This window comes from Oryx dammah, unplaced genomic scaffold (assembly GCF_014754425.2).
Source record: "Oryx dammah isolate SB20612 unplaced genomic scaffold, SCBI_Odam_1.1 HiC_scaffold_3, whole genome shotgun sequence".
Classification (NCBI taxonomy): Eukaryota; Metazoa; Chordata; class Mammalia; order Artiodactyla; family Bovidae; genus Oryx; species Oryx dammah.
The window spans coordinates 58,259,995-58,381,890 of NW_024070187.1; the positions used below are offsets into that span (position 1 = coordinate 58,259,995).

Genomic DNA, 121,896 nt, shown 5'->3' on the forward strand with positions numbered 1-121,896 from the left:
TGGGGTCACAGAGTCGGATACGACTTTGCCTGTGTGTACTGAACTGTAACTTCCTCCACTTTTAAAGGAAAACTGGAAAAGGAAATGGCAACCCACTCCAGTGTTCTTGGCTGGAGAATCCCAGGGACGGGGGAGCCTGGTGGGCTGCCATCTGTGGGGTCGAACAGAGTTGGACATGACTGAAGCGACTTAGCAGCAGCAGCAGCAAGCTTTGTTGAATCAACTATGTGTCACGTTCTGTGTTAATCTATTTCAAGTAAGCTACTTTTATAGAGACTGAAATTCAGAGTCATTTAAGAAACTTGCCTGAAGTTAAGCAGTAGAGCCAAACAACGGGCAATGGCCAATGTAATTTTTAGTGGTATGGCCTAAAGACTCTCGACTAGTAATGTACTTGCCCGTGTGCTAAGTCACTTCAGTTGTGTCCGACTCTTTGTGACCCTATGGACTGTAGCCCACCAAGGTCCTCTGTCCATGGGATCCTCCAGGCAAGAATACTGGAATGGGTTGCCATGCACTCTTCCAGAGGATCTTCCCTACCCAGGGATTGAACCCGTGTCTCTCATGTCTCCTGCATTGGCAAGTGGGTTCTTTACCACTAGCGCCACGTGGGAAGCCCAATGTGCTTGCAGATGTTGCTTAATAATGCTGGCACATTTATCGTGCTTACTGTGTAACAAGAACTATTCTAAGTGCTTTATATGTTAAGTTTTTAATAGCGTTTAGTTTTGAAATAATCATAGATTCAAAAGAAGTTGCATAAATAGTACAGACAGGTCTCACATATCCTTCACCCAGTTTCTCCCAAAGGTTGCTGCTGCTGCTGCTGCTAAGTTGCTTCAGTCGTGTCCGACTCTGTGCGACCCCATAGACGGCAGCCCACCAGGCTCCCCGTCCCTGGGATTCTCCAGGCAAGAACACTGGAGTGGGCTGCCATTTCCTTCTCCAATGCATGAAGGTGAAAAGTGAAAGTGAAGTCGCTCCGGTTAGCTTTTATATAACTGTAGTACAACAACAAAGCTAGGAATTTGACATCAGTAGTTCTGTGTATATTTTTTCACATGTGGAAAAAATTTATTGGTGTTGACATTTTACCTTACCTCCCTTTATGTACTTTTACCCTCCCCTATTTATATTAATAATCTAATTGCCTTAATGATTAATTATGATGTGTCTTGACATAATTTAAGCATCCTGTTTGCAGCTCAGTCATATAGTCATAAACTGCATGTTTATCTTTGTTGCCAAATTTGGGATATTTTCAGCCATTATTTGTTTTTCTTTGACAGATATTATTTTAATTTATGTATGTACACATACATACATATATTGCAAAGCTAATGCCAATATTACAAATTTTTCTAAAGAAAATATTTCTTTTAATTGTAGTAAGAATATTCAACATGAGTTATACCCTCAACAAATTTTTAAGTACACATATATAGTATTAACTACAGGCTAAGTGTGGTACAGGTGATCTCAGTTGTTAAGAGGACACACAGTAAGGATTATAAAGCCTTTTTGGAAAAATGATCCCATATTAATGATGTCATATCCACTCTATCCCTGATAATTTTCCTTGCTTCGAAATCTGCTCTATCTGAAATTACTGTAGTTACTACAGTCCTTTTGATAAGTGTCAGCTTGGTATATCTTTATCTACCCTCTCCTCTTTATCTATCCATTATTTCTTTAAATGCTGTCTTGGCCCTGTTCTCTTTCTCCTTTCCTTCAGGGCTCTGATAATAGGAATATTAGATATTTTGTTATAGTTTCATAGGTCTTCAAGATTCTGTTAATTTTTTTTAAAAAATCCATTTTCTCTCAGTTGTTCAGAGCAGATAATTTATATTCTTCCATCTTCAAGTTCACTGATTCTTCTGACCTCTTCATTTTTATGTTGAGCTCATCCATCAGGATTTTATTTTAGCTATTGTATTTTTTTAGTTCTAAATTTCCATTTGGGTCTCATTCATGTCCTATTTCTTTTGTAAGACTTTCTATTTCTTTGCTGAAACTTTCAATTTTTAAATTTGTTTCAAGTATGCTTATAGTTGGGTTTCCCAGGTGGCACTAGTGGTAAAGAACCTGCTTGCCGGTGCAGGAGACATAAGAGACCTAGGTTCGATCCCTGGGTAGGGAAGATCTACTGGAGGAGGGCATGGCAACCCACTCCAATATTCTTGCCTGGAGAATCCCATGGACAGAGGAACCTGATGGGCTACAGTCCATGGGCTCGCAAAGAGTCAGACATAACTAAAGCCACTCAGTGAACACACAAACACACATACATGCTTATAATTGCAGTTGCAAGCTGCTTTATCTGTGTCACCTTAGTGTTGGCATTTGCTAATTGTCTTTTTCTCATTTGCTTTGAGGTTTTCTTTTTTTTGGTATGGTGAGTAATTTTTTATTGAAACATGGACATTTGGGATATTACGATAAGAATTTAGGTCTTATTTTGTTGCTGCTGTTTAGTCGCTTAGTCGTGTCTGACTCTTTTTCAACCCCATAGACTGTAGCCTGCCAGGCTGCTCTGTCCATGGGATTCCCCAGGCAAGAATACTGGAGTGGGTTGCCATTTCCTTCCCCAAGGGATCTTCCTGACCCAGGGACTGAATCTGTCTCCTGCACTGGCAGGTAGATTCTTTACCACTGAGCCACCTGGGAAGCCGAGATCTGATTTAGGTCTTGTGTTTTAGCAAGCCTCCTCTGACACTGCTCTGGTGGGTAAAGGGGGCAGGGATTGCTACCTCATCACTGCCAGGTGCGGTGGAAGTCTGGGTTCTCCTCTCTTCTTCCCTGGAGGAAGGGGCATTTTGTTACTGTTGAATGAGGGTGGAAGTTCTGGCTCCCTCCATGGCCTCTGCCCGCTCTGTGGAGGAGTGCACTGTTACCATCAAGAAGTGGTGGAAGTCCTGACTCTCTACGAGGCTTACTCTGACGTCACTGGGCAAGGAGGAGGAGGCGCGCCTTGGGTGTGGATGCATGTCCCGTTCCCCATATGGTCTCCGTTGATACCTGGAGTTGGAGGATCCAGGGCTCTTCCCCACTAAGCAGAGATAAAAGTCATGGCTCTCCATTTGGTTTTCTCTGTTACTACCCTGACTAGGACTTTCGGATGACTCATCCCAGCCTGGAAACAGTGGAAGTCTTGGCTCCCCACCAGGCCTTTGTGGGAGATTTGTGTGGGTGGAGCCACAGTTTTTTTTCTGTGATATTTGCCTAAAGTAGAGAAGTAATTGTTTAAAGGTTTTTGTCTCGCTAGACTGCCCCTTTCCTAGTCCTTTGGCTAGAGAGAGCAAGTTTTTCCTGGGGCCTTTTTTTTCTGTCTGTAATCATTGGTGTGTCCAAGCTGCTGGCTTCTTCAGTATTCAGTCTGGAATACATTTGGTGAAAATGAAACCAAGGAGCTTACCATTATATTCCTCCTTGGGTCCTAATATCTTTAGTTGGTTTGCTGAGCTTCCCCGGTGGCTCAGGTGGTAAAGTGCCTGCCTACAACCTGGGAGAACCAGGTTCAATCCCTGGGTCTGGAAGATTTCCTGGAGAAGGAAATGGCAACCCACTCTAGTATTCTTGCCTGGAAAATCCCATGGATGGAGGAACCTGATGGGCTACAGTCCATGGGGTCACAAAGAGTCGGACACGATTGAACGACTTCACACACACCACACCCCTCTATACTTCTTAGAGTCTCCTTATATTTTCTTTTATATAGAACATCCAGAGATTTTAGTTGCATTTAGTGGAAGGAATAAGTACATCTGTTCCATTCTCCTTGGAAGTAGAAGTTTGTGCTAGATTTTACATTTTCATAACAATCCTATAAGGTAACTACAGTTACAGCCATTTCAGATGAGGGAGCTGAAATACAGAGAGGTTAAGTCATTTGTCCAAGATCACACAGATAGTGGAGGTGAGGCTCAAACTGTAGTGATCTTGTTTCAGAGCCCATGACCAGCCACTTATTTATTCATCACTTCATTCACAGACTGTTCACAGTATGACACTGTAATGGTGGTATCAGTGCAGTGTGAAAACATATAGACCATAACTACAAACATGTGTATATCCATGAGAAAGCAGGAGTTGTGTGAGATCCATTTGCTGGAACGTGAATGCCAATTGGGCAGTTTAAAATGTCTGGGCACTTTAATTAGATTTCCCTGGTTGTACTAAATGGGACAAGTGAGTTAGGCACATTTTGTGGCCTTGTTAATGTTTTCCCATCAATGCTGATTCAAGAAGATTATTATTCTGTAAGTAGACCAATGATTTAACTCATGTACAGTGGTGAGGAGTGGGAATTTTATTCAGATAGGTCTGGGTTGTTATTTGGTCCAAACCTGACCAAACCAACAATTTTTGAATTTCCAATAGTGTTTTTCCTTTTCTGAGGTCAATTGTTTGGACCTTCTCTAGCTAGTTTTTCTAAGTTTTCATCTGAGGAAATATCCTTGCGGACAATGACAGGGATCTGGCTGCTGCTGGTCCCTTTAAGGGCAGCATTCCTTGAGGAAATAACAGCAAGGTGATTTTCCTTAGCTTCCAGAGAGTGAAGGTTAGAATTCTCTGAAACGTTAGTAATTAGTATTTACAATCCTATTAAGTAACTACAAGTTAAAGAGGCAGGTAAAAGTATCACATCTGATAATTCCTGAACATAGAGGTCATTGTAATTTTAGTTAGTATTTTGAAAGTAAGGAAGCCACATTGCTTCCAGCTCATTCCAAAATCATGAGCTCTGAAAACATATCAATATATGTACTGGCAGTTTTATCCTTTGCTAAAGTTCAAGTCCATGTAAGAGCCTACAGTTCATTATGTTGGGTTGAAGTCAGCTCAGTTTAGTCGCTCAGTCGTGTCCGACTCTTTGTGACCCCATGAATTGCAGCACGCCAGGCCTCCCTGTCCATCACCAGCTCCCAGAGTTCACTCAAACTCACATCTGTCGAGTTGGTGAGCCACCCAGCCATCTCATCCTCTGTTGTCCTCTTCTCCTCCTGCCCCCAATCCCTCCCAACATCAGTCTTTTCCAATGAGTCAACACTTCGCATGAGGTGGCCAAACTACTAGAGCTTCAGCTTTAGCATCATTCCTTCCAAAGAAATCCCAGGGCTGAGCTCCTTTAGAATGGACTGGTTGGATCTCCTTGCAGTCCAAGGAACTCTCAAGAGTCTTCTCCAACACCACAGTTCAAAAGCATCAATTCTTTGGCACTCAGCTTTCCTCATAGTCCAACTCTCACATCCATACATGACTACTGGAAAAACCATAGCCTTGACTAGATGGACTTTGTTGGCAAAGTAATGTCTCTGCTTTTCAATATGCTATCTAGGTTGGTCATAACTTTTCTTCCAAGGAGTAACCGTCTTTAATTTCATGGCTGCAGTCACCATCTGCAGTGATTTTGGAGCCCCCCAAAATAAAGTCTGACACTGTTTCCACTGTTTCCCTATCTATTTCCCATGAAGTGATGGGACCAGATGCCATGATCTTAGTTTTAAGAGTGTTGAGCTTTAAGCCAACTTTTCAAGCTCCACTTTCACTTTCATCAAGAGGCTTTTTAGTTCCTCTTCACTTTCTGCCATAAGGGTGGTGTCATCTGCATATCTGAGGTTATTGATATTTCTCCTGGCAATCTTGATTCCAGCTTGTGTTTCTTCCAGTCCAGCATTTCTCATGATGTACTCTGCATATAAGTTAAATAAGCAGGGTGACAATATACAGCCTTGATGCACTCCTTTTCCTATTTGGAACCAGTCTGTTGTTCCATGTCCAGTTCTAACTGTTGCTTCCTGACCTGCATATAGGTTTCTCAAGAGGCAGGTCAGGTGCTCTGGTATTCCCATCTCTCTCAGAATTTTCCACAGTTTATTGTGATCCACACAGTCAAAGGCTTTGGCATATCAATAAAGCAGAAATAGATGTTTTTCTGGAACTCTCTTGCTTTTTCAATGATCCAGCGGATGTTGGCAATTTGATCTCTGGTTCTTCTGCCTTTTCTAAAACCAGTTTGAACATCTGGGATTTCACAGTTCATGTACTGCTGAAGCCTGGCTTGGAGAACTTTTAGCATTACTTTACTAGCATGTGAGATGAGTGCAATTGTGTGGTAGTTGGAGCATTCTTTGGCATTGCCTTTCTTTTGGGATTGGAATGAAAACTGACCTTTTCCAGTCTTGTGGCCACTGCTGAGTTTTCCAAATTTGCTGGCATATGGAGTGCAGCACTTTCACAGCATCATCTTTCAGGATTTGAAATAGCTCAACTGGAATTCTATCGCCTCCACTCGGTTTGTTTGTAGTGATGCTTTGTTTGTAGTGATGCTTTGTAAGGCCCACTTGACTTCACATTCCAGGATGTCTGGCTCTAGGTGAGTAATCATACCATCGTGATTATCTTGGTCGTGAAGTTCTTTTTTGTACAGGTCTTCTGTGTAATCTTGCCACCTCATCTTAATATCTTCTGCTTCTGTTAGGTCCATACCATTTCTGTCCTTTATTGAGCCCGTCTTTGCATGAAATGTTCCCATTTTCTTGAAGAGATTTCCAGTTTTTCCCATGCTGTTGTTTTCCTCTATTTCTTTGCATTGATTGCTGAGGAAGGCTTTCTTATCTCTTGCTATTCTTTGGAAATCTGCATTCAGATGCTTGTAGCTTTCCTTTTCTTCTTTGCTTTTCGCTTCTCTTCTTTTCACAGCTATTTGTAAGGCCTCCCCAGACAGCCATTTTGCTTTTTTGCATTTCTTTTCCATGGGGATGGTCTTGATCCCTGTCTCCTGTACAATGTTACAAACTTCTGTCCATAGTTCAACAGGCACTCTATCTATCAGATCTAGTCCCTTAAATCTATTTCTCATTTCCACTGTATAATTATAAGGGATTTGATTTAGGTCATACCTAAATGGTCTAGTGTTTTTCCCTACATTCTTCAATTTAAGTCTGAATTTGGTAATAAGGAGTTCATGATCTGAGCCACAGTCAGCTCCTGGTCTTGTTTTTGTTGATCGTATAGAGCTTCTCCATCTTTGGCTGCAAAGAATATAATCAATCTGCTTTCGGTTTTGACCATCTGGTGATGTCCATGTGTAGAGTCTTCTCTTGTGTTGTTGGAAGAGGGTGTTTGCTATGACCAGTGCATTCTCTTGGCAAAACTCTTATTAGTCTTTGCCCTGCTTCATTCTGTATTCCAAGGCCAAATTTGCCTGTCACTCCAGGTGTTTCTTGACTTCCTACTTTAGCATTCCAGTCCCCTATAATGAAAAGGACACCTTTTTTGGTTGTTAGTTCTAAAAGGTCTTGTAGGCCTTCATAGAACCGTTCAACTTCAGCTTCTTCAGTGTTACTGGTTGGGGCATAGACTTGGATAACTGTGATATTGAATGGTTTGCCTTGGAGACGAACAGAGATCATTCTGTCATTTTTGAGATTGCATCCAAGTACTGCATTTCAGACTCTTTTGTTGACCATGATGGCTACTCCATTTCTTCTAAGGGATTCCTGCCCACAGTAGTAGATATAATGGTCATCTGAGTTAAATTCACCCATTCCAGTCCATTTTAGTTCGTTCATTCCTAGAATGTCAACGTTCACTCTTGCCATCTCCTGTTTGACCACTTCCAATTTGCCTTGATTCATGGACCTAACATTCCAGGTTCCTATGCAATATTGATCTTTATAGCATTGGACCTAGCTTCTATCACCAGTCACATCCACAGCTGGGTATTGTTTTTGCTTTGGCTCCATCCCTTCATTCTCTCTGGAATTATTTCTCCACTGATCTCCAGTAGCATATTGGGCACCTACTGACCTGGGGAGTTCCTCTTTCACTATCCTATCATTTTGCCTTTTCATACTGTTCATGAGGTTCTCAAGGCAAAAATACTAAAGTGGTTTGCCATTCCCTCCTCCAGTGGACCACATTCTGTCAGACCTCTCTACCATGACCTGCCCATCTTGGGTGGCCTCACAGGGCATGGCTTGGTTTCATTGAGTTAGACAAGGCTGTGGTCCTAGTGTGATTAGATTGACTAGTTTTCTTTGAGTATAGTTTCAGTGTGTCTGCCCTCTGATGCACTCTTGCAACACCTACCATCTTACTTGGGTTTCTCTTACCTTGGGCATGGGGTATCTCTTCATGGCTGCTCCAGCAAAGTACAGCTGCTGTTCCTTACCTTGGACGAGGGGTATCTCCTCACTGCCGCCCCTCCTGACCTTGAACGTGGAATAGCTCCTCTAGGCCTACTGAAGTTGAAGTATGGGTTGAAGTAGCCATAGGTAAAAATGGTGCCTCAGAAACATCAAAAGAGTTGCAACAGCAAACCCAGCATAATATTTGCCATCAGGATAGTTTAAATAAGAACCATCAGTGAACAATGAGAAGTCAGCTTTAACTACAAGAGTTTCTTACAGATCATTATGAGGAGTCAGGAGGTGCTCCATCAGCATTAAGCAGTTCTTCACAACTGCTTCATCAGGACAAAGGGGAAGTAGTAGCAAGGTTAAGGCTGCTAAAAGATCTATGTGAGGAGTGGTTAACAAAAGGACTTCACAGGAGGTAATGTGGTTGACCTCAAATTGTTGAGTGATGACAGTTCAGTAGAACTTCTATAGCATTTGGTACAAAACTGGTTAAAGGGATCCCACAATGTTTTTCTAGGTCTTAAATCAAAAGAGCAGTGGCTGTAATCATTCCACAGCAATGAAGGAGGTATCTGTGTGTTCCCTCTGGCTACCTATAATACCCTATGGGTTGAGACTTCCCTGGTGGTACGGTGAATAAGAATATGTCTGCCAAAGCAGGGGACGGGGGTTTGATCCCTGGTCTGGGAAGATTCCACATGGCCTGAAGCAACTAAGCCCACTAGCCACACAAAGACGCCACAACTAGAGAAAGTCCGTGCATACCAACTAAGACTCAGCACAGCCAATAAATAAATATTTTAAAAATAAATTAGTTGTGATGATTAAAAATATTTAAAAAAATTTTTTTAAATACCCTATGGGTTGATGATGGTCCCTGTATTTTTGGGCGAGTACCCAAGTATACAAAAAGGAAAAGAGGACTCTGATATTTAGGCTACCCAGAGCAGGTGGGTTCATCAAGCTCTCCTTTAAGGTCTTGAAGGTAATGTTGTCCCATTCTTTCCATAAAATGGGGTCCAGGTTGTTATTGTTTAGTAAAGTACACAGAGGGTTCACCATAAGGGAGAAATTTGAAATGCAATTTCAGCAATAACCAACTAGCTCAAGAAAACCTTGCAGTTGGCATTTAGTTTTGAGTTTTAGGACACTTAGAACACCATGAAGTCTATCTGGATCTAGGTATAGTCCTTGTTTTGATCAGATACCCTCACTTTCAAACTGTGTTTGGACAAAATGTAGTTCCTTTTAAAGCTAAAAATTGTATTTTATTTTTTTAAGGCTAAAAATGTTAGTACATGAATGCTGCCTTCCTGTCAGGAGGCTTGAGAAGAAGAACAAATTACCCACATACTACAACAAAGCAGGGCCTCTTGAGAATTTTATATCATTCAAATCAGCCTTCATGATTTTCCGGACATAACGACTCTCAGTAAAACCCTGAGGAATCCTCTTCAGGTGAATTGTTTTTCTTCCCAAGCAAAAGCAAAAGGGTATTGGCTATCTTCATCAATTGAAATACTGTAAGAATGTACTGCATAAATCACTTACAGTAGAGAATTTACTTCCCCTGGGAATGGAAGTTAGTAACTTATCAGGCTTGTAAACAATCGGGTGTCAGTAATGATGCTGTTTATTGCTTGGAGGTCCTGGACAAACCTCTACCCTCAGCCCTTAGGTTTTCTCACTGGTAAATTGAAAGTGTTAGAGAGCCTAGTACAAGGAATTATGAGGCCTTGAGCCTTCAAATATTCTATTATGGGTTTTGTGCCTTGAAGGGCTCATTTACACATAAAGTATTAATTCTGGGAAGAGGTTTTGAGGGATCTATTTGAATCTTGATGAGAGGTGAGCTATGTAAATTTTGCCAACAGCAGCTAGAAATTTTGCCCATTAGGAATGGGTTTCCAGAATCTGTTCTAGTGTCATCAGAGATGAAGCAAATAAAAAATGTCGAAGTATGGTTTGATTCACCTAGTGGGTCATTTTGACAACTACTGTCGAATTCTAGAGTTAGTTCACCCTTTCAGGAGAGAGAAAATTCTGGCATAATATTTCTCTAAGAAGTCTCAGCCTAATAAATGGGTAAGGGTGGTGGTGAAGGTAGGAGAAAAGTGTATGTATCTTGCAAGGGGGCTAAACAAATCAGAACGGGTTCAGGGGCAGGAAACTCTTGAGAAGAGAGCCCCACTATTTGAACTGTTTTAATACTCTGAGGCAGGAGCCGTTTCATAGCGGTGGGGTCAAGCATCGAAAGTGTGGCTCCAGGGTCAGTTAGGACTGGAAGAGATTAATCCCGTCTGGAGAAATGTTTCTCCAAGCTAATTAAAAGTGAGGATTGAGAAGAGCCCCTGCTGTTCCTCAGAAACCCATCATGGAGAACTGGGAGGATGTCAGAAAGTCTGGTTAGAGGACTGAAGGCCCTTAGAGTGCTTATATTTGTAGTACTCTCTTTTCTAATGTCCTGGCTGTTTGCAGCAACAGAAACTAGAAGGGTTCTGGTTTCATTTAGAAGCAAGCCTTCATTTGCTGGAGTTGAAGATAGTGAAGTTTGGTGGTCTTTCTTTCAGGTGACTCATCCAGAGTGTGAGAGAATTGCTTTGACAGATTAACAAAATATGGAGTGGACATAGTTTCCCATTCCAACCTGGTCATTTTTACTAAAAGTAAAGGTCCTGTGCTATGCTGTGCTAAGTCACTCAGTCATGTCCAACTCTTTTCGACCCCAGGGACTGTAGCCCACCAGGCTCCTCTGTCCATTGGATTCTCCAGGCAAGAATACTTGAGTGGGTTGCCATTTCTTACTCCAGGGGATCTTCCCAACCCAGGGACTGAACCCAGGTCTCCCACTTTGCAGGCAAATTCTTTACTGACTGAGCCACCAGGGAAGCCCAAAGATCCTGGTTTAGCCAACTGATAAAGCCACCCACATGGAATCAACATCTGACAGAAGACCAGACTTTTCTTTAAAAATAATCTGAAATCAATTATAATAGTCATGAACAGACTCATCAGATTTTTGCATATGAGCCTGAATTTAGGCCCAGTCAACGGGCTTTGGAAAAGTTCTAGGACTTGCTTGGTGAAGTTGCCTAGAAATTGCCCAAACCTGATTATATAATAAGTTAGCAGACTGGTCTCCTCTCTGTAATTCTAGAGAGGTTCCAGGATTTTCCTAATTAGCAGTTTTAATCTAATTGCTGGGCCTGGCTTTCGCACGTAAGCATATGAACTAGCTCCTATAAGTCAGAGAAATCAGGTCAATAAGTTTGAATGTCTATGTTAAATTTCTTAACAAATACATGAGAATCTTCAGTTACTTTGCCAGAATCTTTGTGGGTTGCAGTTCAGTTTTGTCTAGGGAATACAAGAAATTAAGGATTTGGCATTTGGATCCTCAGAAGGCTTAATTTTAAAGGGACAAGTTCAAAGGAAAGGGGAGTAGGGAGAGTTTCAGAGAAAAGTGAAAGTTTGGTGAAAGAACCTGTGTCGGGGAATTTGAAGGAATAGACAAGGTATAGGTGGCATAGTGGAGAAGATGATGGCACCCCACTCCAGTGCTCTTGCCTGGAAAATCCCATGGGTGGAGGAGCCGGGTAGGCTGCAGTCCATGGGGTTGCTATGAGTCGGACACAACTGAGTGACTTCACTTTCACGCACTGGAGAAGGAAATGGCAACCCACTCCAGTATTCTCGCCTGGAGAATCCCAGGGACGGGGGAGCCTGGTGGGCTGCTGTCCATGGGGTCACACAGAGTCGGACATGACTGAAGTAACTTAGCAGCAGCAGCAGGTGACAGAAATGTTGCAGGAAAGGGAACCCCCTTCCAGGGCCCAGAAGTGGGCTCGTCTAACACTCAGAAATAAATTGTCCAAGGAGACACATGTGCTGATAAAGCAAGAGATTTTACCAGGAAAGGGCACCTGGGCAGAGAGCAGGAGGGTAAGAGAACCCAGGAGAACCGCTCTGCCACGTGGCTCTAAGTCTCAGATTTTATGATGGTGACTCTGAGTCAGAGTCACCTGGTGGCACATGCATTGTTCAGCCAAGATGGATGCCACCGAGAAGGATTCTGGGAGGTGGTTGGACACGTGGTGTCACCTTTTGACTTTTCCTGAATTCTTCCAGTTGGTGGTGGCTTATTAGTTCCCTGTTCCTTACCAGGCCCTCCTGATGTAAAATAACTCATGCAAATGGTTACTATGGTACCTGGTCAGGGTGGGTGGTTTCAGTCAGTGTGCTTCCCCTAACAACTGCCCCTTGAGAGACCTTATACTCAAGATACTTTTTGGGAATTGGGGTGGAGTTCTCTTTCTTCTGTAACTTCTTTCTGCTGTGTATGGGTGGAGGCCTGCCTACCAGAGCAGAAGTCTCTCTCTACCTGATCTAACTCAAGGTACTCTGTGTCTGAAACCAGCATTTACCCTTGTAAAAAACAGCAATTTAGGTTTAATCCCCTCACAGAGATTAAACAGACAGGGCCAAACAGGAGGCCTAAAAGGATGGTCATCAGTTCAGTTCAGTCGTTCAGTCATGTTCGACCCTTTGTGATCCCATGGACTGCAGCACACCAGGCTTTCCTGTCCATCACCAATTCCTGGATCCTGCTCAAACCATGCCTATTGAGTCAGGGATGCCGTCCAACCATCTCATCTTCTGTCGCCAGTGGCCATCACTGGGCCCTAGAAAGAGAAGGCAACATTTGGGGCAAGGGCTGCAGGGTGTGTGGCTTTCTTCTGACTGGTTGTTGGTGGTGAGGCAACAGAGCGGTGCTCCAGGAATCTTGTGCTCAGCCTAAGTTACCATCCTCCACCTGGGTGGGGGCCCCAGTTCTGCAAAAAAACTCAAAGACACTGTTAAGCGTATTTCCTGAGTAGAAATCAGGACCCTGCCTCAAGGCTGTACCATTATTTGATTGCTTCTCCTCTGTTTCCATATTCCCTCCCTTCCCTGATCAGCAATTGTTTCAATCTGCCCTTTGGGACTCAGGAAAGGTCAAGGAGGCTGAATGAAGCCTACATCCTACAAATAAGAAACAGAGAACATAGAATGGATCCATACTCCAGAGCCCCACAGAATCCTGCTCAGTTTTAACTCAGGGAACTGGGCAACTATGACTTTGATAACTTCCTGTCAAAATGGGGCATAGGACTGTTTCAATTTGGCAAATAGACACTGAATTAGAAGTATTCCTGAGTTCTGAGTCCTAGATCTGAGTCTTGTATGATTAAAATCTCAATCCCTTGGTCTGGCACTTTGGTGTAACAGACCCAATTAGAAATAATTGGAGGAGTGACAACAAGAATTTAAACAGACAAAACAAATCTCATTTCTTTTCAGAAGAATAGACCTGAAACCCAGTCTGGACGTGGCACTTCAGGGAGACTTGGAGCCAGGTAGCCAGCTGCCTAGTTTTATAAAAAGTAAGGTTGTAGTTACTAGCTGCCAGCAAACATTTTTCTGAGAATGTCTGGTGGTATCCAAGCCTGACACAACTCAGAAAACTCAAGTATTTAGCAATACAAGGTCTAATCCAAAATTACACCCATAGTATCACCTAGTTATTTCCTTGGATGTCTGAACCACAGCTACTCTATTTTGACTTTTAATTGTAAAATTTCCTTAATAGCCAAAGCAGATATCACTATTAATGATGTCATTGTTTTTCTAGGTATGAGAAGATGCAAGAACTGGGACTCATAAAATCTTCTCCTGAAAAGATTTAACTACCTAAAGGCCTGTTCTGCAGTTTTCCCCAGAACACAGAGTGCCTTATTCCTGATTTTCATCAGGGGTCTTGAAGGTCAGCAGCTGCAATGGCCATGATTTAACCTTTCTGGAGGTAGATGGCAAGTGTCCCTTTTCAGTTGTCAGGGCCCTTTCTTGGTCATAAACTTGACCATGATTTTGAGTGGGGGGCATTTCATGACCATGTCATCCCATGGTGCTGAGAATGTTCATTCTCAGGTCTGGCAAAGATTCTGTTGACAGGCCACTCAATGTGTTATTACTGGACTGGGCCATAAAACAGTATCCAAAGTTCTCTGGACCACCTGTCTTACTAGCCTCTTGGTCCAAGAAAACGTTTCCTCTTGTTGTTTCTTCCCATATCTAGAGTTATACTGTTATCATCATTGATCTCATATGGAACTACATATTGTTTTGTCAGAGGCCTCAGTCACACATTTGGCAGTTTAAGAAATAGCAATTTTGTAAAACAGGCAAAATACAAATAATATCAGCTCAGTTCAGTTCAGTCGCTCTGTCGTGTCCAACTCTTTGTGATCCCATGGACTGCAGTATGCCAGGCTACCCTGTCCAAATAACATAGCCCAGCAGTATTAGTAAAGTCATAAGTAAGACTTAAGAACTTCCATTAGATGTAGTCCAGTATATATCAGGTCATCTTAGTCTATTCTGTACTAAGAATTTTTATCTTCCAGGGAAATTATATACTGGCACTGTCTATAAGGCATATAACCCAGTTTCCTAGTGTTACTAAACTGATTATCCTTAGCATGATTTAATTGTTTCCAATATAGAGGAGACTTTCAACCTAAATTACCATAGCCTGGTGTTATCTGTATAAATCTATCCCATAATTGAGGGAGATTTTTTTCCTTTGTTGAAACTTTGCTGGTTGCTCTGATTGAGTTTGAGTAGTAGGAGAAAACTCAAATTTATGGCCAAGGTCAGGAGCAGGCATTATTAATTGGCCAGGTGAGGGGATCTCATTTAGTAATATCAACAGTGATCTGAATATGACTATAATCTTTCAAGTAAAATTTTTCAGGGCCAACTAGTTAGAGCCTTGGAGTAGAGAAATTCACCAAGGTAACCCAGAACTAGACACAGGTAATTGGTCACAAACCCAACAATTGGATTGATTTCTAAGACAAGCATAGGATCAGACCTATGATGGAAAAGCACTTGATTTATATGCAAAGGTCTAAAAAGTCAAGAAAACATTATGTATGATTATATGAATCAGGTCCAGCATCTTGGGCAAGCTGTCTATCTCTGATGTTGTTATCTTCTTGTCCTGGTGTAGTGTAGTTTCTCTTCTGTTTGAGTCATTTTAAGGTGAGATCAGGTCAGCTGTCCTCTCTATAGACCAGTCCAGTGTAGGGGGCCTTTGGAAGTGGGAATTAATCTAAGAGTCAATTTCCTTTCTATTTCACTGTGCATTAGTTAGTTAAGAGTATTTGATAAAAGGTCCTTCCATCCAGGTTGGAAACAGTCCCTTAAATTATGTCTTTTTTCAGTCCTGGTTGTAGGTCATGAGGCATCTGATCTTTATCCAAAGATAGATGACTGAGATAAGCTTCAGAAACAGTGTGGTTTTAAAGAGTTTAATTAAATTTTACATTAATACCACACAATAGCAAAGAACTATCCAGGAAATGAATCTTACTAGATACAGACCTCCATTAACAAACTGAAAATCCCATGGATGGAGGAGCCTGGTAGGCTGCAGTCCATTGGGTCGTGAAGAGTCGGACACAACCGAGCAACTTCCCTTTCACTTTTCACTTTCATGCACTGGAGAAGGAAATGGCGACCCACTCCAGTGTTCTTGCCTGGAGAGTCCCAGGGATAGAGGAGTCTGGTGGGCTGCCGACTATGGGGTCGCAGAGAGTCAGACACGACTGAAGTGACTTAGCAGCAACATCTTTGAAACATCTTTTTCTCCCTAAAATTACCCTTATTTTTATCAAATGTAACCAAATTAAGACGTTTGTTTGCGAAATAAATTTGGCCTGATGATTTATATAATCATAATTGATCATAGACTTTTTGCTTTGTTGAAACTTTTATAGAGTCTCAGACTGACCTTTTAAAATAAAACAGGGCTGGGAAAGTCATGCTAAAGGCTTATCACAGATTTCACCTAGCAAACCTAGGTGAATTTTTCCCTTTTCAAGTTCTCAAAAATTCCATGAGATTTCTGTACCTGTTAGTGAGATAACCTTCCTAACTCATCTGATAAAGTTACTGGAAACCTAAGAATTTTCAATCTCTGGAGAAGTCAAACAGAGAGAAAATATTTTTAAAATTTGTTTATAATGTATAATTTTACCAAATTACTGTCATAATTAGTTTGAGGGGAAGGTTTCCCCTACTTCTGGAAAACGCAGATTCAAACCTTTAATTTTTTTCAGATAGAAACCATAAAAGTTACAAGCATATTTGCTGGTTCACTCAGTCCTTTTGTTAACTTTTGTGAAGTCATCAGCTTTCCCATTAGAATACCAGGACATATCAGAACATTAGGAACTCCATATAATTTCTAGGATATCTATATTAGTAATATTTACCATACATTTTAACCTGAGAGGATTTATTACTCATTTGATAGTATTTCCCATGTAATTTAACCAACCAAATAAACACAGTTAGTTTAATAACTCTCTTTGGGATGTTTCAGGGGCCCTCTGAAGCATCCCAAAGTTAGCTAGAGGTCAAAAGAACTTCAACAGAATTCGATTTAGGAAGTTGTGTCCAAAAAAATCAATCAAAAGGGTTTAGAACATTCCATCAGATTTAGTCAATGCTGATGAGTGGATCATGTGCTTGTTGATATGTCTCAATGGGTGTATATACTGGAGGCTCAATGTCTAATGAAAGTCAACTCCACCACATTGGACCTAGTGGGCTCTAACCAGTTTTCCTATGGTCATGTCATTCCTAACAAAATCTATTTATCTAACTAATTGTAATCCAATCCTGATCATGGGTAACTCTTTTTAGTATTTTTTTATATATGTCTCCTACTGAAAACACATCTTAGTTTCCCTGTTTTCCACAATGAGGTACGTTTCTTGTTGACAAATTTGTAACAGAATACAGTCTTATTTGACCTCTAGTAAACCTACGTACAACAGAAGTATTATACTTACTGATAGTTCTGAAGACATGTCTATGTTACCAGGTATCAATTTAATATTGAATATTTCCCAGTTCACATGAACCTGGAATTCATTTAGTTTAATTTAGAAGTATTTGATTTGTAAACACTTACTTTTCTTTAAGCCAATTAAATAGAGCTCATTTACAAATAAATCTTAAAAATATTATCTAGAGACAAAGACATACCAAGACATACGCATTTTCAGACAGACAAAATGCAAGGTCTAGCTTCATTTTCTAAACAATTCTAAGTTTAGAAATTATAGTGTAATTTTATATTAAAATATAAAATTCACTAGTTTATAAATAACAGTTGGAATAAATAAAATTGTTAAAGGCTTCTTCCCATTTTTTCTCAGTCTCAGGAGTTAGAGATGGTCTAGATAAGTGAGCCTGAGAGCGATGGTCTCAAAGCACAGGGAAAGAAAATCAAGTTCTAACAAAATGGCTGCAGGTCTAAACCAAATGGTGACCACACAAAGCAAAATGGCCATTACAAATCACGACACAGAACACACAGACCTGGCAGCCCCAATCAGACACTCCCTTAAATGCAAGATTAGTCTCTCAGAAAGCCTGCTATAGAGACATAGAATTTCAGATGCAAGCACTAACAGAATAAAAGAAAGTATATCAGGTCCTCAAAGATTTCAAAGAGAGGAAAGGAAACCAGGTTGAAAGAAGAGGGAGGTGGAGGCAGGAGAGGGGGCAAAAGGGGTGGCCTTACAGACGTCTCCTGCCACCTGCAGACAAACAGGTGTTATGGAACTTTACACTGAACCTCCAAAGAAGGGAGGAACTTGGCTCTACCAGAAACCAGATGAGACTGCAACAGAACCAGAATTCAAACCAGAAACCAGACCAGAACAGAACCAGAATTTGAGTTCTCTGCCAAGAGGAGGTGATCAGCCTCCAAGCCTCAACTCAGGCTGAGGCCCTTTGACCTGATTTCTGTGTCCAGGACCGGGGGACTAAAAGAAAAGGGAAGGATAGGAAAGGTTAAGGAGAGGATCCGCTGGATCATCAAAAAAACAAGAGAGTTCCAGAAAAACATCTATTTCTGCTTTATTGACTATGCCAAAGCCTTTGACTGTGGATCACAATAAACTGTGGAAAATTCTGAGAGATGGGAATATCAGACTACCTAACCTGCCTCTTGAGAAATCTGTATGCAGGTCAGGAAGCAACAGTTAGAACTGGACATGGAACAGACTGGTTCCAAATAGAAAAAGGAGTACGTCAAGGCTGTATATTGTCATCCAGCTTATTTAAATTATATGCAAAGTACATGGGCTCCAAAATCACTGCAGATGGTGACTGCAGCCATGAAATTAAAAGACGCTTACTCCTTGGAAGGAAAGTTATGACCAACCTAGATAGCATATTCAAAAGCAGAGACATTACTTTGCCAAGAAAGGTCCGTCTAATCAAGTTTATGGTTTTTCCAGTAGTCATATATAGATGTGAGAGTTGAACTGTGAAGAAAGCTGAGCACTGAAGAATTGATGCTTTTGAACTGTGGTGTTGGAGAAGACTCTTGAGAGTCCCTTGGACTGCAAGAAGATCCAACCAGTCCATCCTAAAGGAGATCAGACCTGGGCGTTCATTGGAAGGACTGATGTTGAAGTTGAAACTCCAATACTTTGGCCACCTCATGTGGAGAGCTGACTCATTTGAAAAGACCCTAATGCTGGGAAGGATGGGGGGCAGGAGGAGAAGGGGACGACAGAGGATGAGATGGTTGGATGGCATCACTGACTTGTTGGATATGAGTTTAGGTAGACTCCGGGAGTTGGTGATGGACAGGGAGGCCCGGTGTGCTATGATTCATGGGGTTGCAAAGAGTCGGACACAACTGAGCGACTGAACTGAACTGAACTGAAGGACAGGAAAGAGAGAGGGATGGGGAGAGAGGTCAATAAAGTCTCTTATTCCTTACCCTGTTGGGACACTCTGGCCAGTTGTCCACATCAAGAGGAGACCACAGACAAAAGGGTCCCAGTTGCAGCTGCTGGGTCTGGTCCATCAGTGGGCAAGCTGGTTCCTAAGTACCCTAAGTGGTCAGGATATCAGTCACAGCAAAGAAGAGTCCCACCAGAGTCACCACTTGTTGCAGGAAGGGGGACCCCTTCCAGGACCCAAAAGTGGGCTCTTGTCTCATACTCGGAAATGAATTGTTCAAGGAGATACATGTGCTGACAAAGCAAGAGGTTTTCTTGGGAAGGGGTGTCTGGGCAGAGGCAGGAGAGTAAGGGAACCCAGGAGAACTGCTCTGCCACATGGCTCACAGTCTTGGGTTTTATGATGATGAGATTAGTCACTGGGTTGTCTTTGGCGAATCATTCTGACTCAGAGTCTTTCCTGGTGGTGCATGCATTGTTCAGTCAAGATGGATGCCAGCGAGAAGGATTCTGAGAGGTGGTTGGACACATGGTGTCACTTTTTGACCTTGGTCGTAGCTTATTAGTTCCATGTTCCTTACCAGGACCTCCTGTTGTAAAACAACTCCATGTAAATAGTTACTATGCTGTCTGGCCAGGGTGGGTGGTTTCAGTCAGTGTGCTTTCGGTAACAGAAAGGAAGTAGGAAGATGGTGCCAGTGGTAGAGTCCAGACAAAAGGGGCAGAGGGAGAGAGACGAGATGGCACTGGAGGCAGAGCCTGAGACAAAAAAAGTTAAGGAAGAGCCTGAAGATTTGGGAGCCATTTTATCTTTAACTGTTTGCCTCAGTTCATTTTAAAGTTTTATTTAAAGTGGAAATTTTATGGAGACTCCTGATAATGCTGGGAAGCCCCGAAATACCAAATAAGCATTCCACTTAGGTCTGGAAATTTTTGAGCTATTGTAATAAAATCTGGCTTTAAGGAAATTAAGTTTGAGAATTTCAAAAGCTCCCCATTAATGGCCACTGGTATTCCAAAGTGCCTTTGGGCAAGACAGCCCATTTAGTTAGAAGACACATGAGCAAGGACTGTTGCTTTTAAACAAAATCAGCTGAACACTGTTGGGGGAAGCACCCTCAAAAATATTTAGATAGCTGGGTTCTCAAATCTTAGAGGTTTTTTTCTAGAGTTTAAAAAAAATTATTTTAAACAACTCAAAGATTTTACTGTTCAAACAGCTAATTCAAACTGCTTCCAAGTTAATCACAATCAATTCTAAGGAAAGAGCTTCGTCCTGGAGGAGCCAGGTGAAATGCTTTTTAAAGTCAGTTTCCAGCTGAAAAACCTGGTACAATTTCCATGAGGCAGCTTCTATTTCCAAAGGAATGAGCCAAGCGAGATTTCAGCTAGTTTTAATTCAGTTTGATCAAAAAATCAGAATGAAGGGCCAAACAAGTACTGGAATACAGAACCAAGACTTACCCTGGAAGAAAAAAACCTTAGAAACCTAAAGAGCTTCAAAATGTAAACAGGATGTGAGATTGGATGCAGGAAAAAGTTGCACCGCTAAACTTCAGGATTGGTGAGAAAAGTAGTGAGTGACAATGGGCTCCGTTTGTAGGTTCTGCACTTGTGTGCTCATCAGCTCCAGGGTCTTCCAGGGTCTTCTCTGGTCCCTGTATGGCCATCAAAATGTTGACCTAAAACAAACAGACTGCCAAATATCTCTTCAGCAATGATGGGTTTATCTGGGATGAGAATATTATTGCAATTTGTGGTCTGCAACCACAAACAGTCCTCCTCATGGCAAGGGAAGGAGAACAAGTTTATAGGTTGAAAAAGGAGTTGGAAGGGCTATAATAAACAAAGAGTTCTTAGCTTTTCATTGGCTGAGTCCTTAACAGGAAAAAAAGTCTTCTTCCTATTGGGCTCTGCTATCACTACAGGGCATGAGAGTTCCCCATTCTGATCTTCCAGATCTACTTAGTTGAGATTTATACTAGTTAATTTTTATACATACTGAATTCAATATTTCTAAAAAACTTTCATTAATATTTTCCTTTTGTTAACAGTCATAGTATCTACAAATAATTACAATCTTGTCCCATGTTTTCTGATTACTGTAAGTTGAGCACTGACGTTAAGGGCGTAAGTTCTGGAGTCAAAGACCTGTGGGAATCCTTTTTCATTTCCTAGTATTTAACTTTGTGTGGGGCACATTAATTTGCCATCTTTCAGTTTCCCTATCTGCAAAATGAGGTCATTATGAGGTTAAAAGTTAACTTACATTCTAATAACATAATCACGTGTAAAGTACCTGAGCATGTCTGACACTAAGTAAATTCTCAAAATGTTCCTTCTATTCCCTGGAACTTTGAACTGTCTAGAACTATCAGAACACTGTTAAATAGTACCCTTACAGTAATGAGATGGCTGTAGCAGTTCCAGTTCAGCTAACCTCAGTTCAGTCACTCAGTCATGTCCAATTCTTTGCGACCCCATGAACCACAGCATGCCAGGCCTCCCTGTCCATTACCAACTGCCAGAGTCTACCCAAACCCATGTCCATTGAGTTGGTGATGCCATCCAACTATCTCATCCTCTGTCGTCCCCTTCTCCTTCTGCCCCCCTCAATCTTTCCCAACATCAAGGTCTTCTCAAATGAGTCAGCTCTTTGCATCAGGTGGCCAAAGTATTGGAGTTTCAGCTTCAACATAGTCCTTCCAATGAACACCCAGGACTGATGTCCTTTAGGATGGACTGGTTAGATCTCCTTGCAGTCTAAGGGACTCTCAAGAGTCTTCTCCAACACCACAGTTCAAAAGCATCAATTCTTCGGTGCTCAGCTTTCTTTAAGGAGAAGGAAATGGCAACCCACTCCAGTATTCTAGCATGGAGAATCCTGTGGACAGAGGCCTGGAGGGCTGCTATCCACAGGGTCGCACAGAGTCAGACATGACTGAAGTGCCTTAGCATGCATGCATGCATTGGAGAAGGAAATGGCAACCCACTCCAGTATTCTTGCCTGGAGAACCCCAGGGACAGAGGAGCCTGGCGGGTTGCCATCTATGGGGTTGCACAGAGTTGGACACGACTGAAGCGACTTAGCAGCAGCAGCTTTCTTTATAGTCCAACTCTCACATCCACACATGACTACTGAAAAAACCACAAGCTTGACTAGATGGACCTTTGTTGACAAAGTAATGTCTCTGCTTTTTAATATGCTGTCTAGCTGGTCATAAATTTTCTTCCAAGGAGTAAGTGTCTTTTAATTTCATGGCTGTGGTCACCATCTGCAGTGATTTTGGAGCCCCCCAAAATAAAGTCAGCCACTGTTTCCACTGTTTCTCCATCTATTTGCCATGAAGTGATAGGACCAGATGCCATGATCTTAGTTTTCTGAATGTTGAGCTTTAAACCAACTTTTCACTCTCCTTTTTCATTTTCATCAAGAAGTTCCTTAGCTCTTCTACTCTTTCTGCCATAAGGGTGGTGACATCTGCATATCTGAGGTTATTGGTATTTCTCCCGGCAATCTTGATTCTAGCTTGTGCTTCTTCCAGCCCAGTGTTTCTCTTGATGTACTCTGCATATAAGTTAAAAAAGCAGGGTGACAATATACAGCCTTCATGTACTCCTTTTCCTATTTGGAACCAGTCTGTTGTTCCATGTCTGGTTCTAACTGTTGCTTCCTGACCTGCATATAGGTTTTTCAAGAGGCAGGTATTCCTCTTCCCATCTCTTTCAGAATTTTCCACACCCTAACCCTAACCCTAACAGAAGCAGAAGATATTAAGAAGAGGTGGCAAGAATACACAGAATTGTACAAAAAAGATCTTCACAACCCAGAAAATCATGATGGTGTGATCACTCACCTAGAGCCAGACATCCTGGAATGTGAAGTTAAGTGGGCCTTAGGAAGCATCACTATGAACAAAGCTAGTGGAGGTGATGGAATTCCAGTTGAGCTATTTCAAATCCTGAAAGAAGATGCTGTGAAAGTGTTGCACTCAATATGCCAGCAAATTTGGAAAACTCAGCAGTGGCCACAGGACTGGAAAAGGTCAGTTTTCATTCCAATCCCAAAGAAAGGCAATACCAAAGAATGCTCAAACTACCACATTCATCTCAGACGCTAGTAAAGTAATGCTCAAAATTCTCCAAGCCAGGCATTAGCAATAAATGAACCGTGAACTTCCACATGTTCAAGCTGGTTTTAGAAAAGGCAGAGGAACCAGAGATCAAACTGCCAACATCTGCTGGATCATCGAAAAAGCAAGACAGTTCCAGAAAAACATCTATTTCTGCTTCACTGACTATGCCAAAACCTTTGACTGTGTGGGTCACCTAACCTAGAGGTAGGGAAAAGAGGAATGACTGATTTATGTCCCTTTAAATAAATCTCCTTCTCCCATCTCAGAACTCCAGCAGATCTCCCCTCATTGCTCACTGACCAGAATTATAGAACATGCAACTGTAACTACTATCAATCAACAGTCAACTTTTGGGTCTTAGGGAGGTGCCCAGACTCCCTGAAGTACATGGCCACATGGAGGATGAACACTTGAACAAAAAGGGACTTAACTAAGAAGGAAATAGGGCAGGTGAGGGAATCGAATTTGGACAGGCAATTAACAGTGTCCACTTCATAAATCAGCTCAGAATGTAAATGTTTGAACTCACTGTCTTCTTCCTATACTAGCACCTCTACCTCTCCTCCCTATATCTGTTAATGATACCAAAGAAAATCTGTGAGTCTTCTGTGCTTCCTTCTTCTTGCCTTTATTTTCAAATAGTTGACTGGAAATACATTACCTATATATTATAAGTGTTTCTCCATTTACATCATTACCACTGTCTCTCAGATACCCATTACTTTTCTCCTAGAGCAGAAATATTCTCAAATATTTTCCTGTATCAGAATCTCCAAGAGGATGTATTAAAACAGACTGTTGGACCCTAAGGTAGAGTTTCTGATTCTAGCTCTCAGGTGGGAACCAAGAATTTGCCTTTCTAACAAATTCCTAGGTGATGTTGACACTGTTGGTCAGCATTTGGAAACTACTATTCTAGAATAATTTAACAGCTACCTAAGCAAGTTTTATTCTTCCAGTCCCTCTCCATTCCAGTCCAGCCTAATGAGAGGCACCAGTATCAGTGCTCCTAAAACATATAAGTGTATCATTACCTTAAACAAAAACATTCCATAATTGCCCACTGTCTCAGATATTAAAAATTCATACTCTTGCATTGCTTCAGATAGGATTTTATAAACCTAAGAGAAACAGGTCATCTGGCCCAGACTATAGTTCTTTCTGGATTACTGATTGGAATCTTTGGTATGTTTTCTTTTTTTTTTGCCTCGCTGTGCAGGATCTTAGTTCTCCAACCAGGGACTGAACCTGTGCCCCCTGTACTGGAAGACCAGAGTCTTAACCACTAGACTGCCAGGCAAGTCCTCTTTTCTTCCATTTGTAATAACTGCTTTGTTGAGATGTAGTTCACATATAAAATTCACATTTTTACCTGGACAGATGGGATTGGTGAGGCTATTTTTAAAATAACATCTTTATTGGAATATAACTTGCATACCATACAATTCAACCATTTACAGAGTTGCATAATTACCATCATAATCAGTTTCAAAATACTCTCATCAGCCCCAAAACAAATTCTATGCCCATTAGCAGTCACTTTCCATTCCTCCCTTCTCTCTTCCTCCCCTTCCATCCAGACCTAGGCAACCAGTAATTTACTCTTCATTTTGTATGGATTTCCATATTCTTGGCAGTTTATAAAAATGGAGTAACACAATATGTGGTCCTTTATGACTGGTTTCTTCCACTTAGCATAATGTTTTCAAGGTTCATCCATGTGGCAGTCACCACTTTCTTTTAACTGCTGAATAATATTTCATTATTCAATATGATCACATATGGTTTATCCATTCATCAGCTGATGAACATTTGCATAACTTCCATTTTTTTGCTGATATAGACAGTGTGCTTAGTTGCTCAGTTCTGTCTGACTCTTTGTGACCCCACGGACTGAAGCCCACCAGGCTCCTCTGTCCATGGAATTTTCCAGGCAAGAATACTGGACTGGGTTGCCATTTCCTACTTGAGGGATCGACCTCAGGGATTGATCCAACCTGCATCTCTTGCATCTCCTGCATTGGCAGGTAGGTTCTTCACCACTGCGCCACTTGGAAAGCCCAATATGAATAACTGCTGTGAATATTTGTGCACATACTGGTATTTTAATGCTTAAAATCCATTTCTAAAACCACAAGCTCTGAACTCTCAAGACATGTAATTTCTGTGCTATTGATTTTAAAATTAGCATGTGCTATCCTATATTTGTAGTCATTTTTAAATGAGATATTCTATCTCCCCCAATAAATAAGTAGTTTCATAACCAGAGGCCATATCTTTTTTCTCCATGTATCCCTTTCATCTAACTTGATCTCTTGCATTATAGTTACTTGAACATCCATAAATGTTGATAATTATAGTGGCATTTATTCAAATTTAAAATTCTGCCTGGAAAGAAAGATAAGACTAACCTTCTGTGGTTAAAAGCTTGAGATGATTCCTCAAATACACTGTCAAGTGATTCTGACAAGGCTAAGACCCTTCAAGAGAGAAAGGATAGTCTCTTCAACAAATAATGCTGGGAAAACTAGATATCCACATGCAAAAGAATGTAGTAGGACTCTTATACCAAATGCAAAATTAACTAAAAGTGGATCAAAGACAGCTAAACAACTAAAACTATAAAACATCTAAAACTGTAAAAGCCTTGGAAGAAAATATAGAGGAAAATCTTATGACAGTGGGTTTGACAATGATTTTTTAGATACGACACCAAAAGCCTGGGTGACAAAATAATTGGACTTCATCAAAATGTAATACTTTTTTTGCATCAAAGGATACTATCAAGTTAGAGAAAAGTTAATGCACAAAATAGAAAATATTTGCAAATCATCTATCTGAATAACGGATTAATATTGAGAATATATATATTTTAAATCTCCAACAACTCAACAACAAAACAAACAACTTGATTCAAAAATGAGCAAAGGACATGACTAGATACTTACTTCTCTAAATAAGATATACAAATGCCAATAAGCACGTGAAAAGATGCTTGACGTCATTAATCACTAGGGAAATGCATATCAAAACCACAATGAGATATCACCTCACACCCATTAGGATAGCTATTGTTTAAAAAAAAAAATAACAAAGTAATAAAGTGTTGGCAAAGATGTAGAGAAGCTGGAACCCTGCTGCATGGCTGGTGGAAATCTAAGATGGTGCAACCACTGTGGTTAATGGTATGATGGTTCCTCAAAAAATTAAACAGAATTACCAAATGATCCACCAATTTCACCTCTGGGTATATATTCAAAAGAACTGAAGCAGAGTCTCAAAGAGAATTTGTAGATCCATGTTCATAGCAGCATTATTCATAGTAGCTAAAAGACGAAAAAAAAATCCAGTTGTCCTTTGATGATGAACAAATAAACTAAATGTGGCATATATGTGCAACGGAATCTTAAATTACTCAGTTTTGAAAAGGAAAGAAAGTCTGGTAACATGCTACAATGTAGATGAACTTTGAAAATATTGTTAAGTGAAATGAGACAGACACAAAAGGACAAATACTGTCTGATGCTACTTACATGAGGTAACTAGAATAGTCAAATTCATAGATACAGAAAGTATAATACTGTTACTGGAGGCTGAAAAGAGGGAGGAATGGAGAATTATTTTTTAATGGACATGAGTTTCAACTTGGGATGATGAAAAAGTTTCAGAGATGGATGGTGGTCATAGTTACACAACAACAACGTGAGTGTATTTAATGCCACTGAAAAGTACATTTAAAAATGAGTAATAGTAAATTTTATGTTAATATTTTTTACCAAAATGTCAAAACAAAAAAAAAGCTGTAATGAAGTATTGCAAAGAAGTCTAATGAGAGCCTTTATAGAAACCCTTGGTACTTAGTTTTATATAATGGCAGAACTCTAAAAATCTAATTATCCAGTGTCAAGAACAAGGCATTTGTGGACTCCTGTGGTGGTCCTGGCTCAGGTTGGATCCTTGGTCAGGGAACCAGATCCTACATGCTGCAACTAGGAGTTCACATGCCTCAATGAAGATGGAAGATCCAACATGCTGCAACTAGAGTAGCCAAATACATATTAAAATATCGAACAAGCTTTTATGTTTTTTTAAAAATAATTCCATTCAGCAGCGAATGTGCTTAGTCTACACACTAATCTAGACATATCTGAAACTCTAATCGGTGTAGTCAGTTCAGTTTATATTCACTCAGTCTTGTCTAACTCTTTGTGACCCCATGGACTGCAGCACATCACGCTTCCCTGTCCATCACCAACTTCCGGAGCTTCCTCAAACTCATGTCCATAGAGTCAGTGAACACCATCTAACCATTTCATCTTCTGTTGTTCCCTTCTCCTGCAGCCTTCAATCTTTCCTAGCATCAGGGTTTTTCCAATGAGTCAGTTCTTTGCATCAGGTGGCCAAAGTATTGGTGTTTCAGCTTCAGCATCAGTCCTTCCAATGAATATTCAGAACTGATTTCCTTTAGGATGGACTGGTTTGATCTCCCTGCAGTCCAAAGGACTCTCCAAGAGTCTTCTCCAACACCACAGTTAAAAAGCATCAATTCTTCTGTGCTCAGTTTTCTTTATGGTCCAACTCTCTTACATCCATACATGACTACAGAAAAAACCATAGCTTTAACTAGGTGGACCTTTGTCAGCAAAGTAATGTCTCTGTTTTTTAATATACTGTCTAGGTTGGTCATAGCTTTTCTTCCACGGAGCAAACGTCTTTTAATTTCATGGCTGCAGTCACCATCTGCAGTGATTTTGGAGCCCAAGAAAATAAAGTCTCTCACTGTTTCCATTGTTTCTCCATCTATTTGCCATGAAGTGATCTTTGTTTTTTGAGTGTTGAGTTTTAAGCTAGCTTCTTCACTCTCTTTCACTTTCATCAAGAGGCTCTTTAGTTCCTCTTCACTTTCTGCCATTAGAGTGGTATCATCTGCATATCTTGATTCCAGCTTGTAACTCATCCAGCCCGGCATTTCTCACAATGTGCTCAGATATAGGTTATATAAACAGGGGGACAGCAGACAGCCCTGCCATACTCCTTTCTTTTTTTTTTTTTTTCATACTCCTTTCTTGATCTTGAACCAATCAGTTGTTCCATACAGGGTTCTAACTCTAGCTTCTTGACCCATATACAGGTTTCTCAGAAGACAGTAAAGATGGTCTGGTATTCTTATCTCTCTAAGAGCTTTCACAGTTTGTCACAGCCTTTCACAAAGGCTTTAGTGTAGTTGATGAAAACAGAGATAGACGTTTTTCTGAAACTCCCTTGTTTTCTCTATAATCCAATGAATGTGGCAATTTGATCTCTAGCTCCTCTTCCTTTTCCAAACCCAGTTTGGATATCTGGAAGTTTTTGGTTCGCATAATGCTGAAGCCTAGCATGCAAGATTTTAAGCATGGCCTTACTAGCACGGGAGATGAGTGTAATTTTCCGATGGTTAGCACATTGTTTAGTACTACCCTTCTTGGGGATTGGGATGAGGATTGACCTTTTCCAGTCCTGCGGCCACTACTAGGCCTTCCAGATTTGCTGACATACTGACTGAAAAACCCCTTCATGTATCACTGCCTTCTTGTGGTGAAGGGGCTTGCATAATTCAATGAAGCTGTGAGCCATGCCGTGCAGGGCCACCCAATACTGATGGGTCACGGCAGAGCTCTGACAAAGCGTGATCCACTGGAGGAGGGAAAGCAAACCACCTCAGTATACTTGCCATAAGACCCTCATGAATTGTATAAAAGGCCAAAAAGATATGACACCAAAAGATGAGTCCCCCATCTCTGAAAGTGTCCGATACGCTACTGGGGAAGAGCAGAGGAGAATTACCAATAGCCTCAGAATGAATGAAGCAGCTGGGCCAAAGTGGATAAGAATTCATACTACTGGCTAATACATCAAAATCATTTTAAAAAGAGTAAAATGTAGTTTTTACTGAGCACAGTGCTTTTGCTGAGATGTTTATATAATAAACATGTCTTCTGCTACTTTAAATTATGATTTTCCTTATGTTTCTTTAGTGTGTCTAAGTCATGGGCCTTGCTAACTTCAGGACCTATGGGGGAATTCTTTTGCATATGCTTCCCCAAACCTCTGGATAGAGGCTGAATTGTTAACCCTGGAAAGGAGTCATTTCTTAGGATAGTACAGCTGAATGCTCAGCTGTAGAGAGGGGAAAGTGGGTGTGAATCTCCACTCCAGGGAGCACCAATTAAGGGAAAGATACTGATCTATTGTTCATAACGCAATGCCCCAGCTGACCCTTCAGAGTTTCACCTTAGTGGGGAGAAATGTAACTTTGAGTTCCTCAAAATAATCCTGATTTAGAGACTGTAGAGCAGGAGAGATTGATTAGTAATTTTTCTAAAGAGCAACCACATTCAGGAGAGTAGGGAATTATGGTTGCACCTTGGTGTATCAGACAGGGTCCCGGCAGGAAGTCAGTGGTTAATGAAAAGAATTTGTTCAAGAGACTGTTTACAAAATGTTAAAGGAAGCTAGCAAAGGCTAACAACAGCAGGGAGCTCTTGGTGCCTCCAGGCTTGAAAGAATAGGAGCCCGTAATTCCTGGAATCTTGAAAGAACTATAGCAGTAACTGTAGCTGCAGCTGAAGGAAACTGAAACTGAAGTTGCTCTGTCGTGTCCGACTCTTTGTGATCCCATGGACTGTAGCCTACCAGGCTCCTTAGCCCATGTAATTTTCCAGACAAGAGTACTGGAGTGGGTTGCCATTTCCTTCTCCAGGGGATTTTCCCAACCTAGGGATCGAACCCGGGTCTCCTGCACTGCAGGCAGACGCTTTACCGTCTGAGCCACCAGGGAGGCCGGCAGCTGAAGGAAAGAGCTATTGAAATTGTGGCCTTTGGGAGGGAAAGGTAGCATTGTTAACCCTTGGCCTCATCTCCTGCCAGAGCATTCCACTGGCTGTGTTCAACTGGAATCCATAAAGTAAGAAAGCTTTGTACATGTAGTGAACTCCTTGGCAGCCCATACTTCCAGCATCCAGGGGCACAGAATAGACAATAGTGGAGAGCGGATTTGAAGGAGCAAACAAAGAATATCTGGCCAATTTAATGAGGCTTATATGATTTGTCAAAATCTGTATTCTGAATGAATGACAGGTAATTGACAATCAAGGGACTAGGCAGGTAGAAGTTAGTTGTGGATTTTAGTTAGCAGGAAACCCCATGTTGACTAGTTCATGGTCTTTGAGACAACTGAAAGAAGAGGAATTTGAAGAGTGGCCTCTGGAGGATTGGGATCTTTCACTGGAGACCCAGTGATTCTAGGGTCTAAAGGAGAGGACTCTGGTTTAGAGGACAGAAAGGAATTCAGGAACTCAGCAAAAATAATTGGGATGATCAGCAGAGGGAAGTCTACTGGAAAGGTGGCTGGTATCCTGACTATGAAGTATGAAGGTCCTATAACCATGTCCCAGCTGTAGTTGCATATTCCTTGGACGGAGTGGAATTATGAGGTCCTTTCCTAAAAAGCTCCCACCTCAACAGCCTCTGTGTCTGACAGGAAGAAAAGGTAATTTAAGGCAAGGAAACATTATTCTGTGCTATTGAAACAGCTTTCCCCGCCATGCTACAGATATTCTGAAAGCCACAGTGGTGGGGGTTCTGATCTATTCTCTATATTTGAAATAATAGTGTGCATTACATCAATACTGTGGTGCCCACTGGCCTGGAGCTAAGTTCAACAGTTCAACTGTGGATCTGAATGCTGGTTTCCACTCTTGCTGCTAGAGTTCGTCATTCCAGCTGGGGTGGTAGGGGAGAGGAGCTAACAAGATGGGAGGGGTAGGACTCAGTGAAAGAGGGGGAAAAAATGCAAACTGACCTTAGAATTATGACTGGGTGTTTCAAAAGGAGAGTTAAGTGAGAGGCTTGGATAGAATAGGCAGTGGTGAGGGACAAAGGAAAAAAGTCTCAAAAAAACTGGCAAAACACAAGGTCAGGGGAGGGCTGTAGGAAAAAAAAAATCCTCTACATATAGAACAGGATATTTGAATCTGTAGAGCAGTCATAGTAACTAGCAGGAGCTACAAAAAGGAAGACTTGTTTCCAATGTAGGGGAGTATTATCAACCGTCAGTAAAGCACGATTATGCCTTGCCACAATTCTTTTTATGTGAATCAACATATCAAAACACACTGTTCTGTTAGAGACAGCAGAGAGCTGGCAGATGAACTTTCCTCCATCCATCTAAAGCCAATTTCACACACTTCAATAATTAAGTAATTATTAAATAATGTTTATATACACTATATATTCTGAAAGTGGAGAACTTTCTAGATCTAAATCTCATGCTTCAGCAGTACATTTAAACAGTCACAGGCACCAGGGACCAAGTGGTGGTGTATGCTCAGTTGTGTCCAACTCTTTGTGACCCTATGGACTGTAGCCCACCAGGCTTCTCTGACCACAGAATTTTCCAGGCAAGAACACTGGAGTGGCTTGCCATTTCCTACTCCAGGGATCAAACCAGTGTCTCTTGAGTCTCCTACATTGGCAGGTGGATTCTTTACCATCTGTGACACCTGGGAAGTAGTACAGTATGCTCAAATGTACTCCATTATACTCTTAAAGAGTATACTGAGGATTCCAAAAAGCATTTGTTTACATCAGTTAAAGGGCATTGTGTTAGAAATTAAAACTAAGAAATTACTGAAATATTTACTAATAAATAACTATAATAAAATCCATTATATGCTTATATAAATAGTATAACTTCAGTGAAAAATAACTATTTTCTAAAACAAAATCTCTTTAATGCTGGCTTAATGGAACACAGCTGCATTTTAATATATGCCTTGCATTCAATATGTTGCACATGTTGCTCTGATTGAAATACATAAAGAAAATCTAGCCGTATGCAGATTGGAAAGGGAAGGAATATTTTAATAACCTTTTCAGATAACTGTGGATGTTATTAACACTACACTAAGTCTAGACAAGTGGTAATTTCTCAAAGGTTAGCTGAAATGTTATGAACTTTTTGTACTGTTACATTAAAATCCATCAGTCTGTCTTCATCCTTTTTTTTTTTTTTTTGTCTTGATCCTTGAATGGATGTTTTCCCCATGATGATTTTGTAACAATATGCATTGGTATTTGGAACAATTATTACCTCACTAATTTATGCAGATCTTCCAAATGTTGACATACCCCACTGTATAATTTCTAGTAATCACATTTGTCAATATCACCCAATTTAATCAGAAAGGTCTTTAAGCATATTGGTAAACTATCAAGTCACAGTGGCAGACATGTTTTGTAAAACTTTAATTTTCAGTTGAAAGCTTGAATTTATCATGTTTAACAAATTCTGTCAGTTATTCTTCCTTGATGTGATAGCTTACATTGTTCATTTTTGATAAATCATCTGCCAAATAGCCAACTATTAAGAAAAGTTGTTTGTCTCAATCATTAAGGGAAAATGGTGTTCCATGAAAAAAATGATTAAGTTCAGCTTGCAGCTCAACCATTTTGTACAAGTGCTTTACCATGAGCTTTGGTATACAGAAGTCCTTTATGTATCCTTTTCCTGTGTGTGCGTGTGTGTGTGAGTCGCTCAGTCGTATCTGACTCCTTGCCACCCCATGGACTGTAGCCCACCAGACTCCTCTGTCCATGGAATTCTCCAGGCAAGAATACTGGAGTGGGTCGCCCGTTCCCTTCTCCAGGGGATCTTCCCAATCCAAGGATCAAACCCAGGTCTCTTGCATTGTAGGCAGATTTTTCACTATCTTAGCCATCAGGAAAACTCCCTTTCCATGTATCATACAAAACATTGAGACTTTACTTGAAAGTTGAGGTTTAATATAATTAATAATCCCGACTGCTTCAGTGAAGACATTCTAAAGTGAAAGACAGTTTTAAATAGTGAGTGGATGAGTTTAGTAACATACTAGCACAGTAATTTTTTTGCTCACTACTGCTTTTATAGCACCATTATACCATTTTTTAAAAAAGACTTCCCTGGAGCTCAAACGGTGAAGAGTCTGCCTGCAATGCAGCAGACCAGGGCTCGATTCCTGAGTTGGGAAGATCCTCTGGGGGTTGCAAAGAGTCGGACGCGACTAACACACACACACCGCTTTTACATCATCAGTGCATATGCCAACACAGTAAAAAGGAAAATAATGTCTTAGTTTTATTTTGATAATAGTTTAGGCATTGCAGACATCTCAGGGATCCCTCTTCCCAGGTGACTGCAGACTATACTCTGAGATGAGTATTTCCTTATCCTTGCTAGAATGTAAATCCCACGATTTGAGGGTTTTTTGATCTTGTTCACTGGTATGCCTCCGGGGATTAGATCATGCTTGGCACACAGTAGGCATTCAATAATGATTTATTTAATTAATTATTTAATGAAGTAATCAGCACCAACTTATAACAGCGAAGAGATTATAACATGCCTTCTGGAAATTCATTTTTAAAAATTTAGATATGAATAGGTAAAACATACAATAGGATACATGATGAAAAGTCTCCCACTTTGCCTTCCCCAAGGAACTTAAACTGCTATCTCAGAGATTACCACTGCTGTCAGTTTCTGATGTATTTTTCCAGTGATACTTTATGGATTCACAAGCATATACACAAATATAGTCCTTTCTTCCCTCACATAAATGGTGGTATATTATACACAATCTGGACAGAATCATAATTTTTAAAAACAGCAATTATTTATTTATTTGGCTGCACTGGGCCTTAGTTGCAGCATGCAAGATGTTCAGTTGCGGCATATGAACTCTTAGTTGAGGCATGTGTGATCTAGTTCCCCAACCACGGATTGAACCTGGGCCCCCTGTATTGGGAGCATGCAGCCTTAGCCACTGGACCACCAGGAAAGTCCTAATAATGATTTTTAAAGTAAACTTTTTCTTTCGGAATAATTTTGGATTTACAGAAATGTTTCAGAGAATCTTGTACACCCTACACTAACTTCTATTAATGTTAGCATCTTACATAATCATAGTACCATGTCAAAATTAAGAAATTAACAGTGTTACACTATTAACTAAATTACAAATTTTTTTCAGATCTCACTAGTTATGTCCTTTTGGTTCCAGGGTCCAATCCAGGATACCACATCACTTTCAGCATAGTGTTCTTTTTCTCCCTAAAACATATTTTGAGGATTGCCTCATGTCAGTTAATTGGCAGTTGCCTCGTATTCTGTAAACATGAAGGACTTTAATAGGACTGTAAATAGGAAGGACTGTAAAAATGGAGTGAAAGTGGAATTTCAGGGCCAGTGATTATGTGCATTTAAAAATTACCAAACTTCTCTTCCCCAAAGAAATTAGCATACCCTTCTAATTAGTTCCCCTGTGATTTGAGTGTTTTAAATTTCTTTGAAGCGCCAAGGTTAATATTGGGGACTGAATTAAAGTGATAAAGGTAAAGTATTCAAAAAGTTTTTTCACACATTGAAGTAATTATTTTTAATGTACTGGCACAAATACACACATAACATTGCAACACTTACACATTATACCATATTTTATTGTGCCACGACCCACATGTGTAGTTGGTTCGCCTTAGGACCACTAGGGGGCTCTGCTGGAAGGGTTTTTATAGTTCGTCGTTTAGGGGAATGTTTCCAGATGCTTTAGAATTCTAAACTCTTAAAACTTGGGAGAGATCATCTCATCCAGCTTCCTTATCTTGCAGAAGAGGAAACCAAGGTTGAAGAGAGAGAGCTGGTATGGAAGAGGCTGGAATTTAAAATCCCCTCTTGGTTCCTGCGGCAGTTCAAGAAATTCTTTTCTTGCCATGTGCCTCCACTGAATGACTCATACCCAGGGGCTTACTTTTTTTACTGCCACAATTTTGGTAATTTTTGCTAAGACGGTGTATTTGTGATATTTTCCTAACAGGATGCTTTACTGATTAGTTAGGTGAAAGAAATGCATGAAATATAAACTTCTAAATAAATATGATTTATTACAAAATGTTTTCTACTCAAAGCATCCCTTAGTATCAAAACCATATTACTGGCAGCCCTAAAAACCACTTTTAAATTGCCTTTCAAATTTACTTCCCACTTAAAACATTTACTCTTTACTCATTTATTCATTCAATATTCATTGAGTGCCTACTAGCACTAGCCACTGTTGTAGACTCTAGGCTTACAGAAGTAAAGCTGCCCTTCCTCCCCAAGAAGGATAGGTTTCTCCAGTTTTCCCTATATATTCAGTTACTGAACATATCTTAGTTCAGTGGTTTTCATACTGTGGTCTCTGAACCCGCAGCACGAGCAGCAGCACCGGGGAACTTGCTAAAAATGCAAATTAGGCCCACCTTACACTTTTTTGTTTTTTTCTTAAGCTCTCCAGGGATCCTGATGTACATTCAAATTTTAAAGCTATGGTTTTAGTTCCACGGCTTGTTATTAATTATCTAAGTAGGCCAAAGATCAACATCTGGCTTCTAAACCCATCGCAGGCATCTCCACTGAGACCGGTCTCAATTACAACTGAGATACAACAATGACCATACTTAATTTAATGATTTGTTGTACCTGGAAAGATCCTGGGATGACTGCAGTAATAGCACTGTAACGGCTGCAGGACAAAAACGAACCGCAGTGGCTTTTCAGAACCAACAGAAAATGGGCCAGACCGAGTTCCCGGACAGTGTTTTCCGACACCAGACACAGCCGGATACATTAAGCCCGTGGTCTGGCTGAGTCAGGGCGGCGCTCCAAGCCTAGAGGGGCGGCGTGAACCCGTCAGGTTAGACTCGAACCTTCGGCTAGGTCTGGAAGTCTCCGCCGTACCACCTACGTTCGTACAGGGGCGGAGGCGCCGGAGACGACCCGTGAGGCCCGGGAAGCCCTGGCCCGCGCGGAAGCCGCACCCTCCTGGCTCCAGACGCCGACAGGGCGGAGCCACGCGGCCGCAGCTCAGGCAGAGACGCGCCGCACAGCGCGGCGCAGGTTCGCGGCTAAGGCGTATGGGGCTACAGCGGGAGCGGCTGCGCCGCCCGGCCGGGTCAGCGTCGTGCGCATGCGCGGACCCGGCGCCATTTTGGTGGCCGGGCGCGGAGGTGATTCCACACTGAAGATAGTGCGGCGGTCGGGGTGGCAGTGGCAGCGTTCGTGTGCTCGGGTGTGACTCGCCGGGGGAGGAGGCGGTGGAGGAAGAGGTGGCGGCGGTGGCGGTGGTCGTAGCGGTGGCGGAGGAGGCGGGTACGAATCAGCTGCGGGCGGAGACATGGCCAACATCGCGGTGCAGCGAATCAAGCGGGAGTTCAAGGAGGTGCTGAAGAGCGAGGAGGTCAGAAATGAGCTCCCGGACGTCCCCCCACATCAGCCCAGGGCGGGAGGGCCCTTCCGGCGGCAATCCCAATATCCCCGGTAACCCCCGGTTGGCCTTCTTTGCGGCCGCCCTTCTGCCTGTGGGGAAGCAGCAGTCTCCCCCTCCTTCCGCCGCCTTCCCCTCCCCTCCCCGGGCCCTGGGATGGACGGTCTCGCGGGCGGGGGTTCTGGGGAGGAATAAGGTTTAAGGGGCAGATGGAGAAAGGGCGCTTATCGTCGGGTGTGAGCTCTAGAGAGCGCCCCACGGCAGTGGCAACAGCTGGAAGTGTGGCTGTAGGGTGGGGAGGTAGCAGGCCGAGCCTGAGAAAACCCGGGAAGTGGGTTGGGGGAAGGGGGAAGGAGGTAACTGGATCCGGAGAGCCGCGTCGCTCAAAGGCCCACACTTTTCAGGGTATTCTGGGTTAGAGCTGGTCTGGCTGCCACCCTCCTTTCCTTACGGAAGGAGTGATTGATGAGAGAAGGACCTTCGGAGTTGACTCCCTCTCGGTTGGGTGTTGGGAGAAATGAGAAGACATAATGGGGTACTAGCTTGAGTGGGCGATAAGGGAATTTTCACCTGAGATAGAAAATTAATTCCGTATTAGACTATTATCTCATTTCCACTTACTCTGACATTCTAGGCCTCTTTTTCGATTGACATCTGAAGCTTTTTGACTAGGTAAAGGCACGTTCGGTATATTAAAGACATTTAAATATTTTTAGCTAAGATCAGGAAAAAATAGTGGAGTGTATGAGTAGCTTATTTCAAAATACTGTTTACAAGTTATAGATGAGAGAGTCTGTCCTAAGACAGTGCCTCTGTGACACGGTTGTGTTGTGCCATTTGTGCCATGCAACTTCATTATGATGTCCCCATAGTTAGTTCTTACTTTTGAAAAAGTGTCCTACTTAAAAACATGAGATTTCAGATGAATACATTGTTATGTTTCTTTATTAAGTAGGTTTATTCCAACATATATCTGAAATGATGAAAAATTTTTGTCTCAAGCTACTCTTCAGTCCTGTAGAAATTTTAGGTACGCTGATATTGGCCACATTTGTTAATATATTTTAAATGTTTTGGTAATTTGACTCAAAATTATGAAAGTATAGTACACTTTTTCACAACCATAATCAACAGGAATGCTAGTTTGTTTTTCCTCCTTGGACTCAACAAAGATTAAAAATACTGAATGGTTATTTTCAAGATGTCAAATATCATCGAATATATTATCGCTACTTGTGCTTTTCTCTTATTTGTGAAATTCAGCATTCTAAGTATGTGATGAGTTATTGACAAGTCTGATAGCAAGCACTTGAACTTTATTTGTGCCACTGAATCTGAGGTGATTTTGTGTCTTTACAGTTAGACGTGGAGAAGATTCTTTAAAATTATTTAAAAATGCCAAATCCTAGCAGATTTATTGAATATAATAGTATATAAGTAATGATTGGTTTTACAGAGCATGTGTATGAACTCTGACCTCTGTATTTGTTCAAGTGCCAAAACTCTGAATGGAAGGATGACTTTGTGTTTTTGTGGTACAGTGCAGAAAAAGAATCATAAATACCTGCACTGTGATATACAGTGAGACAGTGATTCTAAATTTTTCTTTAGCAAGAAAATATTTTCCAGGATGCTTGACATATATCTTCCTAATGAAAGTTTGCAGCTAGTATTATTGCCAGTAGCCTAGAACATTTCTTCTATAGTACGGTTGTACAAGCCTGAAACTTAGTATAAGACTTTAATGCTTTATTTTCTATTACTTAAAAGTAGTCACTGCTCTTGTAATTCGTATAGTCTCTGCATTATGTGAAGTGACTTTTCACCATGATATTCTTACTACTTGAAGTTTAAAAGAAATGTTGTATTGCTCTAGTAATGCATATTGTTAAAATAATACAGCTTTTTATATATAAGCAATAATGAAACCTTGTTTCAAGTAAGTGACGTAGTGTTTCAGAGGAAGAAAACAAAATCCAAACAGGAAAATTATTTTTTTAAGAACAGTGTCTTTATAAATCTGGAATGAAACTTCTTCCAGAAAGAACATTTAGGAAATGTAATTCAACTAATTACAGATAATTTAATATTGGAATTTATAACCAATAAATAGCTTTTTTTTCACCAATATATTTTATTTCATTGATACTTAACAAGTCCAATTCTATAGGTGGATTATGTTGATTATTTTCAGTACATTGAAGTACAGTCCACATGTTTCCTTTTTATGTATGTAAATGCAGTATTTGAGTGGCTGGTATAATAAGTATTTCTTCATGTCATCTATGTAAATCTTCATTTTACCAAAGTTTATTTCCTGTTTTTGTGTTTACTAAGAATCTTGATTGATTTTAAGGATTTCCCCTCCTACTTTTAAGTGTCTGTGTAAAGATAGCTTACATCTGGCGGTAAGAAGTTGTAAATGGCCACTGTTGGAGTGTGTTGTTAATTAAAATACAGCCTCAAGATAAATTAAATGTGAAAAGTACAGGATAGAATCAGTGAGAGGAGGCCACCATTAGTGTCAGAAGTAGGGGAGTATGTGTATTTGTATAGGTGAAAGGATTAATGAGAAATTGGTAACATTGTTTCTCTGTAGGAGAATTGGTGTCTGGGGCAACAGGCATCAAAAGAATCCTTTTGAATTTTGAGTCATGCTAATATGTTACTTACTAAAAATAAATAAACCATGTAGGCCTTTTTTCCACGAGACTGTGTTTGAAAATCTGTCACTTGTCTGAGATATTAATTTATTTAAATCTGTAGAAGTAATATTTCAAACTTGCAAGGAATAGAAAATTGATTTACAGTACTCTTAATAGGTGTTTTTTTAGTTGAATTACATAAGTGAATTGTAGCTTATGAGGACAGAGTAAAGCTATAATCTGTACTCATAGGTTATATTATTATTTATTATAAATTGTTATTGGTATTAACAACCACCCTTTGTAAAGGAACTAGCAGCTCCATTTGTTTATATACATTACTGCTAATTCTCAAGAACAGGTCTTTGAATTAGATTTTTTATTTCTTAGATGAGAAAATTGAGATTCAGAGAAGTTAAATTATTTGTCTGCAAACATACACCTCTGGGATTTAGATCTAAGTTTGCTTGTGTTTATATTATACCGTGCTGTCCTGACTTGTCAAGTGTAGGCATGCTTTTAATTATTTAAAAATAATTGAACCTGATTTGTATTACTGATTAAAAGATTTAAATGAAGTCTAATTTAATTGTTTAAACATTAAGCTTTACCTGTAATTAAAGGTTTGCTTGCATTTCAATATGCAAAATATTTTAAACTTTGAAGTTCACTGAAGTAAAATGCCCGTAAATCAGTCCACATATGCTTGCTTGTTCTTGTCCTGTATGGTACCTGTAGTTTTTTTCATATTGTAACTGCACTTTGCTAACATTTTCTGGGATTTTCATAGGGAATATTTAAATATGTGGCGTTAACAAATTGGTTTCATGAAAACTACTATTGTATAAATTTCCCTTAAGTATTTAAATGGATTTTTGTACCTGTTGTCGTTTTAAATTTTATATATTTGACTATTCTGTAAGGGAAGTCTTTTAATTTCTGTTGACCATGGTTTCTCAACCTTGGCACTGTTGACATGTGGGGCAGGTAATGACTTCTTTGTTGTGGGTGGTTCTCCTGTGCATTGTAGGATGTTTAGCACAATCGCTGACTAAGAGCTCTAGATGCCAATAGCAGAGGCAATCTTCCTCCCACCTCCCTACCATTTCCCTGCCATTGTGTCAACTAAAAATGTCTCCATACTTTGTCAAATGTTGAGAAGCACTGCTGTAGACAGAACTCTTTAGAAGAACATTTAAGACAGTTAACTATATAGAGTTTGTAGTATAATTTATCTAAAAGATGAATGGACAGTAACGGTACAAAAAAAAGTAATATAGCATGACTACTGCCCACTCCAGTACTCTTGGCTTGAAAATCCCATGGACAGAGAAGCCTGATAGACTACAGTCCATGGGATCGCAGAGAGTCGGAAACGACTGAGCGACTTCACTTTCACTTTCACTACTAGCTTTGAGTGTTCTGTTTTTAAGACTTTGCCCCTGATTTATCAATTATCTTTTTCTTTTAAACTTTTTCCTTTCTAGTTTAAAGACAAAGGTGAAATTTCCTGCTATAAACTAATGTAACTAGAATTTGAACAATTTTTTACGAATAGAAAAGCGATTTTTTACAGCTATGTAAGTTTTTAGTTCAGTGTAGCTTAGCCTTATGAGGTTCTGGGTTTGTTATTGACTGAGGTAAAAAAATTAAAAGCCTGTCCAAGTAATGCTCTTGGAGTGCATTTCTTTTTTTAATTTTTTAAAGGCTTTGATCTATCCATCAATCATCTGGGATTCCTTTGCAGATCATCCCTTTGTAAAGAATATGTTTTCTTATTTCTCAGTAAGTACGTTATCAGCATTTATTGAGGTTATTTGCAAACAACCCTGAAAGACTTACTTGGTTGGAGACAGATACAAATGATAGATGGAGAGAATCAGTGCTGTGGGAATTCTGAGGGTGTGTGTATGTAGGAAGAGAGGTTGTTGAGCTCGGTTCCAAAGGAAAGTTAAGACTGAATTTCAGGAGACAGTCTTAAAAGAATTACAGGAATACTGTGTAATTTATAAGTAAATGATCTCTTCTGTAGACTCCTGAATTGGAATTAGGGAGCAGGAGTTGTGGACAAAATTAAGCTAGAAGCATTTATATATTAATAACAAAGGTTGTACAGCTCTATTATACACAAACATGGTTATGGAGTTAGAACACATAAATTATCTTTGGAAGAAAACCACCTTTTTCAGATCAAAATAATAAATGGTAATATACAAAGCACATATGATAAAAGTGTGACCAACACCCAAAAGAAACAATGTTAATTATACCAGCATCATCAGAATCCCCACACCCACCCCTTTTCAGTCAGTTCCTGATTTTTAATAACACAGGTTAGCTTTGGATATGTTTGAGTAAAAGGATAGACATAAGAGCACATACTATATGATTTAATTTTAAAGATTTTTTCAAAGGCTGCCTTTCAAAGTCTTTGTTCGGAAAATACTAATACATTAACAGTGTCTAGAGAATGTGTTAAAATGCATTGAATGTTTTAGTTGAAAGAGACCTTAGATCTAGATGAAAAACCTCATCTGTAAGTTCAGGAAACTGAAGCCTAGATAGATTGATTGTTGCTCAGTGACACCTAGATCTGGTTAATGGTGAACTTCACCTGGGTTGTGTTTTTTTTTATAAGATTTTTGTTTTTTTTGGTTGTGAGTCTTTGTTACTCAGTGTGGGCTTTCTCTAGTTGCAGCGAGTTGGGGCTGCTCTCCCTTGTGGGGCCCAGGCTTCTCATTGCAGTGGCCTGTCTTGTTGAGGAGCACAGACTCCACGCACACAGGCTTCAGTAGTTACGGCACATGGGCACATTGCCCTGCAGCAGGTGGGATCTTCCCCAACTAGAGATCGAACCTGTGTACCCTGCATTGGCAGGCAGATACTTAGCCACTGTGCCACCAGGGAAGCCCCCTCGTCCAGGTTTTTTGCATACCAGTTTACTCCAGCTATTATATATGGTTGCTTTATGAGATGATATTTTTCATAAACAATACTATAAAAGTTGAATGCTGATATAACTGTATCATTACAACAATAGATGACATGTCATTCAATATTGAGAATTGCATTAATCTTTAAATATATTCTGCTTTTCTATCTTGGTGTGAGAACTTAAGTTTGCCAGGAGGCAGAGATACTTAGTTTCCCAAGCATAATGTAGCAAGTTTAGCTTAGTGATTAAGAGTGTGGGCTTTGGAATTTCAGTCCTGGCTTTTCAGCTTAATACCTACAGCACTGACCATTTCAGTTTTCTTCTCTCAAAATAGGAGATCAAGAGAGTCTTTTCAGTGCTTAGAGCAGTGCTAGGAATATTCAGTAAGTGGATACTTGTGAAGATGTCTGAATTAATTATATTTTCATATTCTGCTTATTGTTGTCCTTGGATCATAAAAATTTCCTTCAATGGTTCAGTGATAGCTCTATGTGAATGTGGCTCCAGAAAAGGCTGAAGGTGATGAGGGACTTTAGTGTTGATACTTCTGATAATGTTTCTTTGTGTGTAAATAACCTATGGGGACTGGTGGCTGAGGGGAATGCAAAAGTATTTTTGGACTTAGTTCTGAAAATGTTGGTTAGTCTTTCTTAAGGAGACAGTGGGATTATTTTGGATTTCTGCACATGACTCTGGTCTCCTTTAACTGGACCATGGAATCCAGATTGTAATCCTGTGGTGTGTAATTTTGAATTCCTTTGTAAAATCCCTATTTTAAAATTGGGTCTTGGAAGCTAGAAAGTGGTAGTCGCATACATCTGACATCAATGGTATGTTCTGCTATGTAATTCTGAAAAGGTAAGGCAAGTTCATTGAGTTCAAAACCCTTGCCATTTCCCTCCATTTAGTTCTTTTCTTTTACTGCAAATTTAAAATAATAACTACCTATAGTTGAATGCCTGCTATTGGGTATTTTATATCTGTGACAGCCTTATGAGATGGGTTGCTTCTATTACAGATTAGAAAGTTGTAGCTCTGAAGAAATTAACTTTCCACAGTGTCAAGTAGCTTGGTGCTGGTGGTGGTGGTTCAGTTGCTAAGAGGTGTCCAATTCTTTCTGACCCCGTGGACTGCAGCGCTCCAGGCTTTTTTGTCTAAGCAGAGGTTTAAAACCAGGTCTCTGACTCCATTTAACTTATTATGGTGGAAAGAATAATCATATGCTGCTTGCTTCCAATCCATTATTTTGAAGATGCTTTTAAAAATTACATTTTAGACTTAGAAGTTTAGAAATAATATATGAACCTTTATATCCATGGTCCAGATTTAATAGATCTTAATTCTCATACTAGCTTTAGCCCCTCCTCAACCCCCCAAGAAATAAAACCTACAGAGGAAGCTCACTTTCTAACTTTTTCTCTATTCTGTACTCTCCTTCTTGGAAGTAACTGTTATGCTAAAGTTGAGTATATCCCTCCCATACATATTTTTTACTACTGATAAACATAGTATTTTTGAGTGTAAGGTCACTTTTTAGTGTTTTAAAATTCTTTAGAAAAATTTCATTAGTTCAGTCGCTCAGTCGTGTCCGACTCTTTGTGACCCCATGAATCGCAGCACGCCAGGCCTCTCTGTCCCATCACCAACTCCCGGAGTTCACTCAGACTCACATCCATCGAGTCAGTGATGCCATCCAGCCCCCATCCTCTGTCGTCCTCTTCTCCTCCTGCCCCCAACCCCTCCCAGCATCAGAGTCTTGTCCAGTGAGTCAACTCTTCGCATGAGGTGGCCAAAGTACTGGAGTTTCAGCTTTAGCATCATTCCCTCCAAAGAAATCCCAGAGCTGATCTTCAGAATGGACTGGTTGGATCTCCTTGCAGTCCAAGGGACTCTCAAGAGTCTTCTCCAACACCACAGTTCAAAAGCATCAGTTCTTCGGCACTCAGCTTTCTTCACAGTCCAACTCTCACATCCATACATGACCACAGGAAAAACCATAGCCCCCCAACCCCTCCCAGCATCAGAGTCTTTTCCAGTGAGTCAACTCTTCGCATAAGGTGGCCAAAGTACTGGAGTTTCAGCTTTAGCATCATTCCCTCCAAAGAAATCCCAGAGCTGATCTTCAGAATGGACTGGTTGGATCTCCTTGCAGTCCAAGGGACCCTCAAGAGTCTTCTCCAACACCACAGTTCAAAAGCATCAGTTCTTCGGCACTCAGCTTTCTTCACAGTCCAACTCTCACATCCATACATGACCACAGGAAAAACCATAGCTCCCCAACCCCTCCCAGCATCAGAGTCTTTTCCAATGAGTCAACTCTTCGCATGAGGTGGCCAAAGTACTGGAGTTTCAGCTTTAGCATCATTCCCTCCAAAGAAATCCCAGAGCTGATCTTCAGAATGGACTGGTTGGATCTCCTTGCAGTCCAAGGGACCCTCAAGAGTCTTCTCCAACACCACAGTTCAAAAGCATCAGTTCTTCGGCACTCAGCTTTCTTCACAGTCCAACTCTCACATCCATACATGACCACAGGAAAAACCATAGCCTTGACTAGATGGATCTTTGTTCGCAAAGTAATGTTTCTGCTTTTGAATATGCTCTCTAGGTTGGTCATAACTTTTCTTCCAAGGAGGAAGCGTCTTTTAATTTCATGGCTGCAGTCACCATCTGCAGTGATTTTGGAGCCCAAAAAAATAAAGTCTGACACTGTTTCCACTGTTCCCCCATCTGTTTCCCATGAAGTGATGGGACCAAATGCCATGATCTTCGTTTTCTGAATGTTGAGCTTTAAGCCAACCTTTTCACTCTCCTCTTTCGCTTTCATCAAGAGGCTTTTTAGTTCCTCTTCACTTTCTGCCATAAGGGTGGTGTCATCTGCATATCTGAGTTTATTGCTATTTCTCCTGGCAATCTTGATTCCAGCTTGTGTTTCTTCCAGCCCAGCGTTTCTCATGATGTACCCTGCATATAAGTTAAATAAGCAGGGTGACAATATACAGCCTTGACATACTCCTTTTCCTATTTGGAACCAGTGTGTTGTTCCATGTCCAGTTCTAACTCTTGCTTCCTGACCTGCATATAGGTTTCTCAAGAGGCAGGTCAGGTGGTCTGGTATGCCCATCTCTTCAGAATTTTCCACAGTTTATTGTGATCCACACAGTCAAAGGCTTTGGTAGATGATTATAATATTCTGCATCTCCTGCAACTTTTCTTCTCAGCCTTATTTTTTAAGGTTTATCTGTGACAGTGCATAAATTGCTCTAGTTCTTCAATTTTAAAATGCAGTTGACCGATATGAGTTTGAACTGCATGAATCTACTTATATGTGGATTTTTTTCAATAGTAAATACTGTAGTCCACAATGATTCGCTGTTGGTTGAATGTGGAGATGTGGAGAAACTGTATATGGAGGGCCAACTATAAGTTATACTTTGATTTTTGTCTGAACAGAGATTTGGCATCCCTATCCCCCTTGTTGTTTAAAGGTCAACTGTATAGATTCATTCTCCTGTTGATGGCATATAGTTATAAAAAAGACACATTGAACATTATTATAAATGTTTGCTTGGGTATTTTTTAGGAAGTAGATTTGCAGGATCTGAGTGTATTTGCATCTTCTGCATGATTGGATATTGCATTATTGTTCTCCCAATGACTGTATCAGTTTATACTCCCTCTAGAAATGTGTAGGAATTCTAGTGGCCTGACATCTGCAAAATTTAGATTTTTGTTACTCTGATGGATATGAAATGGTAGCTTATTTTAATTTTCATTTCCTTTGTCAGTAGAGATATTAAGCATATTTCTGTGTCTATTGGCTGTGAGGCTTTCTTTTGTAAATTTAGTGTTTTCATTACTTACCCATTTTTAAGAATTTCTGTGGTTTGTATTTTTCTTACTGATTTGTAAGAATTATCTATAATTTTGTCTAATTCTATTATGTGGCTTAATTTCTAACTTTTGTCTTACTTTTTTTAATGCTCTTTTTAAAAACTGTGGTAAACACTCATATAAAACTTTGCACCTTGTGTATTTTTAAGTGGACAATTTCAGTGGTGTTAAGTACATTCACATTGTTGCACAATCAATACCACCATCTGTCTCCAAGACTCTGCATTTTGTAAAATTGAAACTGTGCCCATTAAACACTTAACTCCTTATTTCCCCCATGCCCAGCTCCTGTAGTCAGCGCTCTACTTTTTGTCTCTGTGAATTTGACTACTGTATTATGCATTATTTGTTTTACTGGCTTATTTCACTTAACGTTATCACATCTTTGATCTTACTGAGTTTACCTTTAAAGTAGTCACATTTGTCTGTTTTTTCCTATGTGGTGTGCTTTTTTTTTTTTTTTTTTGGATTGGCTAAAAAGTTCTTTTGGGTTTTCCCATAGCATCTTTTGGAATAATTCAAAGGAACATTTTGGCCAACCCAATATTTTGTTTAAGGAATATTTTCCTTCTTTGGTTATCATAAAGATACTCTCATGTATTTGGTTCTTAAAAGTTAATTCATTCTTTTTTGTCTTTGGTTGTGCTGGGTCTTCCTTCGTGGGCGCGGGCTTTCTCTAGTTGTGATGAACAGGGGCTTCTCTTGCTTATGGTGCTCAGGGTTCTCGTGGTGGTGGCTTTTCGTTGCAGAGCACAGGTTCTAGGGCGTGTGGGTTTTAGTAGTTGCTGCGTGCAGGTTCATTAGTTGTGGCTTGTGGGCCCTAGAGTCTGTGCATTGTGCACAGGCTTTAGTTGCCTGCGGCATGTGAAATCTTTCGGACCAGGGATTGAACCCGAGTCTCTGCCTTGGCAGGTGGATTCTTATGCTCTGTACCATTAGCGAAGTCCTAATTCTTTAACTTCTGTACTCCGGCTTCTTCAGTTTCTTGTCATATTGAAATTACTTTTTCAGGCATTACTAACATCTTCTAAGTTGTTAAATGCAGATACCTTTCTTCAGCATTTCCAGTTCTGTCTTATAGCTTTCCTCTTTCAGTTGCTCTGATACTAAATTTTGGTTTTTCTTTAACTTCTGTTAATACCCTTTATAAGTCTGATTTCATCTCTCATCCTCCGTATATCTCCTGAATCTTTGTTTCCTCTTTCGTGTTCTTTTTGTCAATTGTCTTAGATCAGGCTTTCTTAGATAAACTCTTTATATTAAAATAGTTTGCTAATTTACATTTAGTTCTCTGTCTTTAGTCTGTCCCAACTTTTAATTCAACTCCCCTGGTGCCGTGCTACTGGGTTATTTATTTACTTTTTAAAAATATTTTTTAGTCCTCGCCTTAAGGCACGTGGAATCTTAGTTCCCTACCACAAATCAAACCTGTGCCCCTTTGCATTGGAAACATGGAGGATAAACCTCTGGACCACTGGGGAAGTCCCTGGATTTAATTTTTAAAACATGGTCTTGTTATTTTCTTATAGATTGTCTACCCCTTATTGCGTGAAGTCACAACCTTTTCTTTTCTAGCCTACCTTTCCTGACCTGCTTCCTGTCAAGTCTCAACTCAGCTTCATGCCTAAACATACCTCAGACCCTCACTCTCCCTCCAACCTTTAGCTAACTAAATTAATTGCTTGCTATTGAGTTGTCTGCATGGAATAAGCCTGTATCTTCTTTCTTTTGAAAAACTCATTCTAAAATGCCATTCCTAATAAGCTTTTCTTGAACGCAGATTACCTCTTTTTCCTAGTATCACTTTGTCAGGATCTTTTCAGAGCAGTTACTGTATTGTTAATGATTGTATATATGTCTTTCCGCTCCTGCTAGATCATTGAGCTCTTTGAGGGGTCTTATATTTTTCTCATCAGCAACCAGCATGGTGCCTGAATTGTAGTAAGCTTAGTAACATTTAAAGTATGCTCCAAATCTTCAAAAGATGTCTAATCTTTTAGAGCTGTTGCTTAAAGTGCTCTTTACCTAGGTTTAGAATGGATCTGTTTACTCTGTTCATTATTTTTAGCCTTTGTGTGATTATGAATTTTTCTAGTAATTACAAATGCAGGGCTAGCTAGCACGTGTAGTCTTTTTTCTCAAGTGACTGTGGGATGCTTTACTTTCAGGTTTCGTTGTTTTATGTCAACCATCCTGTTTGGGATTAGTGTGCTTAATTGTGGATTGTCTGAGACTGTTGATTTTCAAAAGTGATATAAAATATTTTGTGCTTCATTTTTCTTAAATTTTTCTGTAGTTCAGTTCAGTTGTTCAGTCATGTCCGACTCTTTGTGACCCCATGAATTGCAGCACGCCAGGCCTCCCTATCCATCGCCAACTCCCGGAGTTCTCTCAGACTCATGTCCATCGAGTCGGTGATGCCATCCAGCCATCTCATCCTCTGTCGTCCCCTTCTCCTCCTGCCCCCAATCCCTCCCAGCATCAGGGTCTTTTCCAATGAGTCAGCTCTTCTCATGAGGTGGCCAAAGTATTGGAGCTTCAGCTTTAGCATCAGTCCTTCCAATGAACACCCAGGACTGGTCTCCTTTAGGATGGACTGGTTGGATCTCCTTGCAATCCAAGGGACTCTCAAGAGTCTTCTCCAACACCACAGTTCAAAAGCATCAATTCTTTGGCGCTCAGCTTTCTTCACAGTCCAACTCTCACGTCCATACATGATCACTGGAAAAACCATAGCCTTGACTAGATGGACCTTTGTTGGCAAAGTAATGTCTTTGCTTTTGAATATGCTATCTAAGTTGGTCATAACTTTTCTTCCAAGGAGGAAGCGTCTTTTAATTTCATGGCTGCAGTCACCATCTGCAGTGATTTTCGAGTAGTTCCTTTATTTTTAAAATGTGTGTGTGTATAGTATACTACAGTTTATGCATTGGATATTTGGTTTATTTCCAGTTTCTTGCTGATGCATGTGTGCAAGAGTTTAGGGTATATGGGTATTTGGATGAAATTTTAAGTGGGTATGTCAGACTTTTTAAAAAATATCTCTTGGCTTGGTCATATTTTGATTATATCCTTAGGTGTTTACTTAGGTGCTTTGTCTCCATCTGCCCGATGAAACTGAGTGTGAGTCATTGAGGACAGAGACCTATCTTCCTGATTTTTCTGTTCTCCATTGCTTAACACATTGCCTGGTAAGCAAGAGGCATTTGTATTCGTGAATGAATTCAAGGATTTCTTAAGGTTCAGAAGCTAATCCCCAGTAATCTTTCATCCTACTTCTGGTACTAGGAAGAGTTGAATATGCTGATAAAGATGGCCTCCACTGAAGTTGAGTTTCTTTTGATAATGTAGTTAGGTTCTGAGTTGGAGTGATTACCAGGTCTAAGTCCAAAACTTGGAAACAAGATGGAGGGAAGGGAATCTTTTCTGCTTTTTTTTTTGTAGTTCTCCTTTGATGATCTCAGGGAGCATCTATTTAGTATTATATATGACATTGTCTGTACTTACTGTTTAAGCTTTTTTTGGTGCACTTCACAGCACACAGAACTTCCCTGACCAGGGATCAAACCTGTGTCCCCTGCAGTGGAAGCAGAGCATCTTAACCATTGGACCACTGGGGAAGTCTGATGGTTTAAACTCTTTAGTAATTCTACATTTTCTTCATTTATTCAACAAATATTTATTAAAAGTCACTTATGTTTGTTAATAAGATAGACATGGTCCATGCCCTTGTGGAGTACATTATGGTCCAGTAAGACAGTAAAACATTGAACAGGTAGTTGTGTGTGCTTGCTGAGTTTAAGGAGAGCTGTGAGGATGAGGTAACCTAAACTCAGGGGAAGAGTTCCTTGGAGATAACCCTTAAACTAATACTTGGGAAGATAAATTAAAATTAACTTAGTCATACATTAGGATGATCAACTCTTACATGCACATAGAAAGCTAATAGTCATTATATAGTGAAGAATGTAAACGATATAATTGCTTTTCTCTTTTAAATAAATAGTCAAATTCTTGTGAATGTAAAAGTAACAAACATTAAACTTTGATAAATATGGGAAACCATATTCAAGTAAAAATTATCTGTAATTTCACTCCTAGAGATAATTCTTTATTTTAAAGCAGTTTGTTTTGCTTATGAAATATTTCATATATATAGAAATACATCTTAATTTTGATATTCCTTTCATTTTATCTATGTATGTACATATGTATGTGTATTTTTAATTTGGTGTTGGGGGAAGCTTTGAATACAGTTCCCATGGGACTTTAAACCCAATCTGTAATTTTAAAAATCATTTGAAGCTGTTTTTCCCTATGAGACTGCAAGCTTCTCACAGGTAGGCATCATGTCTCATCCATCTTTGTATTATCAGTACCAAGAGCTCTTTAGAAGATACTTGAGGGCTCCCTCTATGCTAGGCACCATGATATGTGTTGGGGATATAACAATGAATGGGGCAAGTGAAGACAGACAAGTAAGTAATAAATGCAGTGCAGAGTAGTATAGTAATATTGTACAGCTATAATAATATTGATGAAAATAAAATTGATAAAATAATATTGATGAAATTAATTAGTTGGTTTTGATTGGGTGTTCAGAAAAGGCCTCTCCTAGAATTATAAACTTAAATTGAGATCTGAATGATAAAAGCATGTCTCTAGGGGAAGAACAGTCCAAATCAGAGGAAACTGTTAAAGTCTTTAAAGTTGGGAATGAATTTGCAATGTCTCAGCAGCCAAAAAGGTTGAGACTGGAGTATTGTGGGTAAGGGTGGAGAATGGTGTAGGATGAATTTGGAGATGTACACAGGACGCAGCAGCAGCAGCAGCAGCAGGAGCCAGATCACATACAACTTTATAAGCCCAGAGTAAGGAGTTTGGATTTTAAGTGACTCTGAAAGCCATTTGAGGATTTAAAGCAACAGACAGAATTTGTGTCTTTTTAAAAGATCATTTTGGCTGCTGTGGAGAATGAATTGACACTGAAGATGTGAGGAAAGGTTTAGTATTTAAAGGTTGAGTTTTGCTGGATATAACAAAAAGAAACAGTAGTAGTGATTTAAATAAATAGGAGGGGGAAGGCACACTGGAGGCTGAGGAAGATGAGAACTTTGTATTATTTTTGTTAGGTTTCAAGGCTAGAAAGTAACAAGCAGTTATGATGTGAATCTGGAGGTTAGAGCTGAAGAGAGATCAGGGCATCATAGGTATAGAGATGGTATAGTTTAAAACTTAGGCTGGATGACTTAACTCTAGTAGGAGAATTTGATTAGAAAGGGAGGGGTCTAGGACAAAGTCTGGACTTTGTCTTGGGTCCCTGGCATATGTTGAATTGATGAGAACCTACAAAGGAGAGTGTGATGTCATTGAGGCTAAGAGACGACGGAATTCCAAGAAGAGAGTGATCAACTTTGTAATGCTGCTGAATAGGGGAAATGACCATTGAGTTCGCAGTGTGATTGTTGGTGACCTTGAGTGGAGTATTTTCATTGGAACGGTGTGTGTGTCTTATCGCAGTGGATTGTGAGAGGAATGAGATGAGGAACTAATTGGCAACTATGGATGGTCAGCTTTTTGAAGGAGTTTTGCTTTGATAGGAAAGGAGGGAAGATAGGGAGCTGGAGAAGACCATGACTTCAGAGATCTTTAAAACAATTTTCTATTAGCTTATCAGAGTATGTTTGTATATTAATGAATGGGAAAAATTGATTATGCTAGAGTGAGGAGGAGTAATTGAAGGTGCAAAGTCCTGGAGAAGAACAGGGTGCGATGTTCCAAATATAAGTGGGAGGATTAATCTTTAATATGAGCAGAGATACTTAGGGCAATGTTAAGTTTCCACTTGGGATTTGTGGTTTTCACTTGAACAGGAGACTTACTAATGGTGATTGTCGCTTGCCCCTCCCCCAACAAAGGTGCTAGGGGTAGATGCAAGGAGGTTTTTTTATTTGTTTGTTTTTTAGTTAATTGGGAGAATGAGTTTAATTAGCATTGGGGCTTTCCCATATGAGTACACTAAAGGAAGGAAAGTATCGTTTGTCAAGAGTATTTGCAAAGGATTGATTATAATGAATGTCCAAGAAATCAAAACTGGTTAAGGAGGGAAGTGAGGACAGTAAAGATGATTGATAATGAGGGAGAGTGGTTTTGTTTTGATGAAGTGAGCTAATAGCTGGGTTTGGAGTATCAAAGTGAATTTATTTAATCCACAGAAGTTGGGAATCTGAGGAACTTGGAGAAGGTGCAGGTTTAGGTGATGGCAAATGCAAATACATGGGGAAACAGTGTCAGACTTTATTTTTTGGGGCTCCAAAATCACTGCAGATGGTGATTGCAGCCATGAAATTAAAAGACCCTTACTCCTTGGAAGGAAAGTTATGACCAACCTAGACAGCACATTAAAAAGCAGAGACATTACTTTGTCAACAAAGGTCTGTCTAGTCAAGGCTATGATTTTTCCAGTGGTCATGTATGGATGTGAGAGTTGGACTGTGAAGAAAGCTGAGTGCTGAAGAATTGATGCTTTTGAACTGTGGTGTTGGAGAGTCCCTTGGACTGCAAGGAGATCAGTCCTGGGCGTTCGTTGGAAGGACTGCTGTTGAACCTGAAACTCCCAATACTTTGGTCACCTGATGCGAAGAGTTGACTCATTGGAAAAGACACTGATGCTGGGAAAGATTGAGGGCAGGAGGAGAAGGGGACGACAGAGGATGAGATGGCTGGATGGCATCACTGACTCAATGGACATGAGTTTGGGTAGGCTCCAGGAGTTGGTGGTGGACGGGAAGGCCTGGTGTGCTGTGGTTCATGGGGTTGCAAAGAGTCAGACATGACTGAGGAACTGAACTGAAATGCCAAACGGCCAAATGGCTGTCTGAGGAGGCCTTACAAAGAGCTAAGGAAAAAAAGAAGAGAAGTGAAAGGCAAAAAGAAAAGGAAAAAGAGAAAAGGAAAGATATACCCATATGAATGCAGAGTTCCAAAGAAAAGGAAGGAGAGATGAGAGCCTTCTTCAGTGATCAATGCAAAGAAATAGAGGAAAACAACAGAATGGGAAAGACTAGAGATCTCTTCAAGAAAATTAGAGATACCAAGGGGACACTTCATGCAAAGATGGGCACAACAAAGGACAGAAACAGTATGGACCTAAAAGATACTAATGACCCAGATAGCCATGATCGTGTAATCACTCAGCTAGAGCCAGTGTGAAGTCAAGTGGGGCTTAGGAAGCATCGCTATGAACAAAGCTAGTGGAGGTGATGGAATTCCAGCTGAGCTGTTTCAAATCCTAAAAGATGGATGCTGTTAAAATGCTGCACTCAATATGCTAGGAAATTTGGACAGCTCAGCAGTGGCCACAGGACTGGAAAAGGTCAGTTTTCCTTCCAATCCCAAAGGCAATGCCAAAGAATGCTCAAACTACTGCACAATTGCACTCATTTCACATGCTAGCAAGTTCAGTTGCTCAGTCGTGTCCGACTTCAAAGTAGTGCTCAAAATTCTCCAAGCCAGGCTTCAACAGTATGTGAACCGAGAACGTCTAGATGTTCAAGCTGGATTTAGAAAAGGCAGAGGAACCAGAGATGAAATTGGCAACATCTGTTGAGTCATAGAAAAAGCAAGAGAATTACAGAAAAACAGCTACTACTGCTTCATTGACTACGCTAAAGCCTTTGACTGTGTGGATCACAACAAACTGTGGGAAATTCTTAAAGAGATGGGAATACCAGACCACCTTACTTGCCTCCTGAGAAACCTGTATGCGGCTCAAGAAGCAACAGTTAGAACCAGATATGGAACAATGGACTGATTCAAAATTGGCAAAGGAGTACATCAAGGCTGTATTATTTGTCACCCTGCTTATTTAACTTCTATGCAGAGTACATCGTGAGAAATGCTGTGCTGGATGAAGCAGAAGCTGGAATCGGGATTGCTGAGGGAGATACCAATAACCTCACATATGCAGATGACACCACCCTTATGACAGAAAGTGAAGAAGAACTAAATAAATAGCCTCTTGATGAAGGTGAAAGAGGAGAGTGAAAAAGTTGGCTTAAAACTCGACATTCAAAAAATGAAGATCATGACATCTGGTCCTGTCACTTCATGGCAAATAGATGGGGAAACAATGGAAACAGTGACAGACTTTGTTTTCTTGGGTTCCAAAATCACTGCAGATGGTGACTGCAGCTACAAAATTAAGACACTTGCTCCTTTAAAGAAAAGTTATGACAAACCTAGGCAGTGTTAAAAAGCAGAGACATTGCCGACAAAGGTCTGTCTAGTCAAAGCTATGGTTTTTCCTGTAGTCATGTATGGATGTGAGAGTTGGACCATAAAGAAGGCTGAATATAAAGAATTTACGCTTTTGAACTGTGGTGTTGGAGAAGATTCTTGAGAGTCCCTGTGACTACAAGATCAAACTGGTCGGTCCTAAATCAGTCCTGAATATTCACTGGAAGGACTGATGCTGAAGCTGAAACTACAATACTTTGGCCACGTTATGTAAAGAACCGACTTAAAGACTCTGATGCTCGAAAAGATTGAAGGTAAAGGGATGGCAGAGGATGAGATAATTGGATGGCTGAACAACAACAAAATGAAGGGTATGATTATGTGGAGATAAGAGCTTACAGTCTATCAGTATTTGGAATCCACTCAGTCCTAATCCTGTCTCCTTGCTCTTCAGTGAGAATTGAGAAGAAATGTACAAAGATGACAAAGCAGGCAGCAGTCTCTTTCAACTATAGATAGCTGTTGATATTAACATCCTTCTGTTTTTTAATCAAATCAGAATCTTAGTGTATATTTTTTTCCTGTTAATACATTTGTGTTTTTTCTTCAGGACCTGAAGTATTCTTTTTAAGTAGTGTTTAACTTGAGCATTAGAATTAAATAGTATTTATATATTTAATATTTAGTACTACCTAGTGAACCATCTTTTTTTGAACATTTATATGTTGTTTCTATTTTTTCCCACTGAAAGGAATATCTTTACATAATACTTCTGAGTTTATTTCCCTAAGATAGATTCCTGGAAAGAAATTACTAGATCATAGAATCTGAACTTATAACCAAGGTGCTTTCTAGAAAAGTTGTTGTAAATTTCTCTGGCACTGGCAGTGCATGAGGCAGCCCATTTCATCATATTCTCAACATTTAATGTGACCTTTTTTTATAAGTCAGAAAAGTTAACTGTCCAGTTTTATCTGTTTAACTTTTTTCCCCTTGGAAAAACATTGAGTTTACTTATATAAACATTTGACCGAGCCCTCGTTTATCCAGTCAACTTGAGCAAGTTCTGTGTACTAGACATTCTATGGACAAGTGGTGGGAAAAAAAATTTTTTTTAATTTTTATTTGACTTTTTATTAAAATTTTCAGTATGCTTCTGTCATCACTGCCTAGATTCAACAACTGTTAAAGGTGCTGTCATGAAGGTAATTTACTACTGAAAGACTACTGAAAGCTGAGCATGTAGCTCCTCTGAATGACATTCTTTTACATAACCACAGTATTATTATTCTACCTAGGAAAATTGTTAATTCCTTAGTATCTAATATTCATATTTTCCCATATCTCCCCAGTTACTTAAAAAATGTCTTCTGTAGTCTTTTTTTTTTTTTTCTCTTTTAGTAGGATCCACTTAAGGTTTACACATTACATATTGAGCCCTAGTAATGGCCTCTTGATGAAAGTGAAAGAGGAAAGTGAAAAAGTTGGCTTAAAGCTCAACATTCAGAAAACAAAGATCATGGCATTTGGTCCCATCACTTCCTGGGAAACAGATGGGGGAACAGTGGAAACAGTGTCAGACTTTATTTTTTTGGGCTCCAAAATCACTGCAGATGGTGACTGAAGCCATGAAATTAAAAGATGCTTACTCCTTGGAAGGAAAGTTATAACCAACCTAGATAGCATATTTAAAAGCAGAGATATTACTTTGCCATCAAAGGTCCGTCTAGTCAAGGCTATGGTTTTTCCAGTGGTCATGATGTATGGATGTGAGAGTTGGACTGTGAAGAAAGCTGAGTGCCAAAGAATTGGTGCTTTTGAACTGTGGTGTTGGAGAAGACTCTTGAGAATCCCTTAGACTGCAAGGAGATCCAACCAGTCCATCCTAAAGTAGATCAGTCCTGGGTGTTCATTGCAAGGACTGATGCTGAAGCTGAAACTCCAGTACTTTGGCCACCTCATGCGAAGAGTTGACTCATTGGAAAAGACCCTGATGCTGGGAGGGATTGAGGGCAAGAGGAGAAGGGGACAACAGAGGATGAGATGGCTGGATGGCATCACTGACTCGATGCACATGAGTTTGGGTAGACTCCGGGAGTTGATGATGGACAAGTAGGCCTGGCGTGCTGCGATTCATGGCGTTACAAAGAGTCGGATGCAACTGAACTGAACTGAATGGCAGTGAAAGCGCTGAGTTCTAGCCAGGGGATTCCCTGAATGTAGTTTTTAGTCTTTTAAACTTTATGATGGTTCTCCTGCAAATCCCTCCATTTTTAATCCTGGAGATTTCCTCATGGTGGTGTTTTAACTTGTATTTCTTATAAACTGGGAGTTACGGTATAAAGGTTTGACTAGATTATCACATTAAATATTTTTGTCAGGACTCGAATTGTAATGTGTAATTCATGTTGAATCATGTTAATATATATGTGTAATACCGGGCTTTCTCATTTTTAGTGGTTAGGTCACTTGGGTAATAACTTGATTAGGGTGGGAGCCACAAGATCTGTTTGTGAAGAGATAGTTTTATTCCTTTTACAGTTAGCAAGTAAACTGAAATGAGTCGATATGATATAATAGTCACCTCCAGTGGCAACAGAGGATTTTCTTCTCTTTTTAATCAGAGTGTGGATGTGTTAGCTGATGCTGCCCCAGGAAAATACTGTAGACTGGGTGGCATAAACAACAGAAGTTAATTTTCTCACAGTTCTAGAGGATAGGTACTTAAAGCTTTGAAAGTAATTTGAGATTGATGTCTGTTTGAAAATTCTTGTGGTTAAAATAAATTTTATGCAAAATAAATTTGTGTTTAATGTTATAAAAGAGTTTGTGTTTAAGTGGAAGGATTGCTGTAAGTGGTAGCAGTAGTGGCAGATATTCTCTTTTCCCTTTTTTAAAGAAAATGTAATTTTACCTCAACTTTAGATATATGTTCTTTTTCAGATTAAGAGTTGTATTTGTCAAGTTAAGGCATTTCCAGATACCTTTCTGATAAAAATTTTCATGGAACTATATTCTTGAATTCTTGGAGTAAAAACCCTCTTTCTTGGTCATAGTAAACGTTGTTGTTCAGTTGCTCAGTCGTATCCAGCTCTTTGCGACCCCGTGGACTGCAGCATAGTGAACAGTACTTTAAATTTGTTATGGTATGTTAACCAAGAGTTTGTTGAGAATTGTGTATCTTTTTATGGCTTCCCTGGTGGCTCAGATGGTAAAGAATCTGCCTGCAGTGCGGAGATACAGGTTAGATCCTTGAGTCAGGAAGAGTCCCTGGAGAAGGGCATGGCAGTCCACTCCAGTATTCTTGCCTGGAGAATTCCATGGACAGAGGAGCCTGGTGGGCTATATAGTCCATGGGTTTACAAAGAGTTGGACATGACCAAGTGACTAACACACAAGTGAGACTAGCGAATATTTGTTCAGAATTATGCTGGCTAAGTTTGGGGGATCAAAACTATTATTTGTCCTATAAAATGTATTTGTAACCATTCTATCTCTTTTCTTTTTTTTTTTTGAAACTGAGATTTTTGGTTGGTTTTTTTTTTTTTTTTTTGTAAAGTGGGATGTATGTTTGAGGACCAAATGGCTTTTTAGAATGTGGCTGCTAAATTTTTGTCAGTTGAGGCTTTAAAAAGTCTCTTATTTAAAATGTACTAGATTTCATTTATTAATTATGGTCTGTTTTTAATATGTGGTAAACACAGGATATGGTTTAGCTTTTTTTTTGCTTTATCTCTTTTTTTTTTGTTTCCTTTCTTTCTCCTGCCTTTAGTTCACATATTCTCTATTTTATCAGTTGAGCCTATGACTTTTGGTTTTATTTTATTGAGTCACGGTTTCATTGTTTTTCTTTATTTTTGGTTGGTTCAGTTCTCTTTTTAAATTTTTTTACGGTCAGTAGTTTGAACCCTTTAAACTTTCTTTTTAAATGATACAGAAGTTTGGAAGTTTAAAAAAAAGTTGTTTTTTATGGCTACAGGATTTCATTATTAAAAATTTTCAATTATGGAAATATAGAGTAAAAGTTCTTGTTACCCATCCATTCTTTCCTTCCTTCCCTCTCTTTCAGAGGGAATCTTTAACAACTTTTTCTATGTGTTTACATATTCAGAAAACATAGGAACTTCTAGTTTGTCAACTGAAAGAAAAAGCACAGCCTAAAAGTTGAGAATTCTGTTTTATTTGGTGGGTTTTTTGAGGATTTAAGCATGGAAGACTCTAGGATTGGTCTAAGGAACTGACTCGAAGTAAGGGAGGATCCAGGGCTTATAGGAGTTTTGCAGATAGTCAGAACATGAAACGATTACTATCAATTAAAGAAAACTAGACATCTCAAGCACTTCTCTATGTATGGGAAGATGTGAGAGTCTGGACTAAATGAAATCATTCCGTTGTTATGTACCTTAACTATCTAGGGGCTTCCTTGGTGGCTCAGACAGGAAAGAGTGCCTGCACTGCAGGAGACCCGAGTTCGATTCCTGGGTCAGGAAGATCCCCTGGAGAAGGAACCGGCAACCCACTCTAGTGTTCTTGCCTAGAAAAATCCCATGGACGGTGGAGCTTGGCGGGCTACAGACCATGAAGTTGCAGAGAGTCTGACACGACTGAGCGGCTGACACTTTCACTTTAACCATCTAGGGCCTGTATCCTGCTTTTTCCATCCTGTATTTATTATTTATGAAAGTTCCTGAACTTTTATAAATACAGACAAGAGTACAGACAACATTAGAAGTATTTTAGGGCTTCGCTGGTGGCTTAGTGGTAAAGAATCTGCCTGCCAATGCAGGAGACTCAGGTTCGATACCTAGGTCGAGAAGATTCCCTGGAGAAGGAAATGGCAACCCACTCCAGTGTTCTTGCTTGGGAAACACCATGGACAGAGGAACCTGGCCGGTTACAGTCCATGTGGGTGGGGTAGCAAAAGAGCTGGAGAACAACTTAGTGACTAAACAACAGCAGCAATATATTTGATGAGTTTTTTAAAATTAGTTTACCTTCAAGGAAATGTTGAGGTCTATGATTAAAATTATATTTATTTACTTTTTGTATTTCTGCTTGTTTTTTTGATGCTAGCCAAATAAATATTACAGTATTTTTGATGTGCTTGTTGTTTCTCATTGCTTTTTAGATGATAGGTAATGACTGCTGGGTTTTGTTCTTAATATATATAGTGACACATTTGAAATTTCTAGTTGTTTAGATATGTTAATATCTTATTTATCATTTAATATTCTAGTATTCTTGTCTCTCAGACTTTGTATTTGAAGCCTATTGTGTCTGCAGATATGGTAATTGATAGTTTCAGGTCCTTCAGGTCTTGGAAATACTTTAGTGACCCAGGGAAAATTTTCACCTTGCATTTTCTTTATTCAGGAATTTTAAAGCATATGTAGGTTATCTTTTTAGCCTCGTGTATAAATGTCTTCCATATTCTTAGCTTATGTTAATATCTTTTTTGTTTTAATATATTTAAAAACATTTTCTTACACAGAAGTACCAGTATTACTTCTAACAAATTATCCAAAACATCCTGATATCATGTAATGTCCATATTCAGATTTCTTCAGTTGTCTCAAAAACATGCAAAGACTCTTTTTCATTTTTGCTATCTTTTTAGTTTTTATTCCGCAGATTTTTGTAGTTGGTAATCACAGTTCTGCTTCTGTTTTTTTTTCTTTACATTTCACGAACACTTTTGAATGTTTATTTAGTATTCATTTTTTTAATTTAAAGACTTTTAAAAAATAGCAGTCTTAGGGTCACACAGAACAGAAACATACAGAGATTTCACATAAACCTCCTGCCTCCACATGTGCATAGCCTCCCTTATTATCAACATCCCCCACCAACATGTATGTACATTTGTTATAATGGATGAATCTACATCGATACATCATATCACCCAAAGTTCATAGTTTACCTTTGGGTTCACTGTTAGTGGTGTTTACTGTTTGGACAAATGTATAATGACATGTATTTATCATTATAGTATCATATAGTATATTTTCACTGCCCTAAAAATCCTCTTGTGCTCTGCCTATTCATTCCTCCCTCTCCCCAGAATCATACCAGCCATTGATTTTTCAACTGTCTCCATATGTTTGATTTTCCAAAATGTTAAAGAGTTGGGATTTTACAATATATAGCCTTTTCAGATTGGCTTGTTTCAGTTTTTAAGTTTTTGTGTGTTTTAAGTTTTCTCCATATCTCCTTATGGCTTGATAACGATTTTAATTGCTGTATAATGTCTTACTGTCTGGTTGTAATACTTACTCATTCAGTTGCTAAAGGACATCTCATTGGCTTCCACATATTGGCAATCATGAATAAACCTGCTATAAACATCTGCTTACAGGTTTTTGTGTGGACATAAGTTTTCAGATCCTTTTGGTAAATACCAAGTAGTCTTATTGCCAGATCATATGTTAAGACTATGTTTAGTTTTTTGACAAACTGCCAAACTGTTTTCAGAGTATCTGCATAATTTTGTATTCCTGCTAGCAGTGGATGAGAGTACCTGTTGCTCCACAAGCCTTGTTAGCATTTGCTCTTGTCAGTGTGTTGGATGTGGGCCATTCTAATAAGTGTATAGTGATATCCCATTTTAGTTTGCATTTCCCTGTGACTTGACTGGCATGTCTTTTTGTATGCTTGTCATCTATGTGTCATCTTTGCTGAGATGTCTGTTTAGGTCTTTGGTCCATTAAAAAAAATTTTTTTAATTGAGGTATAGGTGTTCTTTGTGTATTTGGGATAACAGTCCTTTTAGTCAGTTCAGTCGCTCAGTTGTGTCTGCCTCTGCGACCCCATGAACTGCAGCTCTCCAGGCTTCCCTGTCCATCACCAACTCCCAGAGCTTGCTCAAACAGTCCTTTTTACCAGATACTTTTTGTGCAGATATTGTCTCCCAGTCTAGTCTTCACTCCCTTGATCTTTTCTTATGCAGAAAAGTTTTAGTTTTTTACTTTAATGAAGTCTTCCTTCTCAGTTACTTCTTGCATGAATTGTGCCTTTGGTGTTGTATCTTAAAAAACCGAAGTCACTCCCATGGTTTTTAGGTTTTCTCCCATGTTATCTTTTTGGGAGCTTTTATATCTTTTATATCTTGCATTTATATTTGTGATCCCTTTTGAGTTAATTTTTATGTAGGATGTAAGGTCTGTGTCTAGGGTGCTTTGTTTTGTTTGTTTTGGCCACATGGCTTGCGGGATTTCAGTTCCCAGACCAGGGTTTGTACCCCAGTCTCAGCAGTGAAAGCCTGGAATCCTAACCTCTTAGCCACCAGAGAACTCCCTGTGTTTGTGTATCTTAATTGTTTCAGCATTGTTATTGAAGACTGCCTTTGCTCCATTGTATTGCCTTTGCTCTTTTGTCAAAGATCAGTTGAGTATATTTACATTGGTCTATTTCAGGGTTATTCTGTTCTGTTGATTTATTTGTTAATTCTTTGGTCAATACTACATTGTCTTGAGGTCTGAAGCTTTATAGTAAGTCTTGAAATTGAGTAGTATTAGTCCTTCACTTTTGGGTTTTTTTTTAAAATATCATTCAGCAGAGTTTTGTAGTTTTCCTCATACAGTTCTTTTTCATATTTTGTTAGTTTTATATGTATTTATTTTTATTTATTTTTGGTGTTAATATAAGTGGTATTATGTTTTTAATTTCACATTCTGTTTGTTCACTCCCCATATATAGGATAGCTGTTGACTTTTGTATGTTAACCTTGTGTCCTGCAACTTTGCTATCATCACTAACTTGATCTGGGAATTATTTTGTCATTTCTTTCAGATTTCCTGCATAGATGATGATTTCACCCACAAACAATGTATTTTTTCCTTCCCAATATGTACACTATTTATTGTCTTGTTGCACTGGATTGAGCTTCAAGGATGATGCTGACAAATGATGAGACGGCATATCCTGATCCTAGTTGAGTTTCTCACCAAATCAGTATGATGTTAGCTGTAGGTTTTTTGTAGATGTTGTTTATCAAGTTGAGAAAGTTCCACTCTGTTTTTTACTTATTGAGAGTTTTTATTGTGAATGAGTGTTGAATTTTATCAGGTGATTTTCCTGCAGCTTTTGATATGGTCATCTCGTTTTTCTTTTTTAGCCTGTTAAATGGGATGGGTTACACTAACTGATTTTTGAGTGTTGAACCAGGCTTGTATACCTGGATTAAGTCTCACTTGGTTGTGTATAATTATTTTTATATATTGTTGGAGTCAGTTTGTTAATATTTTGCTGACAAATTTTACATCCCTGTTCTTGAGAGATGCTGGTCTGTAGTTTTCCTTTTGTTTGTGTCTGTCTCCTTTTAGTATTAGGGTAATGCTGGCCTCACAGAATGAATTAGGAATGGTCCTTTTACCACTAGTCTGTGAAAGAGATTGTAGAAAATCTCTTCCTTAAATGTTTGGTAGAATTCATCATTGACACATCTGGGGCTGGCATTGTTTGTTTTGAAAAATTATTAATTCAGCCTTCTTAATCTATATAGTCCTATTCAGAGTGTCTACTTGTCTTTGCGAGTTTTAACAGATTGTCTTTTAGGGAATCAATCCATTACATCTAGGTTATCAAATGTGTGAGCATAGTTATTTGTAATACTCTTTTATTCCTTTGATGTCCATGGGATTAGTAGAGGTGGCTTCTTTCATTTCTGATATATAATAATTTGTGTCTTGTCTTTTGCTGTTTTTTAACCTGTGTAGAGACCTATCTCCAGTACTCTTGCCTGGAAAATCCCACGGACGGAGGAGCCTAGTAGGCTACAGTCCATGGGGTCACTAAGAGTCGGACACAACTGAGCAACTTCACTTTCACTTTTCCCTTTCCTGCATTGGAGAAGGCAGTGGCAACCCACTCCAGTGTTCTTGCCTAGAGAATCCCAGGGACGTGGGAGCCTGGTGGGCTGCCATCTATGGGGTAGCACAGAGTCGGACACGATTGCAGCAACTTAGTAGCAGCTGGGCAGCAGAGACCTATCAATTTACTTGATTTTTCAAAGGACCTGCTTTTGATTTGGTTGGTTTTCCTTTGTTTGTGTTCTCAGTTTCATTGATTTCTGCTCTAATTTTTAAATTGTTTTTTCTTTTGCATACTTTGTATTTAATTTTCTTTTTTTAGTTCCATAAGGTAGAATCTTAGATTACTGATTTTTATTTTTTTTCTTTTCTAATATATGCATTCAGTGTAACATTTGCTCTAAGCACTACTTCACCAAATCCCACAAGTTTTGTTGTATTTTTGTTTTCAAATTTCAAAATATTCTAAAATTTCTCTTAGTTTGTCTTATTTCACCCATGTATTATTTAGAACTCTGTTTAGTATTCTGAGGTTTTCTTGCTGTCTTTCTGTCATTGATTTCTAGTTTATTCCTATTGTGTTCTGAAAGCAATTTTTGTATAGTTTCTGTTCTTTTGAATTTGTAAAGTTTATTTTATGGCACCAGATATGTCTACGTGGTGAATAATCTATGTGACCTTGAGAAGAGTGTGAATCTTGCTCTTTGTTGGATGAAACAGTCTATAGATATCAATTATAACATATCAATTTGATTGTTGGTGTTGATTAGTTCAACTCTGTTTTTGTTTTTCTGCCTGCTGAATCTGTCAGATACTGATGTTGGAATGTTGAAGTCTCTGGCTATAACACTGGACTCATCTATTTTTCCCTGTAGTTCTATTGCTCTTGCCTCAGATATTTTGAAATTTTCTTGGGCTCATACAGTTCAAGTTTTTTATTTTTATTTTTTTGCCACACCTTGAGTTTTACAGAATCTTAGTTCCCTGACCAGATTTCAAACCTGGGGTCTGGCAGTGAATACACCAAGTCCTAACCAGTGTGCTACCAGAAAATTTCCCAGTTTAAGTATTTTTAACATTATCTTGGATAATTGACCTGTTTATCATTATGTGATGTTCCCCTTGCTTTGAATTTATCTGAAATTAAAATGACTACAGCTTTCTTTGTTTAGTGTTAACATAGTATACTTTTCTCCATCCTTTTATTTTTTTTTTCCCCAAAATTGTGATAAAATACACACGAAAGTTACTATCTTAACCATTCACATTGCTGCGTATCCAGTCTTCAAAATATTTTCATGTAGTGAAACTGAAACTCTGCACCCAGTGGACAATAACTCCTTTTTCCTCTCTGTCCCTAACCTGGGCAATTGCTATTTTACTTTCTGACTCTAAATCATACAATATTTATCTTTCTTTGATGGATTTCACTCAGCATGATGTCCTCAAGGTGCATCCATGCTGTAGCACGTGTCAGATTTCCTTCCCTTTTTAGAGCTGGATAATATTCCATTGTATGTACAGAGCACATTATCTATTCATCTGCCAATGGACAGGTAGCTTCTCCCTTTTGGTTTTTTGAATAATGCTGCCATGAACAAGAGTGTGCAAATTTTCTTATTTGAGACCCTGTCTCATTTCTCATGAGTACATACCCAAAAGTGGAATTGCTGGATCACATGGTAATTTTGTTTTCAATTTTTTGATGAACCATACTGTTTTCCATTGTGGCTGCACCATTTTATATTCCTACCAGCAGTGCTCAGGGCTCCAATTTCTCCAAATCCTTGCCAACTCTTGTTATTTCCATTTTTTTTCATAGTAGCCATCTCAGTGGATGTGAAGTGGTATCTTGTGGTTTTGATTTGCATTTTCCTAATGGTAGTACGTAGTGATGTTGAGCCTCTTTTTGTTTGCTTGATGACCATTTGTATATTGTGTGGAGAAATAATCTGTTTGAGTTCTTTGCCCATTTTTAAAATAGGTGGTTTGTTTTTGGTTGTTGAGTTCAAGAGCTCTTTATGTATTTTGGATACTAACAACTTGTCATTTGTATGATTTGCAAATATTTTCTCCCATTCCATAGTTTGCCTTTTTTACTCTTGATTTGATTGTATCCTTTGATACACAGAAGTTTTTCATCTTGATGTAATCCATTTTATTTTTACTTCTGTTGTCTGTGTTTTGGTGTCATTCAAGAGGTCATTGACAATTCTGTGTTACAAAGCTTTTCTTTTGTGTTTTGTTTTTTGACTTTCAGTTTTTTTCTTCCCTTTATTGCTATTGTATCTGTGTTTTTGTATTTAAAGTGAGATTTTTACGGACAATGTAAAGTTGAATCTTTTTTTATCCACTTCAGTAGTATATGTATTACTATTCATTGATTCAATTCGATTAGTGCCTACCATATTTTTTAAATGGTTTTCTGTTCCTTGCCTTTTTCTTTCACCTTCTATTCTTTTCTGCCTTATCTTGCTTTAATTGATTATTTCATATGATTCTGGCTTTTTTCTTCTTAGCATAGCAACTATGCTTTTTTAAAAAAGCTTTTCTAGTGGTTACCCTTGAATGTGCCATATACACTTACTTAAAAGTGCTCTCCAGGAAAATCCCTGGTGGTCCAGTGATTAGGACTCCATGCTTCCACTGCCAGGGTCCTGGGTTCCATCCCTGGTGGGGAACTTAAGATCCCAGAAGCTGTGTGGCGTAGCCAAAAAAAAGTGCTCTTCCAAATAACATAACATTACTTCATAGGTAGTACATGTTTTATCTTCATTTATAATGCCATTCCTTTCTTCATATACATTTAAAGTTTCTGATCTATATCATTACCCTTCTTTCTGAAAAATTTCTTGTAATGTTTCTTACAAAGCAGGTCTGCTGGCAACAGATTCCCTCAATTTTTTGTTTGTCTGAAATGTCTTTATTTTTTATTTCTGAGGGATAATTTTATTGTATATTAAAATCTAGGTTTGTGGGACTTTTTTCCTTTTTAAAATTTATTTTTAATTGAAGGACAATTGCTTCACAATATTGTGTTGGCTTCCCCATAGATCAACGTGAGCCAGTCATAAGTATACATACGTCCCCTGCCCTTGAACTGGCCTCCCACCTCCCACCCCTTCCCACCTCTAAGTTGTTACAAAGCCCTAGTTTGACTTTCCTAAGTCATAAAGCAAACGCTCATGAGTTGTCCGTTTTGCATATGGAAGTGTGTATGCCTCTATGTTGTTGTCTTCATTCCTCCCGCCCTCTTTTCCTCCCCACCCCTCCTGTATCCCTAACTCTGCTTTCTGTGCTGCCTCTCCACTGCTGCCCCATACATAGGTTCATCGGTGCCATCTTTCTAGATTCCCTGTATATGATATTTGTGGGGTTTTTCCCTCTATCTTACTTCAGTCTGTGCAATAGGCTCTAGGTTCATCCACCTCATTAGAACTGACTTAAAATGTGTTTTTTTTTTTATGACTAATATTCCATTGTACGTATACAGCAGTTTCTTTATCCATTCATCTGTTGACGGACATCTAGGTTGCTTCCATGTCCTAGCTGTTACCCTAGTACTGCAGTGAACACGGGTACGTGTGCCTTTCTGGATTTTGGCTTCCTCAAGGTATATGCCTGGTGGTGGGCTTGGTGGGTCATATGGTAGTTCTGCTCCCAGTTTTTGAGGAATCTACATGCTGTCTTCCATGGTGGCTGCCTCAATTTACATGTCCACCAACAGTGTAAGAGGGTTCCCTTTTCTCCACACCCTCTCCAGCCTTTATTGTTGGTGAATTTTTTGATGACGGACATTCTGACCAGGGTGAGGTAAGAATATCTCATTGTAGTTTTGATTTGCATTTCTCTGAGTGATGAGCGATGTTGAGTATCTTTTCATGTGTCTATTAGCCATGTGTATGTCTTCTTTGGAGAAATATCTGTTTAGGTCTTTTGCCTGATTTTTGATTGGGTTGTTTGCTTATCTAGTATTGAGTTGTATGAGCTGCTTGTATAATTTGGAAATTAATCCTTTGTCAGTTGTTTCATTTGCTATTATTTTCTCCCAGTCTGAGGGTTGTCTTTTCACCTTGTTTATAGCTTGCTTTGCTATGCAAAAGCTTTTGTGTTTTATTCTGTCCCACTTGTTTATTTTTGTTTTTATTTCCAGTACTCTGTTAGGTGGATCATAGAGGATCTTGCTGTGGTTTATGTCATTGAGTGTTCTGCCTATGTTTTCTCTAAGAGGTCTATAGTTTCTGGTCTTACATTTAGGTCTTTAGTCCATTTTGAGTTTATCTTTGTGTATGGTGTTAGGAAGTGTTCTGGTTTCATTCTTTTACATGTAACTGTTCAGTTCTCCCAGCACCACTTATTGAAGAGCCTATCGTTTCCCCATCAGATATTCTTGCCTCCTTTATCAAAGATAAGGTACCCGTAAGTGAATGGGTTTATCTCGGGGCTTTCTCTCTTGTTCCATTGGTCTGTATTTCTGTTTTTGTGCCAACACCATACTGCTTGGATGACTATAGCTTTGTAGTACAGTCTGAAGTTAGGAAAGTTGATTCCTCCAGTTCCATTCTTCTTTCTCAAGATTTCCTTGGCTATTTGGGGTCTTTTGTGTTTCCATACGAATTGTGAAATTTTTCATTCTGGTTCTGTGAAAAAATGCTGTTGGTAGTTTGATAGGAATTGCATTAAATCTGTAGGTTACATTTGGTAGTATAGTCATGTTTACAGTATTGATTCTTCCTACCCAGGAACATGGAATATCTCCACCTGTTAAAGTTATCTTTGATTTCTTTCATCAGTGTCTTATAGTTTTCTGTATACAGCACTTTTGTCTCATTAGGTAGGTTTATTCCTAGGTATTTTGTTCATTTTGTTGTGATGGTAAATGGGATTGATTCCTTAATTTTCTCTTTCTGATTTTTTATTGTTAATGTATAGAAATGCAAGTGCTTTCTGTGTATTGATTTTGTAACCTGTGACTTTTCCTAAAGTCACTGATTAGCTCTGTAATAAATTTGTGATAGTATCTTTAGGGTGTTCTATGTATAGTATCATGTTATCTGCGTACAGTGAGAATTTTACTTGTTCTTTTCCAATGTGGATTCCTTTTAATTCTTTTTCTTCTCTGATTGCCATAGCTAGGACTTCCAAATCTATGTTGAATAATAGTGGTGAGAGTCAACACCCTTGTCTTGTTCCTGATCTTAGAGGGAATGCTTTTAGTTTTTCACTGTTGAGAATAATGTTTGCTTGATGTGGGTATGTTGTATAGGGCCTTTATTATGTTGAGGTAGGTTTCTTCTATGCCCATTTTTTGAAGAGTTTTTATCATAAATGGGTGCTGAATTTTAGGGGGCTTTTTTTTAACATTTGAAATATATCAGTGTTTTCATGTAGTTTTCATGAATTCTAAAGAGAAGTCTAATGTAAAGCAGTCCTCTGTAGGCAAGGTGCCTTTTTTCCTTTCGATTCTTTCAAGAGGTTTTCTTTGTTTTGATTTTCTTCAGTTTGAATGTTATTCTTGCCTTGGAAATCCCATGGACAGAGGAGCCTGGTGGGCTACAGTCCATGGGGTCTCAAAGAGTTGGACACGACTTAGCAACTGAACAACAACAACAATACACTTTGGTATTGATTTTGGGGAGATTTAGCTTGGTTTGAACTCTGTTTCCTGAATCTGTGATTTGGTATCTGTCATTAATTTAGGGGAATTCTCAGTTGTTATTGCTTCAAATATTTATTCTTTTCTTCTCCATCTGGTATTCCCATGACTCTTATTTCAGTTTTGGAGATTTATTGACATTTCTTCTAGCTCACTGATTCTTTCTCCATGTTTAGGTACTAACGAGTTTATCAAAAGCATTTTTTTATTGGTTAGACAATGTTTTTGATTTCTAGCATTTACTTTTGATCCTTAGAGTTTCCATCTGTCTCTTTACATTATCTATCTGTTTTGGATGTTGTCAGCTCTTTTCTCAGAGAAGGCAATGGCAACCCACTCCAGTACTCTTGCCTGGAAAATACCATGGACGGAGGAGCCTGCTAGGCTGCAGTCCATGGGGTTGCTGAGGGTTGGACATGACTGAGTGACTTCCCTTTCACTTTTCACTTTCCTGCAGTGGAGAAGGAAATGGCAACCCACTCCAGTGTTCTTGCCTGGGGAATCCCAGGGACAGGGGAGCCTGGGGGCTGCCGTCTGTGGGGTCGCACAGAGTCGGACACGACTGAAGTAACTTAGCAGCAGCAGCTCTTTCTCTTAGAGCACTTAGCATGTTAGTCATAGTTTTAAATTTCAAGTCTAATTCCCACACTTCGGCCATATCTGAGTCTGGTTCTGATGCCTGCTCAGCCTTTTTAAACTGTGTTTTTTGTGTTTTAGTATACCTTGTAATTTTCTTCTTGAAAGTGAGGTACATGTATCTGATAAAAGGAACTGTGTAAGTAGGCCTTTAGTCTGAGCTTTTATGTTTATCTGGCTAGCAATTAGGCTGTATTTACTATCTGTAGTAGCTATAGGTGTCAGGCTAGAGGCGGCTGGAGGATATTGCCCCTCTCTCAGATGGGTTGGATCTGTTAAAACCCCAGTTGATGTTGGCAAAATAGTTTCTCTTGAGGAGGGCAGGCCTTGTTAGGAAGAACCGAATACTCTGGGTTTATTTTTAAATGAGAAAAATGGCTTCTTTCTCCCTTCCCTTGCCAGAATCTTGAAAGGAGTTTTCTCTGATCTTCTCTCAGAAAACCGTATAGGAATCTTGGAGGTAAAACTTCAAAAAAGTGTCTTCTGGAAGTTTTTCACTCTCAAACTTAGCCCCACTGTGCCTCCAGCAATGTCAACTATAATTTAGGTTTTCATTCTTTGGTAATGGTTCAAGCAGAGATGCTTGTGATCTTTTGTTCTGGTTTGATTCTCTTTTTCTGCCCATTTGTCTCTGTTTTGGGGCCAGTGGTTGAGCCTGTAACTTCCAGTCTCTGGGTTTAAGATTAGTTGATTTTCAGTTTGGATATTTATTATTCTCATTGAGGATTCCACCCATTCTAGCCAATTCCACCTTCTTCGTTACATTACGTGTCGTCCTTATTTTTAATTTCTCAGCCCTCTACCGTAGCTATCCCACGAGCATTTAAACATACTGCCTAATGGCTGTGTTGTGAAGAAAATCAACCTTCTGCCCTCTTTCTCTGTCCAAACTGCTGCTTTGTTTCTCATTCCCCTCTTTATGGTCAGTGTTGGGAAGAGTTCTCTCTAATCATTGCCCTTCACTCCCTCACCTTTCATGTACGACCAGGTATAATGGGTGTTTTTATCTTTTCACTTTGCAAAAACCTTCCTGTTGCTGTCCATCAAGCTTTTAAAAGTGTCTGTAACAAAAGTTGTATCTGTGTGTCTAAAATAGTTTTCAAACAGCACCATAGCCTCTCATTTATCTCTGATTCATAGTTCTTTGTTTTCCTACCCTAAGGGATTCCTACCCCCCATTGCCAGTTTCTTGTGTGTGTTTTCAGAATTGTGTGTGTACATGTTTAGGGCTTTCACTGCAAAGAAAATAATGTTTGCTTATTTTTCTTTATGTAGTCTTAAGAGTGATGTATGTAAAATCTAAAGTCTCTTTGAATTTGTGTAAAATGAAAATTCTAAATGATAAAAACGATGTCATAGTGTAAATTTTTTTTTTTTAATTGGCAAACAGCAGGGCATCCTGTAATTGATGATAATGAAATAGAAAGTATATGCTGTGGCTCCTCCGTCACTTTTGGAACCAGGCTTTGCTGATTATTAGCTTTGTGTGATCTCTTTGTGTCTTAGTTTCCTTATTGATAGACACATGAAATTATTATAAGGATTAAATGAATTATTACATATAATTCAGGATACAATTTATAAGGTATAGTAGCTATTATTATTATTAGTCTCTCAGCAACGTTAGCTACTCTTTGAAACATTTTTCTTTCTTTGGTGCCAGTGATAACAGATGATCCTGAATTTTCCTCTTGCTCACCATATCATCAGCCCAGATCACTCTGAATTTTCAACTGTCTACTTGACATTTTGGATTTTTGTAGACATCTTTTTTCAACATGTCTAAAATGGAATTTTTTATTTTCTCTCTTCCTCTCTTTTATTTTCTCTTCTCTCTTTCCCTTTTTAATTTTCTCTCTGACCCCTCAATTTCATGTTTCCTTATCTTAGTTGTTTTACCATCCACTCAGTGGAAAATCAAAACCATAAGAGCGGTCCTTGTTTCCTTCCTTAAGATCATACACTTGCAGTATGTAATAGCTAAATCCTATATGTTTTATCTCCTGCCTCTCTTAATTCAGCTACTTCTCTTCATCTCAGTGAACTTTCTAATAATTCTCACTGGATTCCCAACCTTTTTCTGTGTGTCTACTTTAATCTCTCTCCAGGCATTTCCCTCCCAATACAGACAAGTTGTTTTAAAAGACTCAAACCTGTTTGTCATGCCACAAACACATTTTTCTCACTGTTCTTCATGACCCTGCATAATCTGGCTGTTGCCTACTTTTCCTTCCTCATTTCTGCTCCTTTTTTCCCCTGCTTTTTTATTCTGTGTATTTTAGTCACATTGGTGGCTTTTCAGTTCCTAAACATGCCAAGTCCTTCTTTGCCTCTGTTTTCTTTCTACAGGATGAACTTTCTGCCTAAAATGCTATCATTGGCCTTACCTAAATTAATCTTTAATGATGGTTTCCTCAGGGAATCTTCTTCATGACTCTCTTAGTATCCTACACTTCTTTTAAAAATTATATAATTTATTTTTTGACTGTGGATCGTGAAAATTGATAAACATCTTTTACTGTTGTGATTATGTAAAAAAAATTAAATTGCTGTGTAATACCTTAGAATGAAAATTTGTTTATGGCTTTAGGTTATGTTAGAGAACATGGCTGTTGATGCTTTTACCACCAGTACCTATTTGCTTTGCAGATAGTGGGTACTCAGTAAATATTCATGAAACTAGTAGGTTCAGAACCTTAATTATTCTGCATCTAGATTGTGTCAAGTGTGATGACAACAGTCCAGAAAGTAAAATTTTAATGGCATGCTGTTGTAATTGGAGAGGCTACTACTTCCTGGTTCTCTGGAGCCGCACTGTCCAATACGGCACCCACTAGCTATGTGTGACAATTTTTCCTTCAAAATAAAAAAAAAAAAGAACTATTTTGAATAATTCAGTGATTTTTAGTATATTCACAGGGTTGTGCAACTATTACCAGTATCTAATTCCAGAACATTCTCATCACCCCCAAAAGAATCATTACCCATTAATAGGTTCTTCTCATTTTTCCATCCTTCCCCAGAAACCAATATTTTACTTCCTATTTCTGTCAATCTGCCTGTCACCTGTGGCTTTGGAACACTTGAAGTATGGCTGTTCCAAATCGAAATGTTTTGTAATTGTAAATCAGACGCTGGATCTTGAAGACTTAGTAGTATAAAATGTGAAATGTCTCCGAAATTTTAATGACATGTTAAAATGATAATTTTTAATATGTTGGAAGTAAATATTAAAGTTAATTTCTCCTGTTTACTTTTACTCTTGTTAATGTGATTACTACAAAATTTAAAAATGGTTTATGGAACACTCTCATACCATACATAAAAATAAACTCAAAATGGCTTAAAGACTTAAATATAAGACACAATACTATAAAACTAGAAGAGAACATCGGTAAAACATTCTCTGACATAAATCATATCAGTGTTTTCTTAGGTCAGTCTCCCAAAGGCAAAAGAAGTAAGAGCAAAAATAAACAAGTGGGAACTGATCAAATTTATAAGGTTGCATAGCAAAGAAAACCATAAAGAAAGCAAAAAAACCACCTATGGACTACGAGAAAATATTTGCAAATGATGGAGCTGACAAGGGCTTAATTTCCAAAATATACAAACAGCTCACTAACAACAACAACAAAAACCCAGTTTTGAAAAATGGATAGAAAACCTCAAGTAGCCATTTCTGTAAAGAAAACATACAGATTACCAGTGGGCACATGGAATGGTCAGCATTGTTAATTATTAAGAGAAATACAAACCAAAACTACACTGAAGTATAACCTCACACCAGTTAGAACTGGCCATCATTTAAAAATCTACAAATTATAAGTTTGTAGGAGAGGGTGTGGAGAAAAAGGAACCCTCCCTTATATGACTAGTGTGAATGTGAATTGATGCAGCCACAATGGAAAACAGTATGGAGGTTCCTTAAAAAATTGAAAATGGAGATGCCATATTATCTAGCGATTCCATTCCTGGGCATGTATCCAGACAGAACTATCATACAAAAAGATCCATGCACCCCAGTGTTCGTAACAGCACTGTTGGGTTGGCCAGAAATTTGATTCGGTTTTGTGTAAGACGGCTTTAGTAGCTCTTAGTTGTCTTTAATTTGAAACATTTTAGATTGTATTGTGACAGTTGGCATATCAGTGTGCATTTTAAAAAAATCAAAATTGGTGAATTTTTGTGTAGCCATTTTAATATTGAGAATGGAAGAAAAAAGTAACATTTTCAATATATTGTGTTTTATTATTTCAAGAAAGGTAAAAATGCAACTGAAAGAAAAAAAGATTTGTTCAGTGTATGGAGAAGGTGCTGTGACTAATCAAACATGTCAAAAGTGGCGTGAAGATTCTGGCTGGAGATTTCTTGCTGGCCAATGCTCAGTGGTCAGGTAGAGCAGTTGAAGTTGATAGCAATCAAATCAAGGTATTAATTGAGAATAACCAACATTATGCCAGGCTGGAAAAAGCACCTGGAAGTTTTTGTTCAAAAAGATAAAAAGTTTTGGGAAGTTGGTGTTATGAAGCTGCCTGAAAAATGGTGGAAGGTAGTGAAACAAAAGGGTGAATGCGTTGTTCAATAAAGTTCTTAGTGAAGATGAAAAATGTCTTTTATTTTTACGTAAAAACTGAAGGAACTTTTTAGCCAACCCAGTATTTACAATAGGCAAGACCTGGAAGTGCCCTTGATGTCCATCAACAGATGAATGGATAAAAGAGATGTGAGATACATATATGTGTACATACACACACATGATGGAATACTACTCAGCCATTAAAAGAAACAGTGCCATTTGCAGCAACATGGATAGGCCTAGAGATAATCATACTAAATGAAGTCAGCGAAATATCATTTGATACCACTTACAGGTGGGACCTAAAAAAAAAAGTTACAAATACTGAATTCCCTAGTGGTCAAGTGGTTAGGACTCTATACTTTCATTGAGGAGACCCAAGTTCAATCCCTGATTGGGAAACTAAGACCCACAACATGCATGGCGTGGCCAGGAAAAAAAAGGCAAATAAACTTATTTACAAAATAAAAACAGACTTACAGACATTGTGTACAAACTTACAGTTATCAAAAGTGGGGGTGGATAAATTGAGAGTTTGGGATTAGTAGATGCAAGCTGCTGCATATAAAAAGATAAAACAAGGTCCTATCATTTAACACAGGTATATATATATATATATAACTATGTTAAATATCCTGTAATAAGCCACAATGGGACAGAATATGAAAAAGAATATATATGTATAGCTGGATGATTTTGCTGTATACCAGAAGCTAGCACAACATTGTAAACCAACTATATACCTCAATTTAAAAATATACAGTCACTGACAAAGAACTGGAAAAACCACATTTGTGGTTTATGTTCTATTTCTGTTGGACAGCCCTGGTCTAGAATTTGTTTTTTGTAAGTACCACTAATGCATCCCCACGGCCTCAATTTCCCATTTTTCTTAGTTTCTTAGTTTTTCTAGTCTCTCAGTTTTCATATCAGCCCTGCTTTGGAAATACGACATGTCCTAAGCTTCAGGTTTTTAATTGCTCAGAACGTAGAAATCTTTTTTCTTGAGCTCTGGAATAGTAGGGAAAACTTAAGTTATTTATATTAAATTATGAGAAATAATGGCAACTGTTAAATCTTTTAAGCCTCATTTCCAACAAATAAGGAAGCATTGAATTTTACATTTATTTACATGATGGTAATAAGCAGTGTTCCTGAATTTGGTAATTGTGTTTTGTCTAGGGAACGGACTAACTTTTTTAAATAGCATATGAGAATTATCAGTAACTTCAGGGGTCATTTAGAATTATATTTGCTTATCTGAAGTTTGGATTTAAATTGTATTTTAGAAAACTTTCCTCCAAATAAATAGAAGAGAGGCTAATGTGATAAATTATCCCTTTAAAGTACAGTTTCAAAGTTTTCTGCTACAGCATCATCATCAAAAGTCAACATACTGCAGTGTTAAGTGACTACTGTACATTTAAGCATTTAGTGTTTGGCTGGCATTATTAGTACTGTATTCATTAAATTCCCCCATGACTGTATATGGTAGGTCCTATTATGATCTGCAGTTGACTGAGGTTGAAACTGAGGTACAGAGTGGTTATTTAACTTGCTCAGAGTCAGGTAGCTAATGAGTTTTAAACAGGTTAAACAAAAGTAGCTTTATACTTTGTGCTTTTGTGATAAAAGATTTCAATTTTTAGTTTTTCACAGGAGAATGTAAGCTCCAAATGGGCAAGGGCTTGGTTTTGTTACTTAGTTGTTTCACTGACGTTTAAGATATAATATATAGTAGATCCTAGGAAGTATTTGAAAGAATTTTGTGATTTTGATGATGTCAGTTCGTCAAGAGACTTGGTTTTGAGAATCTACCAGAATTGCTTTAAATTCTGCACTGTTGCTTATTAGCAGTAATGTTCGTTCATATACCAGATTAACTTCAGTATTATGTACTGTTTTGCATACTTCATGCATGTTATATCAATAAAACAGTTTATTTAAAAATTGTTTATTAGGAGCTGTGGCTTCTTTTCATCTCTTTTCCTTCTATGTGTTGGAAATGTATTGGAGCCACAAGGAAACGTCAGAAAAATCAAGACAGCTAGAGGCTCCACTGTATGTTGAGATGAGTTAGGAGAAGAAAGTAGAGCAAAGCGCCTTCCAGCTGTCCTCAGAAAAAATGTGTAATGATAATAGCATTCTTTAAGGTTTTATCCAAAAGCCTCAGCCTCTCTGGTTATTTTGGTCATTAAAATTTAGAAACACGTAATTTTATTTTTAGAAATTACAGTTTCCATTCTTAGTTTGAAAACAGGCCTGTGAAATAAATTTTACAATACAGGGCTTGAAATCAAAGGTTTCTGTAATTAATATTTTTAGGGGAAGGGTATGTGTGCTACTTCTATCCAGGAAATTTTCATTTAATTCTGAAGTATATTCTCATTTTATAATAAAATTGAGAGTTAGATGGTAAGTGACTTACCTGAATTAACATCACAAGTAACTGGCAGAACTGGAAATTAACTCCTTTCTGTCTGAATCCAAAAGCTGTGATTTTTAAAAATATTGTCTGTCATTTTGCTAATTTCTTTCTCCCATATAGTTCTGAGTCTTAAAGTGGGATTTTAAATTAGTTTGTGTGGGCAGTGGTTTGGAGTTTTGGATTGTGAAATACTGGATGTTTGCATTAGAGTATGAATGTAATAAAGAATAATTGGCATCATATAAAAATTAAGCTGTGAAAAATCTTCATCTTTAACTTTCCATAAAAACCGACTCTAGAACAGAATACTTCTTTATAATGGGATTCATCATGGTGACATATTTTCTTGAGCTTTTGTAGTAAATTTTTATACACAAAGTTTTCTTTCCCTGGAGTGAAAAAAATAAGACCCGTTTTTCTCTGAGTTATAATTTGGGGGAAAATGAGGACAGAAATAAGGACAGAGCTATGACAATTAATAATTCTTTAGCATTTTACTGATCAGACAATTGGGGCAATTTGCAGGACAACTTTTCTAATTTGTTACTGCTTTCTACCCTCCCCCAGACTTTAGTGTAAGAGTGTCCTTTAGTATCCTGCGGTTTTAAGGTTATTTACTTCTTTGGGGGAAGCAGATATTGTGGGGTGCTATAGAGAACTTTGAAAGCATTCATGATTTGCAAGATCCATTTACTCTTTTGTTTTCCTTAGAAGTCTTAGGGGAGAAAAATAGATTCTGTAAGTTACACTCTTGGCTTCTTAAATTGATCAGTGAACATCTAATACCGCTGATTTTCATTTTAACATTCTTCATTCCTGTGCTTACTCAACAAAGTATTTTATGATTACTAAAGTTGTACATTTCGTCCTCTTCTGCAGATATTAAAGATGATAATGACTTTTTTTTTAGGGCATAGGAAGAAGTTCCCTATTATGCATATTTATAATTAAATCTAATTTGGGGGTAAAATTATCTTCAGAAAAATATGAAATACTTTAATCTCAAATGCAGAAATGGTTGTGAATCTAATTCTAGTTAAAATGCATAAACTAAGATTTTTAATCCTATATTCTTATTAAAAATAAGATAAAATTCACATAAAATCTTTAAAATTTGGGTTTTAAAGTTATATTTTTTTTGTACTTAACATTCGATACTAAATTGTTTAGAAAAAGTGAAAATGATGGTATCTTCTTTTGGGATGGTGGCAGTTAAGGACTTTAAAATAATGTTACATTTTTCCGTCCAGTAAGCAAGATTAAGAGGTATGTTCAAAAGCAAAAATTTTCTTTTGAAATCTTATGAGGCTCTCTTTTGTAAGAGTACATGTGTCACTTAGGTATAAAGTGTAAAGTACAAAGTAAGTTGTTGTTTAGTTGCTAAGTTGTAGCTGACTCTTTGCGACCCCAGGGATTGTAGCCCGTCAGGCTCCTCTGTCTATGAGATTTCCCAGGCAAGAACACTGGAGTGGGTTGCTGTTTCCTTCTCCAGGGACTCTTCCCGACCCAGGGACTGAACTTGGGTCTCCTGCTTGGCAGGTGGATTCTTTACCATATGGGAAGCCCCACAAAATAATTAAATGTAGATAAATATTTAAATCCTAACCAAAAAATGAAAACAAAACCTGTATTTTGAGGAATTATGGTTTTAAAAATTGAGAAAAGGGGAGGATTATTGTGATAGGTGAATAGACCAGTCAGATACAAAATCTAAGTAGAGAGCCCATTTGCAAGCAAGTACATGTGACCACTGAAGTGAATCCCACTGGAGGGTTTTCTGAATCACAATCATTATTTACTATGAGAATGGATTGTTAAAGATCATTGAGAGATTGAAGTGATAAGATTGATACAACAGTACTTTGAGAAATGTACAGAATATAGTAGATGTAGATAAATATAATATAAAAATCTGTTTTGAAAAGTAAGTAATTGCCACTGAAGTAAACTAAGCAAAAGAAGATTGAGGAAGGCATTGGAAGATTCTAGTGGGCATTTAGGCTTCAGGAAATTGTGTGGAAAGGGATTAACTAGACTCGGCTTTCATCATCCTGCTTGATGGTGTAATATTTTCAGTTAACCTACGCATCTAGAAATTTAAATGAGAGTGTATAGCCTAAATGAGTTATAATGACCCTGAATTTTCTGTTTATCTCTAACCCATGTAGCCCAGGGTATCAAATGGCAGTGTTCATCTATAGATGAATAGAATTATCACTTTGGATCTAATACACATGAATTTGGCAGGTATAAAATAGGTGTTAGCTAGTTTTCTCTAAACATTCCTATGATAAAGTCAACAGGACATTGTACTATTATTCAAAATGGCATAATGTCGTTAAAAACATTGAAGTTAAATTTTGTTAGTGTTTTTAAGTATTCTTCAGATTGGCTCGTTATGTTCTTGAAAATTACAGAATATTATTTTTACTAGAGTAGATAAGCTTATGAAAGAACGGGGTTCAAAAAGTTTTTATAGGTAATACTTTAATAAAAATAGGTTTTTTCCTTGCTGATATAACTAACATTTATTTTCTGTTTATTTTTAAGACGAGCAAAAATCAAATTAAAGTAGATCTTGTAGATGAGAATTTTACAGAATTAAGAGGAGAAATAGCAGGACCTCCAGACACACCATATGAAGGCAAGTACTTTTTTCTGTATCAAAATATTGTGCGTATTAGAACTTATCTGAAACACTAAATCAGAATAATCTTAAGCATTTATAAACTACATGGGAGGTAACTTCATTTGGCTTAAGGATATATATAGCAGTTTTTAAATAATAAATTTAGATACTTACCTAGACTGATTTTTCTTACTGAATCTTAGCTAACTTTTTTCTTTTCTCAAAACAGATTTAGTAGAGCTTAGCTACAGGTAATATTATGTTAGAATTTAACAGTGTAAAATTAAATTTACAACTAGCATGTTAAACTTTTAACTTACATGAACTCTCAGTTACCCTTCATATGGTATCTGTAACAAACTTTGTCTTAAATTTCTGACTTATGTTTATTTTTTAAAGCAAAGTTCCTCTTCCCTGTTTGTCATTTAGCGTGTAATTCACTCATATGTCTTTATACAGGCTGTATTCCAAATATTTAATTTTCTTTATTCAGGAAAGCTTTAAGTGATCATTTCAAGGCATATAGAAAAGAAAGGAGGCAGCTTTCCTGAACTCTGTTGACATACTAAGTCTTTATACTTTAGACCATGGAATTGGGGTGGTAAGATATAGAAGGAAGCTTTGTAAGCTTTTTATTCACTCATTAGGCAGATCTTCAGTAGTGAATATTATTATATATTTGAGTTTATATGGTATAGCCAAGATTCTTGCATATAATAGGCATTCACATATTTGATAGAAGTCATGTAATATTGTTTGTAGTAGTAGCATTTATTGAGTTCTTACTTATTTTGAGGTTTATGTGTCTTTTCTCATTCAGTCCTTAAAACATAATCTTACGAGGTAAGTACGGTTATCACTGTTTCATAGATGAAGAAACTTAAGCTCAAGAAAGTTAAGTAACTGTTTAAGTCATCTAAGCTGCACAGCTGGGATTTGAGTCCCTAACAGCCTTTGACTCTAAAGCCTTTTTTTCTAATCTCTTTCTGCTCTTGAATAAAACAGGGTTGATTGATTGTTGGAAGTGGCAATGATGTCTCTTTTGAATGTAGTGGTTCTATAATTCTGTAATAAACAATAACTTAAAGTTTTTCAGAAAAATTCAGTGTCCTAAACTATTTTTCTGTTTTCATTTGAATTTTTAAAGGCCCTAAAATATCCTTAGCACATTCTACCAAATCTGAAATGATTTTATTTTTTGTTTTATAGTTCATATGAGCCATTTCTAGACTTACTTAATTTTTTATAGTACCTACCTCATATATGCCACGCCTCATCTGGAGTCTTTCATGAATGACTATTCATGAAGTCCTTTTGGCAATTGTTAGTTGGAGAAGAGATCTTGAGTTATCTTGTAAAAATCAAGTTCGTCCTTAGTAGCATATGTTATTTATGATATACTAGCTTCTTCTGAAGGCGTACATTATAAATATTCTTGAGTTACTTTTTTTTAGGTTGTTTAGATGTGTTCTTAAAAGATAGTAGGGCATTATCACCCTGCAGCTCTTCCAGTAAATTGATATTTATAAACAAGAGAGCTCCTGAACTAGACAGTTACCTTCTTAGCAACTCTTAATGAAGGTACATGAAGTTTTTAAAAATAGGACAATACACACTTGCAGGATGATTAAGTTATAACTATACCACATTCATTAGTTAGAAACAAGCTTGATCATTTTTAAGTGCTTATTTCTTCTGCTGCTGCCACTGAGACATTAATGTTTTATAACAGTTTTAATATGCTTCTTGGATATATATTTGAAGTAGATTAATTTAAATTGTAGTCTTATAAAACTATGAAGAGAAGTTCATTTTGTTTAAGAAAAGCATCATTTGAGGGCATTAGCTTAGATACTTTTTTTTGCAACATGAGTGGAATAAAATATTTTGATAATGTGTATCTCAGTGCTCTTGATAAATTTTGAGGTTTTTTTTTTTTTTTCTAATCTCAATAGCTAAGGCAAAAGTTTACATGGGAATGTTAAATTGTTAATAGCCATCATTAAGAAATCAGGCAGCTATTTTATGTAGTGTAGAAAGTAATCAGATTGAGTTAAAATGACCATGTTATTGAATATGTTACCTCAATTTTCTTCTTTTGCCTTAAGGGCTCAGTGGCAAACGAACAATTCAGTTCTTGAGCCTTTCTCCCTAAGAGCTGTTTTAAATTTTCAGAGTCATTCTTGATGTTTTAAAAAAAAATCTCACTGCTACCCCAGCTTCCCTTTGGACTAAGTTAAATTTAAAGATTATAGATGTTTAATACTAAAAGCTATTCTTCAAGAAGTAAATATTTTATAGTAAAAGCTGTTATGATAGTAATGTAGTTATTGAATATTATAAAGCTTTCTTAGTTGTGTTGTTCTGGTATATATCAAATAATGTTGTGGTTAATGCTGTATTGATTATATATTGAAGTTGTCAAATAATGCAAGACAGAGCATACTAACAGCATATGGAGTAGAAATAGGATTTGGGGGACTCTAGGGTCTGGAAAATCCCATGGACGGAGGAGCATCGTAGGCTGCAGTCCATGGGGTCGCTAAGTCGGACACGACTGAGCGACTTCACTTTAACTTCTCACTTTCATGCATTGGAGAAGGAAATGGCAACCTACTCCAGTGTTCTTGCCTGGAGAATCCCAGGGACGGGGGAGCCTGGTGGGCTGCCGTCTATGGGGTCGCACAGAGTCCGACACGATTGAAGCGACTTAGCAGCAGCAGCAGGGTCCAGCATTATTTCTATAGTATTTCAGGGCTCTCATACTGCTCCTAAGAGATTGTTTTGGACATTCAAGAAGGAAAAACCTTATATGAAAGGTTATAGAGACAGTAATCTGAAATTTAATGGAAAAAAGTAAAGTTCATAGGAGGGAAAAAGAAGACTGTACATATTACTCAGGCCAAATTTATTATACCTACATTTGAAGCTACCATTTATAACTCTGAACATAAAATTATCTCTGTATACACAAAAATTTCCTGAGGTCCTCTTCTCTTGGCTCTTTTTCTTTTATTTCTTTTTTGGCTTCTTTACTTCCTGTTTCACTGCTGTCACATTCTCTGTGCTTCAGGCATCTAGTTCTACTTGTATACCAGTCATTCTGAGATTCTATTAAAAAGAATAAGCAAGAAAAGAAGAATTGGAACCAGAAAGGGCGAAGAAAGTGGTACCAAGTGAATTACTCTTGTCATTCTCAGATCCGCATTCATTTATTCCTAACAGTGAAAGAAGTGAAGGATATACTGAGGATTGAGTGTATAGAATTTTGAAATTGATAGTGTTCCTAGTGCACAGTTACTATTTGTATTTTATTACTTTTTATTATGGAAAATTTCAGATACATACAAAAATAGTATAATGAAACTTCCATGTACTCATCAGCCAGCGTTAATAATTATCAATTCATGGCCAGTCTTTGATCTAATTCGCTTGATTATTTTGAAGCAAATTCAAGACATAGTTTTATATATAACTATTTCACTGGCACAGTTTTGTTTGTTGTATTTTGGAATGGTAAATACTCTATGTTAATGGAACATAAAATTTTAGAATTAGAAGTTTCTTTAGAGTTAGGGCTCAAATCCAGTCTGAAGTCCAGTGCAAGACTCCCCTGCTTCAGAGTTTCCTGAGGGGCAGTTATCCTCCCTTTTAATATCTTAGTATGGAAAGCTAGATAAACTTTAAAAAAAAAAATACCCTGTTAGCTGCTAGTTGCTCAAGATAACTTCATACCAGTATGTTGCCTACTGTGTATATATTACTGGTTAGAACAATCTTTTTGTAAAATCTTGCATTTTATATACCTATTTAGAGGAAGAGAGTAGGTTTTTGTCTTCGTGCCTACCTCTTGTCTTATTGTTGAATTTTGATTTTTAAATTTTAACAAGAGGTATTGGCATTTTATGTCCAAAATAAAAGTTTGGGACAGTTTAACACTTGAGAGAACCAGCTCGATATAGATTTTCTTTCAGTTTATGGTATAATCTGTGTATCTTTATTCTCTGTACCTTCTGTGCCTTTATACTTCCCTACCTTCCTTCCTTTTTCCTTTCCATTTTTTTGTCTTATTTAGCAGCTTTTATCAGTGTGGACTAAAGGAAGCAAAAGCAGATAGAACCTGTACTCCGTAACTGTTCCAGTGAAGTCTTTGGCGTTGGATTGTCTATAGATTTAATGTATTCATCCATCTCTAGTCTGATTATTCACTGATAAGCTAATATCAGTTGTATAAAGTGGGTATTCTGTATGCTTTAAGTGACCTTTAAATTAAAAACTAGTAATATTTTGTCTGTTTCCGTTTTGGGTTTCAGCTTTAAAGTGAATCTGTTGTAATTGAATATAAAATAGTATATGTTTTGAAAAGTTCTATCACTGTATTTGGCTTCACATATTTGAGGCAAGCAACATTCTTAACTTTCTCTTTTCCCCATTTTTTAGGAGGAAGATATCAACTAGAGATTAAAATACCAGAAACATATCCATTTAATCCCCCTAAGGTATTGTAAGCCCATTTTTATGCATGAACTATATTTCTTGGTTCATTTAATTAATATATACTTTAGTATTTATTAAAATTACAGATTTTGTGTGTGTGTGTATTTGCTGTGTAAGTTTGGTGTGGACAAGGTTTCAGGTAATGGCAAACAGTTTGCTTCTGGAATTAGAATGAAAAGCAAGCTTACTTACAGACAGCTAGTAATATATTTAGACAGGAAAAAGATCTATATCTGACAATGGCTTATATTCTAGGTCTGGACAAACTTGCAGTGTCCCAAATTTAGAGAATCTTAAACAAATTTTTATTTGCCTCAAAGAAATATATATATATGTCTATTTTTTAAGGGAATAGTGTATTCTGGATTTATTCAACATTTATTTGAATGCTTTGTGCCAGTATAGCAATAAATAAAGCTTTTACTGTCCTTGCTGTCATAGAGCTCATGTTCTAGTGGGACAAAAAAAGTGAACAAATCACTGCAATTGTGATAAATGTTAAAAGAGGAAACAATAACCTAGGATTGTGTATAACAAATGGAACTAACCTAAACTTACATTTTGACGGAACTGCTTCCTTTCCGTCTTTCCTTTTACTGTCATCACCATTTTAGTTTAGGCTTTCAGCCTTGTTACTTCCCCTGTTTTGCCTTTTACTTAATCCCCATTTCATTTTTGCCACTCCTGTTTATTCTTTTAATGCTGTAGTGTAAATCTTCCTAAAGTGAATTTTTGATCATGTTTCGTTTCTTCTCTTTCCTTGTTAATAGTCTAAACTCCTTATAGTGATGGGCATTTAAAATCTCCTGTAACATGCCTCTGTGGTCTTTTCCACTTTCACCCACAAAATCGGTTTCATTTTCCAGCCTAGATTATTTGCTGTTTGTATAATGCTTATTCTTTCACACTTTCCTGTCATTTTCACTTGAATCATTATCCCTGTCATTGACAATGCTAGTTTTCTTTTGAGGTCTGGGTAAAGTATCACTTTCTCCATTAAGCTGTGCCTGTCAAAATGTTTCTCCCTTTACTCTCAATAGCATTTTATATAATTTATATAGGACTAACACAGTTATAGTATGAATTAATGTATTATTTGGGGATATGTATCTCTTACTAGCTTTTGTGTTCCTGAGGTCAAAGACCATGTCTTAATACACCTTTGTATTTTCTCTGATTCCTAAAAGTACAGTGTCCCTTGAGCATATATATATTAGTCTTTCCAGAATTCATTCACTCAACCTACTGGTTGTCCCCTGTTTAAGAATAGACAGGGTAATGGAAGTTCCAGGGTAAAGTTGTGTCACCTACCATTGTAAGGTGCCTGTTTCTCTGTTATTTATGTTCATCTATTTTCTGATAAACCTGATTGATTTTTTAAATTGTGGTAAGTAAACATAAAACTTACTACCTTAACCAATGTTACATGTACAGTTTAGTGGCATTAAACAGATTCAGTTTGTTTTGCATCTATCACTACCATCCATCTTCAGAACCTTTTTTCATCTACTAAATAATAACTCCCTGTTTCCTCATGCTGGTAACCAGTTATACTTTATGAATTTTGGTCTCCTCTAGGTACCTCATTTAAGTGGAATCACTCAGTTTGTATTCTTTTATACCTGGTTTATTTCACTTAATGTCTTTAAGGCTCATCTAAGTTATAATTTGTATTGGAACTTCTTTCTTTTTTAAGGCTTAATAGTATTCCATAAACTGCATTTTATTTATCCATTGATGGGTGTTTTGGTTGTTCCTACCTTTCAAGCCTGGTTGATTTTTTTTTTTCCCCCTCCTGTTATAAAATAGTTTGTATTTGTTGTAGAAATTTGAATGGTGATGTATTTCTTTAAAAAGAACATCTTTTCAGTATGACCACTTAGAGGTGACCACTATTAAACTTTCATTTTATATCTGTGACATAATATTCATCCTCATCTTAGTTACCCTCTACTAGGTAATCTTGATTGTCAATATTATCATTAAAATAAAATAAGTAGTATTCTCTTTAGTTTATATTAATTGTAGAATACTATAAATTTAAGAAAAGATTTTTATATGTTTTGAGATAAGGATGACCTCCAAGCCTAAACAATAATTTTTCTAATGGAAACGAGGGAAGAAAGAAAAGATCTGAAGAGAGACTGCTTTCAAACACTATATTTTTACTATTAAGTTAAAAAAAAACACCAACTATATTTTTACTATTAAGATGTCACTTGCATTGTGCTAAGAATTTTATATGCCTTCCTAAGATAGTCTTAATGAATGAGGGAACTGAGGGTTAGAGGTCCAATAGAAACTAGATTTGTAAGGCACACTGTGCTCTACTTCCTTGATCCTAATGAGGAAGGGGTAAGGGCTGAATCTCTGAACAGTGAATGTGGATCTACCAAGAACAAGAATAATCACCCATCGTTCAGATCTTACAGCATTTGACAGACTTTTTGATCTTAGGCAAGTTGTCTAAGGTGTTTCCTCATTTGTAAAATCCTTTCGAAGGAGTAGTCCATTTAAAAAATAGTATTTCAATTATGCTATGAAACTTTTTTTAAACATTTTTAATATTTCTCAAATCAGGGTATATCTTTTAGTGGATGAGATAATTTAATTGGCCCAGTTTTTTTCTTTCTCATGGTATATAAAATAATGGTGTATTGAGTACTTGATGGTGCCTGTGGTTCAGTAAAATACAGTAAAATGCTGTAAATATTAAACAGCATTATTTTTAACTGAAAAACATGATGGTTAGATGCAATGAGGTAGGTGGCAGTGCCTTAACCATATGCATGTTGTCAGGCTCCAGAGCCTCTTCTGTCTTTATCAAGGGGAGTGCTAACCTTTCCTTTCATACAACACATACCAGTTCTAGATATCTACTCAATAGAAATGAAAATGTGTCCATACAACAACTTGTACACAAGTGTTCATACCAGCACTAATTTGTAACTGCCAAAAAGTGGAAGCTCTCTAAATGTCCATCAACTTAATGGAAAAATTAAATGTGGTGTGTTTACCGCATCTGTTTATAATGATGAACGTGCTGATATGTTCTATAAAATAGATGAACTTTGAAAACATCATCCTAAATGAAAAAGCCAGGCATAAAAAGCCACACATTGTATAATGTTGTTTACATGAACATTAGAAGAGGAAAATCATAGAGAAAAAAGGTAATTTGTTGGTTGCTTATGGCTGGAGGAGTATGAAGGAATGGGGAGTGACTCCTGGTGGTTACATAATTCTTTTTGAGGTGTTGAAATGGTCAAAAATTATATTTTGGTGGCAGTTGCACAACTCTGAATATACTTACCACCAAGAAGTTGTGCATTTTAAATGAGGATGGATTATTGTCTCAATAAAAGTGTTTATTTCCCTCTGTTGTTTTCATTCAGTCGCTAAGTCATGTCTAACTCTGCAACCCCATGGACTGCAGCATGCCAGGGTTTCCTGTCCTTCACTATCTCCTGGAGTTTGGAGTTTGCTCAAACTCAGGTCAATTGAGTTGATGATGCCATCCAACCATCTCATCCTCTGCTGTCCTCTTCTCCTGCCCTCAATCTTTCTGAGTGTCAGGGTCTTTTCCATGAGTCAGTTCTTTGCATCAGGTGGCCAAATATTGGAGCTTCAGCTTCAGCATCAGTCCTTCTGATGCATATTCAGTATTGAGTTTCCTTTAGGATTAACGGATTTGTTCTCCATGCTGTCCAAGAGACTCTGAAGAGTCTTCTCCAGCACCACAATTCAAAAACATTGATTCTTCAGCACTCAGCCTTCTTTATAGGTCCAGCTCTCACATCCATGCATGATTACTGGAAAAATCATAGCTTTGACTATATGGATATGGACCTTTATTGGCAAAGTATTCTCTCTGCTTTTTGATATGCTGTCTAGGCTTGTCCTAGCTTTTCTTCCAAGGAGCAAGAATCTTTTAATTTCATGGCTGCAGTCAACATCTGCAGTGATTTTAGAGCTCACAAAGATAAAATCCGCCACTATTTTCCCCCCTTTCCACATCTGTTTACATCAAGTGATGGGACCAGATGCCATGATCTTAGTTTTTTGAATGCTGAGTTTTAAGCCAGCTTTCTCACTGTCCTCTTTCACCCTCATTAAGGTGCTTTTCAGTTCCTTTTTGCTTTCTGCCAGTAGAGTTGAATTATCTGCATATCTGAGGTTGTTGATATGTGTCTTCTGGCAGTCTTGATTCCAGCTTGATTCATCAAGTCCGGCATTTTGCATGATGTGCTTTGCATGAAAGTTAAATAAGCAGGGTGGCAATCTAAAGCGTTGACAAACTCCTTTCCCAATTTTGAACCAGTCCATTGTTCCATGTGCGGTTCTGCTGCTGCTTGAGCTGCATATAGGTTTCTTGGGAGGCAGGTAATGTGGTTTGATATTCCCATGTCTTTAAGAATTTTCCACAGTTTGTTGTGATCCAAAAAGTCAAAAGGCTTTAGCATAGTCAGTTAAGCAGAGATAGGTGTTTTTCTGGAATTCCCTTTCTCTGTGATCCAACAGATGCTGGCAATTTGATCTTCAGTTACTCTGCCTTTTCTAAATCCAGCTTGTGCATCTGGAAGTTCTTAGTTCATGTATTGCTGAAGCCTAGCTTGAAGGATTTTGAGAATTACCTTGCTAGCATGTGAAAGGAGTCTAGTTGTACAGTAGTTTGAACATTCTTTGGCATTGCCTTTCTTTGGGATTGGAATGAAAATTGATCTTTTCCAGTCCTGTGGCCATTGCTGAGTTTTCCAAATTTGCTGGTATTGAGTGCAGCACTTTAATAGCATCATCTTTTCACATTTGAAATAGTTGAGCTGGAATTTCATTACCTGCGCTAGCTTTGTTCATAGTAACGCTTCCTAAGGCCCAATTGACTTCACGCTTCAGGATGTCTGGCTATAGGTGAGTGACCATAGTGTTTTTCTAGGTCATTAAGACCTTTTTTGTGTAGTTCTGTGTATTCTTGCCACCTTTTTTTAATCTCTTCTGCTTGTTAGGTCCTTGTCGTTTTTGTCCTTTATTATTGTGCCTATATTTGCATGAAATGTTCCCTTGGTAAGTTTCTTGAAGGGAGCTCTAGTCTTTCCCATTCTGTTGTTTCATATATTTCTTTGCATTGTTCAGTTAAGAATCTCTTTTTGCCATTCTCTGAAACTCTGCATTCAGTTGAGTATGTCTTTCTCTTTCTCCTTTGCCTTTCACTTCTCTTCTTTTCTCAGCTATTTGTAAGGCCTCCTCAGACAACTACTTTGTTTTTTTGCCTTTCTTTTTCTTTGGGATGGTTTTAGTCACGCCTCCTGAACAGTATTACAAACTTCCGTCCATAGTTCTTCAGGCCTTCTGTCTACAGATCTAATTCTTCGAATCTATTTGTCACTTCCATTGTGTAATCATAAGAGATTTGATTTAGATCATACCTGAATGGCCTAGTGGCTTCCCTATGTTCTTCAATTTAAATCTGAATTTTGCAATAAGGAGCTCATGATCTGAGCCACATTCAGCTCCAGGGATTGTTTTTTGCTAACTGTGTAGAGCTTCTCCATCTTTGACTGCAAAGAATATAATCAATCTGATTTTGGTATTGACCATCTGGTGATGTCCATGTAAGTGTATAAATATAAATCCAGAGTGATGTCATAGTCCTAGCTCTGTTTTAGGCACTTGATACATTATTTCATTTAGTCTTTGAAATCACTATTTTAACCCTTCCTCTTTCCACTAGTTTTAGAAAAATTAGAAAAATAGACTAAAAACATAAGAACTGAGATCTGTCTGATGTTTTTGCTACTGTTAATAGCTCATGTTGTTTTTCAGGCCACTACTGTCTTAATTCCAGTCATTCCATATTGAGGTAGCATCAAGATTTAGAAAAGTGTTCCTTCAGTCAGCCCAGATTTGCTTTCCTTTGACTTCAACCAGTTAGTTGTAGTTGGAATTTAGTATCATTTTAAACATGGTCCTCCTCTAATTTATGGTATTAAGCTTTTGCAGTAAATGCTAATTAATGTATGATAAATACATTTTGGATAGTTCCTATATTAAACTTGAATTTTTACTGCTTGGTAAATATAATGGAAAGAGTGGGGAATAATTGTGTAAATGTCTTGCATAATTATGTTCACATGTTTAATATGTAGCCTCAGGTTTCTTTTTCTTTTTTTTTTTAATAATCATCTTATGTGTCTTGGACGCTTGCCAAACTGTAAAAATAATTTATTTTTGGTTGTGCTGGGTCTTTGTTGCCTTGCAAGGCCTTTCTCTAGTTGGTGAGAGGGGGCTTCTCACTGGGGTGGCGTCTCTTGTGGAGCTCAGGCTTCAGTAGTTGTGGCACACAAGCTCAGTAGGTTTAGCATGTGGCGCTTGGTAGCTGCTGCTTGTGGGCTTATTTGCTCCAGGCATGTGGAATCTTCCTGGACCAGGGATTGAACCTGTGTCCACTGCATTAGTAGGTAGGTTCTTATCCTCTGCGCCACCAAGCAAGCCCCTCAGATTTAATTTTAAACTTTATGAGGTTAAAGTATTGAAGTTTAACTGTTAAATTCTCAATGCTGTGCAGCTAAAATTGCACCAGATTGAAAGCTTACATTGATTTATTTTAACATGGTCACAGAGAATTTTCTGCTCATTTTTTTTTTTTGCAATAAACTATTGACCTCAAGAGTAGAAGGTTTACTTCTGGACAGAGAAGATAAATCTTTGAGTCAGCTGAATATAGTGTAGAAGGAATTTGATTCAATGCATACTTAAAAGTAAATTGTAATATATACTCTATTAATGAAAAACTCATTAAATTAGGAAAACTAGCTCAGTGATTTATCCAGCTGATTGTTGGAGATTAGATTGTGAATTTTCTTCTTTATCCTTGGTGTTACAAATATACTCTTATATAAAAATGAGTTTAAATACCAATGGTAATAACCTTTAGTGAGTCTTCTCTTCTGCATATGCATATTTAAAATAGCATTTTCTTTTGTACAAGTTAGTTAAAGCAGGTTTAATATTGTAACTTCCATGAGTTCCAAGCTTGAAACTGGAAATTCCTGATGGAAATAGAGTTCATATCTGCCATGAGGTAGAAGGTGAAATTTTTGTTGAATTAAAGAGTGTAAAAATAATAGGATACATCCTGTAGTAGGAGATAAGATTACTGATAATGGTGCACTAATATAGAGAATGAAGAATAGTCCCTCCCCTTCCTTCACTTCAGTCTGGTCACATTATGTACATGGTATTAAGATTTTTGTTTCTAAATTCTTTAAGAGCTCCTCAGAATTAATGATTGTTACCAAGTTACCCAGATGGTGCTATTGGTTTCCTTTGTGAGAATAAGGAAGCTTGACTTGTTATCTGTATAAGTATTTCAGTACTATTTGTTTTTGTTGCTGTTGAGTCCTTTCATTCATGCCAGACTCTTTGCAGCCCCATGGACTGTACCATGTCACGCTTCCCTGTCCTTCACTATCTCCTGGAGTTTGCTCAGACTCATGCCCATTGAGTTGGTGATGCCATCCAACCATCTTCTGTTGCCCTCTTCTCCTCCTGCCCTCAATCTTTCCCAGCATCAGGCTCTTTGCACCAGATGATCAAAGTGTTGGAGCTTCAGCATCAGTTCTTTCAATGAATATTCAGGACTAATTTCCTTTAGGATTGACTGGTTTGATCTCCTTGCTGTCTGGGGCACTCTTGAAAGTCTTCTCTAGCACCACAATTCAAAGCCATCAATCAGTTCTTCAGCGCTTAGCCTTCAGCAGATAGTCCAGCTCTCCCGTTCCTACATGACTGCTGGAAAAGCGATAGCTTTGATTATACAGATCTTTGTCAGAAAAATAATGTCTTTGCTTTTTAATACGCTGTCTAGGTTTGTCATAGCTTTTCTTCCAAGGAACAAGAGTCTTAATTTTGTGGCTGCAGACACAGGGAGCTCTGCCTGGTGCTCTGTAAAGACCTAGAGGGATGGGTGGGGTGGGAGGGAGGGTGAGTCAAGAGGGCGAGGATATGTGTATACTTATGGCTGATTCGTGTCGTTGTATAGCAGAAATCAACACAGCGTTGTAAAGCAATTATCCTCCAATTAAAAAAAAAAAAGTGTGGAAGACCACACAAAGAACTACTTACAGGACAGTTATATCTGTACTAGTAGATAATGGAGTGACTTTGAAAATTATTCTATTCTCTTTGTTATTATCTCCAAATTCAGAGTTACTTGTTCCTAATTGTAGATTGTAGTACAAGGAAATAAAGTTTAATAATTTCACATATTAATAATAATATGCATATTAGTTTATGTAGAGTCTACTGAGAATCGTGTACTGAAGATTCTTTAAAAAGCAGTATACAATCCACACATCCTTAGATCATTAGCCTAAATCATAAACCTTTTGACATCTTCAGTAGTAGATGTTTAAAATTCTGTTTTCCTTGGGACTTCCCTAGTAGTCCAATGCTTAAGACTCCAAGCTCCCACTGCATGGGGCACAGGTTTGTTCCCTGGTTAGGGGAACTAAGATCCTGCATGCCTTGTGGGTGTGGCCAAAAAGGAGAAGAATTTTTCTTTTTTTCCTATCTTGTTGAAAATATTGAAATTCAAAATACTTTGCTGTCCTTGTGTCACTGAAATTGTGGCTTATTGTTATATCATTATAAAGCTTTGAACTCAAATGGTAAAAATTATGATGTGAATATCATGGTTATATCTGTTACCAGAAGTGTTTTTTACACATGAGCCCTATATGCCTGTCTTATTTGATCTTCACTATATTTGAGAAGGATAATGCTTAGCCTTTTAATAACAAGTTTGTTGTAATATTAATTGTATATTTATTCAGTGTGAGGCACTTCAGATGCTTGGAGTGCTCTACTAAGCAAATAGACACCATGCATTTTAGGGAAGACTAGACAAATGTGGGAGAGATTATAGTATGATCAGTACTGTGAAATAGAAGAGTGCAGGGTGCTATGGGATCAGGTCGGGGAGAGTGGTTATGGAAGTTGAAACTTGGAGAATCAGTATGAGTTAGCCAGAAGAGGATTTTAAGGTGTGTTATTGGAAGAAATGTATGAAGGCCCTGAGGCAAATAAGACTTATTGAGCACTTGCTTTGAATGTGGGGTGATAGTGAGGTTTGAGAGGTAGGCTAGAGCCAGTTTAAGAGTGCGGGCTTACATAAAGGAAATGAGAAGTCCTTAAGGAGCCTTAAGTGAGTGGTGTCATGAATCTGGTTTGTTTTAAAGCGCTCTCTGGTTTCATTGTAGAAAATAGATTAGAGGGAACAACCTGAAAACAGTAAAGTCAGTAAACTGTTGAGTAAGCCAGGAGCATAATGATAGTCTCCTTTAAGGAAATGGTGTTCTGTGGATGGAAAGAAGTAGGTATCAGTGAAAGCAGTAAGTGTAATTTTTTAAGAATTATAAAAGAACTAGGAGTGGAAAGTCTCCATTATTTTTAGGTATTTTGAAGTCATTGGTGACTTAAAGTGCTTTTTCAGATGGTAAATAGGTTAGTGAGTTTGTGGGGAATTAGGGACAGATAGCATAGACAAGGAGAAGGAAATGGCACCCCACTCCAGTATTCTTGCCTGGAGAATCCTGTGGACAGAGGAGCCTGGTGGGCTGCTGTCCATGAGGTCGCACAGAGTCGGATACAACTGAAGCGAGTTAGCATGCATATATGCATTGGAGAAAGAAATGGCAGCCCACTCCAGTATTCTTGCCTGGAGAATCCTGTGGACAGAGGAGCCTGGTGGGCTGCTATCTGTGGGGTCACACAGAGTCGGACACGACTGAAGTGATTTAGCAGCAGCAGCATAGACAAATCACAAGAAGCAGAAACAAATATTTTAGCTACTTTCTATTTATAGCTTAGATTTGGAGCATACATTGATGAATTAATTGTTGTAAGGTACTTTTAGTTTGGCTTGTAGTAATCTATTAAGTGTTAAAGAATTTTGACTTAGGTGACTGTCATATACATGTCAAATAAAACCCTCCTTCATCTTCTCCTATTCCTCCTCCAGAAGCTTAATAAGTAAGAGCTGATGAACCTAATTTCATTTCAGAGTTAGCGTTTTCACTTGCTGATTTCTTGCTCTTTCATGCTAAGACAAACAGGTACATTTAGAATCTGAGATTAGATTGTGTGAGTTTGTATTTTCTATTGCTAGCTAGTTATTTGATATTGAATAAATTTCTTAGAAGCCTCAATGCCTGGCAAATAATAGTAGACCTTTAAGTATTACATTTTTCTAAAGTATTTGAGGGAAAAGTGCTACAGAAAAATCAGAAGCAATCTTGCCATCACTTACTACATTTGTTTTCCCGTACTGATTTTGCTTTTTCCTTCAAACCTATTCTACACCCTTTGTCACACTAAAAAAATCATCATTTGCTATCTATATTGACTTTATGTACTACCAAAATAGATCTTAATTCATGTTAAATTTCTCATAACATCTAACACTATGCTAGGTAAGTTATAAACACCTTAGTTATAGTTAATTGGTGGGTTTCTTTGAGCATTTATTAAAAAGAATGTACGTCATTGACAGCATTCAACTTACTGAATGCTTTATCTTCTACACCCATCCCTTGACCTAGGCAAAATGATGTAATGTTAAGTATGGGCTTTTTTAAAAAAAAAAAACTTGAGGATTTCTTTTTTTTGAAGTTTTACTTAAATTATGTGGTTGGTTTTTTTCCTGTTATTTAAAAACTCAAATGTGCTTTATATTCTAGGTCCGGTTTATCACTAAAATATGGCATCCTAATATTAGTTCCGTCACAGGGGCTATTTGTTTGGATATCCTGAAAGATCAATGGTAAGAGATTTTGAATTCATGTTCAAGCCTCATATGATTCTAAGTCTGTTAGAGTGTTAAATATGTACTTGGCCTCAAAGCATAAGCATATTATACTTTCTCTTATTTGGGAAGTAATTTTAAAACTTACTGAAATCTCTCAAGTACATTAGAGAAAATACGTTATAATTAAAATTGGAATCTGTATTTAAATAGTGATTTATTAGGAAATGCAAGATGCTAACTTGACATCTTGAAAAGTCTTGGATTTTGTTTGTTGTTTGGGTAATTTTCATTTTTTGCTATCTTTGGAAGATTTTTATGAGAGACAAAATTGAAGTATTGATGTAATCAGCTCTGACTTGGGTGGAGTGTAGGCACCAAAGTGTTATAAGTTGTGCTAATTGAACACGATTAAGGTTCTAAGATTCTATGAAGTACCACCTCTATAGGTGGTGTCTTCATTTGTACAGTGCTTTCACATATTTTGTCTGATTTCCTAGCAGCATTGTGTTTAACCATTAGGTTAAAATTGTGGCTCTGCCATTTACTTACTTGTGTGGTCTTAAGTAAATTACCTGGTCTTTATGCCTTTATTTCCTTATCTGAAAAAAAAATGAGGTTACTATCTGTTTCATAGGGCTATTGAGAAGCTTAAATGAGTTGTTTTATGTGTTTCTCTTAGAGTAAAGCCTGGGAATACAGATTGAAAAATTCAGACAAGAGATAAAAAGTCATTGGAGTGGAAGAAAACAAGTTATGTGTTTGATTTGTCAAGAAAGGGAAAGAATGGGAGCTGAATAAGATAGAACAGGAATGACAACATTTAGCATATGGGTCAGTTGGTATATTTAGAAACTGGATAAACAGACAAGAGTTGCTGGTTTTGTTTTTCCATTCTGATAGCACATCTGAGTAAAGCCTCTTCCTCAGTAGATCATCTCTTGAGATCCAGTTCCTTGATCTGTGTTTCCATACTCTTAAACATTGAACATTATGGAACAGACCTAACTATTTTCTGTGATTCTTTTGATTTGTGACTTTATAATTTGTTGAATTTCTATGCCTCCATGTTTTTATCTTTAAAGTCATCTCAAAGGTCCCTTGTAGCTCTTATTGTTCAGTGATATTAATGAAAATTTGCAATGTTAGAGACATTGTCTTTTTTTTCCAGTTGGTTGCCAGGACATCATTTCTTCTGTTTTCTCCTTCCTTTTCCCACTCTCACACTCAACTAGTTCCTCCCTGATCTCCTGAGCTTTTGCACATGATAATACCTCAGGGCTAAGTCATGGCCTCTGCTTCTTTCCATCTATACTCACTTTCTTGGTGAGCTCATCTGATTTCATAACTTCAGCGTTTATATACTAGCAACTCACAAGTTTATCTTTTCTGAACTCCAGGCATAGCACCTATACTTGACTATGTAATAGACATCTCAAACTTAAAACATGTTGAAACTGAACTGTTGATAATATTTCCCCAACCCCAAACTTATTTCTGCTCCATCTTAAGTTTTGGCAGCAACATCCTTAGAGTTGCTAAGGCCAGACCTCACCGTGATGCTTCTTTCTTTCTTTGGTATCCTTATACTCCACCTGCAAATCCTGTTATTGAAACCAATAGTGTTTTATTAGTAGTCTGTTACTACTACCCTGGTCCAAGTTGCATTGCCTCTTGCCTGGATGATTGCAGTAGCCTGTCCCTCTGCTTTTAACTTCAGTCAGGCTATTCTTAGCAGACAGAATAAAACCTCTGCCTCTCTGAAAACAAAACTCCACCCTAAAATTTTTCACTGTCTTCTCTTTTTGCTGAGTTAGCCAGCATTACTACCACTTCTGATTATCTTCTTATAAATAGTTGAAAGATTATGGTGTATATAGAGACAGAAAACTTGAATTTTTGTATCAGATCACTATTGTCAGCTATTCTCATTTTCTAAGGCAGGTCAAATAGCTGTATTTGGTCTTTTTTCATATCTATATCGTTCAGATAATAGGTATCAGAGACATCAGATAAAATAGGTGAGATTGGATATCCATGGGTTTACTGGCCCTCCCCCTGTCCCACCAGCTTTGTTGAGGTAATAGACCTTCAGTGTATTTTTTTAAATGTCAATTTTTAGGCTAATTTGGAATCATTATGTTCGAAAACAGTTTGTTAATCTAAATCTTTTATTAGTACATGTGGATGGTGATTTACCTTTAATATTTGATGGCTTATATGTTAGTATGGTTTATTTCTTTACTTCATAACATAACCCTACATGCAAACTATTTTCTAATGTTTTTCCCCTGACACCTCTTATGACTAAAGGTGTCTGTTTACTGGGGAAGAAAATGACAACACATAAAAGTAGCACTCATTGATACTGCTCTTTCAAAAGACATGAACAGGCAGAGAATATTTGGATGGTTGATAAGTTGTGCTCAGCACTATTAGTCATCAGGGAATTGCAAATTAAAATCATAGTTAGATACCACTGTAGTGGTGGTGGTTTAGTTACTAAGTCACATCTGACTCTTTGCAAGCCCTGGCTTCTCTGTCCACGGGATTTTCCAGGCAAGAATACTGGAGTGAATTACCATTTCCTCCAGAGGAACTTCCAGACCCAGGGATCGAACCCAGGTCTCCTGTGCTGCAGACGATCTCCTGCATTGCAGGTAGATTCTTGATGGACTGAGCCACCAAGGAAACCCATGATGCCACTACACACTTGTAAATGGTTCTCAGGCGTTGCTACTAATAATGTGGTTCAGACACTCAACCAGCTGTTCCTGCCAAAGCATATACCTTCAATATGGCATAACAGTTCTAATCCTCAGTATTATATGTCAGAGAAATCTGAGAGAAATGAGTGCATATGTCCACCAGAAGACTTGTTCAAGAATATTCATAGGAGATTTATTCAAACTGCAAGTAACCCAAATGTCTATAAGCAAGAGAATGGCTATATAATGGATTAATTGTACACTGAGACGCTACATAGCAGTAAGAAAAAAAGTCATGTTCACGTTGACACAGTAACATGAATGATTCTCATAGACATGTTCAGTGACAAAAGCTAGACTCAAAGAAATACATACTCTGTGATTTCATTTTATGAAATTCAAGATGAGTCAAAACTAATTTTGGGTAATAGAAACTATGACAGCAGTGGGGATAGGTAAGGGTCGTGAATAAGAGGGTCAAGAGGGAGGCTTTTTGAGTGCTGGAAGTACTCTATATTTTTATCTAGATGGTGATTGCTATGAATATATACATATATAAAAATTCATCTAGCTGTCCGGCAGTTTACTCTTAGTATACCTTAACAAAAAATTATAACAAAAAAAAACTGCCATTCTCTTTAAGTAGATGCTCTTTAGGTAGCATTCAGTGTTTTGAATGAAAATAGATTTATTTATTGATGGTCTTCTGAAGATCCTTAACAGACAAGCTAGTCTATAATACAAACAATTCAATGCTTTTTATTGTATATATTAAAGGCCCCACCTAGTCCGTATGATGAAGAAGGCAATGCAACCCACTCCAGTACTCTTGCCTGGAAAATCCCATGGATGGAGGAGCCTGGTAGGCTGTAGTCCATGAGGTCGCGACAAGTTGCCACGACTGAGCGACTTCACTTTCACTTTTCACTTTCATGCGTTGGAGAAGGAAATGGCAACCCACTCCAGTGTTCTGCCTGGAGAATCCCAGGGACGGGGGAGCCTGGTGAGCTGCCATCTATGGGGGTCACACAGAGTCGGACATGACTGAAGCGACTTAGCAGCAGCAGCAGCAGCAGTCCATATGAATGAATATTTAATTAGCCATTATTAACTGTGCTTATTCAAGTTTGAGATCTGAGCAAAGTTAATTTACTGAAGATAGTTTATAAGATACTCACTCATCAGTCATCAGTTCAGTTGCTCAGTGTGTCTGACTCTCTTCGACCCCATGGACTGCAGCACACCAGGCTTCCCTGTCCATCACCAGTTCCCAAAGCTTGCTCAAACTCATGTCCATCGAGTTAGTGATGCCATTCAACCATCTCATCCTCTGTTGTCCCCTACTTCTGCCTTCAGTCTTTCCCAGCATCTGGTCTTTTGCAGTGAATCAGTTCTTTGCATCAGGTGACCAAAGTATTGGAGTTTCGGCTCACTTATATCCGCTGATTAAAATTAGCTAACACATTTTGAAATTTCATACTCCTTCTTGGCTGTTAGGATTTCTTACACATTATATGCTAAAAATCTCAAAGTTATCAGTACTATGAATTTATTTATTTATTTATTTATTTTTAGTAGTATGAATTTAATCAGTACTTTGTGAAAAGAAAAATAAATGAAAACTAAAGATTGTATTTTTACTTGTATTTTTTTCACATTACCAAGTTTAGATTCAAAATTTCATGTAGAGCAGTCAGAAAATGTACACATATCTTTATACCATCAAAGATGTTACAGTTTCTATTGTATTTAGGGCCAGAAGAATAAGTTTTGTTTTAATGTTAATTTTATTGCAACTAATTTTGAAAAAATTGTTGTTTACATTGATTTTGTGTTCAACTTTTAAGAACTTTGCATTTAAATTTCTTTTTAAACCAATTAATTCTTAATGGTTTATGAATACCTCTCCAACATTTATTATGAAAGTTTTCAAGCATACAGGAGACTTAGGACTTTTCTCATCGAGATTGTTATGAATTAAACCCAGTTACAACTCTAGATTTTCCTTCAGTTTTCAGAACAAACTGTCCCTTTGCATTCCCACCAACAGTGTACAGGATTCCAATTGCTCCACATCCTTGCCAACAAATGTTATTTTCTATTTTTTAATAGTAAGCCAGCCAAATGGATGTAAGGTAGTGTGTGAGGTTTATTTTTGTTGTTGTTAACAAGTTGTAGGAGTTCTTTTATATATATATATATATATATATATATATATATAATTCTTACATAGTTGTATATATAGTTCTTGTATATAATTCCCTTGTCAGATGTATGATTTTGTAAACATTTTCTCCCCATTGTGTAAGTTGTCTTTCACTATTGATTATACTCACTGCATAGGAAGGTTTATTTTAAAACTTTTTTTTCTTTACATAGGAGTTCTTAATTTTGATATAGTTGTAGCCGGTTTTTCTGCCTTTTATTCTGTTAACTGTGCTTTTGCTTGTCCTTTGATGTGCTGGAAATCATGGCATGCTGCACTGTCATGGAGCTTTTACCCTACGTTTCACCTTCAAAGAGTTTTATAATCAGTTTTAGTCTTAGGAATTCCCTGGCAGTCCACTAGTTAGAACTCAGTGTTTTTACTGCAGGGTGTGGGGTTTGATCCCCGGTTGGGGAATTAAGATCCCACAAGCCAGGCACAGTAGCCAAAAATAGTTTTAGGTTTAGGACTTTGATCCATTTTGAACTGATTTTTTTCTCTTTTTTTTTTCTGACTTTTCAAAAATTGAAGAATGGTTAACATGTTGTTAGTTTCACATGTGAAAGTGATTCAGTTGTACATACATATTCTTTTTCTGATTCTTTTCCATTGTAGATCATTACAAGATATTGAGCATAGTTCTCTGTGTTTTTCTATAGGATACAAGGCAAGGTAGGGGTTTTTAAAACACAAGTTTTAAAAACTTTATTGAAGTTTAATTGACCTTAAACTACACACATTAAAAATATACAGTTTGATAAGTTTAGACACATATACATCCATGAAGCTGTCACAAATCAAGATAGTGAACATAATCAACATACTCCAGAGTTTTCTAGTGGGTTCCTTTGTAATTGCTTCTTCCAGACTTCTGCTCTCCCACCTCCCAGCAACCACTTATCTGCTATCACTGTAGATTAGTTTGCATTTTATGGAATTTAAGATAAAGGACAGTTCCAACAGCATTTAGATAAAAAACTATTTGTATTATAATTTTTCTCTAATAGATAAAGTTTAGTCGTATGTTTGTGACACTGATTTTATTTTAGTTTAGAACAGCCTTTCTCAATTAGCTTTAAGTTGTATGCACTGGAGCAGTATTTCTCAGAAATTAACTTACATCAGAATCACTTGGAGTATCTGTTAAACCACCCAAGAGGTTCTGATTCAGTAGATCTGGGATGAGGCTAAGAATTTTCATTTCTTACAAGTTCCCAGGTGATACTGATGGTACTGTTTGAAGAACTGTATGAGACACAGTTCATCAAGAAATTTGTTGCTGATAATAAATTAACTTTCCTAAGCATAAGATGGTACTATTTAGATAACCATTCTTAGGGAAATCGAGACAATACTTAATTTTCTCTCTTCTTTTATTAAAATGGGGAACCCAGTTGAAAAAGACTGGTTTGGAATTATCTGGTTCAGACTTTATTTTGGGGAGCTCCAGAATCACTGCAGATGGTGATTGCAGACATGAAATTAAAAGACGCTTACTCCTTGGAAGGAAAGTTATGACCAACCTAGATAGCATATTCAAAAGCAGAGATATTACTTTGCCAACAAAAGTCCGTCTAGTCAAGGCTATGGTTTTTCCAGACATATGTGGATGTGAGAGTTGGACAGGGAAGAAAGCTGAGCACAGAAGAATTGATGCTTTTGAACTGTGTTGGAGAAGACTCTTGAGAGTCCCTTGGACTGCAAGGAGATTGAACCAGTCCATCCTAAAGGAGATCAGTCCTGGATGTTCATTGGAGGGACTGATGTTGAAGCTGAAACTCCAATACTTTGGCCACCTCATGCGAAGAGTTGACTCATTGGAAAAGACCCTAATGCTGGGAAGGATTCAGGGCAGGAGGAGAAGGGGACGACAGAGGTTGAGATGGCTGGATGGCATCACCGACTCGATGGACATGGACTTGGGTAGACTCCGGGAATTGGTGATGGACAGGGAGGCCTGGCGTGCTGCGATTCATGGGGTTGCAAAGAGTCGGACACGACTGAGCGACTGGACTGAACTGAACATGTGGTGAAAATGGACATGTTGTTTAATAATCTTCTACATTTAAAATAGTTCACTATTATGTTATTTCACTGTTGTATCATAAATATTTTTATAGTAACTGGTCAAATAATTTTTTAACAGAAATGCTCAGAATCCTTACTGGTTAGGTAGGCAGCATTTTCTAGATAAATATTTGCTTTATAAACATTTAGAAGCATGAATATTAAGCAAAACGCTTTCTTTTTTTCAGAATGTTATGGAGTGACTTATTTTCTTTCATTATTCATTTAAAATTTTTTATTGTAGTTGCTAAGTTACAGGTGTACAGTATAGTGATTTTCAAGTTTTAAAGGTTGTATTCCATTTGTAGTTATAAAATATTGGCTATGTTACTGTTGAGTGCTTAGTTGTGCCCGATGCTTTGCAACCCCATGGACTTTAGCCTGCCAGGCTCCTCTGTCCGTGGAATTTGTTGTACGATATATCCATGCAGCTTATTTTATACTTAATAATTTGTACTTCTTACATCCCTGGGCTTCCCTGGTGGCTCAGATGATCAAGTATCGTGCAGTGCAGGAGACCCAGGTGTAATCCTGGGGTCAGGAAGATACCCTGGAGAAGGGTATGACTACTAATTCCAGTATTCTTGCCTGGAGAATTCCATGGACAGAGGAGCCTACTGGGCTACAGTATATGGGGTCACAAAGAGTCAGACACAACTGAATAACTAACCCTAACACATCCCTACTCCTCTATTGCCCCTCCCTTCTCCTCTCTCCCACTGCTAACCACTAGTTTTTACTTTTTTGTTATAGGCACTATTTGTTTTATTTTTTAGATTACACATTTAAATGTTATTATATTTTTTGTGTGTGACATATCACTTAAGCATAATGCCCTCCAAGTAATTTTATACTTTCTTGAAAGTAAAGGATATTTGCTTGATGGTATCTTGTTTTAAGAGTTACACAGAAAGGAAGTTTCACATGTTACTTTGTCACTTTAAGTTTATGTCTAGAGAAATGGATAGAAAGTTAAGTCAGTAGATAAAGCTGACCAGAATATTGGCAACAGTAATGGGGGCAGGGGGGAAGCTAAGGCAATTTGAGTTATCTTAAGAAATGGAAAGATTTACTTGTTTTAAAATACATATATTTGTATATTTTATATATATATATTGTTTTTAAAAATATATATGTATGGTAGGCAGATATATAATTATACATTTCTAAGACTTAATTATATGATGGAGATAAAAATCTTTTTTAGCTCCAGTAGTTTCCATATTTATTCAGAAAACATCTACTTTGTCATGCAAACTGTTTTCAACTGGGGTATCTTCCGGTTTTGAACTTTAGGGCGGCAGCAATGACTCTGCGCACGGTATTGTTGTCGTTACAAGCTCTGCTGGCAGCTGCAGAACCGGATGACCCACAAGATGCAGTGGTGGCAAATCAGGTAAGATGGTTACTTTTGAAAGACTTCCTCACCTAGTGGTTTGCAGTGTTAGGACATAAGCATATGTCTATTGAAAGTAAATCTGGAAATGGTTTCCTTTCTTGCTGTGAGATTATTATATTACATATAATAGTGAAAACCTAATTTAGTGATTTTTTTTTAACATAGTAGTTTAATTGGGTGTATTAAATAAACCCAGTACAGTCAGTTGCTTTTTCCTAATATATTGTGCCATTTTTAAGAATTACACAGTGAACACCCATTTATCTGCCTACTGTCTTGATTCTGTGATTAACATTTTACTTCATGTGTGTGTCCATTTGTCTTTTAATTCAGTGATGATCTTTCCCTGATGATACTGTTAATCAGCTCCAGCTGTGGCACTGAAGTAGCATGGTGAAAGTTATCTAGGACCTTGTAGTTGCCAAATGGAATAAATATTTTTCAGTTCTGATCTTTGATTTCCAAGGCAGAGGTTAGCAAATTACAACCAGACTGGCTGTTTTTGTAAATAACGTTTTATTGGAACACCCCCATTTGTTTACAGCAGAAGGTGGCAGAATTGAATAATTATGACAGGGACCACATGGTCTGAAAGCCTGAATAATTATTATAAGAAAGGTTGCCAGCTCCTACTCTAAACCATTAGGATTTATTGAGCCTTCTAGGGTTTTTTTTTTTTAACCCAGAAGTTTTTTTCATCTCTTGACTTCTCTTCCTATCTTTGTAGTTGTGGTTGTTCCCTCTTAGTTCCTACCATTACTCCCTCACCCCACCTTTTTTTGGCCATGTTGCCTGCCCTCTAAAATCTTAGTTCCCCAACCAGGAATGGAACCCTCACCCTTGCAGTGGAAGTGTGGAGTCCTAATCATTGAGCTGCAAGGGAATTCCCTCTCCTCCCTTTTAAATATACTTCCTCAGTTCTTACTACATCCTTTCTTTGACTTTCTATTTTATACTCTCATTTGGATGATCATATCCACACTGATGTTGTCACCTGTATGTTGATAACAGTAGTCAGGCTTGACCTTTCTCCTAAACCCAAAAACCTGTTTGGAACCAGAGAGCTCTATATGAATATCCCATGGGTACCTTAGTACAACATTGCCATAACTGAAGGCAGATTCTTAAACCCTGTGAACCTGTCCATCCTTCTATAGACAGCTTGTTTATATATCCAAGTCACAGATATGGAGTACTTCTCTGTGTCTCCTTTTCTCTCATATCTCAATATCTCTGTCATAATACTTCTCTAACTGCTTTAGTTCACATATTTAAAAATTCTCATTTGACTGCTCTGATGGAATTTCCTACCTCAGCTTCTTCTTTTTACCTTCTACACTGATAGCAGTTAGCTTTATAAAGTTCAAATCCTATTTCATTTTACTATTAAAAACCTATTAATACCTCTACTGTCACCTGCTTGGTAAATCCAAATTATTTAGTTTGAAAAGTTCCTCCATGATTTGAACTATCTCCTAAATTCTTCAGTTCACTCAGTCTTGTCCGACTCTTTGCGACCCCATGAACAGCAGCTCGCCAGGCCTCCCTGTCCATCAGTAACTCCCAAGAGTCCACCCAAACCCATGTCCATGGAGTCGATGATGCCATCCAACCATCTCATCCTCTGTTGTCCCCTTCTCCTCCTTTCCCAGGATCAGGGTCTTTTCCAATGAGTCAGCTCTTCACATCAGGTGACCAAAGTATTGGAGTTTCAGCTTTAGCATCCTTCCTTTCAGTGAACACCCAGGACTGATCTCCTTTAGGATGGACTGGTTGGATCTCCTTGCAGTCCAAGGGACTCTCAAGAGTCTTCTCCAACACCACAGTTCTAAATTCTTACTATTCCTCAAACTCACACTATTCAAGATTACCATTATTCCTACATGTCATTTCACCCAGTCTGTCATGCCTCCTGCCTAAGAAAACTTTTCCTTACAAACTTCTTCCTTTCCTTTGAAAAACTGTTCACTCCTTAATTTATGTATATTCTTGTTAATATGTCCTACTATTATTTGCTGTAGAGTGCTTAGAATTATGGTTTAACATGTTATATATGTCCTATTGATTTCAGTTTTGATAGAAGCATGGCTTGGGCCTCAGCTTTGATTTCCTGTTGAGTTCTGAGCCTCAGAGGTTAAGATTGAACTCAGTTTTCTTTTGACTCTGTTGGGTCGTCTCACTTATTTCCTTGTTAATAATGGTAGAAACTAGATTTATTATTTTAATGTATAGAAATATGCAGTGTGTATAAAACATCTTAAGAAATAGTAAAGTGAATTTAATATTTTAAATTTATAATTTGCTTTATTAAGTAATGGTAGTCTCAGAATACTTGAGAATAAATTTACCTCTTTCAATGCATATGAAGAATCTTACATTTTAAAAAGTGCTCTGTCGTGAGTTCATAATCATCTTAAAACATGTGCTATAAGTTAGGACTGCACATGGGGTTTCCTTAAATCACTACAGTAATACAACTCTTAACAAAACAGCCAACTCTCTTTGTATTCTAGCCCAAGCTGTGATTCATACAAAAATTGGTCACATTTATTAGTTACTGTCCACTTAATTTTAGAAGCTAGTCATTCTGTTTATCTCTGTAATGTTTCCCACTGCACGATGATTAGAGGCATCTCTAATAACTCCGTTTAGTGTTAGTTTTCTACTACTTTTTTGAAATTGGAGATTAAAGTTGATAAATACTATATCTTTGTTTTTCTTTCATCAGTGCAACTTGTGAATTGCAAGTTCACGTTAAACAGTCTTTTCTTCAGTGACATAGTTTGTTTGCTGTGGAAAGTGAATCAGTCACATTTAAAAAATCTAATCTACATTTATTTAGAAAAATCAGGTTTTTAGGCAGTTAAGAGATGCGTTCCTATTTTGAATACTATAACTGCATTATCATATCAAACAATTTTTCCCCCATATAGTACAAACAAAATCCTGAAATGTTCAAACAGACAGCTCGACTTTGGGCACATGTGTATGCTGGAGCACCAGTTTCTAGTCCAGAGTACACCAAAAAAATAGAAAACCTATGTGCTATGGGCTTTGATAGGGTAAGTACATAAAGGCATGTTGATTTTTATTTATTTGTTAAATTATTGTTGCAAATCCTTGGCTGACAAAAGTGGTTCAGCAAACTTTGTTATTAAAACTAGTGATTTTTTTTTTAACTTTGGCTGGTTCCAGTCATTGATTTTTTTATTTTAAAAAATAATTTTACTTATTTATTTTTGGCTGTGCTGGGTCTTCATTGCTGCTTGGGCTTTTACTCTAGTTACGGCGAGCTGGGGCCACTCTCTAGTTGTGGCATGCAGGCTGCTTATTGTGATGGCTTCTCTTGTTGCGCCACATGTCGTTGTGACTCCTGGGTTGTAGAGCACAGGTTCAGTAGTGGTGGCACGTGGGCTCAGTTGCTTCACTGCATGTGGGATCTTCCCCAACCAGGAATCAAACCTGTGTCTTCTGCATTGGCAGGTGGGTTCTTTACTTCTGAGCCACCAAAGAAGCTCTAGCCATTGGTTTTAGAGTTTTTAATGCACTACAAGTGCAAGGTAACTTAAAAATGAAAAAAGAAGGTGTGGTTTCTTTATATAAAGACAGTGAGTGATACAGTATTTTAAAAATATTTCCTTGAGATTTTATTTTGTCCCCTTTTCTTTTCTACAGAATGCGGTAATAGTGGCCTTGTCTTCAAAATCATGGGATGTAGAGACTGCAACAGAATTGCTTCTGAGTAACTGAAACATAAAGAGAGATGCTGATATAGTCAAGCTTGCCCCTTCTTGGAGGAGCATCAACATCTGTTATTTTTAGGATTCTGCATAGATTTCTTTTAAACTGGCATTCTTGCCTAATGATGTTATCTAGGCACCATTGGAGACTGAAAAAAATCCCTGCTCTGTAAATAAAGCTAATTAAACGTCTGTGTAAATTTAAAAAGGGGAAATACTTTAATTTTTTTCTTACTTAATAGTGTAAAAATTCTTTTGAGCTAAGCTAAAACCATGGAAAAAACATGCTACTTTAGTGTTTAGCAGTATACCAAGACTAGCAAGAGTTTGCTTCAGGATTTCGTTGAATAATTAAGATAATATTTTGAGTGTATCAGGGCCATTCAAATTGTTGGTGTTGCATCACAGCTACCTTAACTGTTTTTAACATGGATCCTCTGTGCCTGTGAATTTACTTGCATGCTTGTACTTGACTTCTTAGGATGGGTAGCTGAAAAGACCACCATTTTAAGCATTTGAGAATTCTTCAATACGAGATTTATCCAGAAATGAAGATGGTGACCTAGTCAGAGCCTTTTTTGTCCTTATCAACAGACTGGGACAACATATCTGTTTTTCCCCTCTTTCCACACACAGCTAATATTCTAATATTAAATTTCTTTATATTTGGTGGGGAAATGTGCTGAAGGACAGTATGCCTTGCTCCATTTTAGGTCATCCATTTGGAATGTTTTGTCACAATTCTCCACTCTTAAAACTTTCCTATATAAGTAAATAATACTGTAAAAATGGAGCTGCCAATTTTCTTTTCTTTTTTTTTTTTTTTTGTAAAAACAGTAAATACTTGATGTTGCAGTATTCCCAGATTAAATGAAAAGAACCCAGCTTAATTTTTCAGTGAATTTAACGTCTTTCGATTTTTAAACTGATGGAATTTTTCTTTGAGAACTTGCAAGGATGAAATCAACTGTTTGCAGGTTTTTTAGCCTGATTTTTGGCTTTATAGAGATTGCTTGCACTTCCCCCTATTAACACATGAAAGCTGTGTTGGTGTTTTACTGTACATACTTCAGATGCACATAGGAATAGAAGTGTGTTATAAATCTAGCTTTCTTTATGATGTTTCTGATAATATGAGAATTGAAAACTTTACCTTCTCTTGTACATAGTCAGACTTTCTATACGTATTAAAGTTACACTTCACTCTAAGTTTAAAGTTTGAAAATTATTAGTTTTGCAAGCTCTAACACTAATGTGAACATTTTATGAAGGGTGAAATGGATTTGTGTAGGCAGTTCTATACATAGAAACACAGTTCTTATTAAATATTCAGGACCAATGCAAAAATAACAAAAATGTAATGAAATCTGAATGAATTAAAGTAAGGCTGTATATGGAAAGTCATTATAAAAGGTTTTTGCTTTCTTCAAGTGTTATTTATCCTAAATTATAATGGTTAAGTGTATGGAAAATAGTTTTGAACAGTAAATTCAGCATAATTTCATTTGACTTCTCAATAATCTTAGAAGCAATAAAAAGAACCATTAAATATATTGTAATGTTAAGATGTGAAGGTTCTTCCAGAAACTTGTAAGGCTTTCCTAATCAGTAGTAAAACTCTTGTAGTTGATTTTATTGCATACTAAACACAAGTTGCTGTTTTTTCCCCTTTGTTTGCCTAAGTATAAATTTCTTTATACAATCACCTTCTTTAATTGTAATTTAGTTACTTTCTAAAGATGCCAAAGGAAACAAGATTTTCTTTATTTATTTTAAATAGCTAAAACCATGTACTTTTCTTTATATTTTGAGGTAAGGTTGGAATTGTCTGAAAATGTGGACAGTTTTTGTTCCATCGTTGTTTAGAATTAATTTTTTTTTTTTTAGTGGAGGGTGGCTTGGTAATGTTAGTAATATTTGCATTATTTTAAATATCAAACACCTCTACCCAGTTTACTATTTGCCTGTATTATCAGGGTATATTTAATTGTCCTGTGGTTTGACAAATGAGAGAGAACTCAGAAGTTACTAAGGATCAAGCATTGTATACTTTGCTCTTGGCGGCAGCTGTAACTTGCCTATGACTTTTATGCACATTAGCCTCTTAGGGTATACTCATCTAACTGCAATTCAACATCCCCAGTGACCAGGAAATGGAAAACTACAATATTTGGTATGAGAGGTTCTCCATAATGGATCTTCATTTCAAAAATTTACCTCATTTACATTTAATGTGATTATCTGTTTTCTGGTACATTTCCCACTATCACCTTCTTATGGGGTTTTTGTTTTTTTCCTATTTTCTACAGGTAGATTTATTTCCCCAAACATAAAAATAAAGGCAGTTGCTTTTTTCTCTTGTCTTATGTATGTTTAGAAAAAGAACAGTAAAAGTGCAGGTCTAGGGAAAGTATACCCTGTTGGAAATTATTTTTATAATTCTCAGTGGTTTGTGATTTGTTAGTTGTAAAGGCTTCAAAAATTATAGTTAAATGTATGTGTAGTTTTATCCCATCTGGGCAGACAGTTTGCTACAAGTCACTGATACTCAAATAGTCTTCTGTGATGATCAGGTCTATTTCCTGAGTGTGTGTCTGACTTTTAAAAGAACAAATAATTAGTTGTGTTAGTATTTCAGTACAGACTGAATGAATAAGTAGCAGTTTGTGATCCAGATAAGTATACGGTAAGGTATATAAATATTTGAGGAACTTGGTACTAAATTAGATAGATGCTCCATGCTGGCTCTCCCAAATGTTTGGAATTGTGGCTGTGATTTTACATAAACACATAATGCATTCGAGTATATGTATGTGTGTTTATATTCTGACCATTTTGCTTTTGAGAAGCATTTTCTGTGAAATGAAAAGCTGTTTGTTTTTTTTTTTTCTTTTTTGGGGGAAGTGTTTCACATTTGTGATTGCTGATAGTGCATAAAACTATGCAAAATAATTTTAAAGTATGAGAAAGAATTGGCAGATAAAGTACATATTGCTTATTTATGCAGTACAGAATGCAGCATGTTGTGTTACTGCTGCTTAACAAGTTTATCAGTGTGAAAAAGCAGTTCTTAGCTCTAAGTGTATGCCTGATTGGAGCTTTTAAAACTCTGCAATAGGGGTGTAATAATGTGTCCACAATCCTTGTTAGTAACACAGGAAACAGAAGCTTTGTTTGTTTTGTTTTTGTTTTAGAGATATATTTGGGCATGGGACAGTTGGAGCCATGTATACTTTCTTGTACATAGATGGAAACAGTGTTTGGATAGGAAAGAGGAAGATGTTTACAGTTAACTTTATTTCATGGATTTTTACAAAATAATGTATGAATCACTTTTTTTCTTGTACAAACCATTGATTTTGAAAATTTGCATTTCCATTCTTTTAGTACTAGTTAAAAATAAATGCTCAAATCAGCTGTTTACTATCACTGGGGAAGAAGTTAACTTGAAATATTTACTGATAAATAGCCTTTTCTTAAAGTATGACTTTTCTGCCTTGTCTGCATACTATGTCACATGTTCTATTTGCACTGTTGCAATATGGGTCAAAAATCTTGTGGCATAGGGCTAGGGAAATGTCAGTATCTCACTTGTCCCATTTGTTCTGTTACTGTTCTGTTGGACTGATCTACCCTCATAAACCTGTGATCATCACCTAAATGTTAAGTTGTGAATGTGTCACCTTTTGCTTGGTTATTCCAACCAGGCATTGAATATATATGTATATGTATATATTCAATGCTGCTGTATATAATCAAATGTGGCACAGTTTATCAGTTTGGTCCTGCGGGTGAATGGATTCAAAAATCATTTGCACTGTGCTGTTAAAATGATCCTTGTGTGCTTGCTGTTACCTACTTTTTACAGGCATCGTAATAAAAGCTAGACTATTTCTTTGGGGGGAAAGAGACTTATTTAATGTAATTTAAAGACTTTTCCAATAGAAAATGGAATACTATTGAAAATAATATCTATTTTTTAGCTTTCAGCAATTGATGGTGCTTTGTTGTGGTGTCTGCTGGAAGTCTACTGCCATTATAGGGATACTCATTAACCTCACCAAGAAAGAATCTTGCTTGTTAGCTTCTCTAGATCTCTATTCTAAACAATCTGTTAGTGATGATAAATTCTATAGGAGGATCTATTCTGAGCCGTTAACTTCCTGTAAGGGGATAATGGGTGGGTTACCAGAAAGACCATTGAAGCAGGGTGGGCTGGGGGTGGAGGGCTGGGTATTTGTCTTGAGAATTAAAAACTACGAAACACTTTTGTACACAACTGATTTTTTAAAAAAATAAACACATTTTTAAAGATGTTGAATTTTTTTCCCCCTTTACTGGGAATTCTTAAAAATAAATGCATGTGTGTTTTCCCCTGAAAATGGTTTATATCTTCTTTCTGGGTACTCAGCAATGGACAGGCAATTAAGCCTCCACATTACTTTAAATAAGAAAAGGAACCAGGTGGATAGTTTTACTAGACAGCTTTATAGTAATGAGTGTATGTTGATAGTGCAGTAAATTATATTTGTCCTTTGAATTGGAGTTAATTTCAATTGATTAAAAGTGAATTGGAGTTAATTGATTAATTTATTTGAAAATATAACATTATTTGGCTAGATTCTGATTCAGAAATTTAGAATAATCTAGAGGTAGTTGATACTGAAAGTAGTAATTTTAATTTTCATATAAGCACAAAAATCTTTCTGAAACGGGTGCCTGTTACAATGGAAAGGACTGAATTGTTTCAGAAGTGGGTTATTCTGTTTGTGGATTACTCCTGCCTCTTGATACTCATCATTAGAAGAGGCTATATTGTTAGGATTTGTATTAATTATTTCAGATGACAAACTGATTGTTACTTTGTGTCTCTAGGACATTTATAACCAGCTTTCAGCAGGCCTATGAGTTACTATAGCCTGGAGATGGAATTGCTTCTCACTGGAGTAGCAGGATGAAGGGCTAAGGATGGTGCAAGCTATATCTTTATGTAGTCAAGGAAGACAAATGGAATTCAAGACCACTCATGATATTCCCTAGAACAGGATGGTCAAATCTAAAGGATGGTAAACACTTGGTATGTGCTTTGTTTCATTCATCAAAGAATTAACATGAATTCTCTAAAATTTTCTGAGAGTATGTCCTGTAGTAATATACCGTCTACTCAGATATTTATGTTGTAAAATTCATTTCCCATCATTTAATTTCAGTAAAAATACATTAAAGCACAACATTATAATTTTACTTATCTATTATAGTAAATTACTTTTTGATAGGATATTGACCAAAGTCAAGAAGGCCAAGCTGTTTTAAAATCAGTTAACGATACTTGATGGTTGTAGAATCTTTTTTCGAGAACACAGATAAAACAGGGTAAACACTAAAAAACTGGGCAAAATTTCAGAAACCCAAGTATTTTTTATTTCTTGCTGAGTTAATATACTTAGTACTTTGTTTCTTCCTTACAGTATATAGAGAATATACCTAATTTTTATTTAAGGGCAACAGATAGTGCCTTTTGTTTTACATAGCTAACGTTCTGATTATTGTATTTAATCCTTGGCTCCATTTTTAATATGTGAACTGTATATTCCTTTGCTCTATATGTTCATTATTTGTATTATAGTGGTTAATCCTGAGGAATAGGATTAATGACATACCATTGGTGTCTCCTAGCCATATTCGTAGGATTGCAGAATTTTAAGGACAGGGAGACCTGTCAGTCTCCTTTTTAGAAATAGATCAAAAGTAAGTAGGATACCCAGTGAAAGTGAAAGTCGCTCAGTCATGTCCAACTCTTTGTGACCCCATGGACAGTGCATGGAATTCTCCAGGCCAGAATACTGGAGTGGGTAGCCTTTCCCTTTCCCAAAGGATCTTCCCAACCCAGGGATTGAACCCAGGTCTCCCACACTACAGGTGGATTCTTTACCAGCTGAGCCACAAAGGAAGCCCAAGAATACTGGAGTGGGTAGCCTATCCTTTTTCCCGCAGATCTTCCCAACCCAGGTATCAAACCAGGATCTCCGGCATTGCAAGCAGATTCTTTACCAACTGAGCTATCAGGGAAACTAGTCATAGGTTATTTTGGGGGGAAATCCCCTAATACTGTTATTTACATTTGCCTACTAAAACCTGGTAGGTCTTTGAGACCTGAAATGTTATTCTTGTTTTCTTTAAAAATAGGAAATGTGGAGGGATCATTTGCAAGCATGAATGAAAAGGAAAAAGAGTTCAGGTGAGAGGTCTTCAAGGAAAGTATATACAAACCAGTTCTCGTGGTGAGAATTGAATAGCATGTTTTGATGAACTAGGTTCAACTGTAGAGTAGAGTATCCTACTAAATTTGCTTTACATGCACAAAATACTTTTCTGATATTTAGAAGAATAGAATAAATACCATTGTTTTTGGTTTATGGGACCCATAGAAAATGATGATCTAAATAGCAAAGTTTAATTGGCCCTAAAAGTCATTGTATTCCATTACAGATAACTTTAGTTCTTAATTTCATAATGTCATATTTCTGTGTATGTGAGAAGAGGTAGTTTCTCTTGGTTTAACCTTAAGATGTCATGTATAACCTGGAGGTAAAATTAAAGGGCAAAGTTTTAATAAACATTCAGGAGAATCATCTGCTGAGGTGATTATTAGAGGGTTGATTTTCTCCATTAAAATTTTTTTTCAAATAAGAAAGAGGTATTTTTGAAAATTTGTAGTAGCAGAGAATCCTCAGTGTATAATGTATGATCCTTTTCCTACCTCTACTACTAGTCCATATAGACAATAGCTTCTAAATTCCTCTGCTTAGGATTTTTTCTTTTAAGTTAATTACCTCCAGGTGACTAAACAATATGCTTACTCCTCTTTTAACTCTAGGTCTTATTTATAACAAACAGTAAGTTAATTATATTTCTGTAGCATCAGTTATAACTAGTATCTCTTTACTCTCTATATCCCTAATCTTTATCTTCATTTAGTAATGGAATTTATATTGAGGGAGGGCTGTTGAATGCACAAAAGCATTGAGAAAGTAGTGTGATTTTAGGGGCAGGGAATGTACAGGTAAGGATTTACTCACTGAAACTGCTTTGGAAATGAGGTAGAGGTAAGATTCAAAAGTAAACTGAAAGGCAAACTGATAGCTAGATTGGGGTATTTATTAAAAGATGAAGAGATGGGGAGAGTTGATGAAAGAAAGGCAAGATGTAGTAAAAGATCAAGGTTGTGAACCTCTGGAAGGGAGGGTAGGAAGGGAAAAGAATGCCTGTGTGGGAAGACATATGTAGGAAGTTTAGGCAAAGACCTTGGCCCTAAATGGTAATCTTTAATCTGTTCAAGTTACATTCTAGCCCCAGCCCTTTCAGCTCAATTCAGTAGGGTGGTGATACTCTCTTCACTGGTTCTTGAGTAAGCTGCTCTTCCCAAGGTTACCTCCTTACGCTGTTTATTCCTTTCTATAGGTCTAGAGGGTTTTTGACACTATCCCTTTTTATAAAATTATTCATACTTTTATTTCCTTTTCCTACTCCATTTCCTATTACATTTACAAAATGCTGCTTCCTGAATAGTTCGCACCTTTTCTTTATTCATTAACTCTATTTGGGTCTGGCCTTCATCATAATACTTAATTTGGTCTTAAAATCCTATTGCTCTTCACTTCCAATTAGATACAAAAAAATGAGGTCTTGACTTGCCTGGAAATGATAAGAAATTTGTCTGAGAACTTGGGTTTTCTATATACATATTTCTTATTTTAGACTCCAAAAAGTTTAAACCCTGCATCCTAGAATTAAGTATTTGGGGATATTCTCTCCTTGCTGTATGGTTTTACACAGGTTAATGCTCTATGATTGTCAGTGTTTGACTTTAAAACTGATAATCACAGTTTTTAAAAAATTCCTTGGCAATCCAGTGATTAGGATGTGGTGCTTTCACTTTTGGGGCCTGAGTTCAGTCCTTGGTTGCAGAACGAAGATACTACAAGCCACATGGGTGAAGCCAAAATTAAAAAAATTTCTTTGTGTAATTATTTTAAATAGCTATAAATAAGTCATTGAGTTGGGCTACCATATTTTACATATTGGTTACCCTATTAGCTGTGTGGATAGTTTACCACTTTTATCTATTACAAATTATGCTGCCTGGACTTTGATTTAACACAATGGATACCACAAATGCTTTAGTACTAGCTGCCGCCTCAACAGAACTCCACTGAAATGACATATTTCTGAAGGTATAAATCTGTGGAGCCAGAGAATGGAAGCTGGACAGTGGACCAAGGAGTAGAAACTGATTTCAGTATAGTAGAGGAAGTGTAAACCTAATTAACTACAGAAGGAATGGTTATTTAGAAGCAAGCTGATTCGCTCCTTAAAATTCAAAACAGCCTAGAAATGGGCGGGGGGGGGGGAATTGCTGCTGAATGTGGCGATCAGATTTTAAGCTGGAAATAGGGGTGATTGAAAGTCTAATTCTATGCAGTTAGGTAGCTAGTTTACCTTTTACTGTGGAATGAAAATTGGTGTTTTGTGAATTTGAAACAAGTCTTCAAACAGATAACCAGACATGAATTGAAAATGAAGATAAATTAAAATTCTGTCTATTTGGATGGCATAGTCATAGTTTCTAGAATAGTAACAGTTAGGTCTCAGGGGAAAAGAGGGAGGGTCAGGTCTCAGGGGAAAAGAGGGAGGGTCATTTTCTATAGAAACTCAGTGGTCCTAGACAAAATACCTGGAAAGAGATCTGGGCATTTGAAGATTTTCCAATGAAAGTGAATTTTAGAATATGAATAAACTAAAAAAGCAGATTTTTGAAGATTGACCCAGCACTAATAAAAACCAAGACAATCAATATAGAGATGAAAACCTGAAAATGAATGTTTTCAAAGATAAATTGTATCCATGAAAAAGCTATAAAATGCCTTAGAAAATCGATTTTGTAAAATAAAAGTCAATATATTTAAAACAAGTTTAAGGATTATGAAAAAGAATAAAAATACAAAAAGATGGATTAAAAAAAAAATCACTCCAGAAGGTCTAACATCTAACAAATTTCTTAAAGCAAATTATCAAAGTAATTAAGAACAGTTGACACACTATGCCACTTTGAGAGCACTTAGCAAAATGAATCCAGTGAATGGAAGAAGATCCACGATAAGACATGTTTTGTTTCAGAACATAAGACGAGATGAGCAAGTCCAAAAAAATGGGATTGGAATGTGGAAATTGGGCCCCTAAAATGAATTGGGAATAAGAATGGCATCAAGTTTCTCATCAGTGAAAGGGAAAGCGATGCTTCTCTAAGTTCCGAGTGAAAATTATTTTTAACAGTTCTATTTCAAGCTGAGGTGTCAAGTGTAGAATGCTTTCATATATTCAAGGTGTCAAGAACTTTTTGTCTTCCATTGCCCCTTTCTTGGTAAGTACCTGAATGATACACTCCACCAAAATGGAGAAGTAAGCCTTGCAAAAGAAAGGCGAGGTACATCAGCTAATTATTTCTGGAATGAAGAGAAGTCCAGCATGCCAGCTGTGTTGCAGCCTTGAACATCCATTTTAGTACCGACAGAACTAGAAGGATGAAACAATGGGGGGAAAGATTAATAAAATGAAATTGAGGAACTGATAGATGATCTGATGGTAGCTAATAAACTAGTCATAGTACGCTTAATCACAGTCTCGGTGCCTCACTCTTAACCATATGCTAAAGCTAAGATAAAAAGTTTGAGAAATGACAACATAAAAGAAAGTGGTGGAAACAATGTAAGGAACAGAAGAGTAGTTTAAAGGTCTAGTTAAGATGACCTTGAAGAATTCTTTGGATCCATATGATACAAGTTGCTGTGAAAAAAGAATCTTTAAGAAATAAGAGCTTTAAAAAAAATGACCATTAAGTTAGAGGAAATTCTTTCAAATTTATTTCTGCCCTGACAGGATTTAAGGGAGATCCAGAGTAATGCCTTGTAATACTTATAAGACCACTATGACCTGTCACACACTTTATCACCACAACCTAAGGGACCCATCCCAAGAAGGAAGGTATAATCATAACTAAATATAACTTCTAGAGATTTTTCAAAACTAATTTCAAAAAACAAAAAAAAAAAAAACAAAAAAAAAAAAAAACAAAAAAAAAAAATTAATTTCATCATGCCTTCATCTGTTTTTATCTTCCTCTTCTTTTTCAAAGACTCAAAGGTTATTTGACAGCACATAGATTTTAACCCTAAGAAACTTATTTCCTAATCTGACTCAGTCTTACTAATTGGCCCTTCTCCACATCCTTCCACCATGCCTAATTCTTGGAATTGCCATAATGAAATTGAAGCTTTACTCCAGGAGGCCACTTTCCCTGAGTCTTCTCAGCTGGTGGTGGTGGTGGTGGTGATGATGGTGGTTTAGTTGCTAAGTCGTGTCTCACTCTTGTAGCCACCCGGGCTCCTCTGTCCATGGGATTTCTCAGGCAAGAAGACTGGAGTGGGTTGCCATTTCTTTCTCCAGGGGTTCTTCCCAACGCAGAGATTGAGTCTCCTGCATTGCAGGCGGGGTCTTGACTGCTGAGCCACCGGGGAAGTTCCCCAGCCCCCACCACCACCGATCGGTCCTGTACTTTTTTATGTTGACAATAGTGTAATCTATGATTAAGGACAGTTTTACTTCATTTTCAACCTGTTAAATGTGATGTTGAGTATTGGTGGTGACGGAGGCCATCCTTGAGTTGTTCCCAGTTATAGGGAGAAAGCCTTTAGCCTCTAACCACTATGTTAACTGTAGATTTTTTACAAATGTTCTTTGTTAATTTAGAAAAGTTTCCTTCTAACCTTAATGGATGTTGAATTTTGTCATATTCTACATTTATTAAGATGATCAGGTCACTTTTCATAGTCTGTTTAAATGATGATTAATTTTCAAATATTGAACCAGCTTTGCATTTTTGAAATGAACCCCAGTTGGTCATGATGTATTATTATTTTTATATGATGCTGAATTCAGTTTGCTAATATGTTGTTGAGAATTTTTCATCTATGATCATAAGGGATATTGGTTTGTATTTTTCTTATTATGTCTTTGGTTTTGTTATTAGTGGCCTCATAAAATGAAAATGTTTCCTTTTTTTCCATTTTCTTGAAGACATTGTGTAAATTTAGTATTTTTCCTTAAATATTTCTACTGTTTTTCTGTTTTCACTTTCATTAATTTTCCTTTAGTCTTTATTGTTCTTCCTGTTTGCTTTAGATTTAATGTCCTCTTTTAGGGTAGAAGTGTAAGTTCCTGTTTTAGAGCTTTCTTTTTTTTCTTACATAAGCACTTAATACTTATATTACAAAAAAGTATAAAGTATTCCTTTAGGTGCATCTCACAAATTTCATCCTTTCGGTGCATCTCACAAATTTCATCCTTTCGGTGCATCTCACAAATTTCACTGTTATATTTTCATTTTTTCCAGACTAAATTATTTTTTGAATTCTCTTGAGACTTCTGTTTGATTCAAGAGTTACCTAGATAGTAGGTGTTTGGGAGTTTTGCAGATATTTGTGCTGTTGATTCCTAGTTTAATTCTATTAGAATCTGATAACATTGTTTCAGATTTTCTATTATTAAGTTTATTAAGATTTGATCTATAGTGTGGAACATATGGTCTATATTGGTGAGTGGTTACATGTGTACTTGAAAACAAGTGTAACTTGACATCATTGAGTAGAATATTCTGAATGTCAGTTAATCAAGGTAGTTAATAGTGTTGCTCTGGTAATCAGTGTCCTTATTAATTTCCTGCCTACTTGTATTATCAATCAATTACTGAGAGGAATGTTGATGTCTCCAACTATATTTATGGACATAATATATTTTTCTTTTCATATCTATTATTTTTGCCTCATGTATTTTGAAGCTCACTTGTTTTAGGTGCATTCACATTTAGTGTTGTGGTATCTTGGGGAATTGACCTCTGTTATTTTCTAGTGTTCCTCCTTATCTCTGATAGTATTTGTAGTTTTGAAACTTTATATGAAATTAATATGAACACTCAAGCTTTCTTCTGGATAATGTTTGCATCGTATATCTTTATCCCTTTACTTAAAAACATATTTTTTTATTTTTTTATTTGGTTGTGCTGGGTCTTAGTTGTTGCATACCGGACCTTTGTTGTGGTGTGTGGGATCTAGTTCCCTGACCAGGGATCGAACGCAGAGCCCCTGCCCTGGGAGGGAGGAATCCTAGCCACTGGACCCCCAGGGAAGTCCCTGTCCCTTTACTTTTAATATATTTTTTTAAGTAGATTTCTTATCACTAGCATATATGCAGTTTGATCTTTTAAATCCACTCTGACAGTCCCTTTTTAATTGGTGTGTTCCAGTCATTTACATCTAAAGTGATCATTTATGTAGTTGATTTAAAATCTTCAGTAACTATTCTTTTGATCCTGCTGCAGGCATCTTCATTCCCCCATGAGGGATTGAATCCATGCCAGCTTGGAGTCAACCACTGGACCACCAGGGAAATGCCTTCAGTAACTATTTTTGATTCCACATTCCATATTCCTGCAGGTGAAACTGATACACTGATAACAAGTTTGTTGAAATCTAAACAATCCAGTTTAGATTTCATGAACCATCTGTATAACCATCCCCTTATTGTTTGCTTGCATTATCTCATCTCTGACTAATCAGCTCCTACATATATCTGCATGGCTATTTTTACCTGGAGAAAGACACAGTTGTGCTGATTGTTCTCACAGTCAACTGATAACCACTTTTTTGAAGTGGGTCTTTACCGCTTAACTGCTGCTGCTGCTAAGTCACAGCAGTCGTGTCCAACTCTGTGTGACCCGATAGACAACAGCCCACCAGGCTCCCCCGTCCCTGGGATTCTCCAGGCAAGAACATTGGAGTAGGTTGCCATTTCCTTCTCCAATGCATGAAAGTGAAAAGTGAAAGTGAAGTCGCTCCGTCGTGTCCGACTCCATGGACTGCAGCCTACCAGGCTCCTCCGTCCATGGGATTTTCCAGGCAAGAGTACTGGAGTGGGGTGCCGTTGCCTTCTCCTAGAATCTTGTATCTCTCTGATCATTTCAATCTTCCACTCTCTGAGGTGACTTTTGCAGTACTTAGTCAATACTTGGCTCAAATTTCCAACAGCTTCTAATGGCTCATAACTAATCAACTAATTTTTGTATTATTGAGAGAGAGAAGCCAGGAGCATTACATCTTTTCATTATCAAATATATCTGCCTACCTGCCTCTGGATGAAGCACAAGCTGGAATCAAGATTGCCGGAAGAAATATCAATAACCTCAGATATGCAGATGACACCACCCTTATGGCAGAAGGTGAAGAAGAACTAAAGAGGCTCTTGGTGAAAGTGAAAGAGGAGAAGGAAAAAGTTGGCTTAAAGCTCAACATTCAGAAAACAAAGATCATGGCATCTGGTCCCATCACTTCATGGCAAATAGATGGGGAAGCAATGGAAACACTGGCTGATTTTATGTTTTGGGGCTCCAGAATCACTGCAGATGGTGACTGCAGCCATGAAATTAAAAGATGCTTGCTCCTTGGAAGAAAAGTTATGAACAACCTAGACAGCATATTAAAAAGCAGAGACATTACTTGGCCAACACAGGTCCGTCTAGTCTAGGCTATAGTTTTCCCAGTAGTCATGCATGGCTGTGAGAGTTGGACTATAAAGAAAGCTGAATGCCAAAGAATTGATGCTTTGAACTGGGGTGTTGGAGAAGACTAGAGAGTCCCTTGGACTGCAAGGAGATCCACCCAGTCCATCCTAAAGAAGATCAGTCCTCAAGATTTCATTGGAAGAACTGAGGCTGAAGCTGAAACTCCAATACTTTGGCCACCTGATGTGAAGAACTGACTCATTGGAAAAGACCCTGATGCTGGGAAAGATTGAGGGCAGGAGTAGAAGGGGACAACAGAGGATGAGATGGTTGGATGGCATCACTGACGCCATGGACATGAGTTTGAGTAAACTCTGGGCTGGGAGGCCTGGTGTGCTGCAGTTCATGGAGTCACAAAGAGTCGGACACAACTGAGTGACTGAACTGAACTGAAACTGCCTCTGGTGTTACAAACACTCTGTCTTCCCTCTAGTCTATTTAAGGACTTTACTCACGTCTTGCTCCTGAATTATTAATTTCTCTGTCTCTTTTCTTTTACTTCAGTTTACACACTTCCTCTTATATCTCTATCTTAAAGAGAAAAAGGAAATCTTTTAGGCTCCATACCCCATCCAGTCTAGGAATTGAACTCATGCATGCATCTCACCTCCTTGCTTTTAACCATTATGTAGGGCATTTCAAACTTACGGTTAAGAAACAATCCTGGGGGCTTCCCTGCTGGTCCAGTGGTTAGGAGTCCGCCTTGCAATGCAGGGGACACTGGTTCGATTCCCGGTTCAGGAAGATCCCACATGCCACAGGGCAACTAAGCACTGCAACGAAGATCCAGCACAGCCACCAAAATAAATAAATAAATCTTTAAAAAAAAAAAAAAAAAGAAACAATCCTGGGAATTCCCTTGTGGTTCAGTGGTTAGGACTCCATGCTTCCACTGCAGGGGACTTAGGTTAGATGCCTGGTTGGGGAACTAAGGTGTAGCCAAAACAAGCAAGCAAACAAACAAATGAAAAAAAACAGTCCTGTTCCCTCTCCATTACCTCCCAAATCTGCTGCTTCCTTTTTCTTTCTTTACGGGGTTTAATGGTAGATCATTAATTCAGTTGCTCAAGTAAAAACTTCCCAAATCATCCTTTACTCCTTTTTTCCACTTAATGGCCCATGTTCATTAACAGCTCTTACTAGCTCGACCTTTAAATATATTCTGGTTTTGATTTCCACTTATTGCTGCCTGCCACTTACCTAACCAAGCCAGTATCACATATAAAGTAGTGCTTAACCTGTTCACAATGGCTAAATTTAGAATAACACCCATGTTCCTTACCATGTCCATAATGTGACTTTACCACCCCATCTGCTCCTGACTGTTCCTCCAAGGAAATCACTTTCTCTCTCTTGCTCATTCTACAGTAGATTTACTAGCCTCTTGGTATTTATCAGACACACCAGGCTTCTTGCAACCTGTATAGCCTGTTCTCTCTGCTTGGAATTGTTGTTGTTTAGTCACTCAGTCGTGTCCGACTCTTTCGACTCTGTGACCCCATGGACTGCAGTACACCAGCTTCCCTATCCTTCACTGTCTCCCAGAGTTTGCTCAAATTCACGTCCATTGAGTCAACGATGCTTGGAATACTTTCTCCCAGATCCTTACATGTCTTGCATAATCATTTCATTTACATTACTGTTCAAATGTGAGGCCTTCCCTGGATCCTTCTACCTAAAACAGCTTTTACTTCCATTCATATCTCCTCCTGACTGCCTAATTTTTCTTATGGTACATTATGGCACTATTAACCACTTTTCAATTTTGTCCAACCTAAGGGTTAGGATTATCTCACATATTACTTTATCTCTAGTTGCCAGAACATTGCCTGGGATGTAGAAGAATATAGTAGGTTAGTCATCAGTAAATACTTGTTGAGTGAGTGAATGAATGAATAGAAACGTAATAGAGGATGTGTCAATGGAAAAAACAAAACCAAAATGGAGAA

The 121,896-nt window shown here is 37.7% G+C and overlaps 1 protein-coding gene, 1 long non-coding RNA gene and 1 other non-coding gene across 6 annotated transcripts; 1 reads left to right on the forward strand and 2 right to left on the reverse strand.

The window, feature by feature from the left end:
• Positions 1-19,250: 19,250 nt before the first annotated feature.
• LOC120862050 lies at positions 19,251-35,952 on the reverse strand. The gene is made up of 2 exons (XR_005720685.1): positions 35,630-35,952; positions 19,251-20,616 (listed from the first exon to the last, which is right to left on the reverse strand). It is a non-coding gene; the product is annotated as an uncharacterized LOC120862050 (long non-coding RNA).
• Positions 35,953-36,004: 52 nt separating this feature from the next.
• UBE2K (ubiquitin conjugating enzyme E2 K) lies at positions 36,005-110,589 on the forward strand. Of its 4 annotated transcripts, XM_040238046.1 has the most exons (8): positions 36,314-36,386; positions 37,369-37,443; positions 78,779-78,872; positions 83,298-83,356; positions 94,091-94,173; positions 102,433-102,532; positions 105,469-105,597; positions 106,211-110,589. In XM_040238046.1, the coding sequence occupies exons 6-8, from the start codon at positions 102,443-102,445 to the stop codon at positions 106,283-106,285; spliced, it is 294 nt and encodes a 97-aa protein (XP_040093980.1). In that variant the 5' UTR covers positions 36,314-36,386; positions 37,369-37,443; positions 78,779-78,872; positions 83,298-83,356; positions 94,091-94,173; positions 102,433-102,442; the 3' UTR covers positions 106,286-110,589. The 4 variants fall into 4 exon arrangements, with proteins under 4 accessions (XP_040093978.1, XP_040093979.1, XP_040093981.1 ...); XM_040238044.1 differs by lacking the exon at positions 37,369-37,443 and having other exon boundaries at positions 36,005-36,386; XM_040238047.1 differs by lacking the exons at positions 37,369-37,443; positions 78,779-78,872 and having other exon boundaries at positions 36,170-36,386.
• On the reverse strand, positions 86,091-86,213 carry LOC120862301. The gene has a single exon (XR_005720731.1). It is a non-coding gene; the product is annotated as a U6atac minor spliceosomal RNA (small nuclear RNA).
• Positions 110,590-121,896: the final 11,307 nt, after the last annotated feature.

What these genes read in the sequence shown, in the direction of transcription:
- UBE2K (XM_040238044.1), top strand. Translation starts at nt 36,324, where the DNA reads ATGGCCAACATCGCGGTGCAGCGAATCAAGCGGGAGTTCAAGGAGGTG. An exon ending in GATATCCTGAAAGATCAATG is followed by an intron (nt 94,174 to 102,432) that starts GTAAGAGATTTT and finishes TTTGAACTTTAG; the next exon opens with GGCGGCAGCAATGACTCTGC. An exon ending in ATGCAGTGGTGGCAAATCAG is followed by an intron (nt 102,533 to 105,468) that starts GTAAGATGGTTA and finishes TCCCCCATATAG; the next exon opens with TACAAACAAAATCCTGAAAT.